Source organism: Dipodomys spectabilis, unplaced genomic scaffold (genome assembly GCF_019054845.1).
Source record: "Dipodomys spectabilis isolate Male_0828 unplaced genomic scaffold, ASM1905484v1 ptg000369l, whole genome shotgun sequence".
In the NCBI taxonomy this organism is placed as follows: Eukaryota; Metazoa; Chordata; class Mammalia; order Rodentia; family Heteromyidae; genus Dipodomys; species Dipodomys spectabilis.
In genome coordinates, this window is record NW_024871046.1 from 375,688 (window position 1) to 519,866 (window position 144,179).

General features: G+C 37.3%; 1 pseudogene; it reads right to left on the reverse strand.

Moving 5' to 3' along the window:
- Positions 1–26,097: 26,097 nt before the first annotated feature.
- On the reverse strand, positions 26,098–97,527 carry LOC122096354 (annotated as a pseudogene).
- Between the last annotated feature and the right edge of the window lie 46,652 nt (positions 97,528–144,179).

Sequence of the window (144,179 nt, forward strand, 5' to 3'; positions counted from 1 at the left end):
CTGAACTATCTTTCAAGGCAAAAGTTAGAGGCCTTTTTCTGTTTGATCAAACCTTGTCATCATTCTAAACATGTGGAAGACTCAAAGAAAGATTATATTTACCAGTATCAATAGACGTGAGGTTGGCACAGGAACAAAGAGTAGTTATAAGAAGAAAGAAGGAGCTGGGAGCTGGAGACTCACACCTGTAATCTTAGCTACACAGGAGGCTGAGAACTGAGGATTGGGATTCAAAGCCAGCCTGGAAAGAAAAGTCCCAATGAGACTCATCTCTAATTAACTATTTCCTAAAAAGTGGTAGTGAGCTATAGCTCAAAGTGGTAGAGCACTAGCCTTGGGCAAAAATTGCCCAGAGACAGCACCCAGGATCAGAGTTCAAGCCCCACAACTGACCAAAAAAACAAAAAACAAAAACAAAAAAACAAAAAACAAAAAGGAAAGTCAGAATCTAGATTTTAGAAGACCTAGATGATAAAATTTTACACTAGGATTTGATAGCCATATATATAAGAAACTTAATGGAAGAAATAATAAAAAGAGAGAAGTAGAAATTAGTGAATAGATGATAAAATCCAAGTAGATCCTATTTTTATCAATCATATCTTCAAGAATAATATTATTCCAATATCTTTGAAAGTATAGAAGGTAAAATTTTTCCCTTGCTTACTTTATTAAACTATTGACAACTTCTTGCTGAAAATATAGTGTAATCTCTTTTGCATACAAGACAGTAATTTAGAATTGAGGGAAATTTGACAATATCTAATAAAAAAGTACTCATTATATTATTCAATACTTGATATTGAGGTATATGACAGAAAAATTTGTGTACACACTCCAAACTTTAAGATATTCCAAGCAGGATACAGTTTAAATGTATCACAGTGAATTGATAAAGAGTACAACCTTGATGAGTGGAGTATCATATAGCAATTAAGAATTCAGAAACTAGATCTTTAAATAACTAATATGGAAATATTGGTATAAATTAATAGGCTAGATCTTTTTGAGACAGGGTCTAATAATGTAGCCCAGGTTGACCTAAAACTCATTATACTCCTGTTTCAGTATCCAAAGCACTGAGAATACAGGCCATTGCCACCATGTATGGCTTATGAGCCAGGTTATTATACTATCAACCTGGACAGATCTCAAAAACTGAATATGAAAAAAGTAAACAAAAATAATGCATATATTTAACTGTTTTATATTTAATTTTTAAAGGCAGCTCAAATAATACTGTAAAATGTCTCTTGATTAAGTATTGTAACATATATGGACACAAGGGGAAGGATACATACCAACTTCATGATACTTTTGCTTTGGAAGGTGGAGGCTATTTTAGGGAAAAATACAAAGAGGTTTAACTATGTATCTGATAGTTTGTTTTGAAAAACAGAAAAAAATTTCTATTAATAATGGCAATGTTGTTTAGTAGTTTTAGAAGTTGGATAATTAAATTCATGCTCTCTGTATTTAAATTATTTTCATAATAAAATTGTAAGATTTTGACTTACAGTACTGTATTGGGTTTTTAACTCAGGGTCTTGCAGTTTCTGGAAAAATGCTCTACTACTTTTTTTTTAATAAGTAGAAAGAACATTTTCTAAATGATGTAAAGTACAGTAGAGTATATGCATAAGCCAGTAAGTATCATTTCTTATTATTATCAAAAACAATGAACTGTATGCAATCTGTATATGCTATACTTTCAGATGATTGTCTGTGCAGTAGATTTGATGCAGGATAAATTGAGAAAAATGAGGCCTGGTGAAGTCAAATTAGAAGCATGGTATTTAACAACACAGAAGCACTATCTTTGCTTTAAAGAGAGACAAGACACATTCCTTCCTGAGAGATGCATTTCTCACCCCAACAATTAACATTTGTGTGGCAGGATGTATGCCTTCCTGAGAGAAACGCTCCCCCAAAGTAACTAACAGGTGGACCCAAACAACCAGAATGGTAAACAAGAACCAGAACCCTTTTCACAATTAAAAACAATAAAAAAGAACCAGAACCTTAGAAATTGTAATAACACCTAGACCAATTGAGAGCAAAGATAAACTCCTATCTTTCCCTAGCTAAGTCAGACTTCCTGCCTTTACATATAAATAAATACCCCTAACAGCCAAGGAGTTGTATGTATGTATGCTTGTCTCTTTTCCTTGCTCTGAAGTTACCCACACTCTGTCAGAGTGTGCCCTTGCCTTTCTGTTTGTCTTCTTGCTTGTTTACTTAATAAAGCTTTGCCAAGTTTTCTTACCATCGTGACTTGTCCAGAAATTCTTATTCTGCCATCGAAGTCAAGTACCTACTTTTAAAGGGAAGCTTCACAAACCTTAACCTGCATCTGGTAACAGGTTCATTCACAGCAGTAGCATGACAAACATATCAGATGTATTTCACTACAGTGTTATGGTGCTTATGGTACCACCAAGGTGTAGGTGTTTTGTAGCTCCAATAATGGGATCACCGTCATATATGCTATCTGTCCTTTACCAAAAGATCATTATGTAGCACATGACTATATTTTAAACCATCTCCTAAAAGAAGTAATTATGTACCTATTATTGTTTGGGATGTGGCATAGAGTATTAAGAAAGCAATCTAATATTAATTATAAACATTGAATAAGCAGTGATAATGTAAATAATGCTTCATTTATCTAGCATAAAGTATTCTTGTTAATGTATCTCACCTTCTTTTGTTTCCCAGGATTTATTAGTTGAAATTTTCTTTTCATTTAAAAAATCATTTCCAGTACACCATGTATTAGGATAGGCTCAGAGAATGAATATATCAATAGAACACAATCTTTTGTAACTTTAGATTATAATTACTGGCATCATTCCTAATTACTCCACTAAATTATAAGTTCCCTGTTGGAAAATATACACCTTGTTTCTTTTAATACAAAGTACAGTTTTTAGGAAAATATACACCTTGTTTCTTTTAATACAAAGTACAGTTTTTAGTATATAGTAGGAATTTAATAAATGCTTAATGAAATAAAAATGCCTTTTTATATCTCAATGCCTTTGTTTTCTGTCAGTTTTCATACTCTATAGCTGTCTACTATTCATCCTTTGAACCTGATTTATGTTCATTCATGTATATATCTGTGCCTATTATATTCTATTTAAAAGCTTTGAGAGATACAAAGATGAAAAACATATGGAACATCCCCTCAAGGAGCTTACAAAGCTTTCTTTTTAGTTAGTTCAGCTGGGAATATAACAAGTGTATAAAAATACCTATAAAAAGGCATGTGATAAGTGTCAGACACTAGTGAAGAACTAGAAAAATCAAATAGCCTTTTAGTAGTCCTCATTACTTTGACCTTTCTCTACCTTCATGAAGCTTTAAAGGATAGAGAAATGGCTCTTTATAGAACATAATTGAGGAAATTGTATTGTGGAGATTAAGATAAATTATACATGGATCCCAGCAAAGATCTTTCAGGATGGTTAAAAAAGATACCACATTTACATAAATAACTGTAAGAATAGGGAGAATTGTAAGCACCATGAAGAAAAGTACAGATAACGAGCAATTGAACTCAGGGGATGGACAGATCATTTTCAATTTTCTTATGCATTTTCTGACCACTGGTCTCTCAAAAAACGTTGTCTCCTTTATAAAGGTTTGTGGCATTTTTCTTCTTGATGTTTGAACTTACTAGAAATCTGTTCTTTGACTATGTAGCATGCTACTCAGTATGACTTTTTGAGAAAGGGAAGCATTTATGTGCAGAAACAGAAAATTAGAAAATAGGAAGACATCTAAGAGCAGAAGGATATGCTGAGTGTACCTCCTATTGGGGAAGAGGGTGAATCATGCGATGTATGCACAATTATTTCTTTGCTGTGTTTGAAAGAAGAAAAAATCGACATAAATGCAGCTGAAACAAAATGTAATGTGACTGACCTCCAAAGTTTCTCATGGAAAAGCCATTTCACTCTCTTGTGATTATCATCCATATTTACTTTCTCTCTTTCAGATATTATTGTTCTGTAGTTAAAGGTATACTTAATAAGACAAAAGTAGTACATTTTGAACATGCTAAGCTAGACAGGAAAAAGCAGTTATTATTTGTAATATACACATCAAATCTCTAGTAAACTAGCAATCCACAAATTGACTGAAAGAAGGTCAGTTTGCGTCATTGTCAGAAATTATCCCCATTTTGTGAAGGAGGTTGCCTTTTTGAGTGGAAGAATTGGTCAGCCTGACTATTATCTTGCAAAAGGACTGAGCTTTGCAAAAACAACATCTGGCATGAATAAACTTGACTGCCAGGTAGAGCCAATGGTGAAGGATAAGAGTGTAATAAAATTTTACTCATGTAGGCAGAACCATTCTACCAGAAACAGCATAGTAAACCAGAAGAAAGGTAATGTGAATATATAATTCAGTCTGAAAAAATCAGAGACTGGCATGCTATGTTATTTTGGGAAATTTTAGAAATTAAATGTGACATAGCCTTTTCCTCAACAAATCCACATTGTTAAAAGGTTCAAGGTATTATTGGAAGGAGCCATAATGACTGATATTAGTTCATGAGGAATGGTGCATTTATGAAATAAAGCTCATTTGTGTTTGAATTGCTAAAGGTAGACTTAAAAAGGGCCATGAGCTGGGAATTGTACATTTCTATGCACTGCAGTAGCTATTGTCTATTCCTTGAATTGAGTATAGAAATACTTAACAGTTGCATAGTGATGTCTGTTCATTCAGAGGTGCTGGGAGTGATCTCTAAAAATATGTACAGTATTTTTTTTCTTTTGTCTTTTCAAAAGTGTCTGATCACTCTTTGGGAAATTATAGAATAAGAGTAAATTCAAAAGTTTTCTTTTTACTGAGAGAGCCATCCACAAATAGATGGAAAACAGGTTTATTTACTTCATTGTCAGATATTATTTACACATGCGTTTGTGATATATAATTGTTTGTAAATGAAGGATATTGGTAAACTTGCTATTATGACAGATAAAATAAATGTAACTTATCCATAGTTTCTTTCTCCCTTTTATGACTCTGTCTATGTTGAGGAGGCTTGGAAATTGTGCTTATTGTATTAAGAAATGCTAAAGCTTTGTCATTTTCTAGTTTTATCATCTGGGCCAAATCTTACAGCCTCTTTAGATTTTAGTCTCCTTACCTATCAAATAAAGAAAATAGCATAATAATCTCTCCGGCCTTTTCCAGCTGTATCTGTTATCCCGTGCTTATAATTTAAATAGGGAGGCAGGTTAACTCATTGTAACAATGAGATGTACAAAACACTATGTTGAAAATAAACTTTACAAATTTGGCAGAGGGGCGGGGGGGGGGTAGTTGTGGAGGTGGGAGGGAAGGGATGGTAGGGGAAGAACAAAGGAGGAGGCAACAATACTTGATAGGAAATGTACTCATTATTTGCTCATGTAACTGTAACCTCTCTGTACAGTACTTTTACAATAAAAAAACACACAAAAAAAGCAACCTTGGAGGACAGAGCAGGGGAAAAAGAATATATTCATGAATTTCTTATCTATTAGATTCAAGTGAATATAATTTGAAGTTCCATGGCAATTTAATGCAGTCATTTCTCAAGAACTATGGACCTTACAACATTTATTACATCATGTTCTATTCTTTATTATTATCATTGTTTCTAAAAGAGTCAGAAAGCCATGGAGACAATGATATTTTAGTATAATTAATGGAATGCCTGGCACAAAGTAAACTTTTAGTGAATGTTAAGTGGAGGGATGGATGGGTGAAAACCTGACAGAACAGTTTGGTCTCAATCATTTCTTATAAGTATAGTGTTTCAAATGCAATTGCAAATCGGAAAAGACATTTGAAATCTTCACCATGTTCCATATTAAGAAAACCATCATTATTATTGTTTTCATAGTTGAATAAGAAGCTTAAATTACTGAAAAGTTTTAAGTTTGCTTCACAATTACACACACACATATACATACACATGTGGATATGTTTCTATGTCTGAGAAAACTGAGGAGGAGTAAGGAAAAGAAAATAGGTGAATAATATAGAAAAACATTGCATCTGTAGTAGGAAGACCCCTACTCAGGCAGGCAAGCCCACCTAGTCGTCCGGAGTGACAGAGCCCACCGCAACAAAGTTGATATTAAAGAAGCAACTTTACTGAGAAGGTTCCTACACTGACCGGCCAGGGCCGCAGCACAGGCTCGGGAGCTGATACTGCGACCCCTAGCGGCCCACATGCTTAGGTTTTTAAAGGCAAAAATCACAAGGTGAAGCCTGGTCACGTAGGCGACCAATGAGATTGTCACACACCCAAAAGATCGCACAGTCATACCAGACCACACGCAGGTGGCCAGTGAGGTTACACTTTGTCACATAATGGCTGTTTAAACCAGCCTATCATTTTGGGTTTAATTGACTCACAAATTCAATGGTAAAACGGGCTTCAGGTAAACATATACAAAGGAGTTCAGTGGAGTTTAACATAAACATGTGAAAAGGCAGAGGTTATAGTAAACACAGGATGTTGCCAGCAGGCCAGCATGAGCGGATTACCGGCTACCTGTTTAGTTGGTCAGTCCTTAACAGAACAATGAAGGTGTGAAGCCTGGTCAAGTCGTTAAGGATAGGGGGACCTAGAGGCATTCTTTTCATTCCAAGAACTGGGCTGGTTGGAGCCAAGGTTCTTGTTTTTCCTATAATCCCAAAAACAAAAACAAAACCTGTAAGGAAACAGTCCCAGCTCCAGTGTCCTCTCAGGGCCTAGTTCACATCTATATATAAAGATAGCATAATGAAACGATTTGAAATCTTTTGTACAAAAGGTAGTAGTAGACAGAGAAAAAAGAAAATAACATGTATAGATTAAATACCATGATGGAACTCCATTGTAAAATTAATATATACCTTTTAAAATGAATAGCAAGAATATAAAACAGATTCTATTCTTGGTCATGTACAAGTGAGAAGTTGAGGATGAATAGAGGGAGGGAATTAGGATATGTATGTCTGAAATACTATATACACACATACATACATACACACATATATACATGCATACATACATACATGTATACATACATTGAAATGAAACCTGTTAAAAATTGATTTAAGAAGAGGGGAGGGAGATGAGCAAGCAGAGTGAAGTGGATGAATTTGATCAAGGATGAGTTTGACCTTGTAAACATGTATGGAAAGTTAGAAGAATGAAATCATCTTGTATAGCTAATAAAATGGCTAAAGTTTTGAGTATTGTTTTTCCCTTAGTCTATTTCTTATTGCTAGTAAAATTGTTCATTGTTGCCTTTTAAGTTTTCCTATGACAATTTCTTCTTTTTCTAATATGATCATATCTCAACTAAAATATTTATAGGGAAAATGTCAGATAGCTTTAAGAATGCTGAAATTTCTAATGAGGAAAAGTTGTGTTATGCACGTTAAAGGAATCACTTATGTTTTCTTTTCTAATAGATTTTTTTGTCAGTCATGGGGCTTGAGGTCAGAGCCTGGCTGCTGTCTGAGCTTTTATGCCCAAAGTTAGTGCTCTACTACTTTGAACTACAGCTCCACTTCTGGTTTTCTAGTGGTTAATTGGAGGTAAGAGTCTCACGAACTTTCTTGTTCAGGCTGGCTTTGAACTATGATCCTCAGGTCTCAGCCTCTTGAGTAGATAGGATTAAAGGTGTGAGCCACTAAGAACAGGCCTCTAGTAGAACTCTTAATAGAAAAAAAATCCATTTCATTCTACTAGTTAGTATGCTTTCCTAGAAAGTGTGTGATAATTAGGCTTTCCCACAAATAAGTCTGATGAGGTTTTGACTACTCTCCAATGGCATGAACTGTCATTTATAAATGGCTCATGATAAAGCTTTAGCAAAATTATGCATCTGTGCATAGAAGATAGAAATAAAAGAATTAAGTACCTACATGGAACTTCAGACATATTGCATCAATCTTCTGATTAAAAAAGGACAAGCATGCAAAAGCATGTACCATAATAAATTTGAGTATTCTAATATATTTCAAATGTAATATAAAAATATGGGTGTTCAAGACAATATCAATGACACCTTAATATATGTGGCAGTTAAGTATTCAGCTTCTAGAGTTGGTAATATTGGTAGGAAAACAATGGATCTCTAGAGAGAGAAGACATATCCAATCTCTTGTGACTATCTCAATAATTTTTTGGTTACTGGAAAGAAATATTGTCAGGATTCTATCATTATTCCAAAGCAACCAGATAATTCAGTTTTAAAATATATCAAACTGACATCATGAATGCAAAATGTCTGGTTAAATGACTGAATTCATAGTTTTTTAAAGATGCATTTGGTGCATGACGAAACAACTTTATCTTTTAATAGCAAATACTTGCTTTATTTCAGCAATGAAGCTTTCAACAATTACTACAATTGTTACTAGATCTTTCAAAATGTCCTTACTAGATGACACCACATGTTGTGAAGCATTTTAAAAACTCAGCTTACAGTGGATATCATTGTTAGGTTTTTAAAAAGAGGTGGCCGAGTAAGAACTGCACCACGCACGTGGTATTCAGGTAAGGGGTAGGTTTATTCAGTAGACCCGCTGGGACCAGGCAAGGTTGGCACTCCACGCGGCTGGCAAAAGGAAAAGAGGGCGGTCTGGCCGCGGTTTAGGCCTTATATAGGGTAGGGGGTGGGGAAGGGTGTGTCCAGGTAAAGGGAAGTGGGATCAGGTGGGAGAAAGGTGTGGCCACATCAGGTTAAGATGTGACCTCAGCGGATGCGGATGTGACCTCTTCCAGGTATCCCAGTTGCCTAGGTAACGCAGGTACTGGGTGAGGTCTGTTCGCCGTCCAGGAATGGACCTTACAATCATTAACTTTTAAATATATTCAATCCCTAACTAAAATTGAAGGTAGAAGCTGTTTTGTGCATCTTGCATAGCTTTTTGTTCATCAGTGTTTAGTGTATGAGTGAGTTCTACATTAAATTTAATATTAGTTGTCTAGTAGTAAGAACTCTTTGAAAGTGTTCAAATGAGTCTAAAAATAAGTGGAAACTTAGGCTTACATAAGCCTAATTACTATATAGTAATTCAAATTCCAGAAATGAATATGTATTCAGGTAATACTGGGCAAGGACTTAATTTTTGCAGGGTCATCTCCTGCCTAGTCTTGCATATTTCATTTATGTGAATAGGAGACATATAGTATATAATATATAAGAAACACATACTATATAATATATACATCATGCAATGTATATATAGAATATACACATTTATTTGCCTTATATATATATGTTATATATACATTGTAAAATGTATACATCTTTATCTCTATGGTCAATTCCACTTAACTCTCTTTGACTTCACCATTTTTTTTCCTATTGCAAGTACTTTTTCTCCAAACATGAATGAATAGAGCCACAAGCAACTAAGCAATTCCACGTATGAGGGAATGAATTGGAAGTGCTTACCTTGTTTGTACATCCATCCCTAGATTAGTCACTGAAATTAATGAGATAAAAGTCCATGAATATTTCTCATCTTTGGCACTGCTTGTTATTATCTGTCTGTCTGCTTTTATCTCTCTTTATAAGTTTGTAATGGTTATATATTTTTAATTTACAGTGAATGCTCATTTTGGGTTCTATGGTAAATGTCAAAAAGTGATTGATTTTACCTATTGTCAACCTTGTTTACTATTATATCTTTGATCAGAGTGAGTAAGTACTTTATTGTTGAATTTTCTTTTCTAGTATTTTACTTGTATCTCTTGTAACTCTTTTCTTTCTTTAAGGGCAGAGACTGAAACTTGAGCTCAGTACCTGACATTTTTGTTCATTGGTGCTGTGGTGCTTTATCAGCTGAGTCATGCCTCCAACCCTAGAGTCTTGCAACTCTGTTAAGGAACAAAAGTATTATTTTATCTGCCTTAGTTATTATTTATTATTCAAGTAGGATCTACATTTTTGCCAAGAGTCAGCACCAGACTGAGATAATTCTATGTATAACTTGCTAAATGGCTAGGACCACAGGATTTTGCCATCCTATTTGCTTTTTGATTAAGATAAGAGTATTCATAAGTTTTTCTTTGGGATGGACTGAAGTGACCATCCTCCTGATTTCTACTTCCATAGTAGATGGGATTTCAGGTGTGAATCATCACTCCCAGTAAGATTAATCTTTTGAATTACTGTATATTGACCAAGATTACACATTGCACAGAAATCTTAAAAGGTTCTTAACTGTTAAAAAATAAAATTTCACTAAAAGTAGAATTTTAACTCAACACATTTGATTGTGGGGATGTTTATTTGTTTTAGTGATACCAGAATTAGTATTAAAATATTGGGATATAGAATGAGAGTGAACCTCATTATTAGGGGGAGGACATGAATATGTCTTACAGAATGGGCTTAAATGCTACTGTTCAGGTAAGTCTTGGGGAATATAGACCTGGTTGCTTTGTTGAAGGTGACTGGGAAGAGCATAACACAATGCCCATTCAGGAGAAAAGATGAGTAGGAAGGGCCTTATTAGAGATTTTGATTATTTGTAGTTAAAACCTTTTTGAGATGATAGGTAGCTCTCAATTTGATGAAGATTTTGCAAACTCAGAGTTTGTCCTGAAAGCCTACATGTAAGTGCTTCACATTATATTTAACTTTCTATTACATTCAATATTCTGGAAATTCCAAGTACATCTAGTATATATTTTTTTCCAGTTGTGGGTCTTGAACTCTAGGCCTGAGCTCTGTCCCTCAGCATTTCAGCTCAAGTCTAGCACTCTACCACTTGAGCTACAACGCTACTTCCGGTTTTCTGGTGGTTTATTGGAGATAAGAGTTTCACGGACTTTCTTGCCCTGGCTGGCTTTGAACTGCGATCTTCAGATCTCAGCATCCTGAGTAGCTAGGATTACAGGTGTGAGCCACTGGTGCCTGCCCTTCTAGTATAGCTTTTGACAACATATTTGTGGCCTGATAATGATTAAGGTAAAGTTGCTGTGAACCTATGTGTGTTTGTTTTGATACAAGCCATTAAACAGGCAGAGTCATGGGTTTGGGGAAATTCAAAGTTGATTATTTGTAAAGTCGCTGTGGGAATAATCCTGAGAACTGCAGATCAAAATCTAAGTCAGAGTTTGACTTTTCCAATTATGAAGAAATGAGTGCATCATCTTGGCATGTGCCATTGTAAGACACATTTCCTGAGGTTACACATTTCATATTCTCTATGGAATTCAGCAGGGCAAGGTGCTCAGCAGTGGCAAAACCTAGTAGCCATGGTTCTCACAGCCTTGCTCTTCACTTTTTTTCTATCTCTTGAAGTGACTTATTTCCTTCAGTCTCTTGACCTGCTGTTCTTACAGCTTCCATGCAGAGAACTGTGAAAGGGGGAGAGTGATTTGAAGTTGGAAAGTCTTTGTTTTTGAAATATGCCCCTAAGATGTATTCAAATAATACTACTAGCATTGCTTATATGCAATCATCTAATTCTGAAATACAGCGAACTTTTTATTAGCTCTAAAAATGAAAAGATTGTAAGTAATGTCTCTTCTGAATTTGATCTGGTATGTGGTGTGAGGTTCAATAAATACATTTTAGTAAACATAAAAATGAATGAAAAGATTTCACAATCCGTCAAGTAATTTAACAGTGACTTTATAATTTTTCATAAAAAAATAAATATTGACATTATACATTCTTTTCTTTCTGTTCATATCTTTTTTTGCCCTCATATACATATGTATATGATCATATATGTAATTACTTATCTTTCACTAATTTTCATGATTTGAATATGTCCCCTCAAAAGCATTTCTAATATGACAATGCTGGGAAGTGGGGACTGATTAGTGGTGGTTATTGTGAGTGAAAGTTTAATTCCATTATTTCAAGAATGAGTTCCATGAAAGGGTGGAGCACCTCTTTTGCTGTCACCATTTCTTTGCCTTTCTATTTTGAGATGGGACAGAACAAATGTCCTTGCCAGATGCTGGCTCCGCTATCTTGGAGCTCCCCTCCTACAGAATCATAAACCAATAAATTTGTACTTACCATGAGTTTATGGTATTGTACTATGGTAGCACAAAAGGTCAGTCTCTTCCCTTTCTTCCACTTTCATTCTCTTCTTTTCACTGTCTATTTTCATGTTCCTGCTCTCAAAAGTTAGTTATCAAGAGGGTCAGTCTTACTGGTCCAAAGCAATGATCAGTTTTTCCTTCCTTCATGTCTTCTCTTATTCACTTCATATTGCTATGATAGAGTACTATGCACTCAGTAATTTATAAAGAAAACAAATTTATTTCTTATGGAGAATAGCAAGTCCAATATGAAATTGCCAGCACCTGGTGAAGGTTTTTTTTTTTTGTGTTGTAACATGGCTGAAGACATGATATCATGAAAGATCATCATGTAAGAGAACAGAAAAGGTTAGAACAAGAGAAAGCAATTGGGAGACCATTTGTTTGAAACAAAGCCAATGCACTATTTTATTACTTCTTCTAAAATAGCATCAATTCATTAAGTGCCCATATGAGCTAACTGCTTCTTAAAAGTCCAACTTTCCACTGTCATTATAGTGGTAATTTCAATGTAAATTTTGGAGAGGACATGAAACAATACTGTTCTCTAACTTTGCCCTATCTTTCTTTCCTAATACTTTTCCATGTTCTTCCCATAGTAGAAATAAAGAGACACACACAGACATACACCTCATATGTTCCTTCAAAGGCTCTTTTTCATATTGATATTTCATCCTTCCCTTTTTAGCGCAAGCAAATGTGTTTCCTTTTTTTGGTCACTCTACCAGTTCTCTGTCAGTATTATAGTCTCTTCCAGGATTTCTTTTTCTCCATTTTTTTGTGTCTTCTTCCTTGTTTTTCTGCTTCCTTGGAGTTGTATACTTTTTGCTTAGTTTACTCCATCCCTTATTGCCCTCTCTATTTCAGTCTCTGTGTCTTTTCCTGTGCTATTTTCTGTTCTTCTAAAGCATCTCTCTCAACAAGACCCTTGTTCAATGAGTCTGACTACATGTATTAAGGTCTCTGTAAAGTTTGCTATGATCTCCTAGGAAATACAATTTTCCCCTTTGCATTTCTCAGCACTAGTTCATATCTCCACAAGCAGTTATAGCAATATATCACTTATTTGTTTCGGAGTGCGAGGTAGAGTGATTACTATTGATGCAGTGGTGGTGAGGACTATGAGGAAAAGGAAATGACAATTTGAATCCTACCTACATATACTTACTGGACAAGAATTTTTGCTATTGGAGCTTATTTCCCTAAATGTTAATTTAACATAGATTGTATAATTTATTGTCCAGACAGAGGCACTTTCATTATAAGTGAAAGAAGGTTTTGAGAAATTAAGCAGTAGGTGAAAATACAATTTGTTTTCATCAACAAATTGTTTCCCTCAATGAACTTGCAAAATACTTTTATATAAAACTTCCCCCAAATGAGATCTTTCAGTTTGACAAAATGAATACCAGGAAGTTGGGCTATGTGTTGTGGAGAGGGTTGAGGTCAAGGGGGAGGGGCAGATGAATGGAAAGAGAGAGAGAGGAGGAATGGAAAACTGTAGTCACAATAGTCAATGTATATCTGTGAAAATAGAACTAGGTAAATTGAGAGAATGAATGGGATTGGGAGAGATAGAGAGTGATGGAAGGGAGTGATATTGATCAAGCTACATTATACTCACAAACTGACCAGTTGGTGTGGAATATTTTGTACCATTTCTTAAAGATATTAAAAATAAAAAGGCCTGGTGCTTGGCTCATGCCTGTAATCCTAGCTTCTCAGGATGCTGAGATCTGAGAATTGCTGTTCAAAGCCAACTTTGGGGCCCAAAAGTCCATGAAATACTTATCTCCAGTTAAGCACCAAAAATGTCAGAAGTGGAGCTGTGGCTCAAGTGGTAGAGTGTTAGCCTTGAGCAAAAAAAATCCTCAGAGACAGTGCCCAAGTCTTATGTCTGGCACAAAAAAAAAAAAAAAAAAAATAGATAAATAAAAATAGCAAATGCTTGTGTATATCAAAGAAAAATTTAAAAAGTTATATGAACAGTAAAGGAACATAAGTAGACTAGCCATGATTTTGAGAATTAGTTACCTATCTTTTTTGTGATAAGAAAAAAGACTTTTGAAGTTTATTTTCTGCTCCAGCAGCATGTTGGAGCAGACAACCTTGGATGTGAAAGTCTTCATCCTGAATGTGCTATGAGTCTCAGTTGTCCTTAGTGTCCCTTTGTCTTATCCTTTCTAAAAATACACCTCCAAGAGGGAGATGCTTATTTAACTTTATCAGACTGAAGGAAGGTTTGCAAGAATTTATAGAAAGCTGAGTGCTTCTTCAATTCTCACTTAAGCATTTTTTTTACCTGCAGATACTGGGGCTTGATCTCAAGGGGCCTAGATACTGTGGGCAGTTCCTGTGCTCCTGAAGCTTCTCTCCCCTCCTCTGCTTTTTATTATTACTATAAAGGTGTTGTACGAGGGATTACAGTCACATAAATGAGGTAAAGAGTACATTTCTTTTTGGACAATGTTACCCCTTTCCTCGTTCTCTCACAATTCTTCCCTTCCATTCCCACCTGCAAATTATATAGTCCATTTTAAACATAATGTTTAGTGAGTACCACTGCTGAGTTTCTTCACCTTTTATCCTTCCATTCCTTGAGTTTTTCTTTTTCCCTCAAGGCTAGTGTTCTACCACTTGAGACACAACCTCACTTCCTGGTTGTTTTATTGCCTAATTAGAGGTAAAGAGTCTCACAGACTTTCATGTCCAGGTTGGCTTTGAACTGTGATCCTCAGAATTCAGCCTCCTGAGTAGTTAGGATTACAAGAAACAGCCCCTGGCTTCTGGCTAAGTGTTTTTTGTTTTGTTTCATTTTGTTGTTGTTTTTACTAAAGCATCCCTTACTTCACAGGGTTTTTCCAGTGACTGTTTAGTGACAGGGGATTTTGTGAGTCAAGTTAAATTGATTACTGTTTTTTTCTACTACCAGTTTAGATTCATTTTTCTTAGCAACCTGAGTTATTTCCCATTTGTTTTAATAGCTTCCAAAATTTTGTCAGTGGTTTCTTATCTCTAATTTTTTGGGAAGTTTGTCCTTTTAAACACCCATTTGGCTTTTGAGTTAACATATATTTTCCTATTTATGGTCTTTTTAAAAGAGAAATTGGGGTTTAAAGCCAGGAACATGTGCTTATTAGGCAGGTGCTCTATAACTTGAACGCCTTTTGGTTTTAGTTATTTTTGGGGGTTAAAGTCTAATGTTTATGCACAAGCTTACCAAGTTTCATGATCCTCCTTTTGATGCTTTTCTAGGATGATGATGTTTACTAATATACCCAGCTATTGGTTGAGATGGGGGATCTTGTTAACTTTTTGCTCCTAATCTCTACATCCTGAGTTATTGGGATTATGGGAATGAGACACTGTACTTACACTGATTTTAGTTTTTAGAGTTCTGCAGTTTTTGGAAAATTGATTAAAAATACAATTTCTATGTAGCGGTTCCATTTTCCTTTCCATAGATCCTCCTATAATTAATTTGCTGCAGTAGTATAGCACATTTGTTACAGTTGATGAACCAATATTGATACATTGTTACAGTCCATAATTTGCTTTAGGGTTTGCTTATTATGTTGTACAGTTTTAGGAAATACATAATCTATGTACCTATCAGTACAACATCAAACAGAAAAATCACACTGCCCTAAGAATGTCCTGTGCTGCATTTATTCATCCATATCTTAAGACTTTTGGCAACTACCAATTCTACTGTCTTTACAGTTTTGTCTTACCCAGGATCTCAAATAGTTGGAATCATATACTATACAACCATTTCAAACTGACTGCTTTCACTTAGCAATAGGCATTTATTTAAGTTTCCTTCAGGGCTTTTCTCAACTTTGATAGCTCATTTCCTTTCATCAATGAAAAAGATGCTACTTCTTTGGTATTCTAGAGTTTCCAATCAATTCACCTATTGAAGGACATCTGGGTTGCTAACAATTTTTAGTAATTATGAATAAAACTGTTATAAATATTGGTGTGATTATTTTTGGGCAAAAATTTTTATACTGGATAGGATTCTAAGGCATCATTTAGGGCTGTAAGGAACTTCCATACTGTCTTCCAAGGAGATGCATACTTTTGCATTTCCCAAAAATGAGTGTGATTTCTTTCTTTCTTGTTTTAAAAAATTCGTTTATGCTGGGCTCCAGTGGCTCACGCCTGTAATCCTAGCTGCTCAGGAGGCTGAGATCTGAGGATTATGGTTCAAAGCCAGCTCGCAGGAAAGGCCGAGAGACTTATCTCTAATAAACCACTCAGAAAACTGGAAATGGTGCTGTGGCTCAAGTGGTAGAGCACTAGCCTTGAGCTGTAGAGCTGAGGTGTTGGGTCTTCGTCCGTCCCACAAAAGACGGACGGGGTCCGAGGAAAGGTAAGTGCGGCGCTCGCCCGTTCCCTAGCCTCCCTCAGCCCAGGAGACAATCAGACACAGCGGGGAGCCAAATCCAGCAGGTAGAAAAACTCGTTTTTTAACAGAGAGCAGCCCCTTTTAAAGACAACAAGGGTGGGTGGTATGGTAAGGGAGGAAGAGGAACCAATCACTGTCAAGGTCACACCCTATCATTCACCTGAGCCTTCACGGGCTGGTTAGGCACTGATCAGAAGATCAATTGGGGTCTGCCCACTCAACCCCCTCCCAGAGCCATCTTGGCTGGCCATGTGGTCTACAGTAAATTAGGCTCTGCCCACTCAACCCCCTCCCAGCGCCATATTTGCTGCCCATGTGCTCCACACTGAGGGACAGTGCCCAGGCCCAGAATTCAAGCTCCATGACTGACAAAATAAAATGATTTATGTACTGAATTTGGGGGTATATTAAATACACAACCAATTTAAAATTTAAAATTCAACTTTGAAGTATTTTCACATACTCACACACAAAGAAAAACCCATGCAACAGTTGTCTAAGGGTGAAAGTGTATTTTCACTTAAGGTTGAAAAATTGTCCTAAACATGAGAACATGTAACGAATTTAAATTGATTATATAAAACTTGTTGTTTGTGGTATTCCTCTTGCAAAGATCCAAAAAAATTTGTACAAGTAACTAATAACGTATATTAGTCTTAACATAATCCTGGTTGTTCACTCCAACACCCAAAACAGATGCTCCAGTCATTTCAAACCCATTGTCAGAGACCAAGAGAAAGTTTTCATTTATATAAAATAAAATTCACATGTGCCAAAAAAAGAACAAAAGACCCACCAGAAACCAGACAAAATCTCCAGTGCTGACACTGTTGTTCAGTACCCAGGCAAAAGTGGCTCTAAAGACAACCGATAAAAATAAAATAATAGCTGTATGTTACTGAAAGAAAACTCAAGAAGTTTTAACCCTTTGAGATCAGAAATCCAGATTTTTCCAATTACACAAATGCCTACTCTCTAAGTACTCATAGTGGAAAGGAGAAGTACCAGTACAGAAAGTACAGCTGGCATTTGCCTAGACACTCAGAGAACCGGCTGTAAAAGAGATTTTAGGATTAGGCAGAAATCAAACACTGGTTATTTACTGTTGTGTCAACTTTAGTGGAGGTGATTCAGTCCTAAGGTTCAAGGGGAAAATATAAGGGGGGGGGGGAAGGAATGTGTGTTGGGGCAATTACTATGTTGAAATAAAACAAGAAAAAGTATGTAAATACCCATCTTGGTAGCATGTGGCTGGGTAGAAAATGCCATGACTCAATGATGCTTCACACAGTGACTCATTAGGACTACTCTCTCTCCTGATGTCAAAAAAAAGCTCAGTAAATCCCAGCAGTGCAGTCATTTTAATGAAGGACTTCCAGGCTTTGTGGGACATTAACAATCAGCATCTTGTTTCCAAACCAAAGCAAAGAAGCTAGAAAGACAATACTCTTGTATTTAATTTAGAGTGAGGTTCTGGAAATATCTATATGTAGAAGAAAGGCAACTTCCAAATTAGAAATCTTATACTTATCAAATGTCATATTTATGCTAGAACGTTAAAAAAGATGTTTCTCAATACCAAATGTTCAGAAAGGGGTATAAGCTATAAGTGTTCAGACCAAAAATGAAAATATAGAAAATAATGAGACTCAGAAAACCGGAAATGGTGCAGTGGATTAAATGGTAAAGCTCTCTCCTTAAGTGGAAGAGTTGAAGAACAGTGCCCAGGCCCAGAGTTTAAGACCCACAACCAACAAAAAGAAAAAAAAAAGAAAGATGGCAGAGAAGCTGGAGGTTAAACAAGCTCTCGCATAGAAAGCAGTTTTAATGTTCCAGTGAATAGTCCTAGGCTAGATAATCACACCAAGTATACCATCACAGTACAGTTTGGCCAGAGAGGGAAAATCCAGGCAAAGAGACAGATCTGAGCACTTGCTAGTAGTCCCAGCTGTGGCAGAGGCAGCGGCCATAACCGCCATACCTACAGAAAGATTCCTGGACAAAGACGCCAGACCCAGCAGGCAAGCGGATTTTACTCAACACCAGCAAGAACTGACAAGGAACAAATATCTTCATCCTGCAGATCGCAGACCAGAGACAGCCCAGGAACCGACTCTGACTTGAGTAGAACCCTGACATCCTCACTACTCAGGGAGCAGAGGAGGGAAGGCCACACCTCCCCACCACCCAATATCTCCATCATTGATACTGACAAAGGCCCAGATGAGCAGCTAGCTCCAACTCAGGCCTTGGAAGAAAACAATAGAGTCATTTAGCAGGACACAGGAACCTGAACTGACCTGCCAGGCTCAGCTCCACCCAGGAGAAAGTCACCCAGACCAGGCAGATGAAGCTCTGCCCCAGAGAAGTGACTTTCTCCACTGCATAAACAGAACCAGAGGATGCCCCTCCCTACAGCAGCCAAGACAAACAATAGAAATTCAGTAAACGTAAACTATGAGAATGGCTCGAGGCTGGGCTCTGTGAATATCTCAGGAGCTAGCCCTTCAGGGAAAAGCTACTGTTTGCTGAAAGGGTTCAACCCTACCTAGAACCTAACCTCATCACAGCATCTCCAAACCAGAGGAAACAGGCATCTCCCTCTTTTGTGATATTCAAAGCAGATCTCTCTCCTACTGAACTAGCCTGAGAGGAGGATCACAAAATCCTGGGTAACACAGAGCATTTTTCTGCCTGCTCAAACAAACTGACAAGAAAAAAATCAAGCTACAGGAAAACCAAATACCACACGCAGACCAGAGACTCCAACAAGAGACAGGTTATGGACCCAAGGGAGATAGAGGATCTTCCCACCCTTCTCCCCCCAAAAAATCAAAGAACCCTTTTTAAAAATGTTTATTTAAAAGAAATTGTTTTCTACTAATTTTTTTCTCTTATAATTTTTATTTTAAGGGTATATGTATGTGGGTATACTCTTTAAAAATCTCTTTAACCTTTCGGTCCTTTTAAAAATTCTTTTCATTTTTTTCTCTTTCTTTTTTGCGTGAATTAATGGCTGTTCTACTAATCCCCAGATATATACCCATCGTGCCCATCATGGATTATTACACCTTATCCCCCATTGTGTACATACTTAATCCAGAAATTTATTACTCATTTCACAACCTCTTAGGCTTAACTTCTTTAATAGAAGTATTATCTCTTTATCCCTATATAATTTTCAAGTAACTAAATTTTAAGAATTTTTATTTTTTAGTTTTTCATGTCTCCTTTCTATCCCTCTCCTCCTCTCATCCTATCCTTTTCTTCTCTCAATATCATTTTTATACGTACATTATTGCTGTTTCACATTTTAAATTTAAATAATTGCTTTTTCCATCTTTTCATTTTTCTTCATCTCTCTCCTATCATTCTGTCCAATCCATTTCCCTCTCTAAGATTAGGAATTGGTTAAATGCACTCTCCTTTTACCACTCCACATCCCTCTAATCCTATATTTCCCCACATTTCTCCCTAAACCTAATAATTTCTGATTAGCTAAATTCTTCTTTGCTGTTCTTAGTCCATTAATCCATAGTTCTTTGATGTTGAATAGATTGTATCTGTTGAACTAGATTGTTTATGAAGCATTTTGACTGAGCAATTACAGGACTCTGGTTGTACTTGCTTTAAAATAGTATTCTAGCACAAAATTGGTATTACTTTCAGACCAAATGGGTAGAATAAGCCGGAAAAACACAAGAAAATTGGCAAGTCCTGGTATCTCAACTCCCACTCATGATAATCAGGTGACAGAACAGTTAATGAATAATCCAGAGGAAGGTTTGCAAAAAGCTCTACAAACACTACTGGTAAACATAGTGAATGAAAAATTGAAAACCTGCAAAGGACTCAGTGTGAGCATGATAGGGAGAGAGAGGAGGCAAACCAAAGATTGATACAGGAATTGTATGAGCAGGTTGAGAACAGTCAAGGAGAAATAAAGGAATTGCATGAGCAGGCTGAGAACAATCAAAGAGAAAGACAAGAACTGCATGAGCAGGCTGAGATCAAAGAGAAACACATGAATTGTGTAAGCAGGCTGAAAACAGTCAACGAGAACTACAGTAATTGCATGAACATGAGGAAGCTAATCAAAGAGTAATACAGGAACTGTGAGAGCGGGATGAGAATAGACAAAGATCAATAGAGCCATTCATGGAATCCATAAAGAGGCAGCTGAAAGAACTCAGGGAGACCACAAAGGAAATGCTAACTGGAGCCCAAAGAAGGAATGGGAGTCCAAGGAAACCATAACCAATCAACTAAGTGATTTGAGAATAAACAATGAACACCAAACTAAGGGAGTAAAGAAGTTCTTACAAGATTTAAAACAAAGTTCCAACAAAGAATTTGAAGCCATGAAAGCTTCATTAGAAGGAAAAGAAATAAAAAACAAAGTAGAAAGTCTTGACAGTAGGTTAGACCATGCAAAGATCGACTCTTGGGGATTGAAGACAGCCTAGATACTATAGAGAAAGAACATACAACTATCCAAGACAAATCGAAGAAATACGATAGATCTATTCAACCTTTGGAAGACACCATCAGAAGGCCTAATCTGAGGATAATGAAAGTAGAAGAGCACCTAGAGAGAGAAGTTAATGGTCTAGGAAATTTGTTTAACAGAATACTAGTAGAGAACTTCCCTAACATGCAAAAAGATAGGCCTATTCAGATACAATAAGCATTTAGAACCCCAAATGGACCAGACCAGAACAGGACATCCCACCGTCACATTATAATCCACACAGGATCAATTCAGACCAAGGAAAAGAACCTTAAAGCTGTCAAGAAGAAAAGATCAATCACCTATAAAAGGAAACCAAAAACAAAGGATGAGGCAACAATGCTTGATAAGAAATGTACTTATTATCTTGCCCATGTAATTGTAACCCCTCTGTACAGTATTTTCACAATAAAAAAATTATTCGGAACAACAACAAAAAAGGAAACCAATTAGAATCACCTCAGATTTCTCAGCAGAGACAAAGCAAGAAGAGCTTGGAATGATGTATGCCATGCCCCAAAGACAAACAGCTATCAACCAAGAATACTGTACCCAGGTAAATTCTCCTTTATAACAGTAGGTCAAATAAAAACCTTCCATAGCAAAGAAAAACTGAAACAATATATCTCCACCAAACCAGCCCTACAAAAGATACTTAAAGATATCTTACACATAGAAAACCAACAAGACCACAATAAAGGCTAAGAAACTGCACCCAAACGGAGAGTCCAAGAACCATAGGAAGAACCCAGTTGCTGCAGCCCCCAAGAAGGTGGATAACATGGCAGTAACTCCCAAACACCTTTCAGTTCTAACTCCCGACTTTAATGGACTTAAGTCTCCAATTAAGTGACAGACTGGCTAGTTGGATTATAAAGCAAGATTCTTCTATCTGCTGCCTTAGGGAATCACAACTTGCTCATAAAAACAAACACATTTTGAAAGTGAAAGGCTGGAACAAAATCTACCAAGCAAATGGCCCCCATAAACAGATGAGAATTGCAATCCTAATATCAGATAAAATAGACTTCAAATTAAAATTAGTGAGAAGAGATAAAGAAGGTCGCTACATACTAATTAAGGAATCTCTCCTTCAGGAGGATATTACAATTCAAAATATCTATTCTCCAAACAAGGGAGCACCCAAAATTATCCAAGAAACACTGCTTTCCCTCAAACCTCAAATACATCCAAAGACATTAGTTGTTGGGGACTTTAACACACTGCTATCCCCACTAGATAGATCAACTCAGCAAAAGCTCAACAGAGAAACTGAAGATCTAAAAAACTGCACAGATCAACTAGATTTAACAGACATCTACAGAATATTTCACCCCTTACAATCAGAATAGAAGTTTTTCTCAGAAGCACACAGAACATTTTCCAAAATAGACCACATTTTACGTCACAAAGCAAACTTGTCCACATTCAAAAACATTGAAGTTATACCTTGCATTCTCTCAGACCACAAGGGAATAAAATTAGAACTCAACCTCAAAAGCCACAAAAGGAAGTCCTGTAACACATGGAGGCTGGACAATACATGTTGAATCAGCAGTCCGTCATGGAAGAGATTAGAAAGAAAATTCAAATATTCATGATATTCAACAAAAATGAACACACAAATTACCAGCTCTTATGGGACACAGCAAAGACAGTACTCAGAGGCAAGTTTATAGCTCTGAGTTCCTACATCAACAAATTGGAGAGATCTAAAACCAACAATTTAATGAGACACTTGAACCTCTTTGAAAAAGAGCAGCAAGATAAACCCAATCAAGTAAACAGGAAGAAATAATTAAAATTAAATCAGAATTAAATGAATTAGATTCTGAAAAAACCTAGAGAAAAAAATCAACACAACAGAGTTGGTTCTTTGAAAAAATTAACAAAATTGACAGACCCTTAGCAAATCTTATCAGAAAAAGAAGAGAACACACATAATAAATAAATAAACTCAGAGATGAGAATGGAAACATCACCACAGAATAAATCAAGATTCAGAACATTATAAAGGGCATTCTTCTCAAACTTTATGCTAAAAAGTTTGAGAACTTGGCAGAAATGGACCTTTTCCTAGCAAATATCAACATGCTGAAACTAAACCAAGATGAGTTAAACCATCTTAACAGGCCAATATCCAGCAATCAAGTAGAAACAGCAATAAGAGACCTCCCATCTAAGTAAAGCCCAGGACCAGATGGATTTACAGTGGAATTCTACAAGGCCTTTAAATCAGAGCTCACACCAATACTCCTCCAACTCTTCAATGAAATTGAAAGAGAAAGTTCACTACTGAACTCATTCTATGATGCCATCATAACCGTCATCCCCAGGGGATGAGGGACTCATTGAAGAAAGAGAACTATAAACCTATTTCTTTGATGAACATTTATGCAAAACTTCTCAACAAAATTTTGGCCAATTGACTTCAACAATTCATCCAAAAATATCATACACCATGATCAATCAGGATTCATTTCAGGGATACAAAGCTGGTTCAATATACGCACATCAACAAGAGCAAAGATAAGAACCACATGGTTATCTCTACAGGTGCAGAAAAAGCATTTGACCCCTTTATGATGAAAGTTCTGGAAAAATGAGGAATCCATGGAACCTTCCTCAAAACAATAAAGACTGTGTATGATAAACCTACAGCCAGCATTATACTTAATGGTGAAAAACTAAATTCATTTCCTGTTAACTCAAGAATGAGACCAGGATGTCCACTCTCTCTACTTCTCTTCAATTTAGTATTAGAATGCCTAGCTACAACAATAAGATGCAAACGTAAAAGGGATCCAAATAGGGAAAGATGAAATAAAACTCTCCTTCTGTGCAGATGACATAGATCATGTATTTAAAGAATCCCACGGACTCCACTCCCAAATTACTCAAGCTGATTCAAAACTTTGGCAAAGAATCAGGATATAAAATTAACCCTCAAAAATCAATGGCTTTTCTGTATGTCAACAAGGAAATGAGGGCAGCTGAAATCAGGAAAGCAACTCCATTCATAATAGCCCCATAAAAAATAAAATACCTAGGAATTAACTTAACCAAAGAAGTGAAGGACCTCTATGATGAAAACTTTAAAAACCTGAAAAAGGGAATCAAAACAGAACTTAGAAAGTGGAAAATCCTTCCATGCTCCTGGATTGGAAGGATCAACCTCTTCAAAATGGCAATACTTCCCAAGACTATCTAGAAATTCAATGCAATGCCTATCAATAGTCCAACCTCATTCTTCAAAGAAATAGAAGAGGCAATCCAAGTAATCATATGGAACAATAAAAGACCCTGAATAGCATAAACAATCCTTAACAGAAAGAACGGTGCTGGAGGAATATCATTACCAAATTTCAAACTCTATTACAAAGCCATAGTAACCAAAACAGCTTGGTACTGGCACAAGAACAGACCGCAGGATCAATGGAATAGAATTGAAAACCCAGTAATGTACCCACATACCTATGGCAATCTAGTCTTCAATAAGGGGGCTAAAAAGTAGAATGGAAGGAAGACAGCCTCTTCAGTAAATGGTGCTGGCAAAATTGGTTAATCACTTGTAGAAAACTAAAGCTAGATATTTATATATCACCCTGCACTAGAATCAACTCCAAATGGATCAAAGACCTCGGAGTCAAAGCAGACACTCTGAAAACATTACAGGATGGAATAGGAGAAACCCTAGGTCTCCTTGGCATAGGCTGAAATTTTCTGAATAGAGACCCAGAATCACAACAAATCAAAGAAAGGTTGGAAAAATGGGATCGCATGAAATTTCAGAGCTTTTGCATGGTAAAATTACATAGCTAGCAAGATCAATAGAAAGCCCACGGATTCGGAGAAGATCTTCAGTAGCCATACAATGGACAAGGGCCTCACATCAAAAAATACCTGGAATTCAAAAAAATTAAATCCCCCAACAACAAATCCTCAAAGAAACAACTGCCCAATAAATAAGTGGGCTAAAGACTTAAAGAGAAACTTCTCTGAAGAGGAAAAAAGGATGGACAATAGACACATGAAGAAATGCTCAACCTCCCTATCCATAAAAGAAATGCAAATCAAAACAACATTGAGATATCACCTCACCCCAGTTAGAATGGCTATAATCAAGAACTCTAATAACAACAGATGCTGGAGGAGATGTGGACAAAAGGGACCCTTACTACATTGTTGGTGGGAGTGTAAACTTGTTCAACCACTTAGAAAGTAGTATGGAGGTTTCTCCCCTATGACCTAGCAATCCCATTTTTGGGCATTTACCCAAATCATCACAAACAAGACCATAATATTGCTACCAGCACAAATATGTTTATTGTAGTATTATTTACCATACCTAAGATAGGGAACCAACCCAGATGCCCCTCAATAGATAAATGGAGCAAGAAAATGTGGTATATCTACACAATGGAATTCTATGCCTCCATCAGAAAGAATGACATTGCCCCCTTTGTTAGGAAATGGAAAGACTTGGAAAAAATTATATTAAGTGAAGTAAGCCAGGCCTAAAGAAACATAGGTCCCATGGTTTCCCTTATTTGCAATAACTAGTATATGTCTGAGACAAGCAGAAATGGTCAGGTAAGTTGATGTTAGGCGAAATGAACCCCAAGATAAGGACTCAAATATTTTTCTTTCTTGCTATTGTGTCTAACATATTTATAAGATATTTCTTTGTTGCTTTGTATGTCCCTCCCCCACTGTATAACCCCTGTTTCCACTGTATTTGATGTTGTTATAATTTGTGGATGGGAAGGGAAAAAACAAATTATTTAAATAGGGATACACTTTGATTCATTGTAACAATGAGATGTACAAGTCGTTATGTAGAAAACTGAATTTTACAAATTTGGCAAGGGGTGGGTTGGGGTGTGGGCAGGTGGGGGGGAGATGGCATTTGATGGTAAGGGGAAACAAAGGACGATGCAACAATGCTTGATTAGAAATATATTCATTACCTTGCTCATGTAATTGTAACCCCTCTGTATGGTATTTTCACATTTAAAAAAATTAAAAGAAAATAACTAAGAAAATAATGACATTATTTTTACCATTTATTTATATTTACCATTTTTACAATTTACATTATTTTTCACTTTTTTGGTAAAAAAGTGAGTTATGAGTTGGGATCTCCAGGAAAAGGCCTTCAAGCAACCTTCTGGAATTTAAAACAAACAAACAAGAAAACCTCTTCAGGTATTAGATCTGTCCCAATGTCATGGCAACTAGAACAAGAGCTCAAAGAAAGACAAGAAGGCCATTCTGTTGTTTGTGTTGTCGTTTATGGCTCTGTGTATCCTCTGCTGGATTTCCATGTACTCCTGTTCATGCTTTACAGCTGCCATCGCCACAGCCAACTCATTCATCATTTCTTGTAAGTTGTTCTGAGGAGCCTCCATCTCCATTTCTTGTCTTCAGGACCCTCCCTGATCTCCGTAGTGGACATCACTATTTTTGGAGTCATGGTAGACATTCTGTTACTGAAACCAAACTTGTACATTCCATCCATGTGCGTAGCAAACGTGTACTTCCCGCTGGATTCTTGATCTCCTTTATCAACATCTTTATTATCATCCTGTGATTTACACTTTTATGTCGATGAAGTCTCCCTCCACTGTCTCAAAGATGAGGCCAAGCTTGGTGCCCATGGTGACCCACTCGAAGAAGCACTTCTGGGTGTGCGTCTCCATGTTGATGAAGTAGCTCTAGGCTGTGGCCAGGAGGGCCGTCAGGAGCACCAGGAGCTCTTCTGGGGCATCACCATGGTGGGGCAAGGTGCGGAGCCAGGATCAAGACACAGCTTCCACAGCCACCCTGCCTCAGCCTCGGTGAGTGTGATTTATTGTTTTACATTCTTGCAGCAATTTGTGCTGTATTTCGAATTGTTTTTACTTAACTCGTTTAGTAGTATATAACTTTTTATTTACAATTTTTTAATGTATGGATTGGAGATCTTTTCATATACTTATTTTCAATCTATGTATCTTCTTTCATAATTTATTTGCTCAAACTTTTTTTTTAAAAAAAATTTGGTGCTGGTACCATGGTTTGAGCTCTTGTTTAGCTTTATTTGCTTCTGGATCGTGCTCTACCATTTGAGCCACACCTCCAGTTGGGCATTTTTCTGGTTAATTTGAAACAGAGACTTATGGACTTTTCTGAGTGTGCTGGGAATGAAACAGTGTGATTCTCAGATCTCAACCACTTGATTAGTGGAAGCCCTGGGCCTCCAGCTTCTTTGTTTATTCCTATTTTGGTTATTTATCTTCTCATTGATCAGTTTTAACAGTTTTTTATGTATTTTTGGATACTAGCCCATCATTATCAAATATGATTTACAAATAATTTATTGTGATTTGTGGCTAGTCTTTTCTGTCACTTACCAGTCTGTTTCAGAGCAGATTTCTAATTATTTTTTTCGTGCTGGTCCTGGGGCTTGAATACAGGGATGAGGCTCTCTCTTCTCTCGCTTAAGGCTAGTGCTCTACCACTTGAGCCACAGCTCCACTTCTGACTTTTTTAGTAGTTTATTGGAGATAAGAGTCCATGGATTTTGCAACCCAGGCTAGCCTCCTGAGTAGCCAAGATTACAGGTATAAGCCACTGGTGCCTGGCAAGGATTATATTTTGTTGGAAATATTATCCTTATTTAATTGCTTGGCATATCTGTTTTTCTAGCTACTTAGTGTACAGAAGTAGGAAAATCTCAGTTGAAGTTTAGTCTGGGGAAAAGTGTGAGTCTATCTGGAAAACAAACTGAAAAGGAATTGATTGGGTGTGCTTCTCAAGGGGTAGAACTCTTGAATATCTGCCTAATAAGCGTAAGTCCCTGAGTTCAATTCCCAGAGCCAGAAAAAAAAATACTGAACGTACCTATTCATCTACATGAAATACCTCATTTTTAGATATGTAGATTTTTCTTTTTTACCATCACAGTTTACACATTCTGCTTATACATGTGGTTCATTTTATATTACATTTATACCTGTGTTTCATTTGTTTTGCACTAATACAAATAAATTTTAATTTCAAATTTCAATTATCTATTGCTGTTACATAGGAAGATAATTGGAATTTTCATATTAACTTTTTGTCCTAAAACTTGATTATAGTCACTCAGTCTGGGAGATTTTGTCATTGATATTTTGGGATTGTTTTACATTAAAAAAAATCATGTCATCTAAAAATAAAAGTATGCTTACATTTTTTCCCAAATATGTATACCATTTATTTCCTTCACATGTCTTATTGCATTAGTTAGGACTTCAAATGTGACTTTATGAGGACTTGTGACAGAATATTTTTGCCTTGCTCCAGTTGTAAAGTTGCTTCATTTTGTTACCATTTAGAATGATGTTACGACCCAAATGTTTAGTGCATAGGACCATATATAGTAAAGAATATCAATATGAACTCCAATATATGGAAACAAGAGGTTCTTATTAGACCCCGTATGTAGTTTGTTCTTAGTTTTCTCTTAGTTTTCTGTGCCTTGTGTCTTGTATATAAGATTATTCAAAATGTGGAAGGGAAAGGGAATCACCGAAACAGCAGGACAAAGGATCAACCAAAACAGCATTGATATTCACTGGACACTTTGTTCTATATTAACATTTCAACTTTGTGGGGGAGGGGAATAGGGAGAGATAAGTGGAAGATAATGAGGGATGGAGTAACAATGATTAAAAACAAATGTACTCATTACTTTACTTATGTAACTATAACCCCCCTCATTACCTTTTCAATAAAAATAAAATACAATTTAAAAAATAAATAAAATATTGCTAAATAGGGAAAAAAAGAATGATGTTATGTTGGTGGCTCATGCCTATAATTCTAGCTACTCAAGAAGCAGAGATCAAAGGATCACAGTTTGAAGCCAGTCTGGGCAGCAAAGTCCCCATGAGATTCTTATCTCCAATTAACAACCAGATAACCAGAAGTGGTGTTGTGGTTCAAAATGGTTGAGTGTTAGTCTTGAGTGAAAAAGCTCAGGAACAATACCCAGGCCCTGAGTTCAAGCCCTAGGACTGACCAAAAAAACCCCAAATCATGTTATGAAGAGAAGTGGGGAAGAATGCAGTCATAAAATCCAATGAATATCCTTCAGAATTAAGAAAATTTAGGGGGCTGGGAAGGTGGCTCAGTGGTAGAACACTTGCCTTGCATGCATGAGTCCCTGGGTTCGATTCCTCAGCACCACATAAGCAAAAAGAAAAAAGTCAGAAGTGGTGCTGTGGCTCAAGTGGTAGAGAGCTAGCCTTGAGCTGAAGAGCTGAGGGACAGCACCCAGGCCCAGAGTTCAGGACCCACGACCGGACACCCCCCCCCAAAAAAAAAAAGGATTAAGAAAATTTAGGGAAGGCATGGGTTGGGAGGGATGCAGGAGAATGTAAAAGGGCTGACAGTAGTAAAGATTCATTGTATTCATAAACTGCTTGTTGAATATCAACTCCTATGTACTACTGAAAGATAATGAAAAATTTTAAATAAAAATATGATGTTAACAGTTGTGAAAGCTCCAGCCCAGAAGACCCTACAGACACTAAGTCACGTACAGCAAAGTTTATTGTTAGCAAGCTGACAAGACTGTGCCTTTCAGGCTAAGTGCAAGCTTGTCTTTGTGCAAAGGGGCTATCTTTATAGGGACAAGGGCTACGAATGGAAAATTCCACTAAGAGCACGGAATACTCTGCAGTTGCAGCTGGGGCCAAAGATAGCATGTAGTTAGAGAAGGTTTACTTATTGCAACAGTGTGTTTTGGTCTGGGTGGAAGGCATTCTGCTGCTGCAGATGGAGACTTTAAGGTGCAGGGGTGGGAGTTATCAATTTCAGCCAGGTCCTGTCTGGTCACCTGATTTCAATAAAAGGGCTGAGGAACTAAGGTGGAGGCTGTTAAGTCAAAATGTGGGACATACGAGGAATTTGTGAATGTTCTTTATCAACATCAGTATACTAAGTATTCTGAAAATGCTTGTACTAAGAAGTACCAAAACCTCACCTGAACTCACAAATGAACTAAATATTGGAGAAAGCTTTAGCGTCCCTTCCTCTTCATTTTTCATCCTTCTTTTTTCGGTCTCTTTCTGTCTCTCTCTTTTCATCACCTTTAATATCAACAACAGGGCTAATCCATAACAGGGACAAGGGACTGTTTTAAAGAAAAAGTAGAGTCTTGTTGGGATCTCCCAATGAGAATAGCTACTCATGATACCGCTGTTATACCCTAGAGGAGAAGTGATCATCTCATGGTAACTAAATTGTTCTCTTCAAGTGATGACGGTGATAACAACTTCTGTAATCTTTGACAAAATTGGAACCGAGGTAGTGATCAACCAAGCCACATTTTGCCTGAGACTACTTAATTATACCTCTCACTCCCATTCCAATTCTTTTCCTAAACCCAAAGCTGATGTCAGTACCTTGAACTGAAATTTTTCTCCTTCTTCCCGCATGGGGGTGATGTGTTTCTAAATCTCTTTTTTTCCCCACTCTAACCACTATTCAGTTCTTTTTTTTTGTCATAGGGCTTGAACTCAGGACCTGAGCTCTGTCCCTGAGCTCCTGTCTCAAGGCTAGTGATCTACCACTTTGAGCCACAGCATGACTTCCGGTTTTCTGGAGGTTATTTGGAGATAAGAAATGGTTTTTTTTCTTTCATGAGATTGTTTCTAACACATTTATAAGATTATTTCTTTGTTGCTTTGTATGTCCCTCCCCCACAGTATTAACCCCTGCTTTCACTGTATTTGATGTCGGTATAATTTGTGGAGGGGAAGGGGAAAAACAAATCGTTTAAATAGGAATACAGGTGGACCCATTGCAACAATAAGAAGTACAAGTCGTTATGTCGAAAACGAACTTTACAACTTTGGTGGGGGGGGGGGTGGGGAGGATTGGATGGGGGGTGTGGGGGGGGAGGATGGGAAAGGATGGGAAGGGAAAACAAAAGAGGAGGCTACAATGCTTGATAAGAAATGTACTCATTATCTGGTCCATCTAATTGTAACCTCTGTGTACAGTATTTTCACAATAAAAAAATAAAAATTAAAAAAAAAGAATCTCATGGACTGTTCTTCCTGGGCTGGCTTTGAACTGCAAGTCTCAGATCTCAGCCTCCTAAGTAGCTTGGATTTCAGATGTGAGATACTGGCATCCAGCTACTCAGCTCTTTAATTGGTATATTGAGCCAAATATCTGGATCTGACCTATTGGAACCCACAGAATTGGGGTTCTAGTCTCAAAGATAATTACCTCCATTCCTAATTTGCTTAGAATTTTTGGTTATTAAGTATTGGATTTTGCTCCCCCCTTTTTACTGCATTTATTGATACTATCATAGAACTTTTGTTCTTTTACCTGTTAATGTGATTGATCGTATAAGCTGATTCAAATGTTGAGCCAATCTTATATACATAATACTTAAAAGTGAATACCATGTGGTCAAAATATATAGTTACTTTTAGACATTGTAGGATTCGTTTTGCTAATATTTTGCTGAGGAATTTGGCATTAATGTTCATGGGAGTCATTAGACTATAATTTTCCTTTTTTGTAATACCTTTATCTGATTGGGAATAATGTAATGCTGTCCTCATTGAGTGAATTGGGGTGTATTTCTTCACTGTCTTCTAGAATATATTTCAGAGAATTGTTACATTTTCTTCCCCCCATGAAAACCATCTGAGCCTTGTGATTTCTGTTTTAAAATATTACGTTACCTTCCCTTCTTTTTTCCTTTCCTCCCTTGCTTCCTGTGGTGTTGTCCAGGCCGCACTCAAACCTTTGATCATTCTTCCTCAGCCTTCCAAATAGATGGGATTACAAGTGTACATCACCCAACATGGCTGTAATTTTTGTGATTATTTTAGCATAGTTAAATTATTTCTCTTGTGGATATTACTAGTTTGAGTATTTCAAGGAACAGATGTAGTTAATCAATTAACCTTTCTTTCATCAAATTTCTTGACAGAGAGCTGCTCATAATTTGAAAAATCACCTTTATTTCATTTTTAAACTCAGAATCTCACAGTTGCTAATACATATCTCTACCTCCTGAGCTATAACACCGGCCCTTTGTGCTTCATTTTTCAGATGTGGTGTCTCATTTTTCTTTGGCTGGCCTTAGACCATGATCCTCCTAATTATTCTTCCCTCATACCTGGGATGACAGTTAGATATCACAATGTGAGCTTTTTTGTTGATATCAAGTCTTATTAACTTTTTCCTCAAGATACCTCTGAAATGCAATCTTCCTGATTTTTACCTTCCAAGTAGCTAGAATGATAGCATTAGCTCTTTATCATCTTGGTGCCATGATGTTCTGCAGGTTCATAGCTAACTGTGGATTAAAACCTCTGAGTCAAAATAAAATCTTTCTTTATTTATTGTGAAAATACTGTACAGAGGGGTTACAGTTACATGGGTAAGATAATAAGTACATTTCCTATCAAACATTGTAGCCTCCTCCTTTGTCTCCCCTTCCCATCCCTTCCGAAAATAAAATCTTTCTTAAGTTGATTTTCATGGGTATTTGTCACAGAAAAAGTCTAACACAACACCTTTACTATATTAGCCATAATTCATAAAAATTAGTCCTAGTCTGATGCTTCCAGAATCTCTGCCATAGCTGTTCAGGTTGGATGCTTCTCTTGTTTCTTCATACTGAGATTTTTCTTTGTTTGATTCTTTATAGTATACCTTGCAATCTTCTGTGATAGCCAGACACGGTATATAAAGTAGAGATAATTGTCCCTTGAGTTTGAGAGTTGATTGTATAGCTAGACATTAGTTTGCTTTTGCATTTGTATTGTAGGTGTCAAAGGCTAATTTTCCCCCCTGTTTGTAATTGTTATGAGTAAATATAAAACTGTAAATGATAAATTTTTGGAAACATAGTGCAGACTACTTCAAGAGTTAGCATCTCTGAGGGCCCAGTTTTAATGAGGATCTATGTATTCCCTTAAATTTGTTTTGGTTCGGGAGCCCCAAAAGGTTTACAGTATAAATATCAGAGAAAACCCTCTTTCTATTTCTGGTAGGAGGGGAGGATGAAAAGTAATTACTTTTGAAATATGCCCAGGTCATTCTATCCTCAATAACAATGCCTTACCAGAATGGAAAACCAAATAACAGAGCCCAGTCTACTGGCATTTTACAAGCCCCTAGTGATCCAGGGGAAGTGAAATAAGTACTTATTTGACATAGGGGAGAGAAAAGCACAATTTCGTCCCCCTTTAGCCTTCTTTCTTACCTAAGGAGGAAAAAAGGGAGAAGAATTTGTAAAGGTCACATTCCAAAGGACAGAGGGACAAAGGATCATTAAATACACATTCATAATCATGGGATGTAAAATGCCTCTGTTTTCCCCACATTTTATCACAGAGTTAATATATTCAGTAATGATGGATTATAGCTACAAGAACTTCTAGGTTCAGATTGTACATAAGAAAATCTCCAGGGATATGAAAAGTCAAGAGAGTTCATTGTCAACATGAGATGTTTGCTTATAGTAAGCTGGGATAGAGAAATGAAGTTAGCAGCACAATGACTGGGTCTTCCCTAATTTTTCCAATTCTATGTAGGTAGCTATGGCATTTCTTGTCCAGTTTTTGTGTCAAGAACATATCAGCTGCATGAAATAAGTATGAGAATAATTCATCTTTTTTTCTTATTTGTGTGTGTGTGTGTGTGTGTGTGTGTGCGCGTGTGCTGGTTCTTGGAGTTGAACTCAGAGCCTGAGTACTGTCCCTGAGATTTTTGCTCAAGTCTAGCACTCTACCACTGGAGCTAGTCCCACTTTCAGACTTTTTGGGTCTTAATTGGAGATAAGAATCTCACAGACTTGTGCTTGTGTTGGCTTTGCATCACTATCCTCAGATCTCAGCCTCTTAAGTACCTAGGATTACAGACATGAGCCACCAGTGCCCAACTAATTTCTCTTTTTTCTCCCTGGAAATTCTTAGCATTGACTTGTTAAGTGTTAAGGGAAAGGTCTATATTGGTTTTTGTTTATTGTAGCAAATTATTAGTAAAATTTTAGCAACTTAAAATAGTGTACATTTACTTTTCTACAGTTTTGTAATAAGAACTCTGGTGTGTAGGGCTCATTTCTCCTCTGAATTTCACAGTACCAGAATCACATTGTCTGAAGCCTTTAAGGGAGCATGCATTTTGAGGCTCTTCAGGTTGTATACAGAATTCACTAGCATACAGCTTGTAGGACTGAATATGTTTATTATTAACCAATTATATCTGCAAGGTCCATTTGATTTACATCATAAAGTATCCACAGATAACATCAGAGGAAAATATCATCCGTATCTAAAATCCTGTCTGATTAGAGTTGATCAGAAAAATCTAAACTGTTTTATTTTTCTGGGAAAAAATCCACTGATCTTTACAATAATTATAAGAATTTTGAGATTTTCTACATATCCTTGACTTACCTTGGGAGGTTATTTTTTTCTATCATTTTGTCCATTTTATCTACATTTTGAAATTATTTTTCATAATGTGCTAAATATTTGTGGGATCTACTCTTTTTTTGGTTTATGGTTTGAACTCAAGGATTCATGCTCACTTGGTTTACTTGCGTGTGCAGCTGGTGATTCAAGATATATTTCAATTTCTGACTTTTTTCTATTTTCTACCTTTTGCTGGTCATTTTGGAATCAGAGTCTCATGAACTTTTCTGCCTGGACTGCCCTCAAACTGTGATATTGTTGGTCTCAGACTTCTGAGTAGGTAGTATTATAGGCATAATCTATCAGTACTTGGCTCATGGAACCTTTTAAAATTGCTGTTTTTATTAATTTGTTACTGATTTTTTTTTATTGATCAATTATATTGAGGTATTTTTACTTCTTGAAGTAGCAATAATTAGCGTTAATAAACTTTCACATTTGTAATCAGTGTCTTTCATTTCTGTTCTGTTTTTAAATTATTTTTATGTAGTTGTACAAAGGCATTGTCATTTAACAAAGAAGCTTATGCATGCAGTTCATCATGATCAATGTAATCCTTTTCCACATTCTTACCCATTCCTTCCATTCCACACCTTCCCTCTCTTTTCTTAGGTTTGCAGGATATAGACTGAGTTCTTGACTGCACACTTCCCTTTTGTTTTTAGTATTTATTCCTCTGCAAAAATAATAACCATCAGGATTTATGTTTATCATTAGATTATGAATATTATAATATCCATTTGGATTTCCTAAAGTTTTCTAGTTTTTTGGTGTTCTGATTTTTAATCAGTACTATCCTATCTATTCAATTCTAATAATCTGAAAGAGGAAATTATAACATTGAAGCAAAAGGATTTCTGTTATATATGGCACTTAAGAGGAGGGCATACAATTTAGAAATGAGCAGAAGAAGAAAGAAGCATAAACGTTGAAAATCATACATTTTTGAATTGTGGATCTGTTACTATTAATGTGATTTAATGTAAGAGCTTTATTTCTCCACCTGATTTCCCTCATGTGGTAATTGGTCGTGCTAATTGTCCAGCACACCTTTTCTTTTTTTCTTATACTGGGTACTTAGTATAACTGTCTTGTGACCTCCTTGTGGGGAGGAATCTTTGGATTATTCTGGCTGAATGGAAGGGTTTTGTTATTACTAACGTTATAATTAGTTCATTTCCCCCATAAATAGGAAATAATAGAATTTCAAGGAAGAAGACTAAGAAATAATGGTGGTAAAATTAGGCGGAAACCAGGGAAGACCAGTGTGTGACTATACTAACTTAAGCCATTTAGAAACCATAGTCCCCCAAACATTACTCTACCTGATCCTACATCTACTTTGTATAAGTAGTTAACTACAAAATAAAATATGAAAAAAATTATGAACCTTCTTTGTACAATGCATTTTGAAGCTTTAATTGAAATATCAAAATTACATGTCTTTATGGTGTAAAGTATGTTCTGATGTAAGTAAACTGAAATGATTAAATCATAAAACAAATCCTCAGTTTTGAAGTAAAATATTAACATCTTTGCAATTTTCAACTGTACAATAGATTGTCATGCTGTATGATAGATCTCTAGAATTTATTCATCTTGTCTCACTAAAATTTTGTACTTTTTGACTAAATTCTCTCCATTGTATTCTCCAGTTTGGCAAGTTCTACTTTTAGATTCTATATTTAAATGAGGTCATTGCTACTTCCCACCAAAAGATTCTGAGGTAGTGGATGAAGAAATATCCATATAGTATATTTCAGAATATTATTTATTACATAATTAATATTCCAATTACCATGATAGGCCAACAAATGTGTATAACTGAAGATATGGTTAAGCTGATATTCTCTATTCCACCCTCTGTTTTATCCATTCAAATTAGCTTAGGACAAACAAGAAAGTTACAGGAAAATAAACAAATGTTCACATTCCAAAGGGTAGATAACAGAAATTTCAGAAAGTACTTCAGCAGTTTTAGTAAGGAATCTAGGAATTTCTCACTAAGTATATAGAAGGACTTCTGTCTTTTGACAAAGATTAATACAAAAGATTAAACATTTATAATCCTGTGTCTTTGGATATAGTATAAAAAAATCTAACCAGGGTTTTCCACTGTTGTCATTTGTACTTCAAGCACTCTATCAAATCTCTTGTATCCAGTCACAGTTCCCACAGGGCTGTAGTGATCCCACAGGTCATGGTGTGTTTTTCTTTCTGTACCTGGCTTATTTCAGTTAACATGATGTTCTGTCAGCTATATATGTTTCTGAGAATGTAGAATATCCTAATTTTAGGGCACAGAAATGGTGGGACAAAAAGTGAACAAATGCAGGAGTTATACTCACTGGGAAAAACTGGGAGAAAACAAGGGAAGAGGTGACACTATTAAATAAGAAATATATTCATTACCTTACTTATGTAACTGTGTCTCTTCTGTACATCACCTTTACAATAACAATAAAAAATAAAATAAAAAGCAATTCAGCATTTGTAGAAGAAACAATTTAAAATATAAGCACAATTTACTTTTTTTTCTTTTTGTCAGCCGTGTGGGGCTTGAACTCTGACAATTTACTTTTACTAAAAAATGTTTCATGGATTCTTCTGCCTGGACTGGCTTCTAATCACAATCCTCATATCAAAACCTCCTGATTAGCTAGGTTTACAGGCATGAGCCACCAGCACCTAGCTTATTTAATTCTTTTAAAATATCAAGAGAATATTGTAAATTGTGGTAAAGGTTTTCCTACTGTAAACTTCAGCTAGCATACAGATAATTATTTCATGAGATATTTTAACATTCTATAAGCTAATTAGTTAACTCCTTGGCAATGTACTGACTTAAAAAATCTGTGGAAATACATAAAAGAAGATTGACATTAAAATTGATTTTAGTTCACTGCTCCCTTCCTCTTTCATTCATTACCAGAAATTTGAACTGACAAAGAACAAATTAACTGTTTCACTGCATTTTGCTTATCACTGTATTCATTTTGCTATACTAATCAATGGAAAATTTCTTAGGACTATGCTTTCTCAGAATCTAAATTTGAGGGCCTTTACCTACCTGCTCAACTTTCAAGTCTTTATTAATTAATAAGTATTTGGAAAACTTTGAGGAAGTCTGATTGTTTATGGTATATAGTAATTGACTTAGTTTCCAAGGATGCTCAAAATTGTCATATAATTACACAGTTGGTGCCAATATGCTGTTTATATCACATAAGACTAACTGAATGAGAATACATTGGATTGTGTTGAAAGGAAAGGTTAATCCAGGAATATATTTTTAATGAGTAGGGTTTTTTAAAGCATATTGTCTAATTTAAATATACCATGTAAGCCATGCTTAGAAATTACCACTATTCTTATATGCAATCCAAATTTATCATCCATTATAGAAATGAATTCTCACATAGTCATTAATTCTGATTAAAATAAATGTTTGCTTTAGAGTTGAAAGCTCAATTGACTTGGATTTATAATAATTAAGGCGAGGATTTAGCTTTCCTAGAATTAGTTATTTTCACATAAAAGATGAAAAGATTTAGACCACTTCTATGACTTCATTCTAGTATCTAATTCTAAAGAATGTTACAAGCAAATTACAGCTCTTAGATAATTCAAGAATTCAGTGCTCAAAAAACTTGATATTATATAAAACAAAATGAATTTTGAGAAATTAGATTCCTAAATTACATGTATCTGGGAACTAGTTTTATTGCTATACATTTACAAATAAAAAGTTTTTTGTTTGATAATAAAAACAGAAGTAGAATTCACTTTATGGTCATCTAAAAGTTTAATACACATACATTTAAATTGACAGGAGTGGAAAAACTATTTGTGTTATATTAGTATCTTCTCAAGCATTAATTCAGCTTATTCTGTGATTATGTTTTCTTGTATTTTAAAGATAGCCATACTAATATTTTTATATGTTTGCATTGCAAAAATACTGTACAGAGAGGTTAGAGTTACATGAGTAAGGTAATGAGTACATTTCCTATCAAGCATTGTTACCTCTTCCTTTGATTTTCCCCTACCATCCCTTTACCCCCTCCCCAATTCCTCCCTCCCCGCCCCCGAAACTGTAAAGTTCTTTTTCAACATATTGTCTTGTACATCTCATTGTTACAATAGGTCAACCAGTATTCTTATTTCAGCATTTTGTTATTTCCCCTCCCCTCCTCAAATTAGAAAAATATATATACAAGATGCAGGTTTTAAGTATCAAAAAGTGAGACTTTTCTCTGGACCACAAATGTTAACGCATCGAAATTTTAAGATGATAAATGATGCAAGTGAAATAGCATCATTTGGACTATATGTGTGTAATGTATATATATTTTTTAATGAAAATTTTATTTTATTTTTTTTTTTATTGTGAAAATACCATACAGAGGGGTTAAAATTACATGGGCAAGGTAATGAGTACATTTCTTATCAAGCATTGTTGCCTCCTCCTTTATTTCCCCTTCTCATCCCTTCCCATCTCCCCCCCCCCCAAAAGCGCTCCCCCCCTCAGCACTTTCTCCCCTCCCCCCCTCTGTCCCACCTACCAAAATTGTAAAGTTCGTTTTTGGATATAATGTCTTGTATATCTCCTTGTTGCAATGGGTCCACCTGTATCCGTAAACAATTTGTTTTTTTTCTTTCCCCTCCACAAAGTATACCAACATCAAATACATTGAAAACAGGGGTTTTACAGTGGGGGAGGGACATACAAAGCAACAAAGAAATCATGTTATAAATAAGTTAGAAACAATCGCATGAAAGAAAAACCATTTGAATCCTTATCTTGGGGTTCATTTCTTTTAACATCAACTTATCTGACCGTTTCTGCTTGTCTCAGACATATACTAGTTATTGCAAATAAGGGAAACCAGGGGACCTATGTTTCTTTGGGCCTGGCTTACTTCACTTAATATAATTTTTCCAAGTCTTTCCATTTCCTAACAAAGGGGGCAATGTCATTCTTTCTGATGGAGGCATAGAATTCCATTGTGTATATATACCATATTTTCTTGATCCATTCATCTACTGAGGGGCATTGGGTTGGTTCCATATCTTAGCTATGGTAAATAATGCTACAATATGTTGAGTATTCCTCCATCCCACAGAAGATGGACGGGGTCCGAGGAAAGGTAAGTGCACCGCTTGTCCATTCCCAAGTCTCCCTTAGCCTTGGAGACAGTCAGACACAGTGGGGAGTCAAGTCAAGCAAGAATTCGTTTATTATCACAGAGCAAGCATTTTTTTTAAGCAAAAAAAACCACGCAGCATAAAAGGGGAGGAAAAGGAACCAACCAAATACTGTAAAGGTGACCCTATCATGCCCCTAAGCTTTTTATACTTTCCCTGCTGTCCATGAGCTGTTCACACACTGACATCACTACACCTGATCATGGTATCCAATCAGATTGTAATTTAAACAACTCGGGCTCTGGCCACTTAACTTCCTCTCAGCGCCATCTTTGCTACCTATGTGCCCCACAACAATAAACATAGTTGTGCTGGTAGCTTTAGTGTGGTCTTGTTTATGATCATTTGGGTAAATGCCCAAAAATGTGATTGCTGGGTAATAGGGGAGTTCTATGTGGAGTCTTTTGAGAAACCTCCATACTACTTTCCTAAGTGGTTGAACAAGTTCACACTCCCACCAACGATGTAGTAATGTTCCCTTTTGTCCACATCTCCTCCAGCATCTGTTGTTACTAGAGTTCTTGATTATAGTCATTATAACTGGGGTGAGGTGGTATCTCAATGTTCTTTTGATTTTGCATTTCTTTTATGGCTAGGGAGGGTGAGCATTTCTTCATGTGTACATTGGCCATCCTTCTTTCTTCTTCAGAGGTTTCTCTTCAAGTCTTTAGCCCACTTATTTATTGGGCAGTTGTTTCTTTGAGGATTTGTTGTTGGAGGACTTAATTTATTGAGTTCCAGGTATATTTTAGATATGAGACCCTTGTCGGTTGTATGTCTAGCAAAGACCTACTCCCATGGGCTTTGTATTGATCTTGCTATCTATGTCCTTTGCCATGCAGAAGCTCTGCAATTTCATGCAATCCCATTTGTCCAAACTCTCTTTGATTTGTTGTGATTCTGTATCTCTTTTAAGAAAATTTCGGCCTGTGCCAAGGAGACCTAGGGTTTTTCATCTTCCATCCTGTACTGTTTTCAGAGTGTCTGCTTTGACTCCGAGGTCTTTGATCCATTTGGTGTTGATTTGGTGCAGGGTGATATATAAAGATCTAGCTTTAGTTTTCTACAAGTGATTAACCAATTTTTTCAGAACCATTTACTGAAGAGGCTGTCTTTCTTTCATTCTACTTTTTTAGCTCCCTTATCAAAGATTAGATGTCTATAGGTCTGTAGGTTCATTTCTGGGTTTTCAATTCTATTCCATTGGTCCTGAGGTCTGTTCTTGTGGCAGTACCAACTGTTTTGATTACTGTGGCTTTGTAGTAGAGTTTGAAATTTGGTATTAATATTTCTCCAGCAGTGTTCCTTCTGTTGAGTATCGTTTTTGCTGTTCGGGGTCATTTATTGTTCCATATGAATTTGTGGATTCCCTCTTCTATATCCTTGAAGAATGAGGTTGGAATACTGATAGGTATCACGTTGAATTTGCAGATAGCCTTGGGAACTATTGCCATTTTCAAGGTGATCCTTCTAATCCAGGAGCATGGGAGGATTTTCCACTTTCTAAGTTCTGTTTTGATTTTCTTTTTCAGGTTTTTAAAGTTCTCATCATAGAGGTCCTTCACTTCTTTGGTTAAGTTAATTCCTGTTATTTTATTTTTTGTGGGGCTATTACGAATGGAGTTGCTTTTCTGATTTCAGCTGCCCTCATCTCAATGTTGGCATACAAAGAATCCATTGATTTTTGAGGGTTAATTTTATACCCTGCTTCTTTGCCAAAGTTTTGAATCAGCTTGAGTAATTTATGAGTGGAGTCCATGAGATTCTTTAAATAAAAGATCATGTCATCTGCAGAGAGGGAGAGTTTTACTTCATCTTTCCCTAATTGGATCCCTTTTATGTTTGCATCTTGCCTTATTGCTGTAGCTAGGCATTTTAATACTAAATTGAAGAGAAGTGGAGAGAGTGGACATTCTTGTCTCATTCCTGAGTTAAGTGGAAATGGCTTTAATTTTTCACCATTAAGTATAATGCTGGCTGTAGGTTTGTAATATACAGGCTTTATTGTATTGAGGAAGGTTCCCTGGTTTCCTTGTTTTCCAGAACCTTCATCATAAAGGAATGTTGTCAAATGCTTTTTCTGCATCTATTGGTAAAACCATGTGGTTCTTATCCTCGCTCTTTTTGATGTGATGAATTTTATTGATTGATTTGCATATATTGAACCAAATTTGCATCCCTGAAGTGCTTCCTGTTTGATCGTGGTGTATGATTTTTTGGATAAACTGTTGAAGTTGATTGGCCAAAATTTTGTTGAGAAGTTTTGCATCAATGTTTATCAAAGAAATAGGTTTACAATTCTCTGTCTTTGATGTGTCCCTCATTCCCTGGGGATGACAGTTATGATGGCTTCATAGAATGAGTTCAGTAGTGTACTTTTTCAATTTCATTGAAGAGTTGGAGGCATATTGGTGTGAGCTGTGCTTTGAAGTCCTTGTAGAATTCCGCTGTAAATCCATCTGGTCCCGGACTTTTCTTAGATTAGAGGTCTCTTATTGCTGTTTCTATTTCAATGCTTGATATGGGCCTGTTAAGATGGTTTAACTCATCTTGGTTTAGGTTAGGCATGTCGATATTTGCTAGGAAAAGGTCCATTTCTTCCAACTTCTCAAACTTATGAAGGTTTGAGAAGTATTCCCTTATAATGTCCTGAATCTTGGTTATTTCTGTGGTGATGTTTCCATTCTCATCTCTGAGTTTATTTATTTAGGTGTGTTCTCTTCTTTTTCTGATAAGATTTGCTAAAGGTCTGTCTATTTTGTTAATTTTTCGAAGAACCCACTCTTTGTTTTGTTGATTCTTTCTATGGTTTTTTTAGATTCTAATTCATTTAATTCTGATTTAATTTTAATTATTTCTTTCCATCTACTGGATTGGGGTTTATCTTGTTGCTCTTTTTCAAGGAGGTTCAGATATCTCATTAAATTATTAGTCTGAGATCTTTCCAATTTGTTGATATAGGAACTCAGAGCTATAAACTTGCTTCTGAGTACTGCATTTTCTGTATCCCAGAGGAGCTGGTAATTTGTGTGTTCATTTTTGTAGAATATCATGAACACTTGAATTTCATTTCTAATATCTAATATCTTTCATGACCCACTGGTGTGTTGTTCAGCCTCCATGTGTTAAAGGACATTCTTTGGTAGCTTTTGGTGTTGAATTCTATAATTTCAATGTTTCTGAATTTGGACGTTTGCTTTGGGACCTAAAATGTAGCCTATTTTGGAAAATGTTCTGTGTGCTGCTGAGAGAAACATATATTCTGATGCTGCTGGGTGAAATATTTGGTAGATGTCTGTTAAATCTAGTTGATGGATGCAGTTGTTTAGATCTGTGGTTTCTCTGTTGAGTTTTTGCTGAGTTGATCAATGTAGTGGGGATAGTGGTGTGTTAACGTTTCCAACCACTAATGTCTTTGGATCTATGTGAGCTTTGAGGGAAAGCAGTGTTTCTTGGATAGTTTTGGGTGCTCCATTGTTTAGAGAATAGAAATTTAGAATTTTAATATCCTCCTGAATGAGATATCCCTTAATTAGTGTGTTGTGACGTTTCTTATCTCTAATCACTAGTTTTAATTTGAAGTCTATTTTATCTGATATTAGAATTGCAACTCCCACGTGTTTATGGGGGCCATTTGCTTGGTAGATTTTTGTTTCAGCCTTTCACTTTCAAAATGTGTTTGTTTTATGGGCAAGTTGTAATTCTCTAAGGCAGCAGATAGAAGGATCTTGCTTTATAATCCAACTAGCGAGTCTGTCACTTAATTGGAGAGTTAAGTCTGTTAAAGTCGAGAGTTAAGACTGAGAGGTGTTTTTTAATTCCTTCCATGTTATCCACCTTCTTGGGGGCTGCAGCAACTGGGTTCTTCCTATGGTTCTTGGACTCTCCGTTTGGGTGTAGTTTCTTGGCCTTTATTGTGGTCTTGTTGGTTTTCTATGTATAAGATATCTTTAAGTATCTTTTGTAGGGCTGGTTTGGTGGAGATATATTGTTTCAGTTTTTCTTTGCTATGGAAGGTGTTTATCTGACCTACTGTTATGAAGGAGACTTTACCTGGGTACAGTATTCTTGGTTGATAGCTGTTTGTCTTTGGAGTATGGCATACATCATTCCAGGCTCTTCTTGCTTTAATTGTCTCTGCTGAGAAATCTGAGGTGATTCTAATTGGTTTCCCTTTATAGGTGATTGATCTTTTCTCCTTGACTGCTTTAAGGTTCTTTTCCTTGGTCTGAATTGATCCTGTGTGGATTATAATGTGACGGTGGGATGTCCTGTTCTGTTCTGGTCTATTTGGGATTCTAAAAGCTTATTGTATCTGAATAGGGCTATCTTTTTGCATGTTTGGGAAGTTCTCTGCTAGTATTCTGTTAAACAAATTTCCTAGACCACTAACTTCTCTCTCTAGGTGCTCTTCTACTTGCATTATCCTCAGATTAGGCCTTCTGATGTTGTCTTTCAAATGTTGAATATATATATCATATTTCTTGGATTTCTCTTGGAGAATTGTATGTTCTTTCTCTATAGTATATAGGTTGGTTGGGCACAAGTGGCTCATGCCTCTAATCCTAGCTACTCAAGAGGCTGAGATCTGAGGCTTACGGTTCAAAGTCAGCCCAGGCAGGAAAGTCAGTGAGACTCTTATCTCCAATCAACCACTAGAAAACCAGAAGTGGCTCTGTGGCTCAGCTGGTAGAGCACTTGCCTTGAGCTGGAGAGCTGAGGGACAGCACCCAAGCCCATAGTTCAAGCCCCATGACCGACCAAAAAAAATATTTAGGCTGTTTTCAATTCCTGAGATTTGATCTTCTGCATGGTCTAACCTACTGTCAAGACTTTCTACTTTGTTTTTTATTTCTTTTTCTTCTAATTGGTCGTCTTTGATAGCTTCAAATTTTTGGTTGGAGCTTTGTTTTAGCTCTTGTACGAACTTCTTTACTTCCTTAATTTGGTGTTCAGTGTTTATTTTCAAATCACTTAGTTGATTGGTTATGGTTTCCTTGGTCTCCTATTCCTTCCGTCTGGCTCCATTCAGCATTTCCTTTGTGGTCTCCCTGAGTTCTTTCAGCTGCCTGTTTGTGGATTCCATGAATGCCCCTATTGATCTTTTTCTATTCTCATTCCTCTCTTGCAATTCCTGTATTATTCTTTGATTAGCTTCCTCACGTTCATGCAATTTCTGTAGTTCTCTTTGACTGTTCTCATCCAGCTCATGCAAATCCTGTCTTTCTCTTTTACTATTCTTAACCTGCTCACACAATTCCTTTATTTCTCTTTGACTGTCCTCAACCTGCTCATGCAAGTCCTGTATCAACCTTTGAGTAGCTTCCTCATGCTCATGAGATTCCTATATCAATCTTTGGTTTGCTTCCCCTTTCTCCCTATCATGCTCACACTGTGTCCTTTGCAGCTTTTCAATCTTTCATTCACTATGTTTATCAGTAATTTTTGGGAACTCTCCTCTGGATTATTCATTAACTGTCTGTCACCTGATTATCATGAGTGGGAGTTGAGATACCCGGACTTGCCATCTTTCTTGTTTTTCTGGCTTGTTCTTCTGATTTGGTATGAAAGTAACACCAATTTTGTGCTAGAACGCCGTTTTAAGGCAAGCATCAACCAGAGTCCTGTAGTTGCACAGTAAAGATTGCTGCAGATAAAATCTAGTTTAACAGATATAATCTATTCATTGTCAAATATCTATGTATTAATGGGCTAAGAATAGCAAAGAAGAATTTAGCTAACCAGAAATTATTAGGTTTAGGGAGAAATGTGGGGAAAAATTAGGATTAGAGGAATGTGGAGAGGTAAAAGGAGATTGAATTTAACCAAGTCCTAAGCTCAGAGACAGAAATGGATTGGACAGAATGATAGGAGGGAGAGAAAAAAAAGAAGAAAAAATTGAAGTAGAAAAATTTAAATATAAAAAGTGTAATACTTAAAAATTATGTAACTTTAAAGAAATGATATTGAGAGAAGAAGGATAAGATGAGAGGAGGGGAAGGATAGAAAGGAGACATGAAAAAATAAAAACTCTTGAAATTAGTTTTTTGAAAATTATGTAGGTATAAGGGGATAATACTGCTTTTAAAGAATTTAAGTCTATGAGGTTGTGAATTGAGTAATAAATTCTGGATTAAGTGCATACACAATGGGTTATAAGGTCTAATAAACGTCATTGGGTATATATCTGGGGATGAGCAGAACATCAATTAAGTCACACAAAAAATAAAGAGAAAAATAAATGAAAAGGATTACAAAGAAAATAAAAGGACCAAAAGTTCAGAAGAGATAAAAAAAAAGCACACACACATATACACTTAAAATAAAAATTATGAGAGGAAAGAAAAGATTAATAGAAAACAATTTTTTAAGAAAAATGAAAAATTAAAATGAAGGTGCAAAAAAGAGTTTCTTGGTTTTTATTTTGGGGGGGGGGGGGGAGTGGGAAGATCCCATATCTCCCCTATGTCTGTAACCAGTCTCTTGTTGGAGTCTCTGATCTGCTTGTGGTGTTTGGTTTTCCTGTGGCTTGATTGGTTTCTTAAGTCAATTTGTTTGAGCAGGCAGAAAAATGCTCTGCATTACCCAGGATTTTGTGACCTTCCTCCCAGGCTAGTTCAGTGGGAAGGAGATCTGCCTTGAGTATCACAAAAGAGGGAGATGGCTGTTTTCTCTAGTTTGGTGATGCTGTGATGAGGCTAGGTTCTGGGTAGGGTTGAGGCCTTTCAGCAGATTGTAGCTTTTCCTTGAAGAGCTAGCTCCTGAGACACTCACAGAGCTCAGCCTGGAGCCATTCTCAGGGTTTATGTTTATTGTATTTCTATTGTTTGTCTTGGCTGCTATAGAGAGCACCAGCCTCTGGCTCTGTTTACCTAGTGAAGAAAGTCACTTCTCCGGGGGCTGAGCTACATCTGCCTGGGCTGGGTCACTTTCCCCTGGGTGGAGCTGTCCGTAGCAGGTCAGGTCAGGTTTCTGTGACCTGCTAAATGACTCTTTTGTTTTCTTCCAAGGCCTGAATTGGAGGCTCATCCGGGCCTTTGTCATTATCAAAGATGGAGATCTCCAGTGGTTGGGGTAGGGTGGCCTTTCCTCCTCTGCTCCCTGAGAAGGAATGAAGACGTCAGGGTTCTACTCACGCCAGTCTTGGTTCCTGGATCATCTCTGGTCTGCGATCTGCAGGATGAATATATCTGTTCCTTGTCAGTTCTTGCTGGTGTTGAGTAGAATCTGCTCACCCGCCATGTCTGGTGGCTTTGTCCCAGACTTTCTCTGTAAGTATGGTGGCTATGGCCCCTGTTGCTGCCACTGCTGCTGCCGCAGCTAAGGCTATTGGCAAATGCTCAGATGTGTCTCCTTGCCTGGATTTTCCCTCCCTAGCCAAACTCTCTGTACTGTGATGGCACACTTGGTGTGATTCTCTAGCCTAGGACTGTTCACTGGAACACTAAAACTGCTTTCTATGGGAGAGCTTGTTTAGCCTTCAGCTTCTCCTCCGCCATCTTCCTCTGAACCTTTCTGTCTAATGTATATTTAACTGAAAGATGGAATCATGGGTTATGGCTCTGTCTATAGCTATATAGTGAATTAAGGTTTGGAATGATAAGAGTACAAACAAATTAATTCTTTAATTGCTTCTTGTTATTTTTAGTATTGACATCCACAATCATAAATTTTTTTTACAAAACAAATTTATTTTTTTAATTTTTTAGTAAGTTTTTATTGTGAAAATACTGTACAGAGGGGCTACAATTACATGAGAAAGACAATAAGTGCATTTCTTATCAAGCATTGTTCTTTCCTCCTTTGTTTTTCCCCTACCATCCCTTCCCTCCCATATCCATGACTACTCACCTCCCTCCCCCCTTCCCTACCTTCCACCAAAGATGTGAAGTTCATTTTAAACATAGCATTTTGTACATTTTGTTGAAGCAAAGGGTCCACCTATATCCTTAAACAATTTCTTTTCCTTTCCCCTCCCCAAATTATGCCAACATTAAATACAGTGAAAACAGGGGTTATATTGTGGGGAAAGGACATACAAAGCAACAAACCAATCACTTTATAAATGTGTTAGAAAGAATAGAAAGAAAGAAAGAAAAAAAACACGTGTTAATTTTTATCTCACTTTTCTTAAAATGTTACATCCTGCTGAGGTATTAGACATAGAAAAGATATATATTTACTTATATTTATATACAAGAGTTAAAATTTCCCTTCAGGTTTTATGTCTAAGTTTAGCGCAATTGTACCTATTTTAAATGAGGTTATGTCATATTCAGCAGCAGGGAAATTTGTGGATAGTTTTCTCAATATCTTTCCAATATGTTTCAATGTAAGGAATCAGTCTACTACCACCTACAGAAAGAATGGTAGACTCTTGTTCATACTGAAGAAAATTTAAGAGACAATGTACCTGTACAGAGAACGGAGGATTTTTTGTGCCAGTACTGGAACCTGAACCCAGGCATAGAAGATTTTTTTAATTAAGTTTTTTATTGTGAAAATACTGTACAGAAGGGTTACAGTTACATGAGCAAGGTAATGAGTACATTTCTTATCAAGCATTGTTTCCTCCTCCTTTGTTTTTCCCCTAACATCCCTTCCCTCCCACCTCCTCAGCTACACCCCCCACTCCTCAACCCCCACCCCTGCCTAAATTGTAAAGTTCCTTTTTCGACAGCGTCTTTTACATCTCATTGTTGCTGTTGGTCAATCTGTATCTCTATTTAAACAATTTGTTTTTTCCTTTGCCTCTCCAAGTTATACCAACATCAAAAACAGTGAAAACAAGGGTTATACAGTGGTGGAGGGACATACAAAGCAACAAAAAAAATCACATGGTACCTTATAAATGCATTAGAAACAATAGCAAGGAAGAACAAAACAAAACAAAACAAAACACTTGTGCCCCTATCTTGGGATTCATTTCGCTTAACATCATCTTATCTGACCTTTTCTGCTTGTCCCAGACATATTTTAACAGTAAGATTTGTTGAAGCAAAACAAGTATACCTTAGATTAAGGCTCAGCAACCTGAGCAAGCAGTAGACTACTTTGAGGACTTGGCTCTTAGGTAATTTTATGGATAGGATTTCATGGTAACACTAAAGTTATGTACATAATTGTGTAGATGTCTTAAAAAAATGAGAAAGCTTTTCTTAGAACTGAGGCTCTGGGAGCACTTTTGACTAATAGGATGTTTTCAGAATCCAAATAGTGATTTTAGGGGAGGACATGCATAAAGAGTGGATTTAAGGATATATGTGTGTGTGTGTGTGTGTGTGTGTGTGTGTGTGTGTGTGTGTGTGTGTGTTTGTATGAGGCCTATGGATAACATTCAGAGTTGGGAAAATTCCTGCTAGATTGTGAAGTGAGACATTTGGATGTTTAACAAAATGTACCCAGATATGGTGAGACTTCTGTTCTTTGTATTTTTTGGTGATTAATGGACATTATATTTTGAAACCATAGATCTTCCTACATATATAGCCCGGGTTTAAATAATTTTTTTTTCTCCACTCACTGTTTTGGATCTAGTAAGTCATTCACTTAACAAAAACATGTTGGACATTTCATTCCATATCATGCTAAACCATAAGCATTAATAATGGTTACAAGTTTATATTCTCAAACCTAATGGGTTAACACTTAATCTAAGCAGGCACTTAAGAAAACATGTCATATGACAATAGCCTTAGACAATTTAGTTCTTTACGTATATTTTTTTTACGTATTTTTTTTACGTATTTTTTTTAAGGACTTATACTTGAGTTTTTAAGTCTCATTTGATTTCATGTAAGGACATGTTGCATGTTTACTAATGGTACAGTTCAGATGACATATTAAAATGCTTAAAGAAAATGTACTGAGTTTTAGTTTTGGTACACACAATAGTCTTTTTTATCTTGTTCACTTTACTGTTCAGTGCTATATTTAATTAATGCTTACTATGGTGTGAAGTGGACAAGGAAACAGATATTTGTTTCAGTTTTGCATCACTGTTTATCCTTAAATAGTTGTACAAGAGAATTTTATTCAACATCTCAATTTATCTGTACAATACATCTAGATAAGTGTCAGGACCCTCCCACCACGGGATCCACCCTCATACATCCCAAACCCACCCATCCCCTCAAGTTACATTTTCACACATTCACATTGAGTATTATGATTATTTTCCCACCTCTCTCTATTCATCCTTCCTCTTCCTCTTAACTCCCACTTCTCTCAGTCAAGATATGTTTCAAGTTCCTAGTATTCATTTTAATTAAATTGTCAATTGTTCAAAGAGGTCACACTGTGGAAATCTATCGCTGCACATACCATACTTTAGTCATTTTGTTCATGTAGACATGCTTTTAGCCCTGTATATGTTTTCATATATGCTCATATTTTAGACATAACATCCACATATGAGAGAAAATATGTGCCCTTTTTCTCTCTGAGCTTTAGTTAACTCAGCATAATTTTTCCCAAGTCTGTGTGTTTTCCTGAAAATAACATAGTATTTTTCCTCTTGATGGATGAATGAAATTACACTGTCTCTGTATATATATTTTTTTCATATGTCCAGTTCTATCGAGGTTCTATTGTAAAAGCCATTTAAACAAATGTTTTATTTAATTAAAAAAAAGTTTTTTTTGTAACTTTCTAAGACATTTGTGAAGTGAGTGATATTTTGTTTAAATGTTGTTACTGGCCCAGTACTTTTGTTTGGAAGTAAAATAACATTATGAGTTTACGGTGTTATGAAATTATAGCAGAGTACACATTTGGTATTTCATCTAGGTTGCAAAAGTAAAGTAGTGATTCACTTGGCAGATTTAAAGATCATTTCTTACAAGGCATATCTCTGACTCCCAGATGCATTGGTTGTGTATAATAGAGCCAAGCCACACAGTTGGAAAACTGAATAATAGGATCCAAGTTAACTAATTCAATTTCAGGCTTATTTGTCACCTACAGAGATTAGATCCAGCAGCACAGGGCAGAATTTTAATTTTAAAAATTCCTTCTGCCTATGTCCCCTTTAGTACTAATTGTTTATGCTTCAGTGTGGTTAAGGCTCTTCACTTAAAGTTGCCTCTTTATATTAGATTATTAGATTGGTCTTTAAACTTAATTTTATTTTTTTTTCCACCCAAGAATTCATCATTTGATAAATGAAGTTGAAAGGTTGCCATTTATGCAAATGAATGTAGCATTCACCAAGGAAAATCTTTTTTTTTTTTTTTTTTTGTCGGTCATGGGACTGAACTCTGGGCCTGGGCACTGTCGCTCAGCTCTTCAGCTCAAGGCTAGCACTCTACCACTTGAGCCATAGCACCACTTTCAGCTTTTTCTGCTTATGTGGTCTGAGGAATCGAACACAGGGCCTCATGCATGCAAAGCAAGCACTCTACCACTGATCACCTTCCCAGCCCAAGGAAAATCAATTTAAAGTATCAAAACCTTCTGAAAATGCTAAGAGAAACTTAGTCCATTCCTGCTTTCCTTAAATGAATGATTTATTTCCAGAAGTGGTGCCTAGGCTCTGGTGACTTATTGACAACTAAAATAAATTTAAAGGATATCCTCTCTGTTATGAAATGTCTTTAGAAATACTTGCTTTTCACACATTCAATATCAATTTCATATCATTTTAGAGACAGGTGTTTAATAAACTAAGGAAAATAATTTCTTCAAACATCAAAATCAGTAGTTTTACTATATTAATTTTCTTGGCTAATGATAAATATAAATATAATTGCTTCAGTGTACAATATGAGGGGAATAATTAAGAGATCAAAGTATCTTTGAACTAAGTATTTAAACCTCAGAGTTAAAGTCTCTAGATGTTTAATCTTAACCAAATACATTTTAAATACAAAATGAGCTATCATTTTGTGATATTGAAAATGATGAAGTTTTGATATAATTAACTTCATATTCATTATTCTCTTCTTAAAAGATTATTTTGGCAGCATACAATTTGGAAATAAAAAGAAATTCCTATGATGTAAAAGTATGCACACATTAAATGCTTTGTAGATTACAGAATCCTTCAGCTTTCTGATGATCATCATACTGGAACAATTAGTGAGTTAAGCCACTGAATTGTGATAAAAATGAAATAGCTGCCTCATTAAAATTGTAATTTAACAAAATCACAGTGCCTCCATACATTTCTTAGTCTACTTCAGCCAAGATGAGATGGATCAATGAACCTGCTCAGAGAAAAGACTGACTGATTGATTCTATTAATACTTGCTTTAACCCTGTCAGAGAACCCCAGTTTTGCTATTAATCCCTATAAAAGGCCCATCTATAGTTATACCATCTCTTAGGACTTTAATAGACTTGAGTATTCAAATATTTTACTCAATAAACAGTTCCCTTGACTACACTTTTAAATTAAGCTAAGGTGAAAAACCATGTATCTAGGTAGAACATTTTTGGTACTTATATCACAATAATATCTATAGGAGAAGGAAGCTTAATTGTTAGATTCCTTTATTTCCTTTTACTCAGAGAGCTAATTTATATATTGAAGTCCTAACTCTCAATATTATGGTACTGACAATGAGATCTTTGAGAGATCATTAGATTTAGATGACATAATATGTGTGTGCCTTTATTATGAGACACTGGAGTGTTCACTGTCTTTTTCCATGACCACACACTGAAGAAAGGCTATGGAAACATACGTTGAAAAGATGATTATTTATGAACAGGAAAGAAGACTCTTACTAAACCTGAACATGATGAATCTCCCACTTTCAGCCTCTGTAACTGCAGGAGTAAAATGTCTTATGTTTATGCTAGGTAGTCTATACGACATTGTTATTGCATTTTAATCCAACCAGTGCAGATTTGGGTACTAAAAAGTGCAGTTCTGTAATACAAATACTGAAAGAAAATGGAAATGTCTTTGGAATGGGTAAAGTGAAAGGAAGAGCTTATGTGTGTGTGTGCTAAAAATATGGATATTAAGAGTGATTCTATTGAAGATGTGGACAGAAGCAAAAAAACATGTCATCAGAAACCAGAGACAAGGTAATCCTTGCTATAAGTAGTAAAGGACTTGGCTAAGTGTCTTCTAGTGTTTTATGGATATTAGATTTGTGAACACTGAAAGTGGATACTTACTTGAAGACATTCCTAAACAAGATGTTGAAGGAGCAACTTGGTTCCTATTGACTGCTTATAGTAAATGTGAAAGGTGAAAAATGAACTGAAAGAGTAGTTAACAAAAGAGAACCAGGAATTGAAGATATGGAAAATACTCAGTGTGTCTATGTGTAAAAAAGCAAGAAAGGTTGTTCAGAAGAGAATATTGAGGGGGTGACCAAGTAAACATTTAATATAGGACTATATGCCTGGTGAAATATTCCGAGTTTGGACTAAATATGCAATGGCATGAAGAGAAAGAGGTCTACCAAATTTCTTAGATTAAATAAAACAAGATAACACAGTAATTTGGCAGTAAAGAATAATGACCCCAGAGGAGATGATCAAATGATTCTTAAAGCTATTATGTTTAATTTAATCAGGACATATGTCTTTGACCTTGGAGGAATGACTACTTATAGAACTATAGGGATGAGCACACCTGGAGCCTTAAGAGTGAAACTTACATTTCAGTGAGCCTAAAAGTTAAGATATCAAACTGAAGATTACTTTGTGAGGGATAGGATCTAATGGGTTTTTCTTAATAGGTTTTAAACTTTCTTGGGGTCTATTATTCTTTCGTCTTCATGATTTCTCACTTGTAGAAAGGCAAAGTCCATTCCATGCCTGTCCCAACACTGTACTTGGTAAATATACATCTTTTCTGGTTTCACAGATTTGCAACTAGAAAAAATTGTCTTAGAATGCATCAGACCTTGAATTGGATCTATAACTGATTTAGATAATACTTACAAAGGATGCTAAACTTAAGACAAATAATGTTAATGTTGGAATAAGTTAAGCTTTGACAGCTACTGGAATGCAAAGTATATATTTTACATTTGAGAAAAATATAATTTGAGAGGTGCAGGGGAAGAATACTATGGATTGAATTATATCCCCCTTCAAACTCACATGATGAAGCTCTATTATCTAATGTGATGAGGTTTAAAGATGGAGCTTTTGGGAAGTAATTAGATTAAATTGAAGTTATGAGGTCTGACCTTTATAAAAGGAATTGATCCCTGTATAATGAGAAGCTATAGACTATAGAGAAGCCTCTATGGTCTTCTGATACATTAAGACAACATGAAAAGATAAATCTTACATGAAGTATGACGACCTTGATGAAAACTGACCATATTGGAATCTTGGATTCAAACTCTCACTTTTCAAAAATGTAAAGAAAAAAATTCCTATTGTTTAAGCCATCTACTCTGTGGTATGCTGTTATCATAATTTGAGCTAATGCGTTTTTATAAGCACAAATTTTATTTATTTCAGAATGGAGACATATAATTATGATTTTGTTAACAACAAAAATAACATAAAAGAAGAAATCATACATAATATTTTTACATTTTCAACTAAATATGAACAAATTCAGGATTTAGAGTGTTGTTTTTAATTTTTTACATGTTGAAGTTGTAACCAATGGGGACCTATGTTAGAGAGCTGTCCCTCACCTAATGCTTTGGATTTCTTAGTTCTCGGGTGGTCTTCTCTATATTTTCACAACTGTTTATGCCTTTTTTTTTTGGGTCCGGTCGTGGGGCCTGAACTCTGGGCCTGGGCGCTGTCCCTCAGCTCTTCAGCTCAAGGTTAGCGCTCTACCACTTGAGCCACAGCACCACTTCCAACTTTTTTCTTTTTGCTTATGTGGTGCTGAGGAATCAAACCCAGGGCCTCATGCATGCAAGGCAAGCGCTCTACCACTGAGCCACCTTCCCAGCCCCTGTTTATGCCTTTTGACCTAAGATGTTAAGCCTTGGATTTGGTAGGTCTGTTTATTTTTAAATTTTCTATGGAGCTACATAGATGCTCTGTGTATTGTTTAAAGAATAATGATAGTAATAATGATGATAATACTAAGGAAATTTCTGAAGTAATGCTTTGAAGAAATGCATCTTTTACATATTTTAAAGTACTTATTAAGATTTCTTATTATTATACAATACTTATACAAAGAGCTTCATTGTGTCATTTCCATACCTTTGTACAATGTACTCTGATCAATTCACCTTCCTCTCTCTTACTCCCTGTATTCTTCTTAGAATAATTTCATTTGATTATGTTTTACCTTTATGTGTACATATAAAGTCATTCTACCACATTCATACTCATTCATTCACTGTACCCCTTTCACCTGTCCCCAAACAGAGCCTGTTTTACTGTCTTGTATCATATTTTATTCTGAAAGTTCTACCATGAAAGTATTGAAGATCACTAATAGAAACAGTATTATGTAAATGAAAACAACTTTATGTTTTATGCCTTATTAAAAAAAACTCTTTCACACATGATACACACCCTTAACACTGTATGATTAAATGTGTTAAAACACTTTTGGGCTGACTAGTATTTCTAAATGAACACATAAAGAAGTTTCATTAATACAAAAAAGAGAGAGTGATAAGAGTATAAGTTAGAGAGTACGCAGCCCCAAATTCTGCTCCTTTATAAATGCACTAAAAATGACAGAAATTTGTTGGAATTAATCTTTTTCAACACTGTAAGAATCAATCACAAGCTTACAGCAATCTAGATAGTTGAAATGGTGGATTTTTGGCAATAAACCATATGGAATTTTAACTTACCGAACTTCATTCTCTGATACAAAAACTCAGCAGTAACTAGAAATAACAGGCCACATTCAGTGTACCTGAGGTAGCAGGGGCAGAACTAATTTGGAAGAGCTGGAAATAAATATTTTTTGTGACCCGTTATGTGACTCCACAGAAAACTGTATCCAAAGACTTGTCTTTAATTTCCCTTAATTCAGAACTGGCTTCATTCCCAAATGGCTTCCCAGGGGGCATTTGTTGAAAACAATTACAGGCTGATGTATTATAGATGCTTCTGCCACTGGTAAAAGATGAGAGTTAGAGCAAACAATAGACTAATCAAAAAACTTTGGAAGAAAGGCTAGGAAATGAGAAATTTGTAAATGTCATATATTTCCATATATATATTATTTACTGTAAAAATACTGTACAACTGGTTTACAGTTACATGAGTAGGATAATGAGTAATTTTCCTATCAAGCATAGTTACCTGCTCCTTTGTTTTCCCCTACTATCCCTTCACTCCCCACCTCCCCAACTCCTCCCTACTCCCCTTGAAATTGTAATTTTCAACATAGTGTCTTGTACATCTCATTGTTACAATGGGTCAACCTGTATCCTTATTTAAGCATTTTGTTATATCTCTTCCCCTTGCCAAATTATAAAAATGTATACACAAGATGCAAGCACTGACATCAAGTGCAATTAAAACAGGGGTTATAGCGTGGAGGAAGAACATACAAAAGAAACAAGAGAATCACATAGTGCATTATAAGTACTTTAAAAAAAATAGCAAGAAAGAAGAAACCATTGTGTCCCTGTCTTGGGGTTCATTTCACTTAACATCATCTTACATAGTCATATGTTTATAGCTTTTGACCTTTTTTGCTTGTACTAGACATGTACTAGTTGTTGTAAATAAGGGAAACTATGGGACCTATGTTTCTTTGGGACTGGCTTATCTCTCTCGGTATAATTTTTTCCCAAGTCTTTCCATTTCCTAACAAATGGGGCGATGTCATTTTTTCTGATGGAAGCATAGAATTCCATTTTCTTGATCCATTCATATACTGAGGGGCATCCGCGTTGGTTCCATATCTTAGCTATGGTGAATAATGGTGCAATAAACACAGTTGTGCTGGTAGATTCGGTATGACCTTGTTTGTGATCGTTTGGGTAAATACCCAAAAGAAGAACTATATGTGGAGTCTTTTGAGGAATCTCATACTGCATGTGTTATAGTATCTCCTTTGGTGGCTTTTGGTGTGGAATTGTAATTTTATTCCCTTGTAGTCCAAGAGAATGCAGGGCATAATCTCAATGTTTCTGAATTTGGACAAATTTGCTTTGTGACCTAAAATATGGTCTATTTTGGAGTATGTTCCTGTTCCATGTGGTGTTGAAAAGGATATGTATTCTGTTGCTGCTGTGTTAAATATTCGGTAATTATCTGTTCAGTCTAGTTGATCTATGCAGTGTTTTAGGTCTGATGTTTTCCTGTTGAGATTTTGATGGTGTGACCTATCCAGCGGGGATAATGTTGTGTTAAAGTCCCCTATAATTAATGTCTTTGGATCAATATGTGACTTTAGAGAAAGCAGTGTTTATTGGATAAATTTGTGTATTATTCTATGATCTTCATCGCTTCTCACTAATTTTAATTTGAAGTCTATTTTACCTGATATTAGGGTTGCAACTCCCTCCTGTTTATGTGGTCTGTTTGCTTGGTAGATTTTATTCCAGCCTTTCACTTTCAGAATATGTTTGTTTTGTGTGCAAGGTGTGTCTCTTGAAGGCAGAAGATAGAAGGGTCACTCAATTAGAGAATTAAGTCCATTAATCTTGAGAGTGAGGACTGAGAGATATTTGGTATCCCTGCCATGTTACCCACCTTCTTGGGGCTGTGCCAACTGGGTTCTTCCTATGCTCCTTGGATTCTCTTGTTGCTGTTTCTTAATCTTTATTGTGCTCTTGTTGGTTTACTATATGTAGGACATCTTTAATTACCTTTTGTAAGGGTGGTTTGGTGTAGATATACTATTTCAATTTTTCTTTGCTGTGGAAGTTTTTTATTTGAGTTTCCATTACAAAGGAGAGTTTAGCTGGGTACAGTATTCGTGGTGGATAGGTTTTTGTCTTTAGGATGTGCCATACATCATTCCAGGCTCTTCTTGCTTTAATTGTCTCTGCTGAGAAATCTGAAGTTATTCTGATTGGTTTCCCTTTAAAGGTTATTGATCTTTTCTCCTTGACAGCTTTAAGGATCCTTTCCTTGGTCTGAATTGATCCTGTGCGGATTAGAATGTGACAGTGGGATGTCCTATTCTTATTCTGGTCTATTTGGGGTTCTAAAGGATTTTTGTATTTGAATAGGTGTATCTTTTTGCATGTTTGGGAAGTTCTCGGCTAGGATCCTTTTGAAAAAATTTTCTAGACCATTAACTTCTGTCTGTAGGTGCTCCTCTATACCCATTATCTTCAAATTAGGCGGTCTGATGGTGTCTTCTAGATGTTGAATAGATCTATTATATTTCTTGGATTTGTCTTGGATAGTTGTCTGTTCTTTTTCTATAATACCCAGGCTGTCTTCCATCCCCGAGATTGGATCTTCTGCATGATCAAACCTATTGTCAAGACTTTTTATTTTTATTTTTTTAAATTTCTTTTCCTTCTAATTGGTGAGATTTGATGGATTGAAATTCTTTGTTGGAGCTTGATTTTAGATCTTGTATGAACCTTTTTACTTCCTTAATTTGGTTTTGAATTTTCATTCTCAAATTCCATAGATGATTGGTTATGTTTTCATTGGACTCCCTTTCCTTCTGTTGGGCTCCATTCAGCATTACCTTTGTGGTCTCCCTCTATTCCTCCAGCTGTCTCTTTTTGGATTTCATGAATGCCTGATTTAATCTTTGTCTATTCTCATCCCACTCACACAATTCCTCTATTAATCTTAGACCAGCCTCATCATGCTTGTGATATTCCTGTATTAATTTTTGGTTAGCCTCATCCTTATCACGCTTACAGTGAGATCTTTTCAGGTTTTCAAAATTTTCATGCAACATGTTTACTAGTGTTGTTTGTAGAGCATTTTAGGAACTCTTCTCTGGGTTATTCATTGACTGTTCTGTAGTTTGATTGCCATGGGGGGGGGAGTTGACACACCTGGACTTGCCATTTTGCTTGTTTTCTGCTTGTTCTATCCTTTTGGGTATGGTAGCCAAGCTGATTCTGAACTTGAACATTATTTTAAGGCAAGCATTAACCAGAGCCATGTAGTTGTACAGATTGTTTGATCCAGTCAAAATTGGTACAGTCACAATCTAGTTCAGCAGATACAATCTAGTTCAACTACAAACAGGTAGGGATTAATGGACTAAGAAAAATGAAGTAAGGTGTCAGCAGACCAGAAATTTATAGGATTAAGGAGAATTGTGAGAAGAAAATAAGACTGGAGGAACTTAGGGAGGCAAAGTAAGAGAGAAATTCAGAGAAATGGCAAGGATAGCAGGAAAAGAGAAGAGAGATAAAGAAAAAGGAAAGATAAAAATAAAAAAATTAAAATGCAACACTTAAAAATTATATGAGTATAAAGAAACAATTCTACAATTAATGGAATTAAGGCTGGGAGTTTGTGAATTAAGTAATCAATATCTGAATTAAGTATGAATACAGTGAAGGATAAGGTCTAATAATCAAAGACAGGTATATATCTGGAGATGAACCAAACAGCAATTAAGTAATGCAAAAAACAACAACAACAAAAAGAAATAACAAAAAGCTAAATGGACCAAAAAGGAAAAAGAGAATATTAAACAAAAACAAAAAAGAAACAATAATAACAAAAACAAAAACAAAAAGCAAACCTAAAATAAAAATGAGAAAAATAGGCAACAGTTTAAAAAAATAGATAGAAAAAAGTTCTTTGAAAAAAAATTGGGGAGGGGGTGCATTGGTGCATTGGGGCAGTTCTTGTGTCTCCTCTGTGTCCATAGTCAGTCTCTTGGTGATGGAGTCTCTGGTTTGCTTGTGGTGTTTGTGTGTCTGTGGCTTGGTTGGTTTCTCAAATCAGTTTGTTTGAGCAGACTGAAGGAATCTCTGTGTCACTTGGGAGTTTATGTCCCTTTCAGGCTAGTTCCGTGGGAGGGTTATCTACTTTGAGTATAACAAAAGAGTAAGGTGGCTGTTTCCTTTAGCGTGGAGTTGCTGTGAGGATTGTTAGATTGTAGCTTGGGCTGTGGCCTGTCAGCAATCAGTAGCTTTACCCTGATGGGCTAGCTCCTGAGACACTCAATCAGCCCAGCCTGGAGCCAATCTCAGGATTTATGTCCCAAGTTTCCAGTTGTTCAAGTGCTGGAATTGCTTCCTGTGCAGCAGCTGATTAGGGTAGACTCTGGCTCTGTTTACTCACTAAGGAGCTGAGCCTTGTTGCAGGTCAAATCGTGCTAGGTGCTCTGGCTGGGTCTGTGTCAGAATCAAAGATGTAGTTTTAGTTTGGTGGTGGGGGAGGGGCTACCTTCCCACCTCTGCTCCATGAGAAGAAGTGAGGATGTCTTGGTACTCACGGCTATCCCTTGGTTTCCAGGTCGTCTGTGTACACGGTCTGTGACTGTCTGTGGTCAGCAGAATGGAGATTTCTGCTCCTTGCCGGTTCTTGCTGGCAGTGAGTAAAATCCTCTCTGGCGCCTTTGACCTGGGCTCTCTGTGTCCAATATGGCAGCCAGCAGAAGTTGCTACACTCTACTGGGGTTGCTCAAATCTGCGTCCTTCACTAAGCTGCCTAAGTTTTTCCTCTCTGTCCAAACTCTCTGTACTATGATAACACACTTGGTATGTCTCTAGCTTTAGATTTTCCCCTGGAATACTAATACTGGTTTCTATGGGAGAGCTTGCTTAGCCCCAGCCTCTCATCTGCCATCTTCCTAGGAATCCCTGCAATTTCTAAATGTCTTTGAAAAGCTCTTACATATTTCTGGGCATTTAAAGTCCATACACATGGTGAGAGTTGTGTACATGGTAAGACCCCCTCCTTAGAAGGTCTTAGAGTGCTCTAAAATGCTTGGTTGAGTGATGAAAAAGTCTGACCAACACATGAAGAGCTCCTTGGCAAAGACTATTTTGGTTTACAGGTGTTTAAGAAAATCTTGGTCCAATCACTTAATGACCACTGAACTGCCCTTTTTAATACCTCTCCTAGAAGGGTGAACAATGCTGAATAGAAATGGAAAGAGCAGATATCCTGCTCATGTCTCTAGGATGAAAGCTTCCAGTGTTTCAAAATTAAATAAAATGCAACATGGAGTTTTCTTGAGTGCCCTTTATTTTGTTGAGAAAGTTTCCCTCTAGTTGTAGAATGTTGGATATTTTTACTATGCAATACTGTTGAGTTGTGTTTTTGTTTTTCTGTTTTTCTTGCTGGTCCTTGGGCTTCAACTCAGGGTCTAGGTGTTGTCCCTTAGCTTCTTTGTGCTCAAGGTTAGCACTCAACCAGTTGAGCCACAGTGCCACTTTCAGCCTTTTGGAGGTAAGAGTCTCATGGACTTTCCCGCCCAGGCTGGCTTACAATCACCATCTTCAGATCTCAGCCTCCTGAGTAGCTAGTACTTCAGGTGAGCCACCAGTGGCCAGCTATGGTGTTGTATTTTTTTTTTTTTAAGTTTTTCTGCAGAAATAAAAATCCCCATATGTTGGTTGTGAGGACACAAAGTTATAAAATATATTACTATATTGTATATAGAGAGAGCCTATATGTGTGTGTGTGTGTGTGTGTGTTCAAAAAGTTAGACAACTATTATAAACGACTTTTACAGTTACACATAATACCATTGATAAACCTCTTCCTTAAGACAGAATTCAAGAAGTAAAATTGTTCATAATGACACATTTAAAGTTTTTGTTCATACTGGTGATTTTTTTTTTGAAATTTACAAATTTAAGCTGGTCCTAGAAAAGTAAGTTTACATTTTCACAATATTTTGTGCAATAAGTATTAGAAAAACAGAACAAAATAAAATGAAGTTGAAACCAAAAAGCTGACAAAGAGCTAGTTATAAAATGTTCCCTTTGCACAGGTAGTTTTTTTTCTTTTTTGGGGGGTCCGGTCGTGGGGCCTGAACTCTGGGCCTGGGCGCTGTCCCTCAGCTCTTCAGCTCAAGGCTAGCGCTCTACCACTTGAGCCACCATGTCACTTCCGGCTTTTTTTTCTTTTTGCTTATGTGGTGCTGAGGAATCGAACTCAGGGCCTCATGCATGCAAGGCAAGCGCTCTACCACTGAGCCACCTTCCCAGCCCTGCACAGGTAGTTTTATATCACAAATCTGTTCATTATTTCAAGTACAAATTATTTGCTTTTTGTAACAATTTTTTCATAGTCTAGAATAAAGGCAGTATTTACTTTTCATATAATCAAAATAGCTCAGCTTTTAAAATATGTATTGTAATGTAAAAATACTGTACAGAGGGGTTACAGTTACATGAGTAAGGTAATGGGTACATTTCCAATCGAGCATTGTTACCTCCTCTTTTGTTTTTCCCCTACCATCCCTTCCCTCCCCACACATATCAAATCTTAAAGGCAGGAAAAGTTTAAGGTATCTTATTAGTAATAGCCAACTGACTGTTTACTTAATCTATTTGAGCTGCTATAATAAAATATCACAGACTGGCTAGCTTTATAAGCCATAAACATTTCTTTTTCATGGTTTCTTTTACAATATCTAGCAATGGCATTTTCACTGTCTGGTAAGGGACCTTTTCCTGATATTTTTGCTGTGTCCTCACATAGTGGAAGGGACAAATAAAATCTCTTGGGCCTGTTTTGAAATGTCTTTAATCCCATTTACGAGGGCTGCACTTTGATAATTTAATCACCTGCCTAGATTCAACTTCCTAAAACCATTATGTTGGTGACTTAGGTTTTCATGTTTAGTCAATATTTGGGTTTGAACTCAAGGTCCTATGTTTCCTTGGCATTCTTACTTATTCAGCAGCTGGTACTCCACAGCTTGAGCCATATTTCCATTCTGGCTTTTTTGTGTGAACTTTTCTGCCTGAGCTGGCTTTGAACTATGATCCTCTAGATCACAATCCCCTGAGTAGCTAGGTTTACAAACTTGAGCCACTGGTGGCTGGCTTCAGCACATAAATTTTGAGGACACAAACAAGCAGACCATAGTAGCAATTAACTGCACCAAACCCTCAAATAAGTGGAATAGATTGTGGAAATAAGGAAATATTTTCGTTGAGTATGTCTGCAAAAATTTATGTGCTAGAAACATAATCTCCAAATTTTTATGCTAATTATACTTGCAGATGGGACCTTTGGGAAGTAATTAGGATTACATGAGGTCATATGTGTGCACTTCTCACATATGATTCATATTATGTCTCATTATGTGATACCCTTCACTATGTTAGAGTGCAGCAGGAAGGCCCTCACCAACTGCCTAACAGATATTAACCATGCTCATGAGATTCCCATTCGCAAGAGCTTTAAACCAAATAAACTTCTCTTTACAGCTTTATTCAACTTCAAGCCTTTTATTAATAGTAAAAACAAATGAACAAAAGCAGGAGATAAAATATGCATATCTGAAATTGTTAATGTAGAGAACTTCAGAAACTTACCTAAAAAATAGAGAAACAAATTAGTACATTGAAGTAAGATGAGTCCATTATTTCTCTAAATAATCCACTTTTTTTCTATAAAGTATCCAACTAAACACTTTAGGCTTGGAAAGCCATAGTGTCTGTTGCAATGATTCAAAAATGTGAATGGAGCCACAAAAAATAAGTAAACAAGTGACTCTACATGTGTCAATAAACTGTTACTTATAGAGATTGCAAGGTCAGATTTGACTAATCACTTGAAGACCCTTGAAATTAAAAATTGCAATTTTGTATATTTAGGAATTATTAATCACAAATCAGTTTAAGGAAACAATACTATTTGTTTTGGAAACTCTCAATAGAAAATGTGGTAGACCAAGAAGCAAAAAATAACTAAATTATATTCAAAGCAACACAAGCCACATGAAAATTGAATAAAAAATTATTTGATGAAGTCCATTTTTAGTGATGCTGTCTCCAAATATACCACAAGAAGTAAAGAAATTGAAACTGGATTTTCTTAATGTGATAGATAATCTGAATATGGGAAAAATATAAATAATAGTAAATGATTACTGACCCAAAAAGAGAGAACTTGGCAAAAAATCAGAGTAAAAATGTTTTTTGAAAATTTGTCTCATAAATGGTTCAAATAGTAGGGAAATGTGTTGGCTCATATAAGAGGAAATTTTGAGGTAAAATGAGTTCAGTTTTCATGTAATTAAATTTTTCCAGCTCCATTTATCAGAGATTCTATTAGGCCATTGGATTTGAATGGGGAATGATTTATTCCAAAATAATTTTTGATAATGCCTGGAGACAGTTTTGGTTTTATGACTGGGTAGGAATGGTAGGGGGTTGTTACTGGCATGCATTTTATAAATTGAGATTCCCCACTAACCAAGAATCCTCCAGTTCAAATGGTGACTATTGATAAAGCTAAGCACCCTTGTCCTATATCCTTCTCTGTGTACTTGTTCAGTTGCAGTGACATTCAGAGGAAAAAGACACTATATTTTCTGTGAAAATTATATATTAAAAAGAAAATTTTATCATAAAATGAGTTTGGAAGCCTTCTATCTTCCTTTCATATTTATTGTGAAAATACCATACAGAGGGGTTGCAATTACATGGGCAAGATAGTGAGTACATTTCTTGTCAAGCATTGTTGCCTCCTCCTTTGTTTCCCCATACCATCTCTTCCCCTGTCCACCCCCTACCCCCACGCCCCCCTACCACCCCCACCTCCCCACCCCACCCCCCACCCCGCCAAAGTAGTAAAGTTTGTTTGTCGACATAACGCCTTGTACATCTCATTGTTGTAATGGGTCCAACTGTAACCCTATTTAAACAGTTTGTTTTTTCTCTTCCCCTCCACAAATTATATCAACATCAAACACAGTGAAATCAGGGCTTATCCCTGGGTGAGGTACATACAAAGCAACAAAGAAATATTCTTATAAATATGTTAGAAACAATTGCATGAAAGAAAAAAAAACAAAAAAAAAACATTTGAATACTTATCTTGGGGTTCATTTTGCCTAACATCAAGTTGTCTGACAGTTTCTGTTTGTCTCAGACATATACTAGTTATTGCACATAAGAGAAATCATGGGACCTATATTTCTTTGGGCCTGGCTTACTTCACTTAATATATTTTTTTCAACCACTTTGGAAAGTAGTATGGAGGTTCCTCAAAAGACTCCACATAGAGCTCCCCTATGACCCAGCAATCCCACTTTTGGGCATTTACTCAAATGATCACAAACAAAACCATACTAAAGCTACCAGCACAACTATGTTTATTGCAGCATTATTTACCATAGCTAAGAGATGGAACCAACCCAGATACCCCTCAATAGATGAATGGATCAAGAAAATATGGTATATATACACAATGGAATTCTATGCCTCCATCAGAAAGAATGGTATTGCTCCATTTGTTAGGAAATGGAAAGACTTGAAAAAAATTACATAAACTGCAAAATTTTATATGATATAGTTCTGTTTTAAGAAGTCAGGGTTCCGGAATGTTTTATCTCCCCAATGAATTGATTCTTTAGCCAAAATACCTATGAATGTGTTTTGATTTAAATTCTATTTTGTGTGCTATTAATATTTTAACTCCACCTAATATTTGCTTGGAATACCTTTGGTCATCCTTTTATTTTTAATATTTCTCTATCATTTCACACATAGCATATTGCTTTATATTTAAAGATCCGAACTCAGAGTCGTCTTCTAATGACTTTAGTCATTTGACATTTATCATTGCAAGTGAAAAATCTGGATGTATTTATACTAGCACCCTCTTACTGAGATGAATTTTCTATTTGTAGTGATTTTCCTTCTGTCTTTACTTTTCTCTTTTTATCTTCTTTATAATCTCATGTATAAATTAGGTTTGCTTTGCTGAATTTTCCTCCATTTTGTGTAGAGACTGTTCATGGAAAAATAATGAAATGAAACATATCAAATCTGAATTAAGGAATTATTGTTCTTCCTCACTTCTGCTCGTTTTATATTTTAAAATATACGTCTGTGTAATAAATAAATAAATGTGTGTGTGTGTGTGTGTGTGTGTGTGTGTGTGTGTGTGTGTGTGTGTGTTTATCTGAATTAGGGAAGGGAAGGGAAACAACAAGATGTTGAGACGAAGAACAAAGGGTAAACCAATGCAACAGCAATACTCAAGACAGTATTTTGGAAATGAACTTTACAACTTAGGGGAGGTTGGGGGGAAGGAAAGTGGGAGAGAAGAGAGAAACAAGGAAGGGGGTAACAACGTTTGACAAGAAATGTATTCACTACATTACACATGTAACTGTAACCCACCTGTACATCAAGTTGACAATAAAATTAAATTTAAAAATACAGGTCTTGTATTGCCAACAAACAAAATAAAACAAAATGTTGAGCAAACTTGGCATAGTAATCTTACCAGTTGGGGGGCGGAGGTATGATGGTAATCCGTGGTACATAGTGAGCTCAGGGCCAGCTTGGACTATATATAAATAGCTGTATATAAAAAAGTTGAGTGTATTTAATATCTTTGACCCTGTTTTTGATAGTAGAGACAATGATACAATAATTCTAAATAATCAAGTTATACTCATTTTATTGAGTAGCTAATGTAATTTCCTTTTCTGCGTTTGATCTGAAACTCTGATACCCTATCTCAATAAGCCCAGTTGTAGAAACAATTTGAATTTTCTAACCATTTGAATTTCCTATCCATCTACTTAATTTTTCTTTTGTAGGCAATTTATTTCTTTGTGTCCAGTTATCCAGGCAGATATATCTCCATTCTTTCCTAAATCTTGGCCTTGGCCCTGAAGATACACATTCTTCCCAGTAGCACATGGAACATTTTCCAAACTAGACCACATTTTAGGTCACAAAGAAAATTTGTCCAAATCCAGAAACATTGAAATTATGCCCTGCATTCTCTTGGACTACAAGGGAATAAAATTACAATTCCACACCAAAAGCCACCAAAGGAGATACTATAACATTTGGAGGCTGAAAAATACACTGTTGAACAACCAGTGGGTCATGGAAGAGATTAGAAAGGAAATTCAAATGTTCATGATATTTCACAAAAATGAATACACAAAATACCGACTACTTTGTGACACAGCAAAGGCAGTACTCAGAGGCAAATTTATAGCTCTTATTTCCTACATTAACAAATTGGAGAGATCTGAAACCAACAATTTAATGAGACACGTAAATCTCCATGAAAAAGAGCAACAAGCTAAACCTCAATCCAGTAGACAGAAACAAAAATTAAAATTAAATCAGAATTAAATAAAGTAGACTCCAAAAAAATGATAGAATCAACAAAACAAAGAGTTGGTTCTTCAAAAAAATTTAAAAAGTTGACAGATCCTTAGCAAATGTTATAGAAAAAAGAGAACACATACAAATAAACAAAATCAGAGATGAGAATGAAAACATCACTACTGAAACAACCAAGATTCAGAATATAATAGAATCTGAAAGATATGGATGAATTTCTAGCAAATATTGACATTCCCAAACTAAGCCGACATGATTTAACAATCCAATATCAAGAATCAAAGTAGAAGCAGCAATAAGAGATATCCCACCCAAGAAAAGCCCAAGACCAGATGGATTTACAACTGAATTCTACAAGGCCTTCAAAGCAGAACTCACACCAATGCTTCTCCAACTCTTCAATGAAATTGAAAGTGGAAGTTCACTACCAAACTCTTTGTATGAAGCCATCATAACTCTTATCCCAAAACTAGTCATGGACTCATCAAAGAAAGAGAACTATAGACCCATTTCTTTGATGAACAACGATGTAAAACTTCTCAACAAAATTTTGGCCAATCAATTTCAACAACTCATCAAAAAAATCATACACTATAATCAAACAGGATTCATTTCAGGGATACAAACTGGTTCAATATACACAAATCAATTAATATAATTCATCACATCAACAAGAGCAAAGATAAGAACCACACGGTTATCTCAATAGATTCAGGAAAAGCATTTGACAAAATCCAACACCCCTTTATGATGAAAGCTCTTGAGAAACTACGAATCCATAGAATATTCCTCAATATAATAAAGGCTCTGTATGACAAACCTACAGCCAGCATTATACATAATGGAGAAAAGCTAAAGTCATGTCCTCTAAATTCAGTAATGAGACAAGGATGTCCACTCTCTCCACTGCTCTTCAATTTAGTATTAGAATGCCTAGCTAAGGCAATAAGACAAGATGCAAACATAAAGGGGATCCAAATTGGGAAAGATGAAGTAAAACCCTCCCTCTTTGCAGATGACATGATCTTGTATTTAAAGAACCCCATGGACTCCACTCCCAAGTTACTTGAGCTGATCAGAAACTTTGGCAAAATAGCAGGGTATACAGTTTGCCTTCAAAAATCAGTGGCTTTCTTGTATGCCAATAATGAGAAGAGCGCAGTTGAAATCAGGAAAGCAACTCCTTTTGTAAGAGATTCACAAAAAATAAAATATCTAGGAGTTAAATAAGCAAGTGAAGGACCTCTATGATGAAAACTTAAAAAACTTGTAAAAAGAAACTAAATCAGAACTAAGGAAGTGGGAAAACCTCCCATAATCCTGGATTGGGAAGATTAACATCATGAAAATGGAAATACTGCCAAAGGCTATATTCAAATTCAATGTGATACCTATCAATAGCCTAACCTCATTCTTCGATGAAATAGAAGAAGCAATCCAAAAATGCATATAGAACAGTAAAAGACCCTGAATATTAAAAACAATTTTTAGCAGAAAGCACAATGCAGGAGGAATATCAATACCAAATTTCAAACTACTACAAAGCCATAGTAATCAAAACAGCTTTGTACTGGCACAAGAACAGACCTGAGGACCAATGGAATAGGACTGAAGACTCAGAAATGAACCCACACACCTCTACTATAGCCACTTAGTCTTTGATAAGGGAGCTAAAAAAATAAAATGGTAGAAAGACAGCCTCTTCAGTAAATGGTGCCGGCAAAATTGGTTAAACACCTGTAGAAAACTAAAGCTAGATCCTTATATATCACGGTGCACCAGAATCAACTTTAAATAGATCAGAGACCTTGAAGTCAAAGCAGATACCCTGAAAACATTACAGGAAGGAATAGGAGCATCTATACGGCTTCTTGGCACAGCCCAAAATTTTATTAATAAAGAACCAGAAACACAACAAATCAAAGAAAGGTTAGACAAATGGGATTGCAGAACTTCTGCATGGCAAAGACTTAACTGGCAAGATCAAGAGAAAGCCCACAGATTGGGAGAAAATCTTCAGTAGTAATACAATAGATAAGAGACGAATATCTAAAATACACTTAGAACTCAAAAAATTAAATCCCCCAACTACAAATCCTCAAAGAAACAATTGACCAATTAATTAGTAGGCTTAAGACTTAAAGAGGAACTTCTCTGAAGAGGAATTAAGAATGTTCAATAGACCCATGAAGAAATGCTCATCTTCTCTAGCCATAAAAAATGCAAGTCAAAACAACATTGAGATTATACCTCACCCCAGTTTAAATATCTAGAATCAAGAAATCTAATAACAACAGATGCTGGAAGGGATATGGCCGAAGGGGAACCCTACTGCATTGTTGGTAGGAGCATAAACTTGTTCATCCACTATGGTAAACAGTATGGAGTTTCCTCAAAAGCCTACCTGTAGAGCATGCCTATGACCCAACAATCTTGCTTTTGGGCCTTTACCCAACTGATCACACACAAGGCCATACTAAATCTTCCAGCACGTCTATATTTTTCACAGCATTATTCACCATAGCTAAGATATATAACCAACCTAGATGCACCTCAGTAGATGAATGGATCAAGAAAATGTGATACACACACACACACACACACACACACACACACACACACAAAATGGAATTCTATGCCTCCATCAGAAAGGTGGATAATGGCATCGCCCCAATTTTAGGAAATGGAAAGATCTGGAAAAAAATAATATTACGTGAAGTAAGCAAGACCCAAAGAAATATAGGTTCCATGGTTTCTCTTATTTGTAATTACTAGTATACATTTAGGATAACCTTACTAGACAAGCAGAAAAGGTCAGAAGGTATATCCATATGACTGTATGAGATAATGCTTAGTGAAATGAACTTCAAGATACGGAAACAAGTCATTTTTTTTTTTATTGTTGCTGTTGTTGTTTTCAATGTACTGTGTGAAGAGATTTCTTTTTTCTTTCAATTTTTTTTTCATTTGGTTTATCCCCTCTTGTCAGTGTTTCTGATTTAGGTACCCTGTGTCTTGTATATACTTTTATCTGATTTTTTGGGAAGGGACAAGGAATAGCAAAATGATGAAACAAAGGACAAAGTGTGAGCTAATGAAACAGTTATACTCACAAGACTATGTTGGAAATGAACTTTTTAACTTGTGGGGGAGGGAAAGTAGGAGAAAAACAAGGGAGCATGAAACAATGTTCAACAAGAAAAGTACTTGTTACCTTACTTATGTAACGGTAACCCCTCTGTACATCACATTTACAATAAAATAAAATAAAATTACAAAAGTAATTAATCAAACTTTCAGTAAGGAGAAAGAAGTTCAAGAGATAACTTGTAATTGGTCTCTAGAATTAATAACAGTTTAAAAGCTTTTGAAAAAAATCTGAATAGATTTTAAGCCTTCTTACCAAAAAATTTAAGTGTGTAATATAATGTGCAATTTAACTGAGCCACTATACATTCATATATATTTTAAAGCATCATGCTGTTTGAAATAGACATATTCAAATTTTATATTTGAAAAGAATTTTTAAAAGTTTTATTCAAAAACAGCTAGTGTTTATTTTCTCCTATTGTCCCCCTCCCAGGGGCAATTGAGTATAGAACTCAAAGCTTCACACTTCCAAGTTCCCTACCAATTGAGCAAGGATCTCAGTCCCTCCCATTGCCTCCTAATTTGACACCACTCACTTGAGAAAGGAATTCCAAATCTCCATTTTCATCCCAACTCAACCCATTTTCAGAATGCATCAAAACTTCTGGAGGGCAGCAAATGTACTTACTTGAAAAAAAAAATCCTTACCTCCAAAAAGGTAATATGGGGAGATTTAAATTTTAAAACTGTTCCAAACAGTAAAGGAGTGACATAATTAGTATATAACTGATTTAGTAACTACTATGAAGAATGTAGGTAATGTTTATGGTTTCTCACATTAACATGAGAAATAATTAGAAATTTAGTATCTCTTCCAAAAACAAATGAAACACTATTTATGAATATTATTCAAAAAAACCCTAAATCTGACCATACTTCAAGATCTAATACTGAATTTTGAGAAACAGAGGTAGAAACATTTTTTAAACCATACAAAATGAATTAAACCCATAAAATTCAGGCCCTGGAAGACTCCTTAGGACAGATAATGAATAAATAACAATTTGTAATGTTATTTCCCTTCTAGTTAATCTTCCAAATGTGGCAGCTGAAGATAGTTGAGGGACCAGTATCTTCCCTAATCAATACACTACAACTCTATTTAAAAATTAGAGCACATTAGTTTGTCATTCCTGTCATATGTTTGAGTCACATTGAGCTATTGTCTGTAGAACCATGATATGTAGTGTAGTCTTCGAATTGATTTTATTCTTAACTGCTAAATTCTGTTTTTAGTTTCAATCTAACTTTTCATCCCATGGAAATATTAATGGCTAAACAAATGTCCATAAAGCATATGACTCATTTGTCAAGCTCACACCTATAATCTTAGCTCATTGGGGCCTGTGATCCAGAGGATAACAGTTTGAAGCCAGTCCAGAAAATTACAATTTGTATAGTAATATGCACTTGTTGTCCTAGTTGTTTTTAGGAAGATTGTGATTCCAGGCTAGCTAAGCAAAAAAAAAAAGTCTCTATCTCAATGGAAGAAGCTAGACATTCTAATCTGTTCCAGTGTTGGGTCTTCGTCCGTCCCACAAAAGACGGACGGGGTCCGAGGAAAGGTAAGTGCGGCGCTCGCCCGTTCCCTAGCCTCCCTCAGCCCAGGAGACAATCAGACACAGCGGGGAGCCAAATCCAGCAGGTAGAAAACTCGTTTATTAACAGAGAGCAGCCCCTTTTAAAGACAACAAGGGTGGGTGGTATGGTAAGGGAGGAAGAGGAACCAATCACTGTCAAGGTCACAGCCTATCATTCACCTGAGCCTTCACGGGCTGGTTAGGCACTGATCAGAAGATCAATTGGGGTCTGCCCACTCAACCCCCTTCAGAGCCATCTTGGCTGGCCATGTGCTCTACAGTAAATTAGGCTCTGCCCACTCAACCCCCTCCCAGCGCCATCTTTGCTGCCCATGTGCTCCACAGATTCCCCCTTTTTTTTTTGTTTTAATGGCAGACCCACCTAGCACAGTAATAAACATCAGTCCCACCACAGTTAGAAATGTCCGAAGCAGTTCAATTAATTCCTGGGCACCTGGTGTCTTTTAAGTAAGCCAGTTCCTTGTACGTGCCTTTAAGCTAGCACAGGAGTCAAGATGACCTTTGAGCTTTACTGTCAGCTCCCAATTGCTCCCAACATCATCTCCCCCAGTCTTTGCTTAAAGAAGTGAACCAGCCTGTCTTAGGTTGGGTGGATCGCCTTGTCTGCCTTACCCATCATCGGGAACTTCTTCAGAGCGAAGCTGAAGGCCCTGTCTTAGGTTGGTCAGACTGACACCCCCTCTTACCCGTCTCTGGCTGCGATTCCTCTCGTGGGTGAAATTCATTCATTTGGAGCTTGATAACTGGCTGGCTAAGCTCATAAGAGTTTTGCAGTGCACGTATAATGCAAGGAAGGCATAGAAAAACCATCAGCAAAAAGCATTCCCAGGCCAGGAAATGTCACTACTAGTCCTTTAACCTTAGTGAAGGATGGGATAGCAGTCTTTGCCACTTCAGAGTCCAGAGGTGGGGTTGGACAAAATCTAAGCTGGAAGCATAACAAAAGGTGGTTGTTTAACAATTAAGTATGGATTCAATGCTGCTATACAAGCAATTAGTAAAAGAACAATTAAAGCAGGTAACATTAAAATAATTAACTCCTACAAAAATATTAAACAGTCCATAGGGTGGTGATCAAAGTGAAGGTCAGGCCACTAGGTCGAAGAGACAGCTTCTCTTGTGGTGCTCCTGACGATTTCTGCATTGCCAGCATTGATCACTGCCCAGGTCACCCGTTGAGGTTGATGCAGATTCCATAGGGCCGTTCACAGGATTGGGAGAGTCAGGACAGCCAACAGCTGGAGTATCACCATCTGCAATTGTTAGAGAACACAAGAGCTTCTCAAGGGCTGGTTGCCCTTGGGGATGGTTAATAATTGTCTTTCTGGCTTTTGTCTTTAAAACACAAGCCTCGGCCATGGCCCTTTTTTTTTTTTTTTTTTTTTTGTTGTTGTTGTTGGTTAGCTTATTCTTGGGCATCCTCCTGTATAGAGGAAATGGGTAAAAACTTAAGGTTCCTGGCAGGGATCCAAATGGGAGCGGACTCCCCTATGGGGAAAACGCATCCAAATCCCCTGCCCATAGTAACTAGGGGGTCAGGTCCTCTCCATTGTTGTGTCAGGGGGTGCTTTCACCTGACTTTCACTTGGGGCTTAGGGTTTAGTTGTCCCCAGTGCTTCTGAAATCTGGATTCAGTTGCCCCTTTTGAAAAATTTAAAAACAAAGCTATCTGTAACTGTATATGGGGGCTAACTCCCCCTTTTTTGTTTTATAGGCTACCAGAATACAAATTAAAGGGGTTTTTAATGTCCTGAAGGGCCATAATGGCCAGCATTTCCTTATATTGTAATTGTAGGGACAGAAACCCATGGCAACAGCCAATTGATTTCCCCTAAAAGACTCTGAAGTTGGGTTAAGGTTAGAGAGGCTGGAATATCCAGCAAAGGCTTAAGGGGGCTGGCCTGAGTCAAGGTAAGGTGGGTCCAGAGCACCTTAAAAGGAGCTACCTTTTGAATTTTATTAAGGGCTATGGTAAAACCCCCCTTTTTTAGTATGTCGAGAACCTGGGCCAGAAGGCCCTCCAGGCAGCTTGGGTCTCGGTGCCCCAGAATTATATCATCCATGTAGGCATAGGCAAGGGAGGTATCTGAACCCAGCACAGGCCCTAAAAGTGTGGCCAAGTATTGTTGGGAGAAGGCAGGGCTATTGGCCATACCCTGTGGCAGTACCGTCCATTCAAACCTCTGATCAGGCTGGGAGAAATTAAGAGAAGGTATAGAGAAAGCAATGAGAAGGTATAGAGAAAGCAGTCATCTGGATGCAGAGGGATAGAAAAAAAACAATCTTTAATATCAATCACAACCAAAGTATATTCTGAAGGTATAGCAGGAGTCCAGGGCATGCCTCTTAGGGGCGTTCCTACTAGCTCCATCCTTTCATTTACCTTCCGTAGATCTTGGAGCATCCACCAAGCCCCAGAGGCTTTTTGAATAACAAATACGGGTGTATTCCAAGGACTTATAGAAGGGCGGATATGCCGGAGGCTTATCTGATCCTCCACCAGAAGGTGGAGGGCTTCAAGTTTAGGTTTGGTCAATGGCCACTGCTCCACCCAGATTGGGCTTCCTGGCTTCCACCTAATGGGAGGTACTTGGGGGACAGTGGCCTTTAGGATTGGGGGTGCACCCGAGCGGGTCCCCTATGTTCTTCTCTGTAATTATGAAAGTTAAAAAAATCTCCTTCCTTAACTCCCTCTAGATCCTGTTTAAGCCTTTGTGCTTTTTCCCCATCCAGGATATCATCATATGATGCTCGATGGTCTGTAGTGACCACGGCATCCATTTGTCTTAGCATATCTTGCCCTAGTAAATTGGCAGTGAGGTTCTTTGCCACTAAAGGGCGTATCCTTCCCTGTTCTCCATCTGGGCTAGTCCATGTCATAAGGGCAACCGTTTCTTTGGTATGGGAGTTGCCCCCTACCCCCAATATCGGGGGCCCAGGTGTAAGCTTCCAGTCCAAGGGCACTTCCTCCTCCCTGAGTATGGTTCGGTCTGCCCCGGTGTCAATTAAGCAGTGAAACCTCTTTCTGCCTATGAGAATACTCCTTTTAAGGCGGAGTCCGTCCACCAGGGGGACGGTCTAATGGGCCTGGGTCGCCCTGCCACAAGGCTGCCTGGGCCTCACAGCAGAGGGGGTTCCTCCTTGAGTTAAAGGGGCTAGAGGATGCCCCTCCCCAAGTTTAAAGACTTCCCATCTAAATCAAACTTGTATCCCTCCCTGCCCCTGGGGCAGGGTATAGGGGGCGGTTTGCCCATGGGCCAGTTGGCAGGGGATTGTTGTAAACAATCCCTCTTAAAGTGCCCCTCCTGCCCCCATTTAAAACAAGTCCCTCTCCCCGATGGCCTTGGGGTTCCTTGGCCCTGGGCTGCCAGCGCCTGAGTAATGGCCTCAGTCATTGTAGATGCCTGAGCCTGTAAAGCTAAAGCTAGTGATTGGGACTGATGCTGTTGCGTTCCCACATCCTGTGAGGCCACCACCCATCTGCTCAGGGAACTCTCTCTCAACCCCGTGCAGGCCATGTGGTGGTCTGCATTCATCCCTTCCCAGACCAGCAGCTTTACAAACTGATCTTGGAGGTTCCCTGTCAGCTGCTTGCGGTGAACGCTCTGTTGGACTCGGTCTATGAAATCAGGTAGAGGCTTACCCAGTTTTTGTCTCACTTCTGCCATGGAGGACTCAGTTGACCCATCATCTAGTTTGTACCACGCGGCAAGTCCTGCCTGCCTCACCTGGTCACGGTATGGGCCAGGTATTGCGGCCTGTTGGATGCCGGTGGAGTAACCTTCCCCCTTCCCTGCTAGCATGGCATAAGTAATAGGTATTGCTGGTTGAGCCTGCCGGTTACTCTCCGCTCGCACTCTGCATTCCTCCTTAAAGAAAGCACACCATTTAATAAACTGAGAACTAGTGGTCTGGGCCCAGGGAGAGTTTGGGCCATCCTCTGCCACCGCCTTGCGGAGCTCTTTAAGATCCTTAGCTTCACATGGATACCATTCCAAGGGCCTGTTAGCCCCTGATGCCACCTTGACCGGATACGCTTGGGGAAGCGAATCCTGTGGCCAAGAGTCTGGGCTCTTGGGTGGCCCTTCCTTTCCAGGGCTCTTGGGTGGCCCTTCCTTTCCAGAGGAGGTCTCCGAGTAGGTTACTTCCTCAGCCCTTGGTCCCTCCATGTGGTAGGGGTCTGGGTTTTGCAAGTCCCTCTCGCAGGTCTCGTAGGGCGCCGTACCTCCCTTCCAATCAGGGGAATAGGGAGGGGGCCTAGGACCGTCCGGGGCACCTGAGTAGCTGCCTCCACCCCTGCATGCACAGATAGTGCGTTCCAGGTCGAATTTGACCTTTTCCTTTTTACTTTCCAAGTCTTCCTGTACTCTTTCTAGGCCTAATGTTGCCTCCTCCTCCTTCTTCTGTGATATAGCATTACCCATATTTAGGGTTTCACTTACCCCGAGAGACCGCTTAGCCTCGGCCAGTATCTTTTCCTTTCGAGCCCCACGTTGGGCGCCAGATGTTGGGTCTTCATCCGTCCCACAAAAGACGGACGGGGTCCGAGGAAAGGTAAGTGCGGCGCTCGCCCGTTCCCTAGCCTCCCTCAGCCCAGGAGACAATCAGACACAGCGGGGAGCCAAATCCAGCAGGTAGAAAAACTCGTTTATTAACAGAGAGCAGCCCCTTTTAAAGACAACAAGGGTGGGTGGCATGGTAAGGGAGGAAGAGGAACCAATCACTGTCAAGGTCACAGCCTATCATTCACCTGAGCCTTCACGGGCTGGTTAGGCACTGATCAGAAGATCAATTGGGGTCTGCCCACTCAACCCCCTCCCAGAGCCATCTTGGCTGGCCATGTGCTCTACAGTAAATTAGGCTCTGCCCACTCAACCCCCTCCCAGCGCCATCTTTGCTGCCCATGTGCTCCACATTCCAGTAATCTTTCAATTATTCTTTGGAGCATCAACAATGTCTCTAACATTTAGTATTATAGTAATTTGTGTTAACATAAGGAAATAGTCCTTTAGAAAATAAACCATTATGAACAAATATAGATCTGATTTAATAATGTGCTCCAATTTTCAGTGTAGTGAAATTGTAATTGCAGCTCAATCTGAATACATTTCTTGTAGCCTATAATGTTGAATATATAGTCATGTACCTTTGATATGAAACAAAATGATAGATATGATCAGGATGTTTAGGATATCATTCTGAGAAGCAGAGGCTTTATAATCACATTTGGGAAATGAGATATAAATAATAAACTATTTTCTTAATGATTAAGTTTATAAGGATAAATGAGTGATATGAATAAGATATTACAAATGTTCAGAAAATGGAGAGAATTCTGAGTTAGAATAATTCAATGAGGCTCAGGAACCCAGATCTGAAGATTTGGGTAGGAAGAAAAATATTAGAAAAAAATGTATCTCTAACTTTCTTACAGGAGATGTGAACACAAATGCCTCCTTCTAAAATGTACTTGACTAAACAGACTGAATGCTATCTAATCTCTGCTTCATTTTGTACTCCAAATATTGCTGCTTTCTTTATGCCCCAGAGCCAGTATTGGAAGATGGAGAATGAGTAACTTCAAAGACACAAAAAGCCTTTGGGAACATCTTGTAAATGAAGGTAAAAACATACTCACCCTGAGGCTCCACAATGGTAATCACTACTAAATAGAAATTTTCCATCTGTCCTTTGGGCATCTCTTTCAACCTACAGAGAAGGGAAAATTCCAAAGCTAAGGTTATAATAAAGCCCTTTTGTAGTGGAGAACATGAAACAAAAGGCCCATTTTGTAGCTTAACTTTTGCTATTGCTTACAATTCACAGGGCAGCTGCTTTCTGGCTTGCTAATAAATTTCAGTGGATGTCTTCTTACTTTTTCCATCAGAGTTTCTGAGCAAACATTGGTCTAAATCATGTAGTCAAGAGCATGGAATTATGTATATATAATATGCTCATTTCCTATATTACATTGTGGGGATGACATATGCCAGAAAGAGCCACACAATGAGTTTTCTTAATTTCTGACACTATTAATGAAAGGTAAGTGGAATTTTGCCTCAGTGAAGGCTGAGACAATGTTCAGGCTTAGTTACTATAATTAAGAACAAATAAGCAATAGTTTAGATACAAGAAGCAACACGTTATGATTTACAGCTATTGTTATTTGACTTTTAAATCAGTGGTATGATAGAATGACTTACCAGGAAGAGTAGTAAAGCAGATTTTTAAACTTGAAATGGTCATAAAGTTTGAAAAAGAATTCCATGAAAATCCCCCAAAGATCATTTATCTTTAAAACCAATATTTCTTTGCATTGCAATGGCAAGATTTTAAGGCATATGATTTCCCAGCTTTTGCATATGAGTTGTTATCAATATTACTCTAATTTTTAATTTTAATTTTTAATTATCTTTAAGTAGTTGTATGAAGGGGTTTCAATTCAACATTTCAATTTATGAGGACATCTTGGTCAATTTCACCTCTTCCATTATTCTCTCCCCTTTGTCAACATTAGTCTTTAAATCAACACCAAGTATGTAAATGCTTTTTGTGTCAAATATTGTACCTGACTGAACATTAGCTTAGAAAAATCTCAACTATGTCAAAAGATAAAATAAAAACAAATATGCTGTCCCTATTTTATTTTCTTCCAGTCCTGAGACTTAAATTCAGTGCCTGGGCTCTCTCTCTGAGCTTTTTTGCTCAAGACGAGTGCTTCACCACTTGACCACACCTTCACTTCTGGCTTTTTGGTGGTTAATTTGAGATTAGAATGTCATGACTTTTCCTCCCTCTAAGGTCTGCTCTTGGATGGCGAGCAGACTCCACCCTTCTTACATCAAAGTCTCCTCCCAATACCTGTGTTACCTAGGCAACTGGCACTCCTGGAAGAGGTTATATCTGAATCTGCTGAGGTCACATCTGGATTCCATGTGGCCACATCTTTCCCTGCCCCTACCCTAGCTAAGGCCTAGCCCAGGGCCAGATGCACCCTTTCCCATGCCTTTCCCAGCTGCCTGGAATGCTAACATGGCCTGGTGTCAGCCAGAACGATGAATAAACCTACCCCTTACCTGAATACCATGTGTGTGGTGTGGTTCTTACTGAGAAACCGCCTCTTTTTAAAACCTAACACTCCCCAGGCTGACTTTGAACCAAAATCCTCAGATCTCAGCCTCCTGAGTACCTGAGATTACAGCTTTGAGCCACTGGTGCTTAGCTTCTGTTCCCATTTTAAATTAATCCATTTGTTTATTGATGCAAAACACTTATTGAATAATTCTGTAAGTTTTTCCATTAAAAAATGTGTGGCTGACCTCCAAGAAACTTACAATGTAATCAAAGTGACTGAATATAAACAACTATGTTTAAAAAATGCTAAGTAAGGGGGAAATAAAAAGTAAATATTATGAATACTTTTTATGGACAAGGCCCTATAATAGGAACTATTACACAGAGTATTTTATTTGGCTCAGACAACAGACCAATTAATTATTATTTCCTCACATTTTAAAGATGAAAGATGTGAGAGTCAAAAATGATAGGTGACTTCTTCAAGATCAGGCAGCTAAAAAGAGCCAGTGCTGCAAGTACATAGAGCAATGCTTTATTCCAAAGCATGGACTTATGGCACTGCACCACACCAGGTGCAAAAGAATTCTCATGGCTGCCAAAGTGCTTGGTGAAGGAAGTGCAGCTAAGCCTTCCCCTGAAAGAATATAAGTGTATTTTCATTTAGCACAATGGTAGCATAAGAAAGCTAAGTAGTTTACATGCAATTAAATGGTGATGGCAACTCAAGGTACAGTAGGAAATCAGCAAGAAATGCAAAAGTAGTTTGTGATTTTATTTTTATCTTTGATTCAACAATTCTTTGGGTAGATAAGAGGTCAAGTTTGAATATTTGAGACTGAAGAACTTGAGAGATATGTAAATGGACTTAATGGAAGCCATCAGGACATATGGGTCTGCAGGTCATCTGAAATGTCACAATTGGAAATGTTATTTTGGGAATCTTTAGTATAATTGAAAGCCAAGCTGTGTAGGGATACAGCATGGAACTTATGGATAAGTAATGCCTTTATTACTTTGTGCACTGTTACAATGCCGTCTGTGTGTAAAAAGCAGCACTGCTGTTGGGGAAGGGATAGGAGAGGAATTCATATAGGCATTGTTCAGATATTGGTGATGAGCTTTGGAATACTAGTACTATCCTACCTTGTGAAGGTAGGGTGGGAAATTCAGTCTTGGAAAAACATAAGCAAAGCACAGAGGCGAAATTCAGTCTTGGAAAAACATAAGCAAAGCACAGAGGCATAAAATGGAATGAATCATTAGAACTAGTCTATTTTTAAAAATATTTTTATTGTAAATATACTCTACAGAGGGGTTACAGTTACATGAGTGAGGTAATGAGTACATTTCCTATCGAGTATTGTTACTACTCCCTCCTTTGTTTTTCTTCTACTATCCCTTCCTCCCACACCTCCCCAACTCCCCCTTCCCAAAGTTATAAAGTTGGTTTTCAACATAGTGTCTAGTATGTCTCATTGTTACAATGGGTCAACCTGTATCTTTTTTATTTTTTTTTTACTATTTTTAAATAGTAAAATGGAATGAATCATTAGAACTAGTCTATTTTTAAAAATATTTTTATTGTAAAAATAGTGTACAGAGGGGTTACAGTTACATGAGTAAGGTAATGAGTCTATTACCTATTGAGCGTTGTTACCTCCTCCTCTGATTTTCCCCTACCATCCCTTCAATCCCCACTTTCCCAACTCCTCCCTCCCTCCCCTCCCACAAGTTGTAAAGTTTGTTTTCAACATAGTGTCTTGTACATCTTATTGTTACAATGGGTCAACCTGTATCCTTGTCTCAGTATTTTGTTATTTCCCTTTCTCTCCCCACATTAGAAAAGCATATATACAAGATGCCGGGCACCAGAATCAAATACAGTGAAAACAGGGGTTATACCATGGGGGAAGAACATACAAAAGAAACAAAAAAAATCACATAGCACATTATAACTATGTTAAAAACAATAGCAAGAAAGAACAAGACACTTGTGTCCCTGTTTTGGGGTTCATTTCACCTTAACATCATCTTACATGGTCATATGTACATAGCTTTTGACCATTTCTGCTTGTCTTAGACATATACTAGTTTTGGCAAATAAGGGAAACCATGGGACCTATGTTTCTTTGGGCCTGGCTTACCTCACTTGGTATAATTTTTTCCAAGTCTTTCCATTTCCTAACAAATGAGGCAATGTCATTCTTTCTGATGCAGGCATAGAATTCCATTGTGTGTGTGTGTGTGTGTGTGTGTGTGTGTGTGTGTGTGTGTATCACATTTTCTTGATTCATTCATCTGCTGAGGGGCATCTGGGTTGGTTCCATATCTTAGCTATGGTAAATAATGCTGCAATAAATATAGTTGTGCTGGTAGCTTTAGTATGGCCTTGTCTGTGATCGTTTGGGTAAATGCCCAAAAATGGGATTGCTGGGTCATAGGGGAGCTCTATGTGGAGTCTTTTGAGGAACCTCCATACTGCTTTCTAAAGTTCAACCTGTATCCTTGTTTCAGCATTTTGTTATTCCTTGTCCCTTCCCCAAATCAGATAAAAGTATATACAAGACACAGGGTACCAAAAGAAAAACAGTCACAATAGGGGATAAACCAAATGAATAAAACAAACAAAAGTAAAAAGTAATAATTTCATACAGTACATTGAAAACAACAACAACAACAACAAAACCTCTTGTTTCCATATCTTGGAGTTCATTTCCATTAGCATAATTTTATATGGTCATATGTACATAGCTATTGCTGTATTGTGATCCTCGGCTAGGACTATCCTGGACATATACTAATTATTACAAATGAGGGAAAACATGGAACCCAGATTTCTTTGGGCCTTGCTTACTTCACTTAATATGATTTTTCCCCCCGTCTTTCCATTTCCTTATGCGTGGGGCAATGTCATTCTTTCTGATGGAAGGATAAAATTCCGAGGTGTATATATACCACATTTTATTGATCCATTTATCTAGAGGGGCATCTGGGTTGGTTCTATATCTTAGCTATGATAAATAAAGCTGCAATGAACAAAGTTGTACCGGTAGCTTTAGCGTGACCTTTTTTGTGGGCATTTGGGTAAAAGCCCAGGAGTGGGATTGGTGGATCATAGGGAAGCTCTATGTTTAGTCTCTTGTGGAACTTCTATACTGCTTTTCAGAGTGGTTGAAACAGTTTACATTCCTACCAACAATGTAGTAGCATTCCCTTTTGGCCACATCCATGTTAGCATATGCTATTATTTGTTGTCTTTCTAATGGTCATTCTAACTGGAATGAGGTGGAATCTCAATGTGGTTTTGATTTGCAATTCTTTTATGGACAGAGATGTTGAGCATTTCTTCATGTGTCTATTGGCCATTCTTTTTTTCACCCCATAATCTTTTATTTCTTAGGAAGCATCTCTTCCTTTTCTTTTTTTTTTGCAATTTTTTTAAATTGTGAAAATACTGTACAGAGGGGTTACAATTATATGAGCAAGGTTATTCTTATTTCCTCTCCAGAAAAGTCTCTTTTCAATTCTTTAGCCCACTTATTAATGAGGTGATTGTTTCTTTGAGGAATTTTACTGGGGTTAATTTTTTTAACTCTAGGTATATTTTTGATATGAAGCCCTTGTCTGTTGTATGGCTAGTGAAGAACTTCTCCCAATCTCTGGGCTTTCTATTGATATTGCTAGATATGTTCTTTGTCATGCAGAAGCTCTACAGTTTGGTTAAAATTATTTAAGATAGAAACTCATTGTGCCCCTGCAATCTTAGCACTCAGGAGGCTAAGCCAGGAGAACTGTGCATTTGAGGCCATCCTGGATTGCATAGCAATATTTTGTCTCAAACTAAAAATAAAAGAAAAAAATTTTCTTTTAGTTCTAAAGTATAGTGCTGAGGCTGATTGTGAGAGTCAGAAGAAGCCAATAAACATATATTTAATGAAAAAGTAAATTATTCTAATGATTACTATGCTCCCCAAATAGAATAGGTTTCTTAATAGAGTAGATTTCTGCCTAGTTCTGTGATATTTACAAGGTGGTTACATAATAGTCTTTAAGGGACACAGTAAAAAAGAATCTTATGCTGAGTATAAATTTTCATGTTAATTTTTATCTATGACACTAAAATGTTCCTGAGAAACCAGGATCAAGAAAGGCATATAGGAACTCTTCCAAATAACAGCCATGTAAGGAATTTGTTTTGAATATTTGTGCTGGCTCTTTCTGACCTCAAAGGCATATCCTATAAATAATTTTTAGAGCAAAGTCTTGGTATCCTGCTCATATTGTACACTTGTTAACACCTTGTAACTCCTGACCTTTGCCTTTTGAGAAGGTGTAATAATTCTCTTGTTAACAACTCTCTGTTTGGTCTCAAGTGAGGGCTTTCAGTACAAATCACAACCACAGTCGGGTGTTAACAAATGCCACTAATCCTGTCGAGTCCATAGACCATGGAATTTAGTTCCTGACAGGGATTCTTGCATGCACAATGGTATCTTGGATACTGGAGCTAAAGATCATTAACATTTTTGAATTGTTGCTTTTGCCTATGTGCTTATTTTTCAAGACAGTAGTTCCAAAAGATGTTTATGAATATCTTTTTAATTATATTATACCAGAGAAATGAGTTGTGTGGACAAAATAATTAACACAAATGTTACTATTATCCAGAAAAACAAAGCAGGATGATTTTTGCTTTACTGATCTTATAAATTAAGTAAAGGTAAGTAAAATTACCAATATTTAAGTACTGATATAAAAATCTATGAATCATGTTAAATGACAAAAGAACATGAGGAGAAATAACATACTCAATACATATATATGTTGGCACAGGTATTTTTATTTTGGGGGGGGTCCAGTCGTGGGCCTGAACTCTGGGCCTGGGCGCTGTCTCTCAGCTCTTCAGCTCAAGGCTAGCGCTTTACCACTTGAGCCACAGCACCACTTCTGGCTTTTTTCATTTTGCTTATGTGGTGCTGAGGAATCGAACCCAGGGCCTCATGCATGCAAGGCAAGCGCTCTACCACTGACCCACCTTCCCAGCCTGACACAGGTATTTTAATAATAACTTGAAGAAGAAAATTCATAATGGGTTTATTTGTAGATCAGACTACACGGTCATAGGTAGTATTTGTCATTACCTTCTTCCATCACTATATATACTTCCTATGTCTTTGGCAAGCATTTCAGGTGGCTGTAATTTTTTACCTGGTGGATGTAACCCAAATCTTTTTTTTTTTTTGTAGGTCATGGGACTTGAACTCTGTGTCTGGGCACTACCCCTCCACTCTTCAGCTCAAGGAGAGAGCTCTACCACTTGAACCACAGAGCCACTTCCGGTTTTCTAGTGGTTTATTGGTGATCAGAGTCTCACGGACTTTCCAGTACAGACTGGCTTTGAACCGTGATTCTCATATCTCAGCCTCCTGAGTAGCTAGGATTACAGGTATGAGCCACGGGTGCCTGGCATGACCCAAATCTTTACTGCAGGAGGGTCTCAGCTTTTTATAATCCTGCTTGGACAAGGTTGTTATACTTTTCCAGTTGACCTTATTTGCAGGGCATGGTAATTTGAACAAATGCCCTAAGAAGTCTCCTGTATTGCAGATATGCTCCTTGCCTCCATTGTGCAGCAATAATCCATTCCCTTCTATAGATCAGATTTATAATACAACCAAAATGCTAATTCTTTTCCAAGTTTGTTGACTCAAATATGAGAAACCCAAAGTGTCAGAGTAACATCTTGCTTTCCAGTTCATTGGAATCCTTGTTTGTCTCTTGGTGGAAGCATTTTCTTCTGGGCCCAAGACCTCTAAGACAGAAGAATATAAAGTTATGTGAACAGGAAGCACACATATTGCTAGTATGTCACTAGATGCAATGGTAAATACTATCCATCTATTTCCACACTCTGATTCCTGGATCTGTGAACCTTGGCTAAGAGGGAATACAGTATTCTATTTTAGGTGCTGATTCAGAGCACATAAAGCCTTCTGGAAAAGCCTGTCCCAGCCAGGTTACAAAAAAATTAAGTCATTGAAAGAACATTCTACATTTTATGAAACCAATTACTTTTTGATGGTGGGAACATAAGACCAGCGATTTCTATGGCCTTGTCTGTGACCACATTTCTTGTTACTTGGTGAGAAGCAAGACTAGTTGGAATAGTATGGTGGAGGATATGGCAGTTTTTAAGGCCATGGATGATGTTCTGGCAGAAATGTTGTCTCCAGGGAAGGCTGATTTGTTTCCTGAATATCTAGTCTAGTGTATGACCTTTGAATAATGGAAAGAGTCCAGTGAAGTCAGCCTGCCATCAAGTATTGTCACTTATTACTTCTGAAAATGGCACCATATGAGGATCTCCTTATTAGTCTGGAAGATTGAGAATTCAGCAGTGGTCATAATTGTTTGTCCTTCCTGAGTGTAAATCCATGTTGCTGAACTGATCTTCATCCTCCAGGCCTGCCAACACAAGCCCATTGCAGTGTTTGAAATGGGAAAGAAATAGTCTACTATCCACAGAGTGGGTCATCCGATCCACACCATAATTATTAAAAGCTTCCTGTACTGAAGTCACTCAGGGGAACATTTATTTAAGATGCAATCATCTTTACACTTCTTCCCCAAATTTCTCTGTTTTCATTTGTCTCAACATATTTCTTCCTGTCCCTGGTCATCTAACAAAGCCTTGACCATGCTCAAGAGTTTCTCTATTCCAGTATCCTTTAAAAATGTTCCAGAAAGGGAATTACATACTATAGTTGTATTCTTTCATGTAGTATCTACATATTGTGTAGACCCATCTGTAAGCCAGACCTGAATCCTCTTTCTTTGTCCATCGATAGTAGAGAAATTCCAGAAGAGAAGCTATAGTGTATGCTGAGGTAAATAATACAATATGACAGGTGTGGAGACTATGGGCAGCTCAGATAATATATATGGTACCTTGACCTATGTTTGATCCCTCCTAAGGCCTACCAGTACTTTAAGAGCAATTTCTCAGAGGAAAAGTAGAGTTACTTATGGATGACGGTGGGGATTTGCTCCAAAATACTCAAGGCCTGGACTTTAATCCAAGTATGTGGGCCTTCCAAAGACTCAAAACAGTATTTCTATCCCCACTGATAGATTACAGTCCAGGTGACAAGTAGCTTGCACAGCTGCCTAGATATAACATATATTATTCTCTGTTCTCCACTCAAAACTAGTAGCTTTTTAAAACACTTAGTGAATTACCTGGGGTAACATATTGAAATGGAAAAGATGTTGCCTCACAAATCTAGTGGCCTACTAAGCCTTGTGCATTTCTTTTCATTGCAGGAATTGCCAGATGCAACAACTTATCATTTACCTTAGAAAGGACATTAAGACATGTTCCACATCATTGAATTCTTAGAAATTTCACTGGGTCAAATGTGCCTAAATTTCATTGGATTGTTTCCCACACTCTGACCATGAGTCTCTTACAAGTCTGGAGTAGTTTCCCCTTTCTATGTCCAGTTAGTATAATGTCAAGAATGTAACAGACCAGAGTATAACCTGATGTATAGTAACAGCAATCAAGACACATTCTTAAGATCTATACCTATGGATTCAATCAACTATTGGTTAAAATATTTTAATATTTGCAACGCAAATGATTATATCCAGATTTTTTCTTGTCATTATTCCTTAGAAAATACAGTATAACTATCTAGCATTTTTATTTTATTAGGTTCTATAAATTGTCTAAATAGTGAACTGAAGTATGTAAGTGGATATATAGAGAGATTTCATACAAATCCGATGCTATTTTATATAAGGGGTTTGGAGATCTGCAGATATTGACATCTACAGCTTGGGAATAGGCATTTTAAATCCAATCTTTCATGGATACTAGAAGATGTCTGTAATGACCTAGGGCTAGGGAGTCATTAAATTCTTTTCAATACACAGAGTATATTGCTTTCCTTATCAGTTGAAAATAAACTGCTTTTGTTTTTGCCTTTGGTAATTTGCCATTTGACAAGTCCATTTCAGCATTCCTTCATTGATTTCCTTCCTTCATTGATTTCCTTCCTATGTCAATCCAGGGAAGACTATTGATTTCCAATTTACTCAGGAAACTCTTCCGATCCAGGTTCTAGAGCCTTTTCTAAATCCTAAGATATAACATTAAATACAGAATGTGCTTACTGGACATATATCAGTAAATTTTAACTGCTCAAAACTTGTGTTCATCTAGTTATTCTTCATCTTTAATAACAGTTCTAACACATGTTCCTCAGATTTTTACTTGTACAAATTGTACAAGTACAAATTGGCATAACACACACACACACACACACACAAACACACACACACACCCTTACTGATTTTTTTCTGCATTTCCTCAGTGTATCATTACAAGCATTATATGTAATTTTTTTTCCGGAAACACACTTACAGACATATCATTCTTTCAGATGAGTAAATAGAATGCCATTGTGTATATATACCACATTGATCCATTCATCTATAAAGGATCATCTGAGCTGATTCCATATCTTGGCTATGGTAAACACTGCTGCAATGAACATGGTTGTGATGATAGCTTTAGTGTGGTCTTGTTTGTGGTCATTTGGGTAAAGGCACTGGAGTGGAATTGCTGGGTCATAGGGAAGCTCTATGTTTAGTTTTTTGAGAAACCTCCACACTGCTTTCCAGATTGATTGAACAAGCTGACATTAATGGGAGCATCTCTTAATCCAATCCAATCAAGCAGATGTATAGAACCAACTATCATAGTTTATTTATTCATTAATTCATTTATGTATTAATTTTTTCATCAAAGTTTCCAGAAGAGTACATTACCCCAGTGTGTATTATTATTATCAAGCAAAATAAAATACAGTGGATTGTGAAATTTCCAAATGTATTAGACTCTGTAATAACTTTTCACAGAATATGTTATGACCAAGAGGGTAAAATCAGATGTGAGGAGTTTGAGATTTATGATGGATTTCCTAAGTGTTCTAAAAATCAGTGACATTGTACTTATGGTCCAACTATGGCTGCTTGATGCTGATTTTTATTGAGTCACATATATATTCTTTTCCCTGGCTTTCATCTGCTACGAGTACCAGACTTAGAAATCTGAGGTTTGGGAGAAAAAAATTTTTTTTTGATTGAAGGGCTTAAACATGGGACCTGGGCACTATCCCTGAGCTCTTTTGCTCAAGGTTAGCATTCTACCACTTTGAGCCACAGCTCCATTTCCTGGGATAATTGTTGAATTAATGATGGTAATCCTTTTAGATCCTGAAAAAAAATTTAGAATATCTTATCAAGCAAGCAGAAGTCAAAAGTGCAGGAGTAGCTACATTATACCTGACAAAATAGACTTCAAGAAAAATTTACCACAAGAAATAAAGGTTACTGTGCATTAATAAAAGGAACAATTCATCAAGATGGTATAATGATTATAAGTACATATGTCTCAAATATTAGTGTACCCAGTTTCATAAAACACACTACTGGACATAAAAGGACATGTGATATACACATAGTAATAACGAGTGGATTTTAGACACCATTCTTGTCAATAGATACATCATAAAATCAACCAAAAAATCAACAGAGATTCTCTTACTTAAACTATGATCAATTGGACTTCACAAAACATATACAGATTATTTCATCTAATGATTGCAGAATATTCAATTTTTCAGAATCACATAAAACTTTCTCTAAAGAAGGCCACATTTTTATCATAAAGCATGTCATAATATGCTTAAAATAATTTCCTATATCTTAACAGATCATAATAGAATAAATTAGACATTAATAATGAGGCAAGCTTTATAAACTGTACAAATACATGGTATTTGGACATTACATTTTTGAATGATCAGTACATCATTTAAAAAATTTTGGAAGGAAAAAAAAATTTGGAAGGAAGACTAAAATGTTTAGAATCAAATTTATAGGTAGCAACTAGCCATGAGTGATGGGGAAGTGCAAAAGAATTTTTTTAGGTTTTTTTACTGAGATTAAGTGATTACATAAATTTCAGAGTATTATGAAATAGTGATAGTTAAAGTCACAAACACATTTTAACCTTCACAAGGCAAATTGTCATTACCATGGTCTGTAATGTTTGTGAATTCTATGAGCTTTGACAATAAAACTATTTCTTCCACATCGGTTGATATGTACACTTCTTTCCTTTTGCTTAGTGTAAGCTGTTCCCTCTTTCCCTTTTCATTCTCTCACTCCCATCACTGCCCTTGAGTTGTTTAGTTCATTTTCATCAATGTCCAGTGTAGCTGATTGGCCCCTCTGTTGTATATTTTCTCGTTTCGCTCTGATTCTGTGTCGTCCTCCTAGCTTCCTTCAGATATGCACACGCACGTGCGTGTGTGCGCGCGCACATGCGCGCGCGTGCACACACACACACACACACACACACACACACACATACACCATATATGTGGTCAAGAATATGGAGTCATTTAGAAATGATGCAACAAATTGAGTGGAGGTCCTTTGTTTCTCCAATCCTATTTAATTTGTGATATCACCTTGTATTTTGTATTTAACATCCACATATCAGGGAGGCCATGTGCTGTTGTCTCTCTGCTCTTGCTTACCTCACTCCAAATGATTTTTTCTAGTTCTATCAATTTCCCTGTGAATGCCATTATTTTGTCCTCTCTAATAGCTGCATAATATTCCATTGTATATAGGTACCACACTTTTTGGATCCATTCATCTGGGTTGTTTCTATATCTTGGCTATTGTGAACAGTGCTGTAATGAATATGGAAGTGCATGTGTCCTTGTATCCTGGTTCCTATTGCTCAGGGTACATGCCTAGGAGTGGTATGGCTGGGTCATAGCAGAGGTCTATACTTAGCTTTCTGAGGTACCTCCAGACTGTTTTCCGTAGTGGTTGTATTAGTGTACATTCCCACCAACAATGCAATAGGGTTCCTCTTTCTCCTCATCCCTGCCAGCATTTGGTGTTGGCTGAATTTAGCATGTAGGCCATTCTGACTTCAGTAAGGTGGTATCTCAGTGTTGTTTTTATTTGCATTTCCTTTACAGCCAGGGATGATGAACATTTCCTCATGAATTTCTTTGCCATTTTTATCTCTTCTTCTGGGAAATCTCTCTTTAGCTTCCTTGCCTATTTAATGATTTGTTTGTTAGATTTGGGAAGGATTCATTTTTGGAATTCCCTGTATATAATGGATATTAGGCTTTTGTCTGATATGTTGTTGGTAAATATTTTTTTCCCAATTACTTGGCTGTCTTTCTAGTTTGGTAGCTGTGTCTTTAGCTGTGAAGAACTTTATTTTAAGTTAGTCCCATTTGTTGAGTCTCTCTCCAATTTGTTGTGACCCTGGGACTCTGTTCAGGAAGTTCCTGCCTGTGCCTATAAGTTCAAGTGTCTTTCCTACTCTGTTCTGTAGTAGTTTCCAAGTTTCAGGTTTAATGTTAAGGTCTTTAATCCATTTTGAGTTGATGTTAGTGAGTGGTCACAAGCTGGGGTCCACTTTTATTATTCTGCGTGTGGACACCCAGTTTTCCCAGCACTAATAGTTGAAGAAGCTATGCTTCTTCCACTGTATATCCTTTGTCAAGTATCAGCTGACTATAGGTATGTGATTTTATTTCTGGATCTTCTAATCTGTTCTATTGGTCTTCAGATCTGTTTTTGTGCCAATACCAAGCTGTCTTTGTTATTATGGCTCTAGAAGCTTTGGCTATTCTAGGTCCCAAAGGAAATTTCTAACAGGTATTTAAATGATTTGCTGCCATGGATTAACAAAAAGCAGGAGAAAATCCTGGCATGTGTGCTTCTACTTTCTGTTTGTCAATTTTTTTAAATTTTATTTTGTAATTGAAAAGGTGTTGTGTTGAGAGGTTACAATTACTTAGGTAAGACAAGCACATTTGTTTTTAATCATTACCCATCCCTCTTTATCTCCAAATTACCTCTCTGTATCCCCCCAAGTTGTAATGTTCATATCCCACATAGTGTAAAATGAGTATTAAAGTTGCTGTGGTTCATCCATTGTTCTGCTGTTTCTATGATTCCCTTTCCTTTCCACATATTGTATTGTCTATTATGTGAAAAACGAGGTACAAAAAGCTAAGAGAAATGAAGAAAAAACAATAAAGAGAAGGAAATAACTATATACAAGGTCTAATGAAAGCCTCTTGTTTCCATGAATTGGAGTTCATATTAATATGTTTCCTTATATAGAGTCCTTTGTGTTAAGCTTTTGGGTTCTTGAGATCCCCTGTTAAGAGTATCTTCTTCATATTCTAATTCTTACAAATGAGGGAGATCACGCAACCTGCTTTTTTGGGGGTCTGGCTTACGTCACTTAATATAATTTTTTCCAAGTCTTTCCATTTCCTTATGAATGGAACAATGTTATTCTTTCTGATGGAAGCATAGAATTCCACTGTGTATATGCACCACATTTTTTGATCCATTCATCTACTGAGGGGCATTTGGGTTGTTTCCATGTCTTGGCTATGGTAAATAATGCTGCAATGAACATTTTCATACTAGTGGGTTTAGTGTGGCCTTGTTTGTGGACTTCTGGGTAGATTCCCAGAAGTTGGATTGCTGGGTCATAGGCAAGCTCTATGTGTAGTTTTTTGAGGAACCTCCACAATGCTTTCCAGAATGGTTGAACAAGTTTGCACTCCCACCAACAGTGTAGTAGTGTTCTTTCATTGCATTCCTGCCAGCATCTGTTGTTGTTAGATGTCTTGGTTATGGATATTCTAACTGGTATAAGGTGGAACCTCAATGTTGTTTGATTTGCATTTTTTAATAGCTAGAGATAATGAGCAATTCTTTACGTGTCTCTTGGCATTCATATTTTCTCTTCAGAGAGGTCTCAAGGTCTTTAGCCTACTTTTTAATGGGGTGTTTGTTTCTTTGGAGGTTTGTTTTGAGGGAATTTAATTTCTTGAGCTATTCGAATATTTTAGATATGAGACCCTTGACTGATATATGGGTGGTGAAGATATTCTCCCAGTCTGTGGGGTTTTGATATATTTTGCTAGCTATGTCCTTTGCTATGCAGAAGCTCTGCAGTTTAATGCAATCCCATTTATCCAGACTTTCTATGATTTGTTGTGTTTCTGGATCATTATTAAGAAAGTTCTGACCTATGCCAAGGAGCCCCAGTGTTTCTCCTATTTATTCTTACAATACTTTTAAAATATCTGCATTTCCCTCAATGTTCTTTGATCCATTTGGAGTTGATTCTGGTGCAGGCTGATAAATAAGTGTTGCTGTTCACACATCAAGACCTGGGAATGCATTATCTGGTAGCCAGAAAGTAGGCTATACCATGTTGGTATAGACAAAGTTTATTGGAACATCACATGGCATACAGCCATGAAAAGTAAATCTTCAATCAGGGGATGGAGAGTTAATCTTAAATAGTTTTATGGGAGCACAGACAGTGAGAATTTAGCTTTAAGTCAGTAAGGAGGTATAGCAAATCCTTGTCAACAAATGCTGAGCAGTTCCAGTCATCAAAGGTTGTAAAAAGTAGGTAAAGCACAGATGAGTACACAAAGGGAGTCTCGAGACATTGTTCTAAAGGGTTAACTTAGAGGAGCATGAATGGCACTTCCTGCAAGCCTTCATCTGAATCTGGTGGCCAGATGTCAGACCTTTAACCTGACATGGAAGAAGGGGTGCTCTAGCCTTCTCCCAGAGGGAATGCATGCCAGCATATGCACCCTCATGGCACGCAAGACCTCAGATGGGGTCATACTAGTCAATGCCTCCAACATATATGGATCTTGCTTTAGTTTTCTACACATGCTTAGCCAATTCTGCCACCACCATTTATTGAAGAGGCTGTCTTTCATCCATCCTATTTTTCTTTGCCCCATTGTAAAAGAGTAGGTTGTCATTGGTCTGTGGGTTCATTTCTGAGTTTTTGAATCGATTCCATTGGTCCTCAGGCCTGTTCTTGTGCCAGTATTAAGCTGTTTTGAGTACTATGGCTTTGTAATAGACTTTGAGGTTCGATACTGAAATTCCTCCAGCATTGTTCTTCCTGCTAAAGATTGTTTTTGCTATTCAGGGTCTTTTGTTGTCCCATATGAATGTTTTAATTGCTTCTTCTATTTAATTGGAAAAAAGAAGTTGGGATATTGATGAGAATTGCATTGAATTAGCTTTTGGCAATATTGCCATTTTCACAATGCTAATCCTCCCAAGCCAGGAACATGGAAGGTTATTCTACTTCTTGAGGTCTGCTTTAATTTCCTTATTCAGATTTTTGAAGTTTTCATTGTAGAGGTCCTTCATTTCTTTGGCTAAGTTTATTCCTTGGAATTTTTTTTGAGGAAATTGCAAATGGAGTTGCTTTTCTAATTTCAGCCTCTCTTCTCATTGTTTGCGCAGAGGAAAGCTACTGACTTTCATGGATTGATTTTATACCGTGCTACTTTGTCAAAGTTTTGGATCAGCTCAAATAACTTGAGAGTGTAGTATATGGGTTCTTTAAATACAAGATCATGTCAGCTGCAAATAGGGGGAGTCTTACTCCTTTTTTACCTCTTTGGATCCCTTTTATGTTTGCCTCTTGCCTTATTTCTCTAGCTAGGAATTCTAATACTATGTTGAAGAGGAGTGGAGAGAGCAGACATCTTGTCTCATGCCTGATTTCAGTGGAAATGGCTTTAATTTTCACCATTGAGTATTACACTGTCTGTAGGCTTGGTCATACAGCCTTGATTATATAGAGGAATACTCCATGGATTCCTAGTTTTTCTAGAGCTTTCATAATAAGGGGCTGTTGGATCTTGTCTAATGCTTTTTCTGCATCTATTGAGATAATCATGTAATTCTTTTCCATGTTTCCATTGATGTGTTGAATTACATTAGTTGATTTGCATATACTAAACCAGCTTTGCATTCCTGGAATGAATCCTGTTTGATCATAGTGTATGATTTTTTTAATAAGTTGTTGAAGTCGATTGGCCAGAATTTTATTGAGAAGATTTTCATCAATGTTCATCAGAGAAATGGGTCTATAGTTCTCTTTCTTTGATGGGTCTCTGCCTGGTTTTGGGATGAGGGTTATGGCGGTTTCATAGAATGAATTTGGTAGTGAGCTTTCATTTCCAATTTCATTGAAGAGTTAGATGAGAATAGGAATGAGTGCTCTTTTGAAGCCATTATAATAGTATTCAACTGTGAATCCATGTGGTCCTGGGCTTTTCTTGGGTGGGAGGTCTCTTTTTGCTGTTTTTATTTCATTACTAGATATGGGTCTATTTAGTTGGTTTAAATCTTGATTTAGTTTGAGATTATCAATTTTTGCTAGAAATTCATTAATTTCTTCCATATTCTTGAATTCATTAGCATAAAGGTCCGCAAAGTATTCACTTTTGATATTCTGAATCTTGCTAGTTTCTGAGGTGATGTTTCCATTCTTGTCTCTGATTTTGTTCTTTTATTGATGAAGTTTGTTCAGGGTCTGTCAGTTTTGTTGGCTTTTTTGAAGAACCAACACTTTTTCTTGTTATTCTTTCTATGGTTTTTTGGTTTCTAATTCATTTAACTGATTTAATTTTAATTATTTCCTTTCATCTGCTGGGTTGGGTTTTGACTTGTTTCTCTTTATCAAGGGGCTTAAGATGTATCATTAAATTGTTGGTTTGAGTTTTCTCCAATTTGTTGATATAGCCACTCAGCTATAAATTGTCCACTGAGAACTGCTTTTTCTGTGTCCCAGAGGAGCTGTTATTGTGTGTTCTCCTTATTGTTAAATATCATAAATGTTTGAATTTCAGATCTGATCTCTTCCATGATCCACTGGTGATTCAACAAAGTGTTGTTGAGTCTCCATGTGTTGCACAATTTTCTATTTTGGCCTTTGGTGTTGATCTGAAATTTTATCCTATTGTGATATGAAAGAATGCATGGAATAATTCTAATCCTTCTGAATTTGCATAAACTTGCTTTGTGAGCTAAACATGCACTGCTGAGAAGAATGTAAATTCTGGTGTTTTTGGATGAAATATTCTATAGATGTTTGTTAAATCTAGTTGGTCTATGCAATTGCTTAGCTCTGTCATTTCTTTATTGAGCTGTCCAGGTGTGACAGTGGTGTCTTAAAGTCAGCAACAATCACTGTGTGTGGGTGTATGTGTGTTTTTAGATTAAATAATTTTTGCTTGATGAAAGTGGTGCTCCAACATTTGGTGTATAGATGTTTAGGAACGTTATCTCCTCTTGGAGGAGCACTCCTTTATTAGTGTGTCTCTTCTGACTCGTTTTAATTTGAAGTCTATTTTGATTGATATTTGGATTGCAATTCCCCCCTGCTTATGGGGGCTGTCTGCTTGATAGTTTCTATTCTAGCCTTTAGTTTCAGTATGTTTTTGTTTTGGGAGGCAAGATGTGTCTCTTGGAGATAGCAAAAAGATGGATTTTGCTTTTTGATCCAACTGGTCAATCTATGTCATTTAATTGGGGAGTCAAGCCCACTGATGTTGAGAGTGAAGATTGAGAAGTCAGAATTGTTTGTCTCTTCCAGCCTTTCTATCCATTTATTTAATTTAATATAATTAATTTGTTTTTTGTATGAAAATACTGTACAGAGGGGTAACAATTATATGGGCAAGGTAATGAGTACACTCCTTACCAAGCATTGTTGCCTCTTCCTTTGTTTCGCCTTCCCATGCCTTCCCATCTCGCCCGAGTCCCTTCCCCCCACCCAACCGCCAAAGTTGTAAAGTTCGTTTTTTGACATAAACTCTTGTACATCTCATTGTTGCAGTGGGTCCACCTGTATCCTTGTTTAAACAATTTGTTTTTTCCCTTCCCCTCCTCAAATTTACCAACATCAAATAAAGTGAAAACAGGGGTTATACTGTGGGGCAGGGACATACAAAGCAACAAAGAAATCCTTTTATACATATGTTAGAAACAATCACGATAAAGAAAAAAAAACATTTAAATCCTTAACGTGGGGTTCATTTTGTCTAACATCAACTTATCTGACCATTTCTGCTTGTCTCAGACATATACCAGTTATTACAAATAAGAGAAACCATGGGACCTATGTTTCTTTGGGCCTGGCTTACTTCACTTAATATAATTTTTTTCCAATACTTTCCATTTCCTAACAAATGGGGCAATGCCATTCTTTCTGATGGAGGCATAGAATTCCATTGTGTATATATACCACGTTTTCTTGATCCATTCATCTACTGAGAGACATCTGGGTTGGTTCCATATCTTAGCTATGGAAAATAATGCTGCAATAAACATAGTAGTGCTGGAAGCTTTAGTATGGTTTTGTTTGGGATTATTTGGGTAAATGCCCAAGATTAGGATTGCTGGGTCATAGGGGATCTCTATGTGGAATCTTTTGAGAAAACTCCGTACTACTTTCCAAAGTGGTTAAACAAGTTTACATTCCCACCAATAATGCAGTAGGGTTCTCTTCTGTCCACATTCCCTCCAGCATCTGTTGTTATTAGAGTTCTTGATTATAGCCATTCTAACTGGGGTGAGGTGGTATCTAAATGTTGTTTTGATTTGCATTTCTTTTATGGCTAGAGAGGTTGAGCATTTCTATTGGCCATCCTTCTTTCCTCTTCAGAGAAGTTTCTCTTTAAGTCTTTTTGTTTTACATTATTTTTTTAATTGTGAAAATACTGTATAGAGGGGTTACAATTACATGGGCGAGATAATGAGTACATTTCTTATCAAGCATTGTAGCCTCCTCCTTTGTTTCCCCTTCCCTTCTCATCCCTTCCCATCCTCCCCCTGCCCCCCACCCCACCCAATCCTCCCAGCTACCCCCCTCCCCCTGCACCAAAGCTGTAAGTTCATTTTTCGACATAATGACTCGTACATCTCATTGTTGCAATGGGTCCACCTGTATCCCTATTTAAATGATTTTTTCTTCCCCTTCCCCTCCACAAATTATACTAACATCAATATAGCTAAGACATGGAACCAACCCAGATGCCCTTCAGTAGATGAATGGATCAAGAAAATGTGGTATATATACACAATGGAATTCTATGCCTCCATCAGAAAGAACGACATTGCTCCATTTGTTAGGAAATGGAAAGGCTTGGAAAAAATTATATTAAGTGAAGTAAGCCAGGCCCAAACAAACATAGGTCTCATGGTTTCTCTTATTTGCAATATCTAGTATATGTCTGAGTGAAGCAGAAAAGGTCAGATAAGGTGATGTTAGGGAAATGAACCCTAAGATATGTATTCAAATGTTTTTTTCTTTCATGCAATTGTTTCTAACACAATTATAAGATTATTTCTTTGTTGCTTTGTATACCCCATGGTATAACCCCTGCTTTCACTGTATTTGATGTCTCTTTAAGTCTTTAGCCCACTTATTTATTGGGCAGTTGTTTCTCTGAGGATTTGCTTTTGGGGAATTTAATTTTTTGAGTTCCAGGTATATTTTTGATATGAGACCCTTGTCTGTTGTATAGCTATTGAAGATCTTCTCCCAATCCATGAGCTTTCTATTGATCTTGCAAACTATGTCCTGTGGAGCACATGGGCAGCAAAGATGGCACTGAGAGGGAGTTGAGTGGGCAGAGCCCGATTTTCTTCACATTCAGTGTGTAACCAGCCTGTGGAAGCTTAGGTGCTTGATAGTGTGTGACCTTTACAGTGATTTGTTCCTCTTTCTCTCCTCCCATGCCACCTGCTCATTTTTACTTTAAAAAGTGCTTGCTGGGTGTTAATAAATGAGCTTGAGTTCCTGCTTGATTTGACTCCCCACTGCATCTGATTGTCTCCTGGGTTAAGGGAGATTGGGGAATGCTCGAGTGGCTGTACTTACCTTTCCTCGGACCCCGTCCATCTTTCTTGGGACAGACAAAGACCTGACATCTGGTACCCAATGTGGGGCATGAAAGGAAAATATACCGACCAAGGCTAAGTGGTCTCTCAGGGTAAGTGAAACCTTACTATGGGTAATGCTATTTCACTGAAGAAGGAAAAAAAGGCAACATTAGGCCTAGAGGGAGTAAAGGAGGACTTGGGAAGTGAGAAGGAAAAGGAATGGGTCAAATTCAACCAAGAATGCACTTTAACATGCACCATGGAAGTCAAAATGAGGGTGAAGGTAAGTTACCCCCTCTGTCTTGGGTGCTCCAGACGGCCCTAGGCCCCCACCCTATTCCCCCTATTGGGAGGGAGGTACGGCGGCCTACGAGACCTTTGAGAGGGACCAGTGAGACCTAGACTACTACCGGCCTTCCACAGAGGGGCTGAGGGCTGGGGAAGTAACCTATGTGAAGGCCTACCCTGTAAAGGAAGCGCTACCCAGGAGCCCAGACCCTGGGCCACAGGATTCGCTTCCCCAAGTGTATCCAGTCAATCTGGCACCAGGAGCTAACAGGCCCTTGGAATGGTATCCATGGGAAACTAAGGATCTTAAAAAGCTCCACAAAGTGGTGGCGGAGGATGGCCCGAACTCTCCTTGGGCCCAGACCCTATTACAGGACATTGCTTATCACCAGTGTGTCCCTAAGGACTGGCTGGATGTGGCCAAAGCCATCCTCACCAGTTCTCAGTTTATTAAATGGCGTGCTTTCTTTAAGGAGGAATGCAGAGTACGGGCGGAGAATAACCGGCAGGCTCAACCTGTGATACCTATTTCTTATGCCATGTTAACAGGGACCGGGGAAGGGTACTCCACTAGCGTCCAACAGGCTGTAATACCTGGCCCGTATTATGACCAGGTGAGGCAGGCTGGACTTGCCGCATAGTACAAACTGGATGATGCGCCTACTGAGTCCCCCATAGCAGGAGTGAGACAAAAAACTGATGATCCTCTAGCTGAGTTTGTAGACTGAGTCCAACAGAGTATTAACTGCAAGCTTCCCACAAGGAACCTCCGAGATCAGTTTGTAAAGCTACTGGTCTGGGAAGGGATGAAAGCAGACCAGAGCATGGCCTGCTTGGGATTGAGAGAGAGTTCCCTGAGCAGATGGGTTGTGGCCTTGCAGGAGGTAGGAACATAACAGCACCAGTCCCAATCACTAGCTTTAGCTTTACAGGCTCAGACATCTGCAATGACTGAGTCTATTACCTAGGCACTAGCAGTCCAGAGCCGAGGAACCCCGAGACCATCGGGGAGAGGGATTTGTTTTAAATGCGGGCAGGAGGGGTACTTTAAGAGGAACTGTTTACAACAATACCCCGCCAACCAGCCCAGGGGGGGCGGGCCAAACCGCCCCCTACACCCTGCCCCAGGTGCAGGAAGGGATACCATTGGTAAAAGGATTGTAGATCCAAGTTTGATTTAGATGGGAAGCCTTTAAACTAGGAGAGGGGCATCCTCCAGCTGGTTAACTCAAGGAGGAACCCTCTCTGCTGTGAGGCCCAGGCAGCCTCATGGTAGGGTGACCTAGCCCCATTGGACCATCCCCCTGGTGGAAGGACTCCACCCTAAAATGAGTATTCTCATAGGCAGGAAGTGGTTTCACTGCTTGATTGACACGGGGGCAGATCGAACCATACTCGGGGAGGAGGAAGTGCCCTTGGACTGGAAGTTTGCACCCGGGCCACCAATATTGGGGGTAGGGGGCAACTCCCAGTACAAAGAGACGGTCACTCTTATGAAATGGACTAGCCCAGATGGGGAACAGGGAAAGATATGCCACTTAATGGCAAAAACCCTCACTTCCAATTTACTAGGGCAAGACATACTAAGAAAAATGGATTCTGTGGTTACTACAGACCATCGAGCATCCTGTGATGATACACTGGATGGAGTAGAAGCACAAAGGCTTAAACAGGATCTAGAGGGAGTTAAGGAAAAGGATTTTTTTAAACTTTCATAATTACAGAGAAGAACATAGGGGACCCGTTTGGGTGCACCCTCAATCCTAAAGACCACTGCCCCCTGAGTACCTCCCATTAGGTGGAAACTGGGAAGCCCTATCTGGGTGGAGCAGTGGCCATTGACCAAACCTAAACTTGTAGCCTTCCACCTTTTGGTGGAGGAACAGATATACCTTGAGCACATATGCCCTTCTATGAGTCCTTGGAACACACCTGTATTTGTTATTCAAAAAGACTCCAGGGCTTGGCCTATGCTCCCAGATCTATGTAAGGTAAATGAAAGGATGGAGCTAGTAGGAACACCCCTAAGAAGCATGCCCTGGACTACTGCTATACCTTCAGAATATACCTTGATTGTGATTGATATTAAAGATTGTTTTTTTTCTATCCCCCTGCATCAGGATGACTGCAAGAAGTTTGCTTTCTCCATCCCTTCTCTTAACTTTTACCATGCCTGATTGGAGGTTTGAATGGATGGTACTGCCACAGGGAATGGCCAATAGCCAGGCCTTTTGCCAACAATACTTGGCCACACATTTAGGGCCTGTGCTGGGTTCAGATACCTCCCTTGCCTATGCGTACATGGATGATATAATTCTGGGGCACCCAAACCCAGGCCGCCTGGAGGGCCTTCTGGCTCAGGTTCTCACCATATTAAAAGAGGGGGGGGGGTTTATCATAGTCTTCAATAAAATTCAAAAGGTACCTCCTTTTAAGGTGCTCGGGTCCCACCTTACCTTGACTCAGGCCAGCCCCCTTAAGCCTTTGCTGGATATTCCAGTCTCTCTAACCAGAACCCAACTTCAGAGTCTTTTAGGGGAAATCAATTGGCTGTTGCCATGGGTTCCTGTCACTAATGATAGGCTTGTGCCCTTATTTGCCCTACTAAAGGACAGGCCGCCCCAAGAAGTTATTACAATTACAGATAGCCTTTGGGCAATATTTTTGCAGTTCCAAAAAGCCCTGGATGAAGTTTCCCTGAAGAGGTATTCTATTTTTGAGCCCATTTCCCTTTGGTTTTTTGCAGGTGTTACATTGATTTCTGCAGTTTTAACTCAAAGGGGGGAGCCATTAGAGTGGGTTCACACTCCCCTTGGGGGGCAGACCTTGGGTGTACTCTCAGGCATACCAACTTGCGGATGCTATCATCAAGGGAAGGACCCAAGCCCAAAGGCATTATGGCCTCAACCCTCACTCCATTGTTTTTACTTTTCAGATGGCAGACCTTGAGTGTCTCAGTCGAGCCAATGCTCGTTTTGCTCTCTCCTTGGAGGGGTTTCTAGGCCAAATTGACTGCCATTATGGGCCATCCAAATGGACTGTCATGTTATGGGGACTTACCCTCAAAATGCCTTCTCTATTTTCTCTTATGCCTGTTCCTGGCGCCCTCCATGTTTTTACTGATGGAGGTAAAGCAGGCTCTGTATATGTAGCCTTTGAGGAGCAACAAAAGGCCCCGAGCCAACAAAGATTTCAACCTTGTCAAGGTCAACACAATATAAAGAAATGCTCACCATAATTATGGCCCTTCAGGACATTCAAAAACCCTTTAATTTGTATTCTGATAGCCTATATATGATTAACTTGCTCCCTCATATTCCCCAGGCACATATTAAGCTGGATGAAAACCCTATTTCCCCTCTTATGGTTACCCTTAACGGCCTATTAGAAGGGCGGGGAGCCCCTATCCATATTCAACATTTGAGAGGGCATTCAAAATTTCCAGGGTTTTTATCCCTAGGCAATAATTGGACAATCCAGTTAGCTACTGGCCCACAAGCATTAACATTACAAGAGGCCACCTGTTTGCATGATTTAACCCACATTAATTGGAGAGGTCTTCAACATAGATTTCCTCAGATTCCTGTAAAGGACCTTAAAAGGGTAGTACATACCTGAAAAACATGCCAGCCCTTCTTAAAAGTACCCCCGTTACAACCACCAGGGGAAAATCCCAGAGGCCTTAAACCTAACATCCTCTGGCAAATGGATGTTACTCATTTCCTAGCCTTTGGTAAGCTTAAATATATCTTTGTCCCTAAAGATACCTTAGGAGCATGCTGGGCCACAGCACATACAGGAGAAAGAACTAACATTCACAAGCACATTTTCTTCAATGCTTTGCCACCTTGGGTCTACCAGCACAAGTTAAAACCAATAATGGACACTGTTTTGTTAGTAAAGCAATGTCAGAATTTTTTGACAAATGGCATATTAATCATACTACAGGAATTCACTATAATCCCCAAGGCCAAGCAATTATAGAAAGAAATCACCAATGTCTTAAGGAGTAATTATTAAAACAAAAAGGGCAATTAGCCCCCATGTACAGTTACAGATAGCTTTGTTTACCATTAACATTTTAAATTTTTCAAAAGGGGCAACTGAATCCAGATTTCAGAAGCACTGGGACCAACTAAACCCTAAGCCCCAAATGAAAGTCAGGAGGAAGGACCCCTTGACACAACAGTAGAGAGGACATGACCCCTTAGTTACTATGGGCAGGGGATTTGGTGTGTTTTTCCCATAGGGGAGACAACCCCCATTTGGATCCCTGCCAGGAACCTTAAGTTTTTACCTATTTCCTCTATACAGGAGGATAAACTAACCAACAAGAAAAGAAAAATGGCTATGGTGGCCAATGTTTGTGTTTAAAAGAGGGAAAACCAGAAAGATAATTCCTAGCCATCCTCAAGGGCAACCAGTCCTTGAGAAGCTTTTCTGTTCTCGAACAATTGCAGATGGCAATACTCCAGCTGTTGGCTGTCCTGACCCTCCCAGTCCACGCAATGGCCCTATGGAATCTGCATCAACCTCAATGGGTGACCTGGGCTGTGATCAGCGCTGGCAATGCAGAAACCATCAAATAACTTCTCTTTGGATCTTTTTCAACCCCACAGGCAAATAGCAGGATTAGAACACGCCCCACCCCTGGACTCTGAGGTGGCAAAGACTACTATGCCATCTCTGACTAATGTTAAAGGACTGCTAATGACATTGCTTGGTCTGGTAATGCTTTTCCTGATGGTTTTTCTATGCCTTCCTTGCATTATATGAGCACTGCAAAAACTCTTATAAGCTTAGCCAGCCAGTTACATAAGATCAAGCTCCAAGTGAATGAATTTCCCCTAAGAAGAATCACAGCCAGAGAGGAGTAAGAGGGGGTGTCAGTCTGACAAACCTAAGACAGGGCCTTCAACTTTGTTCTGAAGAAGTTCCACTGGGGGAGATGTTGGGAGCCATTGGGAGCTGATAGTAAAGCTCAAATGTCATCTTGACCCCTGTGCTTGCTTAAAGTCACGTAGAAGGAACTGGCTTACTTAAAAGACACCAGGTGCCTGGGATTGCTTTGCTATGTCTGCAGAGTTTGTTTTAAATTTTCCTTGATTTTCTGGACTATAGTAGAATGGCCTGAGTGTGGGGGCCCATGAGGATGCACCGTGCCGCATGTGTGGAACTCCCAATACCCAGGCTGCTCCCATGCTCTGAAGAGGACGACCTTAGGAGATACTGACTTTTATATATTCCCAGAATTAATTGAAGTGCTTCAGACATTTCTAACTGTGGTGGAGCTGATGTTAATTACTGTGCTAGGTGGGGATGTGAGGAAACTGGGACGGGTTCTTGGACCATGCACAAGGGCCCTCCCTATTCTTGATTGGCAAATCTTGCCCCTCGGACTTGCCTAGAACCCCCTGCGTGGCCAATGCTAGTCTTACTAATGTAATCCTGTTAAAATAACAGTGGAGGGAAAAGGATAACTAACTGGGAAGTGGGTCTGCCATTAAAACAAAAAAGGGGGAATCTGTGGAACACATGGGCAGCAAAGATGGCGCTGAGAGGGAGTTGAGTGGGCAGTGCTTAACCTGCCTGTGGAATCTTAGGTGCATGATAGGGTGTGACCTTTACAGTGATTGGTTCCTCTTCCTCCCCTCCCATGTCACTTGCTCTTCTTTGCTTTAAAAAGGGCTTGATGTGTGTTAATAAACGAGTTTTCCTGCTTGACTTGACTCCCCACTGCGTCTGATTGTCTCCTGGGTTAAGGGAGGCTGGGGAAGGGATGAGCAGCCGCACTTACCTTTCCTCGGATCCCATCCTTCCTTCGTGGGACGGATGAAGCTCCGACAATGTCTATGGCCATGCAAAAGCTCTGCAACTTCATGCAATCCCATTTGTCCAAACTTTTTTTGATTTGTTGTGTTTCTGGGTCTCTTTTAAGAAAATTTCAGCCTGTGCCAAGGAGACCTAGGGTTTTTCATCTTCCATCCTGTAATGTTTTCAGTGTCTGCCTTGACTTCTAGGTCTTTGATGCATTTGGAGTTGATTTTGGTGCAGGGTGATACATAAGGATATAACTTTATTTTTCTACAAGTGATTAACCAGTTTTGCCAGCACCATTTACTGGAGAGGCTGTCTTTCTTCCATTCTACATTTTTTAGCTCCCTTATCGAAGATTATATGACTATAGGTCTATAGGTTCATTTCTGGATTTTCAATTCTATTCCATTGGTCCTGAGGTCTGTTCCTGTGCCAGTACCAAGCTGTTTCGATTACTATGGCTTTGTAGGAGAGTTTGAAATTTTGTATTAATATTCCTCCAGCACTGTTCTTTCTGTTGAGGATCGTTTTTGCTGTTCAGGGTCTTTTATTCTTCCATATGAAATTTTGGATTTCCTCTTCTATTTCCTTGAAGAATGAGGTTGTCATATTGAATTGTAGATAGCTTTGGGAAGTATTGCCATTTTCATGATGCTGATTTTTCCAATCCAGGAGCATGGGAGTTTTTTCCACTTTCTAAGTTCTGTTTTGATTTCCTTTTCAGGTTTTTATAGTTTTCATCATAGAGGTCCTTCAGTTCTTTGGTTAATTCCTAGGTATTTCATTTTTTGTGGGGCTATCATGAATGGAGTTGCTTTTCTAATTTCAACCATGCTTTCCTCAATGTCAACATAAAGAAGAGCCATGGATTTTTGAGGGTTAATTTTATACCCTGCTAGCTACCAAAGTTTTGAACCACCTCGAGTAATTTGGGAGTGGAGTCCGTGGGATTCTTTTTTTTTTTTTTTTAATTTAATTTTATTTTATTTGAGAACATACTGTACAGAGGGGTTACAATTATATGGGCAGGATAATGCATACATTTCTTACCAAGCATTGCAGCCTCCTCCTTTGTTTACCCTTCACCTCCCTTCCCAGCCTTCCCCCTCCCCCCCACCCAATCCTTCCCCCCCTCCCCCCCCCCACACCGACATTGTAAAGCTCATTTTTGACATGACATTTTGTACTTCTCATTGTTGCAATAGGTCCACCTGAATCCTTAAACGACTTGTTTGTCCCCATCTCCTCCACAAGTTATACTGACATCAAATATAGTGAAAGCGGGGGTTACACTGTGGGGGGGGGGACATACAAAGCAACAAAGAAATAATCTTATAAATGCGTTAGAAACACATGCATGAAAGAAAAAAAAACATTAAAATACATATTCAAGGGTTCCTTTTCCTAACATCACATGATCTGACCTTTTCCGCTTGACTCATACATATACTAGATATTGCAAATAAGGGAAACCATGGGACCTATGTTTCTTTGGGCCTGGCTTACTTCACTTAATATAATTTTTTCCAAGCCTTTCCATTTCCTAACAAATGGGGAAATGCCATTCTTTCTGATGGAGGCATAGAATTCCATTGTGTATATATACCACATTTTCTTGATCCATTCATCTACTTAGGGGCATCTGGGTTGGTTCCAGATCTTAGCTATGGTAAATAATGCTGCAATAAACATAGTTGTACTGGTAGCTTTCCTGTGGTCTTGTTTGTAAACATTTGGGTAAATGCCCAAAAGTGGGATTGCTGGGTCATAGGGGAGTTCTATGTGAAGTCTTTTGAGGAACCTCCATACTGCTTTCCAAAGTGGTTGAACAAGTTTACATTCCCACCAACAATGAAGTAAGGTTCTTTTCTGTCCACATCCCCTCCAGCATCTGCTGTTGTTAGAGTTCTTGATTTTTGCCGTTCTAACTGGAGTGAGGTGATATCTCAATGTTGTTTTGATTTGCATTTCTTTTATGGCTAGGGATGTTGAACATTTCTTCATGTGTCTATTGGCCATCCTTCTTTCTTCTTCAGAGAAGTTTCTCTTTAAGTCTTTCACCCACTTATTTATTGGGCAGTTGTTTCTTTGAGGATTTGTTGTTGGGGGGTTTAATTTTTTGAGTTCCAAGTATATTTTAGATATGAGACCCTTGTCTGTTGTATGGCTAGTAAAGATCTTCTCCCAATCCGTGGGCTTTCTATTGATCTTGCTAGCTATGTCATTTGCCCTGCAGAAGCTCTGCAACTTTATGCAATCCCATTTGTCCAACCTTTCTTTGATTTGTTGTGTTTCCGGGTCTCTATTCAGAAAATTTTGGCCTAAGCCAAGGAGGCCTAGGGTTTCTCCTATTCCATCCTGTAATGTTTTCAGAGTGTCTGCTTTGACTTCAAGGTCTTTGATCCAATTGGAGTTGATTCTGGTGCAGGGTGATATATAAGGATCTAGCTTTAGTTTTCTACAAGTAGTTAACCAATTTTGCCAGCACCATTTACTGAAGAGGCTGTCTTTCTTCCATTCTAATTTTTTAGCTCCCTTATCAAAGATTATATGACTATAGGTCTGTAGGTTCATTTCTGGGTTTTCAATTCTATTCCATTGGTCCTGAGGTCTGTTCATGTGCCATTACCAAGTTGTTTTGATTACTTACTATGGCTTTGTAGTAGAGTTTGGAATTTGGCATTGATATTCCTCCAACACTGTTCTTTCTGTTGAGGATTGTTTTCGCTATTCGGAGTATTGTATTGTTCCATATGAATTTGTGGACTGTCTCTTCTATTTCCTTGAACAGTGAGGTTAGAATATTGATAGGTATCACATTGAATTTGTAGGTATCCTTGGGCAATATTGCCATTTTCACGATATTGATCCTTCCAATCCAGGAGCATGGAAGTTTTTTCCACTTTCTAAGTTCTGTTTTGATTTCCTTTTCAGTTTTTAAAGTTTTCATCATAGAATTCCTTCACTTCTCTGATTAATTCCTAGTTGTTTTATTTTTTTGTGGGGCTACTATGAATGGAGTTGAATTCCTCATTTCAGCCGCCTTCATCTCATTGTTGGCATACAGAAAAGCCATTGATTTTTGAGGGTTAATTTTATGCCCTGCTTCTTTGCTAATTTTGAATCAGCATGAATAGTTTGGGTGTGGAGTCTATGGAATTCTTTAAATACAAGGTAATTTCATCTGCAAAGAGGCAGAGTTTTACTTCATCTTTCCCTATTTGGATTCCTTTTATGTTTGCATCTTGTCTTATTGCTGTAGATAGGCATTCTAATACTAGATTGAAGAGAAGAGGAGAGAGTGGACATCTTTGTCTCATTCCTGAGTTAAGAGGAAGTGGCTTTAGTTTTTCACCAATAAGTATAATGCTGACTGTATGTTTGTTATATATAGCCTCTATTATATTGAGGATTGTTCCCTGTATTCCTAAGTTTTACAGAACCTTCATCATAAAGGGGTGTTGGATCTTGTCGAATGCTTTTTCTGCATCTATTGAGATAACCGTGTGGTTCTTATCCTCGCTCTTGTTGATGTGATGAATTATATTAACTGATTTTTGTATATTGAACCAGCTTTGCATCCCTGAAATGAATCCTGTTTGACTGTGGTGTATGATTTATTTTGATGAAGTGTTGAAGTCGATTGGCCAAAATTTTGTTGAGAAGTTTTGCATCAATGTTCATCAAAGAAATGGGTCTGTAGTTCTCTTTCTTTGATGAGTCCCTCCCTGGTTTGAGGATGAGGGTTATGATGGCATCATTGAAAGAGTTTGGTAGTGAACTTTCTCTTTCAATTTCATTGAATAGTTGGAGGAGTATTGGTATGTGCTCTGCTTTGATGGCCTTGTAGAATTCCGCTGTAAATCCTTCTGGTCCTGCCCTTTGGTTAGATATGAGGTTTCTTATTTCTGTACCTATTTCAATGATTGATATGAGCCTGTTAACATGGTTTAACTCATCTCAGTTTTGTTTCACCATGTTGATGTTTTCTATGAAAAGGTCCATTTCTGCCAAGTTCTTAAACTTATTAGCATGTAGGTTTAAGTAGAATTCCCTCATAATGTTCTGAATCTTGGTTGTTTCTATGATGATGTTTCCATTCTCATCTCTGTGTGTGTTCTCCTCTTTTTCTGATAAGATTTGCTAAGGGATTGTCAATTTTGTTAATTTTTTCGAAGGACCAACTCTTTGTTTTGTTGATTATTTCTCTGTTTATGTTTTTATATTCTAATTCATTTAATTCTGATTTAATTTTAATGATTTCTTTCTGTCTACTGGATTGGGGTTTATCTGCTGCTATTTTTCAAGGAGGTTCAGATGTCTCATTAAATTGTTGGTTTCAGATCTCCCCAATTTGTTGATGTGGGAACTCATAGCTATAAACTTGTCTCTGAGTACTGCCTTTGCTGTGTACCAGAGGAGTTAGTAATTTATGTGTTTATTTTTGTTGAATATCATGAACATTTAAATTTCCTTTCTAATCTCTTCCATGACCCAGTGGTGATTCAACAGTGTATTGTTCAGCCTCCTTGTTTTACAGGACTTTTTTTGATGGCTTTTGAGGTTGAGTTCTAATTTTATTCCTTTGTCTTAGAGAATGTAAGGCATAACTTCAATGTTTTTGAATTTGGACAAGTTTGATTTGTGACCTAAAATGTGGTCTATTTTGGAAAAAGTTCCATGTGCTTCTCACAAAAACTTCTATTCTGTTGCTGCTGGGTGAAATATTCAGTAGATGTCTGTTAAATCTATTTGATCTTTGCAGTTCTTTGGATATATGGTTTCTCTTTTGAGTTATTGCTGAGTATCTATATAGTGGGGATAGTGGTGTGTTAAAGTCCCCAACAAATAGTGTCTTTGAATCTATGTGAGCTTTGAGGGAAAGTAGTGTTTCTTGGATAAAATTGGGTACTCCGTTTTTTGGAGAATAGGCATTTAGAATTGTAATATCCTCCTGAAGGAGAGATCCCTTAATTAGTATGTAGCTACCTTCATTATTTCTTCTCACTAATTTTAATTTGAAGTCAATTTTTCTGATATTAGGATTGCTACTCCTGCCTGTTTATGGGGGCCATTTCTTGGTCAATTGTATTCCAGCCTTTCACTTTCAAAGTGTGTTTGGTTTTATGGGCAAGGTGTGACTCCTGAAGACAGCAGCTAAAAGGATCTTTCTTTGTAATCCTACTAGACAGTCTGTCACTTAATTGGAATTTTAAGTCCGTTAATGTTGAGAATTAGGACTGAGAGGTGTTTGGGAAATCCTGCCATGTTATCCACCTTCTTGGGGGCTGCAGCAACTGGGTTCTTCCTATGGTTCTTGGATTCTCAGTTTGGGTGTGGTTTCTTGGCCTTTACTGTGGTCTTGTTGGTTTTCTATGTGTAGATCATCTTTAAGTATCTTTTGTAGGGCTGGTTTGGTGGAGATATATTGTTTCAGTTTTTCTTTGCTATGGAAGATTTTATTTGACCTGTAGTTATGAAGGAGAGTTTAGCTGGGTACAGTATTCTTTGTTGATAGCTGTTTGTCTTTAAGGCATGATATACATCATTCCAGGCTCTTGTTACTTTGTCTCTGCTGAGAAATCTGAGGTGATTCTAATTGGTTTCCCTTTATAGGTGATTGATCTTTTCTCCTTGACAGCTACAAGGATCTTTTCCTTGGTCTGGGTTGATCCTGTGCGGATCATAATGGGTCAGTTGGATGTCCTGTTCTGTTCTGGTCTATTTGGAGTTCTAAAATCTTATTGTATCTGTATAAACCTATCTTTTTGCATGTTTGGGAATTTCTCTGCTAGGATCCTGTTAAACAAAGTTCCTAGACCAGTAACTTCTGTCTCTAGGTGCTCCTCTATACCTATTATCCTCAGATTAGGCCTTCTGATGGTGTCTTCTAATTTTTGAGTAGATCTATTATATTTCTGGGATCTGTGTTGGATAGTTGTATGTTCTTTCTCTATAATATCTAGGCTGTCTTCAGTCCCCGAGATTCAATCATCTTCATGGTCTAAACTACTGTCAAGACTTTCTACTTTGATTTTATTTCTTTTCCTTCTAATTGGTCAGCTTTGTTGGCTTCAGATTCTTGGTTGGAGCTTTGTTTTAGATCTTGTATGAACTTCTTTACTTCCTTAATTTGGTGTTCAGTGTTTCTTCTCAAATCACTTAGTTGATTGGTTATGATTTTCTTGGACTCTCATTCCTCCTATTGGGCTACATTTAGCAAAATTCCCTTTGTGGTCCCCCTGAATTCTTTCAGCTGTCTGTTTATGGATTCCATTAATGCCTCTATTGATCTCTGTCTATTCTCATCCCCCTCTCACAATTCCTATATTACACTTTGATTAGATTCCTCAATTTTACACAATTCCTGTAGTTCTCTTTGACTGTTGTCAGCCTCCTCACACAAATCCTGTCTTTCTCTTTTACTGTTCTGAGCCTGCTCATGCAATTCCTTTCTTTCTCTTTGCCTGTTCTCAACTTGCTCATGCAGGCTCGAGAGATTCCTGTATTAGTCTTTGGTTTGCCTTCTCTCAATCCCTATCAAACTCACACTGATTCCTTTGCAGGTTTTCAATCTTTTCATTCACCATGTTTACCAGTAATTTTTGTAGAGCTTTTTGGGAACTCTCCTCTGGATTATTCATTAACTGTTCTGTCACCTGATTGTCATGAGTGGGAGTTGAGATATCTGGACTTGCCATTTTTCTTATGTTTTTCTGGCTTGTTCTGCCCTTTTGGTATGAAACTAACACCAATTTTTTGCTAGAACACTATTTTAAGGCAAGCATCAACCAGAGTCCTGTAGTTGCACAGTCAAAAGGCTGCAGATACAATCCAGTTCAATAGATACAATCTATTCAACATCAAACAACTATGAAGTAATGGGCTAAGAATGACAAAGCAGAATTTGGCAAACCAGAAATTATTAGGTTTAGGGTGAAATGTGGGGAAAAATAGTATTAGAGGGATGTGGCGAGGTAAAAGGAGATTGAATTTAACCAAGTCCTTATCTCAGAGAGGGAAATGGGTTGGACAGAATGATAGGAGAATGGGAGAAAAAAAAAACTAGAACAAATGGAAGAACAAAAATTTAAATTTAAAAAAAGTGAAACACTTAAGAATTATGTAAGTTTAAAGAAATGATAACGAGACCAGAAGGATAAGATGAGAGGAGGGGAGGGATAGAAAGGAGACATGAAAAAATAAAAAAATAAAAAAATTTAAAATTAGTTACTTGAAAATTATATAGGTATATAGGTATGAAGAAGTAATACTGCTATTAAAGAATTTAAGCCTAAGAGGTCATGAATTGAGTAATAAATTTCTGGATTAAGTGTGTACACAATGGGGTATAAGGTCTAATAATCATCGACTGATATATATCTGAGGATGAGCTGAACAGCAATTAAGTCATGTATAAAAGAAAGAAAGAGAAAAAAAAGAAAAGAATTTTATAAAAGAATAAAAAAATCAGAAGAAATAAAAAAGCACACACAAACATATATACCTAAAATAAAAATTATGAGAAGAAAAAAAAGATTGATAGAAAACAATTTTTAAAAATTTGAAAATTTAAAAAAAGGTACAAAAAAGAGTTCTTTCCTTTTTTTTTTCCTTTTGTGGGTGGAGGGGTGGGTTGGATGGGAAGATCCTGTATCTCTCCTGTGTCCATAACCAGTATGTTGGCGGAGTCTCTGGTCTGTTTGTGGTGTTTGGTTTTTCTGTGGCTTGGTTGGTTTCTTAAGTCATTTTTTTTAGCAGCCAGAAAAATGTTCTGCATTACCCTGATTTTTGTGATCTTCCTCCCATGTTAGTTCAGTGGGAGGGAGATCTGCTTTGAGTATCACAAAAGAGGGAGATGGCTATTTCCTCTAGTTTGGAGATGCTGTGTAGGGTTGAGGCCTTTCAGCAAGGCAGTAGGTTTTCCCTGAGGGACTAGCTTCTGAGACACTCACAGAGCCCAGCCTGGAGCCATTCTCAGGGTTTAGGTCTACTGAATTTCAATTATTTGTCTAGGCTGATGTAGGGAGGGGCATCCTCTGATTCTGTTTACCAGTGAAGAAAGTCACTTTTCCGGGGGGGCTGAGCTACATCTGCCTGAGCTGGGTGACTTTCTCCTGTGTGGAGCTGAGCCTATCAGGTCAGGTCAGGTTCCTGTGACCTGCTAATGGCTCCCATTTTTTCCTTCCAAGGCCTGAGTTGGAGCTAGTTGCTCAGCCAGGCCTTTGTCAGCATCAAAGATGGAGATCTCCAGTGGTGGGGGAGGGGTGGCCTTCCCTCTTCTGCTCCCTGACAAGGAGTGAGGATGTCAGGGTTCTACTCATGCCAGAGTCTTGGTTCCTGGGCTGTGTCTGGTCTGCAATCTGCAGGATGAAGATATCTTCTCCTTGTCAGTTCTTGCTGGTGTTGAGTAGGATCCACTCGCCTGCTGTTTCTGGCGCCTTTGTCCTGGACTCTCTCTGTTGTAGGCATGGCAGCTACGGGCAGCACAGCACTGGCAAGTGCTCATATCTGTCTCCTTGCCTGGATTTTCCCTCTCTGGCCAAGCTCTCTGTACTGTGATGGCACACTTGGTGTGATTCTCTAGCCTAGGACTGTTCACTGGAACACTAAATCTGCTTTTTATGAGAGCTTGTTCTCTTCTGCCATCTTCCTCCAAACTCCCCTTTCTTATCCATTTTTGGGGGAGCACTGTGCCTTGATGTACCTACTGTGATTATGTAGTTCTCTGTTTGTGGGATTTTTCACTGCCAATAGCATGTTCTTGCTAGTTTTCTATGTGTAGAACATCTTTGAGGAATTTTTTTTTAATGCTGGTTTGGTAGTGATATATTGTTTCAGTTTTTCCATAATGTGAAAGGTTTTATTTGTCCCTCCACTATGAATGAGAGGTTATCTGGGTAAATTATTCTTGGTTGGTAATTATTTTTCTTTAGGGCATGGCATACCTCATTCCTGGGCCTCCTTGCTTTCATGGTCTCTGCTGAGAAATTTGTGGATTATCTGATTGGTTTACCTTTATAGGTGACTATTCTCTTCTCCCTGGCAGCTTTAAAAATTCTTTCATTAGTTTCTATTGATCCTGTATGGATTATCATGTGGCATTGAGATGTCCTAATCTGTTCTGGTCTATTTGGGGTTCCAAAGCCTTCTTGTATCTGGATGAGCCTATCCTTTTATATATTTTGGAAGTTCTTTGCAAGGATTCTGCTGAATATATTTCCTAATCTTCGGCTTCTCTCTTCAGGCCCTCCTCAATACCTATTAACCTCAAATCAGGCTTTCTGATTGTATCTTGTTCTTGTAATGATCTATCGTGCTTCCTGGTTTTGTTATGAATATCTGTGTGTTCTTTGTCTATGGAGTCTAAACTACCTTCTGCTTTGGAGATTGCTTTCTGCCTCCTCCATTCTGCTTTCAAGTTTTTATTTTGCCATTTATATCCCTTCTTTCTTGCTGATCGTTCTTGATGATTGCCAGTGCTTTATTGAGGTTTTCTTTTAAGTTTTGAATGCACTGTCTTACCGCCTGGAGTTGGTTTTCAGTCTTCTATTTTAATTCCTTTAACTGGTTTCTGATCTTTTCACTGGACTCTTTCTCCTTCTGCTGGAATTTCTTCATCTTTTTATTTGTGGAGCCCATGGATACCTATATTAATTTTTGGTTCTACTCATCACATTCTTGTATAGCCCTGTACAGGGTATCCATGTCTTTATTAAGCATATTTATCAACCATGATTTTGAAATATTTTGAGCATTATCCTCTAAGTCATTCCCTGACTATTCTACTGCCTGTTTATATGGAGTTGCAGTTGAGGTTGGTTAATTGGTCATGTTCCTTATGTTTGTACAGTTAGTTCTACCTATTTGGAGACAAGAACCACTCTAACATGAAAATAGGACACTCTTTTAGGACAGGAGCCAAACTGTTGCTGTGTATATGTAGTTATATACATTTGACCATATAAGATGACACAGAGTGAAATGAACTCCAGGATATGGACACAAGATTTTTTCTTTGTTGTTTTTTTTTTAAATTCATATAATTTTTTATTGTGAAAATACTGTACAGAGGGGTTACAATTACATGGGCAAGATAATGAGTACATTTCTTATCAAGCATTGTAGCCTCCTCCTTTGTTTCCCCTTTTCATCCTCCCCCTGTCTCCCCACCCAACCCTCCCCGCTCCCCCCCTCCCTGCACCAAAGATGTAAAGTTCGTTTTCGACATAACCACTTGTACTATGCGATATTTTGTTTCTTTTGTATGTTCTTCCCGCCTATGGTACATGCCGTTGTCATTGTATTTGATTCTGGTATCCTGGTATTGTATGTATGTTTATCTGAATTAGGAAAGGGAAGGGGAAAGATGGAATGAAAAGACAAAGGACAATAGGGAAAACAATGCAACAGCCACATGCACAAGAAAATCTGTTGGAAATGATTGATATAACTTGGGGGTGTGGGGGGGGAGGGAAAGTAGGAGAACATTGGGGAAAGAGTAACAAGTTTGACAAGAAATATACTTATTACTTTAATTATGTAACTTTAACCCCTTTGTACATCACCTTGACAATAAAAAATTGAAGAAGTCACATCAACCTTTTTGCAGATGATGTCATCCTATATTTGACACCCTAAACTGCTCCATGAGAATAATAGGAGCCAAAAATACCAAATTCAGTAACTTTTCTACAAAACAATAATGAACTTAATAACATAGCCATCACATTGGCTTACAAATCCTTACAAATATACTTAAAGAAGTGACAAACTTTTAAAAAATTATGAAAACTGAAGAAGACACCAGAAGCTGGAAAGACTTCTCATATTCGTGGATTAGCAGAGTAGTATTGTGAACAAAGCCATACTACTGAAAGTGATCTATGCAAACAATACAATACCCATAAAATTCCAGTGATATTTGTCACACAAATAGAAAAATCAATCATAAAATCCATGCATAAGTACAAACTACTGAAAAAAATAGAGCATTCCTGAACAAAAAAGCTCAATGCTGGAAGTATCATCATACCTGATTTCAAATTATGCGTCCGAACCAAAGCAACAAAATACAGCATGGTACTGGAATAAAAATTGCCACATAGACCAAAGCAATAAAAGACCTAAAAACAAGCCTACATAGCTACAAACATCTAACTAAAGTACATTGGTCGAAGACAGCCTGTTCAACAAATCATATTGGAAAAACTGAATATCTACATGAAGAATTAAATCATATCCCCATTTTTCACATAGTATGAAAATCAATATGAAATGGAGCTAATATCTTTTCTTTGGCTTTTAAATATATATTTTTGTTGTAAAGATACTGTACAGAAGGGTTACAGTTACATGAGTAAGGTAAAGAGTGCATTTCCTATCGAACATTGTTACTCCCTCCTTTGTCCCCTACCATCCCTTCCCTCCCCACCTCCCCAACTCCTCCCTCCCCACTGGAAGTTGTAAAGTTCATTTTCAACATTGTCCAAAGCTATGTGCATATGACCCTATAAGATGATGATAAGCGAAATGAACCCCAAGATAGGGACACAAGAGTTTTTATCTTTCTTGCTGCTTTTTTTTTAATGTACTTATAAAGTACGATGTGATTTTTTTTTGGTTTCTTTTGTATGTTCTTCCCCCATGGTATAATCCCTGTTTTCACGGTATTTGATTCTGGTGCTCTGCATCTTGTAGATACATTTTTCTTATTTTTTTTAAATAAATATTTTTATTGTAAAGATACTCTATAGAGGGGTTACAGTTACATGAGCAAGATAATCGGTCCATTTCCTATCAAGCATTGTTACCCCCTCCTTTGTTTTCCCCCACGATCCCTTTCCTCCCCACCTACCCAAATGCTCCCTAGCCTCACCCCTCAAAAATAGTAAACTTCGTTTTCAAAATAGTGTCTTGTACAGCTCATTGTTACAATGGGTCATCCTGTATCCTTATTTCAGCATTTTGTTATTTCCCTTCCTCTCCTCAAATTAGAAAAAATGTATAGACAAGATGAAGAACACCAGAATCAAATACAGTGACAACAGGGGTTGTACCATGGGGGAAGAACATACAAAGAAACAAAAAAATCGCATAGTACATTAAAAAGAACAAGAAAAATAAAATTTCTAGTGCCCCTATCTTGGGGTTCATTTCACTTAGCATCAGCTTATATAGTCATATGTACATAGATTTTGACCTCTTTTGCTTGTCCTATACATATACTACTTATTACACTGGAAACCATGGGACCTATGTTTCTTTGAGTCTGGCTTACTTCACTTAATATAATTTTTTCCAAGTCTTTCCATTTCCTAATAAATGAATAAATGGGGCAATGTCATTCTTTCTGATGGAGGCATAGAATTCCATTGTGTATATATACCACATTTTCTTGATCCATTCATCTTCTGAGGGGCATCTGGGTTGGTTCCATATCTTAGCTATGGTGAATAATGCTGCAATAAACATAGTTGTGCTGGTAGCTTTAGTATGGTTTTGTTTGTGATAATTCGGGTAAATGCCCAAAAGTGGGATTGCTGGGTCATAGGGGCTCTATGTGGAATCTTTTGAGGAACATCCATATTGTTTCCAAAGTAGTTGAACAAGTTTACACTCCCACCAACAAAGCAGTAGGGTTCCTTTTTGGTCACATCCCCTCCAGCATCTCTTTTTATTAGATTTCTATATTATAGCCATTCTAACTTGGGTGAGGTAGAATTTCAATGTTGTTTTGATTTACATTTCTTTTATGGCTAGAGAGGTTGAGCATTTCTTTATGTGTCCATTGGCCATTCTTATTTCCTCTTCAAGGAAGTCTGTTTAAGTCTTTAGTTCACTTATTAATCAGGCAGTTGTTTCTTTGAGGATTTGTTGTTGGGGGATTTAATTTTTGAGATCTAAGTATATTTTAGATATGAGGCCCTTAGCCATTGTATGGCTAGTGAAGATCTTCTCCCAATCCATGGGCTTTCCATTGATTTTGCTTGCTATGTCCTTTGTCATGAAGAAACTGCAATTTCATGTAATCCCATTTTTCCAATCTTTTTTTTTGATTTGTTGTGTTTCTGGATCTCTATTAAAAAAATCTTGGCCTGTGCCAAGGAGCCCTAGATTTTCTCCTATTCCTTTTTGTAATGTTTTCAGGGTGTCTTCTCTTACTTTGGGGTTTTTGATCCATTTGGAGTTGATTCTGGTGCAGGGTGATATATAAGGATCTAGGTTTGTTTTCTACAGGTGTTTGATCAATTTTGCCAGCACCATTTATGGAAGAGGCTGTCTTATTTCTATTTTGGTAGCTCCCTTTTTGAAGATTAGGTGGCTATATGTCTACATTTTTCTAATTTGGGGAAGGGAAGGGAAATAACAAAATGTTGAAATAATGATACACATTCATCTTTGCGATGTGCAAAGATCTTTAATGAACCCTGACACTTTAACATACTATAAAAAACAGGGGAAATACTTGAAGATATAGATATAAATAACTTCATACCTTTCTGAATAGTATTTTATTTGTTCAGAAAGTAAGTGTTAAGAATTGTCAACTAGAATTATATCAAATTGAAAAGATTATGCACAGCAAAGGAAGAAATAGCCAAAATACAGAGCCAACTTATTAAATAAAAGAAAATATTTACTAGCTATCGATGTTAAAGAAGTTATTTCCAGAATGTAAAAGAGCTCTAAAAATTATGCACATAAGATTAATCCAATAGATAAATTCACTAATGAATCGAACAGTTGTCAAAGGGAGTACAAGTAATACATGAAGAAATGTTCAACATCCATATACATAATAGAAAGGAAACTCAAAATGACATTGACATGACTTTTTATCCAGTCAGTGAGGGTTCTTTCCAGCATGTACCAGGGTGATATATGAAGAAATACTCATGTAACGTCATTTCATAATCTTTTAATAACACTATAGGATGATAAATGAATCCAACCTATATATGTAGCTAAACTGAAGATGTCTGCACCACCACTTTTATGGAGTGAGATTGTTCCCAGGGCTTAGCTTAAAGAATGGATCAAAAGGACATATCATAAGAGGAAGCTAACAGGGTATCAGGAAGAAGTATGATAAGTGGTTCTGGTAACATATCCATGATATCAGGATGTCTTAAGATAAATGCTCTTTAGACTTGTTCCTTTATTTTGAGTGTATTATTGCAGAAGGTTAAACATAATTAGCTTAAACAATCACACTACTAGGGTTTTCCAAAGGGTATCATTTATTCTCCATACATTGATTCCTAGTTCCTGTAGGGCCCTGGGACTTCCACAATTCAGAATGGCTATCAACAAAGACACAAATAACAACAAATATTACCCAGGCTGTGGGGTGGTGTTGGTGGTGAATAATCCTTTGTACACTATTTGTGGCAATTACAGCAGTCACTGTGGAAATCAGTATGAGGGTTCCTTGAAAACCTGTATCATTCCTGCTATAGCGTTCCTGAGCATATATCTGAAAGAATGTAAAACAGCATACCAATGTTTTATTGTAGGACTGTTCACAATAACTGAGCTATGGATTCAGCCTATGTGCTGATCAACTGATAAATGGATTAAAAAATGTGGTATATATACACAATGAGACTTTAGTTGACCGTTAGGAAGAACAGAATTATTTCCTTGACAGGAAAATGAGTAGAAAAGGAGTTCATTATGTTATATAAAATACGCCAGACTCAAAAGACATATTGCATAGTTTCCTTCATAAAGATCCATGCCGATCTATCTATCTGTCTGTCTGTTTAATGTCAATATAAAAGGGAATTTATTTGTAGGCGAATCCAGTGGGAAGGTGAAAGTAGTTGATGGGGGTGTTAAATATGTTAGACTGTGTTATATGTTGTTATGAAAATAGCATAATTCAATTTATTAAATTTTTAAAAATTGGGCTGAAGAGAAAGTAGTGAGAAAAAGTAATAGAAAAAGTGAATTTGATCAAATTATATTATATCCACATATTGAAATAGTATTTGTGTCAGTACTGTAAGATAATAAAACAACAAAAATCACAATTCCTTAGAATATCATATTCCGATCTAGTTTTAAATCTAATGCATCAATAAATTCTCTTGCATCTACTATGAAAATTGGTCAGAATTTTGGATCCTTGTTTTTTATCTTTAAAGATACCTATTAAGCAATCTTCCAGTACTATTAGATGCGTTTCCCTCTTTCTGAATTTTTTGTCATACATTTACCTGCATGCCTATCATCTTTACCTCTTTTTGTACTTTATTCTAATATCACATCATTAGTAACTGTTTCCAAAACATCATCTTTTTCCTCACTAGTACCTCAACTCTCTCTTTTAGTTTGAACATACTACTTTTCTGTACCAAACATATTATATGATTTGCCTGTTTATTGGTTCATTACCTTCCTCTTCTTACTAGAAACTGAATTTCATGCTGAGTAGTACTGTCCTCATTCTTCCATATTTCTAGCATGTAGAAGTGTGCCAGAACTGAATAGGTGCTAAATAATAATAGGTGTTGAATAAGTGAATGAGGCAACTAACTCTAGAAATGATAATAGTATTGGGACATATGCTTCTTAGTACTTTGTCAGACTTGTTGTTTTTGTAATTAGCCTCATTTGGATTTCTCTACTGCTTCTGTGATGTTTCCTGTAAGATCTAACAAATTAACAGTTCTGTATCTATTAGAAATTAGAATAATATGTATCCTTTTAGTTTTTTTTCTGCAGTATGTTGAATTACATAGGCTAGGTAGCAAGAATGATAGTAAATGATATAAAGATAAAGTATCTAGTGCAAATCTAGCACAGATCATAGCATAATGCTTGGTGTAAATCTTATAAAATTACTATACTGAATAACTTGAATCACTTTTCCTTCTCTTCTTATTCCTTCCTTTAGACTCAGAGGTAAGTTTCCCACAAGTGATACTTGTTTTATCCTGTGATTTGCAGCACATAATTATCAAGTTAAGTTATGATGTGGTCTGTGTATAAGAAATATTTTTTCCTTTGTATGAATGAACTAGACATTAATAAGATAGACCATGCCAAGCATTTTCTATTATTCTACACAATTAGTAAAACAAGATAGACAGTTGTTGCCTAGGAGAATTAGGAACAATAACTTCAGAGAGAATAGGAACCCAACAGATAAAAATGTAATCTATAAACTCAGCTTTGCAATTGCATGTCAAAATATATTTTGAACTGCATCAGATAATTAGTTTTATTATTTTATTGTCATACTTTATTTGTGATCCAAATTTGCTAATAGTTTCCTTGTACACTCTATTCAAAGATCCCCATCTGAATGACTTTTAGCTGCTTTAAGAAATCAAACCTTTCCCCAAGATGATCATCTGTGAGGATATTCATAGCAATATCTCAAGTCCATAGCTAATCTTAACGAGGACTTCCAGAGATGTTTGTATAGTATCTTCATTGTTAAAATGAATAGGTTACAACTGTGAAGAACAATTCTCATTTGACTGTCTTGATTCTGTTATGTTTGTGAAAAAATTGGTCTTAAGAATCTCACCTTCTTTGGCCAAAGGGGGGGGGGGAAGTGAGAGTATGAGTGGAGGGGTGGGATATAGGAAGGGATAGGAAGGGGAAACAAAGGAAGAGGCAACAATGCTTAATAAGAAATGTACTCATTATCTTGCCTACGCAATTGTAATTCCTCTGTACGGTATTTTCATAATAAAAAAATAAAAAAAGAATCTCACCTTGATACATTGTTATTTAATAATGCTGCCCAATCTATCTGTCTCTCTTGAGGACCCTCTGACTTTCATCAACATAGAAACTCATATCTATGACCAAAGTACTGGAATGAAGATGAATGGAGATGGTTCCTTCAGCTATTTTGATAGACTTCCACCAACTGTTCAATTACTCTTATTATGTCCAAATGTGAAGATGACTTTTGAAAATAATAAATATGACTTTTTAATTCATGGAAAATTGTAGATACCACTGTATATAAACATAAAAAATTTCTCCATAACTATTACACTTCCCACATGTGTTTCTATAACTGCCTGAAACTTTTAAAAAATATTACATCTATTTTATTATTCTACACATATTATTTATCCTCTTATCCTGTATTAAGTTTCTGGTCTACTAATTCTATATTACATATTGATCAGAGTATAGGCTCAATTGAAGATGTCTCTATTCTTGAAGATCGACAAGTATAAATAGGAAAGATAGCTAATTTGTCCAATTATAGCCATTCTTTTTATTTGTCAAGAATTAGCTAGCAAGATCAATAGAAAGCCCAAGGATTGGGAGAAGATCTTTTCTAGCCATACAACAGACAAGGGTCTCATATCTAAAATATACTTGGAACTCAAAAAATTAAACCCCCCAACAACAAATCCTCAAAGAAACAACTGCCCAATAAATAAGTGGGCTAAAGACTTAAAGAGAAACTTCTCTGAAGAAGAAAGAAGGATGGCCAATAGACACGTGAAGAAATGTTCAACATCCCTAGCCATAAAAGAAATGCAAATCAAAACAACATTGAGATATCACCTCACTCCAGTTAGAACGGCAAAAATCAAGAACTCTAACAACAACAGATGCTGGAGGGGATGTGGACAGAAAGGAACCTTACTTCATTGTTGGTGGGAATGTAAACTTGTTCAACCACTTTGGAAAGCAGTATGGAGGTTCCTGAAAAGACTTCACATAGAGCTCCCCTATGACCCAGCAATCTCACTTTTGGGCATTTACCCAAATGTTTACAAACAAGACCACACGAAAGCTACCAGCACAACTATGTTTATTGCAGCATTATTTACCATAGCTAAGATCTGGAACCAACCCAGATGCCCCTCAGTAGATGAATGGATCAAGAAAATGTGGTATATATACACAATGGAATTCTGTGCCTCCATCAGAAAGAATGGCATTTCCCCATTTGTTAGGAAATGGAAAGGCTTGGAAAAAATTATATTAAGTGAAGTAAGCCAGGCCCAAAGAAACATAGGTCCCATGGTTTCCCTTATTTGCAATATCTAGTATCTGTATGAATCAAGCGGAAAAGGTCAGATAATGTGATGTTAGGAAAATGAACCCTTAGATATGTATTTTAATGTTTTTTCTTTCATGCATGTGTTTCTAACGCATTTATAAGATTATCTCTTTGTTGCTTTGTATGTCCCTCCCCCACAGTATAACCCCTGCTTTACTATATTTGATGTCAGTATAACTTGTGGAGGAGATGGGGACAAACAAGTCGTTTAAGGATTCAGGTGGACCTATTGCAACAATGAGAAGTACAAGTTGTCATGTCCCAAACGAGCTTTACAACGTCGGTGCGGGGGGGGGGGGGGGGGGGGGGGGGGGGGAAGGGGGGGAAGGAGAAGGATTGGGATTGGGGGGGGAGGGGGGAGGCTGGGAAGGGAGGTGAAGGGTAAACAAAGGAGGAGGCTGCAATGCTTGGTAAGAAATGTACGCATTATCCTGCCCATGTAATTGTAACCCCTCTGTACAGTATGTTCACAAATAAAATAAAATAAAATTTAAAAAAAAAAGAAAAAAAAGAATTAAATTCATGAAACCTTTAGTATCTTTTCTGCTCAGATGGAAAGTTAGGTGTGACATTGTTTTTACTTAAGCAGCATAACCATACATCTCTTTATATATATTCAAGTTTTCCAAACTTTTGGTCTTTTATAACAGCTACTTAGAAACCACTTTTTGAAAGAAATCACTGGTTCTTCATTTGTGCTTGTGAATGTTCAAAATGTACCTAAGATAAGGGTAAAATCTCAGTATTTCTGTCTTCATTTTGCATCTGTCTGTTTTGCTCTGAGTCATTTTTCACTTTCCTCACCTTAGATTCTGGGGAAGACAGAACTGAAAGATAACACATTATAATTAGTCCAACCCCCAAACACCAATGACTTTCTTATAACCACTCTTTTGGACTACTGCCTAATTATTATTATTATTATTTTCTGAGGGGTCCGGTCATGGGGCCTGAAATCTGGGCCTGGGCACTGTCCCTCAGCTCTTCAGCTCAAGGCTAGTGCTCTACCAATTGAGCCACAGCGCCACTTCCAGCTTTTTTGTTTTTGCTTATGTGGTGCTGAGGAATCGAACCCAGGGCCTCAGGCATGCAAGGCAAGCACTCTACCACTGAGCCACCTTCCCAGTCCTACTGCCTAATTATTTATACTTCTTTCTCCTTGCTTCAGTTCTTCCACAATTTAAACCTAAATCCTATCAATACTTGAAAGGTGTGCTGAAATGCTTCCTCAGGCTGTCTGCCTCTCATCCCCTCTCTTCCCATTCCTTCTTCTACTCTTCCTTCCTGCTATATAAATTAGAGTCCATAAAACCTCCCAGAATCAACTTCTGAATGTAATTGTTATTTTTGTTCTTTTACTCTTTCTTGAAGAGCAATGCTTCTGTTGCCATTAGTTATGTTCTTGACGTCTGCTCAAGACAAGTAGGAAAACAAACATCAGTTGACACCTGGGTTCTCCACATTATTTTAGTTTATTCAAAGCGAATTAACCCTAGAGAATAGAGAAGGCTATGAGGATACAGTGATAGTCATAATTTTGATAAAACATAAGGGGAGTCACATGGATTTGAAAACTATGAAAACATTTACCAGTTTGACCTAAACTAAGCCTTTAATTTCCTCTTCCTCAAAATGGAAACAAAAATATTTACTTGGCAGAGTAGCTGTGATTAAACAAGAAGATCTAGGTAAAAGCATCCATAGCACTCAACTACCATGAACATTTAAAATTATTTTCTTTTCCTTTTTCCCACTTTCCATTGCCATGCCAGGACACAGAAGAGAACACTGGATCTTTCACACAAATTTTTCATCTGCAGTTTTTGAGAACCTTCTCTGACCTACATATGTTATTAAACTAACATAGCAAGTGATTCGTCCTGGGCAGGCCTAGAGGCATGAAACAGCAGTGGTGTTTGAGAGAGTGGCAGCAGACAGGAGAAGTGGCAGCAGCAGTATTGCCAAGCCTCTCACCTTCAAGTCCTATATTTCTCTAATAAGAGACTGCACACTCCATATGGGAAAAGGTTCCTTCTCCATTCTGTATTTCCTGCTCTATAGGCAAAGGGAGAATGAGTCTTTGATGAGGAGCTGAGTATAACAAAACATTTCATTTGTGGAATGGACAATTTCATAGGTGCCTTTTAAATAATAGTTAACGAAAGGCAATAGAAACCCAAGGATACTAAAATAAGCTGTTGAGTCATGATGCCTGGGTTCTTTCAGGTTTTTTTTTCAGTGCTTTTTCTTTCAAAATATTCATTCATCTTGAAAAAGAGCAGCTGCAGTTAGAGACATATTTTGAACACTGGGGTCTTGAAAGGATATATAATTTCTTGGCTTGAATAGTAAAGAAATAAAACATCTTATTTTGCTTAGTAGGGATTTAAACTCAAACTCAGGCTCATTGATCAACCATTCCCTATCCCTCCCTCATTTTACTCTGATAACCACCCTATGTAAATTTGTCCATTCCAGAGATTTTATTTTTTAGTATTCATTTATTTACTAAACTTCCTTTTTAGAACTTCTTTGGTTCCATCCCATACAAGTTTGTATTTTGTCTTGGTTTTTCATTTATCTTAAGAACCATCTTCATTTACATTATGATTTTTTTCATTAACCTGTGAGCATTCAGTAATGTGCTAATTTTTAAATATTTATAAAATTTTAAATTTGCCTATTATTACCTATTTGGTTTGACCCCATTGTGGCTTTAAAACACCTTTGAAATTACTTCAGTTATTGAAAGTGGGGGCATTGCTGTTCTTCAGTTATTTTACTAATGCGTTTTTATCTCTTCTTTCAATAATTACTCAAATTGTTCCATGGTAGACACATATGCACAGCTGTTATGTTCTCTTGATGAATTGGCTTTTTTGCCATTATATCATGACCTTTATCTCATGACCAATTTTAACAGAAAGTTTGTTTTATCTGAAATGCATGTACTTGCTAGCATTGCTTTCTTATTTTATTTTTTTAGGATTTTCAAGTAATATATTTCTATTTCTTTGTTTTCAGCCTACCTATGTCTTTCAATCCAACATGGGTCCTGTGTTAGCAGCATATCCTTGGACTGCACCTTCTCCATCTCCTTTTATTTCTCCTCTTCCTCCTCTTTCTCCCCCTCTTCCACTTTCTCCTCCTGCTTCCTCCTCCACTCCATTCCTCCTCCTCCTTTTTATTCTTTCTCTTTTTCTTCTTCTGAGCTGGATCTTGTTGGTAAGTAGCTGCTAGCTATGAGTGTTGGGTTTCATGCAAAGAAAACCTATAGTGGAAAAATTCTTCAAATTCTTTAGCCTTTAATGGGAAAAATGTTGAGTAGAAGAGAGACTCAACGTCTCTGGGACAAAACACTCTATTGTAATTAAAGATTCTTGATTTGCTGGTGTGAAGCCCAGTAGAATGGTTTTAGGGATAGCAATTCCTCACAAGCATCCTCAAAGTTTTAAAGCTGATGCTAGAGCCAATCCATTTCCAGTTTGTGGTATTTCCTTATAAATTAACAGGTACTTTAAGATGTTTTGCCAGAAAGAAAAAGCTCTGATTCTTTATTTGCACCCATAATTTAACTAAAAGCAAGAGGAAAACTTGGCGTACTTGCTTTCATACTGTTATTTTTGTTGTAAGCCTCTCTCTTGTTTCTCTGTCTCTCTGTCTGTCTCGCTTTCCCATCACTTCGTAATCACTTTGGACTCTAGAAAGGGCAGAACTGAGTGATAACTTCTGTATGAGAAGAGACTGAAACGATTCCTAAGGAACAGAAGAACCTCACAGGAATGACTACCCCCAAATGAAAACAATTGCCGCTAATGATGATACTGTACCCTGGTGCCAGAGTAATCATCCCATGGAGTTAGGTTGCTCCTTTAAGTGGCAAGTTCTTCTCGAATTCTAGAGAACCAGAACTGAGAAAATGACCAATCACGTCCTAGCTGTAACTGGAACTCCTTATACATACGTTTTGTTACATGCCACACATTTTCCCCCTATTTAATTATACCTAATTTTAATTTTTGTACTTCAAGGATGGCTGAAGGTAAACTAGAATGACATCTTCCCAAGGTACCGTGCCACATAATAAAGTTGTCATCCATCCTGTTTCTTTATGTGATGTAATGGTGAGTGGCAGACCCTGATATACACCTTTCCTAAGACATTTTTCTGTCTTTCTTTCGTTCTTTTTTTTGCTAAGTCTTTCCTACACTGTTCTCTCATGACATGAGGCAGATTTCTCAGCTGACTCTGATAACCTTAGTATGTAGACTGACCTCAAAACTGCTATCTATTTGCCTGAATATCAAGAATGCTAGGATTATAAGCACACACTGCTTTCTACACTTTATTTTTTTCCAGTATATTTACTATGTTGTATTTGTTTTATGTGGTGACTTTGAGATGTTTACATTTGACATAATTTTTGCGAAGTGATGACTTACTTTATTTTGTGAATATACCACAGATGATGTGTCCAAAGTACTATTATGTAATATTTGCCTTACTTTAATATTAACAAAATATCCTGTTATGAATATTCTATTTTTTCTTTTGGTAAATGTGCAAGTGTTTCTCAGAATTGTTCATTTTTAAAGTTTGTGCATGTGCACTTTTAACAGCATATAGTAAAACGTTTGTCTAAGTGTTTATACCAATTCATACTACCACAAGAAGTGTATGAAGGTTAGTATAATTTTATACATGCTTAAATCTAATTTGTAAATTTCTCCACTCTGAGTATATTATGAATATAATTTTGCTTTATGATGAGTATTACCTGTTACCAAGATTGAGCTATTTAAAAAAATCTTTTCTACCATGATCATTTAAAACTGTAATCTTTAAGTAACACTGTATTTGGATCCTTCATAGCTTAATATTGAACAACTTTTTTAAGCTTGAAATACACTGTAATAGCCATACGTTTTTTTTATCTTGTCATTACATTAAAATTACTTGTTAAATTTCCATACATTGGATATCAAATTTTTAGAAAATTTCTTAATAGTGTTTTGATTTTTCACAACCACTTCAATGTTTGACTTTCTCTTCAGAATTACTAGGTTCCTGAACTAAGGCAGCAAGAGTATAGAATTGTATCATAGGAGAAAATCATAGGAGTCATGTCGATAGAACTTCAAAACTAATTTGAAATAAAATTAACTTGAGCATCACAAGAAAAGGAGCATAATTTTGAAAAGAGAAAAGTCACTTTGAGGAGGCAGAGTAACATTAATTTTTAGCTGTTCATGGAGCAGTTAAAAATATATTTGGAGGTCAAAAGCAAAGAAATGTTTACATTTATATATAGAGAGGTGATGATAGGAGCCTGTATGTAAATGTAAAGGATGGCATTTGGAAAACAGAAAGGCAGAACTTTTGGTTCTGTCTGCTTAGAGCAAGAGGTTAGAACTAAAGAAGTTAAATAGCATGGAAAAATATATGTAAGGAAAACTAGGAGAATACAGTTTCATAATTGAAAAGATTGAAGAGGAATATTCCAATAATGGAGAGAATGATATTATTTTTCTATAAAAAGGTAAGTATTAAGGGAATTGTGTGGAATTGATAGAATTTGATGATTAAGAAACCACTAGGTGAGCCCATGAGCCCAAGAGTACATTTTTTTTTGGACAATGTCACCTCTTCCCTCAGTTAATTTATTATTATTATTATTGTTTGTCAGTCGAGGGGCTTGAACTCTGGGCCTGAGTGCTGTCCCTCAGCTCTTCAGCTCAAGGCTAGCACTCTACCACTTGAGCCACAATGCTACTTCCAATTTTCTGGTGGTTTATTGGAGATAAGAATTTCACGGACTTTCCTGCCTGGGCTGGCTTTGAACTGCGATCCTCAGATCTCAGCCTTCTGAGTACCTAGGATTACAGTCGTGAGCCATCAGCACCCAACTAATTTATTATTTTTGATACCAAATTTTGCAGTAATCATATTCAATAAATCCAGCCAATGTAATTGTTATAAAATCAAAATAATCTTTGCAAAAATGCACTTGGAAATCAATCTGCCTCCTGTGTCAGGTGACATAAATAATATATATCACACTGTGGCAAGTAATCATTAATGTTTTGTTTGACATAGTTATTATTTATAAGAATAACAGGTATTCTAATGATAAAGTTGTAGAAGATAGTGTCAAGTGTATATATGTAGTTTCTCCTTGAAACTGGCTATAAATGGTACTTCTGGCAAAGAAAGAAGAAGAGAATGCTTGAAGGAGGAACCTGGAAGGTTATAAATAGAGAATGTAAGGCTATTTTGATTGTAACTAATTCAAAATCAAATTACAAACCAGATATTTGCAAGGGTCCTTGAAGATTTTGATAATGATCAAGAAGCATGGTACTCATAAAATGACACATTGAATTGAAACCTCTTTGTACAACTACTTAAAGATAATAAAACCAGTAGACACATGAAGAAATGCTCAATTTCTCTGGCTATAAAAGAAATGCAAATCAAAACAACATTGAGATTCCACCTCACCCCAATTAGGATGGCTATAATCAAGAAATCTAATAACAGCAGATGCTGGAGGGGATGTGGCCAAAAGGGAACCCTACTGCATTGTTGGTGGGAGTATAAACTTGTTCAGTCACTCTGGAAAGCAGTATGGAGGTTTCTCAAAAGAGTCTACATAGAGCTCCCCTGTGACCCAGAAATCCCACTTTTGGGCATTTACCCAAACAATAACACACAAGGTAATACTAAAACTACCAGCACAACTATGTTTATTACAGCATTATTTACAATAGCTAAGATATGGAACCAACCTAGATGCCCCTCAGTAGATGAGTGGATCAAGAAACTGTGGTATGTGCCGGACGCCGGTGGCTCATGCCTGTAATCCTAGCTACTCAGAAGGCTGAGATCTGGGGATTGCGGTTCAAAGCCAGCCCAGGCAGGAAAGTGTGTGATACTCTTATCTCCAATAAACCACTAGAAAACTGTAAGTGGCACTGTGGCTCAAGCTGTAGAGCGCTCGCCTTGAGCTGAAGAGCTTCAAGCCCCACGACTGACAAAAAAGAAAAAAGAAAAGAAAATGTGGTACATATATACAATGGAATTCTATGCTTCCATCAGAAAAAAAGACATCGCCCCATTTGTTAGGAAATGGAAACACTTGGAAAAAAATCATGTTAAGTGAAATTACCCAATCTCAAAGAAATTTAGGTCCCAGGGTTTCTTTTATTTGCAATAATTAGCATCCATATAGGATAATCATATCAGATGAGCTGAAAAGCTCAAAAGCCATGTACAAATGACCATATAAATTGATGCTAAGTGAAATGAACCCCAAGATATCAACACAAGTGGTCTGTCTGTATTGTTACTGTTTTAAACATACCATGTGATTTTATTATTTTTTGTTTTTGTGGTTTCCTTTGTATGTTCTTTCCCTTACAGCATATCCCCTGTTGTCACCGTACTTGATTTTGATATCCTTCACCTTGTATGTCTAATCTGGGGAGAGGAAGGGAATAACAAAACACTGAAATAAGGACACATAATGACCCATTGCAACAGAGATACCAACTGGGCAGTATATTGGAAATGAACTTTATAACTTAGGGGAGAGAGGGGAATAGGACTATGGAAGCTGGGGGAAGGAAGGGATAGTGGGACAACAACAAGGAAGTAAAGGGGTAACAATGATCGACAAGAAATGTACTCATTGCCTTACTCATGTAACTGTAACTCCTATACACAACAACTTAACAATAAAATAAAAATAAAAAAAAGAAAAAAACAAAAAAACAAGATTTCTTTTCCACTAGCCACATGTTCTACTTCTGAACTACATGCATAACTATGGAATACATTTTTTAAAACTTTGATATAGACAATGTGCTTTTAAGTGTAATTTTGCTATGAATTATCTGCAATCTTTTTGCTCAAATTGGGAATTCACATATAACGGGTTATCAGTTAGCCTTTAGCCAGAATACCATATTCAATAGACTTTAAGTACTGTAGCTAATCTTTCTTTGGTCAACACTAGGAAATAGAAAAGAGTTTTTGTGGATCAATGGATTTTTATTGGTGAAATTGAAGAAATGTTTGCATTATATAAACATTAGATATAAAGAAAAAAGTTAATAAAACCAGGGTTGACAATTTGCAATGCTACCATTCATAGAAAATTGTTCAATTAGGTTCAGTAGTCAGTTCATTCTTCATCTGTTTTGTTCTTTTATTTTGTATGAAAATTTTAAGGCATTTCATTAATCACATGATATAAGAAATTAGTTTCTAAAACACTATACTAGAGAAATATCCTTCAACTGAAGAGAATTCTACATATACAGAGGTGATTCTGCCCAATTGGTGGTTTTCAGAAATGCTTGGAGGCAATTTATTGCCACTACAACCATGATATTGTCAGAAGTCAGTATTTGGCCATCAGAGTTACTAAACAGACTTTAGTTTATGAGACAGTTTCACACAATGAAAGATTCACAAAAGCATTTTCTAGGAGAAAGAAAATCATTTAGAAATAAATATTGTTCTAAAGATGTACAAAGTTTCATTGTGAATACAAAGCATTGACACTAAAGGTTCTACAGCAGCATAAACTAGTGAGAAGTATTCTCAATGAAAGACAAAGTTAATTAGCTATATAATAGCAGAGACAATTGCCATTTCATTTTTCCTGTCAGATCTTAACCTTTGCCTGGAAAAGAGTAGTTCTCTAATGCATTTTATTGATTAGACATATTATTCATCTTTCTATTACTACAACAAAATGTCTCAGATAATCAATTCATAAGGTAGAAAAGTTATCTTAATCATGGTTCTAGAGGTTCAGTTACTTGACATTGCTGCCTTTGGGCCTGTGGTACACCAGTAGATCATGATTATTGGATCTGTTGTAGAGAATGCTGCTTACTTCATGGCAGATAGGAAGGAAAAAGGGAAAGGACGAAGGACCAGGGTCTCAATATGTCCTCTGTATTCATGTCCTTTATGACTGGACAATATCTATTTAGGTCCTAACTCAGTTGCATTCCTTCCTCAACAATGCCATAGTTTAGGGACCATTCAACATACGATTATATGGGGAACATTAATCCAAGTCGTATCAATGGCTAAGGTAATGGGCAAACGAATATATGATATAAGATTCAAAGATAGAGATGTCAATGGAAATAATGTGGTACTATGGCAAGAAACAATGGTGGTAAGTCAAGGAGAAGTCTTGGAGTTCACAACTTTTCCTACTGACTCTAATTTTAAAGAAAGCATTAAATTTACTGTTTTGGTTTAACTATTTCTACACAAAAGTGTACTAGATGACATGTAAACAAACTTCCAAATCTAAGATAGGGAAAAGTTAAACATGTAAGAGAAGTTAGTGTTGGATCTTATAGAGAAATGCAAAAGGAGTGATTAATTAGAAAACAGTATAAGCACTGTGGTCATAGAATGAGCCTAAATATTCTACTTCTTCTGGAGGATAAAAGTCTTATTATTAGGATGGATCTGTAATAAGTGGCACTTTAGAGATTTAGATAATTTAGTGAATTTAATCCTCTAGATGACTGGCTTGATTTCTGTTGGACATGATTGTATTTAGAGTAGCATCAATACCTCAGATTTTTCCCCTTTATTTCCATGAGATTAAACAGGATTTGTCATGTGCCACTGACATTAGAGTTTCAACTATACTAAACTATTAACGTTTTCCTCCAATCCACTTTAGTCCTGTGTGGTATTTTCCTAAGTCAGTGACTCTGAAAGTATAATTAGTTTGATATAACTTCCAAATATCCTAGAGTATATGTTAAAAATATATAATCTAAAGTCTTGTCCAGACCTGCTGAATGTAAACTCTAATGGGCACTGTTCATGAAACCACATTTAAAACACACTAATATGGTATTATGTTTAGAGCAAGTTTCCTGGATGATTGACCTAAACTGTCAAATTTTCTATATTCAGAAAAGTTGTGAGCTGCATTCAATGTTTTACTTCTACTCTCTGAAATCCACAGTATTTTCTAACAAGTCTCTCTACATTTTCATTTTGTACTGGGCCTCACAAATTATAGAGTCAGTCTCATTTGTGGGAGGAGTTAAGGTCAGAGAGCTACCACACTATCTCAATACTTTCTTTTTGTTAGTTTTCATGCTTGCATTACAAAAGTCTGTGTCATTTAAAAAAATGTAATACAATAGGAAAGCATTGACTAGTTCATTTAGAATACAGCCTGGAAGTTGGAAGACTAGGTGAAGGTTCTTGTGATTTGTTATTCCTGAATTAATGAGTCTACCAAAAATATTAATAGGAAAGGGAAAGAAGTAATGATTGGCAACATCTAAACAAAAAAGAATTAATGAATTTGTTAGTTCTGAGTCCCCCCCATCCACAAATGTTTATGCCTTGAAGCTAGATGAACAGAATAAATAAGTTACAATGAATATTTAGTCTTGGAAAGAAAAAAAACATTTCACTATTAATACATAGCATTTTTGAGATGACATCAGATAATGTGCTTAAAAAAACCCAGTTGTAAATTTCAAACTAGAGTTGAGTACTTGCTGTAGAGATTAGAACTTTGAGAGCTTTTAGAAAAGCATCAACACTTGAAGCCATGACAGTAAGTGAATTGTACGGAAAAGATGCAGAAGTATAAAAAAAGTGAAAGGCTACAGAAATGGGCTTTGCTATCAATATAAGATAGGAGATGAAGTACCATTAAGGAGGAAAGGAATTAGACAATACAGATATGTTAGGAATCTTAAATTTGGTTTAGCTTGGAGTTGATGGGAAAGACTTGATAATCGTTTGTTCTTTTCATGATCCTGGTGTCTGTCACTTTGCCTAAGTATCACTATTACTCTGGTGAGTACTCTCAATATTGTCAAGATGCTAAAATTTCTCTGGTCATCTTCAGGAATGCATTGGAACATCACTTGTCAATACCTGTTACACTGAAGCTTGTTCTAAGACACCATTCAGAAAAGAAAATCTTTACCATAGGAGATTACTTAGCTCAAAGTGCAGTCAAAGCAAGACAAATAAACTACATAACCTCAAGCAAAACAACAGCAAGAACAACAACAAAAAACAGAATAAGGATGTAGGAGATTCTTGAAAATCAGGTACAGGGCTGGGAAGGTGGCTCAGTGGTAAGAGTGCTTGCCTTGCATGCATGAGGCCCTGGGTTCGATTCCTCAGACCACATAAGCAGAAAAAGCCAGAAGTGGTGCTGTGGCTCAAGTGGTAGAAAACCAGCCTTGAGCTGAAGAGCTGAGGTGACAGTGCCCAGGCCCAGAGTTCAGGCCCCATTACTGACCCAAAAAAAAAAAAAGAAAAGAAAAGAAGGTACAATAGCGACTGGGTATAGCACATGTTTTGACTATGCCATCATATGGTTCAGATTTAAAAGGATGAATACACTTTTTGGTTCTAAGCCATGGTGATAGAGCTTTTCATAGGAAAATTTATTTGAAATTTTTGTTATGCATTTTGTAACTAGAATTCACAGAATCTCATCCTGTCTTCCCTACCTGCATCTGATGAAGTATTTTTTTAAAGGTATACATGATCTTATTGAAATGTTTGCATGCTAACTGGAAATAGAAAGTTAGCCTCAAAAGTAAAATAATATTTCCATTTATAATTCAAGCTAAATCTAATGCAAAGTGATACAAGTAAATTATATGAAACCAATTCTGTATTAAGAACAGATCAAGTGCTTTAATAATACTTTGCAAATCTTAAAAAGAGCTCCTGACAATAATATATCAGCTTTTGAAGCTGTATGAAGCAAAAAATTAGCACCTGCCAAATCAGTGCAAGTCTTTTATTCCAAAGCTAAAATTAACAAAGACCAACCAGCCTTTTAAATGTCCAAAAAGAAGAAAGCCCTAATATGTGTTTTAATTAATGCTTAGTGCATGTTATTAGCACAACAGATGATGGTCTACCAATTACCTTTGGAAATAAAGAAAACTTCTTTCTTAATTAACTTTAAAAAATGTATCCCTAATATTTTTCTTCTTTGTGAAAATTAATTTTCAGTGGAAGAAAATTCACCATGCTGAAACGTGAGATATATATTTTTAATCTAAGGATCAAAAGGTGTTGAGAATTCATAGCAATCTTGAAAAAGCTACTAGACAGTGCATAAGGAAAAGGTCTCAATTACTTTTAAGTTACATGAGGAAAAATGTTAAATTGTTAAGTAGACCTATCAACAGTCTTGTGAGGCCTTTATACAGCTTACATCCATTTTAATTAATATTTTAATTTGCCTTGTAGATTGTTAGAAGACATATGGCATATTTCTGTCTTGGCTATGAGATGTTCTGATTTTCAGTTTTGGTAAAATCCTTAGTAATCATCTCATGCTATAGGTGTTGGTAGGCTAAATTCCAGCACCTTGTTAACAAGGTTTCTTCAATGAGTATGAGGTTTTAAAATAAAATTTGCTCATCTACCATTCAGCAATTCAACATTCAGTCTTTTGCATCTTTGTTACTGTGAAACATGATGCAGATTAGTGAAAGAATTTAGTTCTACACCTTTTCCATTCCCTCAATGATAGATATGTTTGGACAGATCTGTTATTATGCTAATTTTCTCATGTTATCTTTGGTTGCCTGGGACTGTGGAACAGGGGAATTGAAAATTTTTGGAAAATAATGAAATGATTCTCAGCAAGGTAATCATAGGAACACATTCAGCTGTGAAATTCATCTTGAATAATACAAATACCTTCATGTTTGTTCATCATCAGGATCACTGAAAAGAGAGAGAGTAGAAGATTTCCATTCAGTGATAATATACATATTTTCCTATTTGAGTAGCATTGCCATATCCTTACTGTGAAAGACTATAGAAAATGTAAGCTATTTTCACAAAGGAGAGCTAGAAGACTATTACACAGGCAGAAGAGAATGATGTGAAGACATTAGAAAAAGGAAGGATGCTTCAATTGCCTTGGGACGAATGCTTTAGGGATTGCACTGGAGCTTTGTCTATAAACATTACAACCAACTGAAGTTTTAAGCGATTAATAAGCCAGTATCACTACTAGTGCTAACAGTGATGAGATATTTGAGGGTGTTGTAGAAATATTTTGAGTAGAGGTATAGTTGTAGGTCATAGACGACAATTCAACAAAAAGACTTCATGCATTATAAGAAGCAAGATTGGAAATGAATGAGGAAGTTAGGTGCAGATTCCACTCAGGCAGAATGGAAGTGGCAATAACAAAACTGTGGTCTGCTACAGGAAATGTGAAGTCTAGGACCCCCTCACATTTTAAACATTTGAGGAACTTGTTAGAATAGTATGTTCCTAAGTAGGCAGCATTCCTAGAAGACTCTGGACATAATACTTGGGTTGGTTACAGTGCCACCTGGTGTCCACAAAGGGTTTTATGCTGTGGAAACAATTGTTTTGATTACTGTTCTTTATTGATATGTAGTGAGTGAAGTAAAATAACTGAGTGCATTCATCCACTAGCAATAAGGCTGAAAGTGTATTTTTTTGGGGGGGAGGGTCCGGTCGTAGGGCCTGAACTCTGGGCCTGGGCACTGTCCCTCAGCTCTTCAACTCAAGGCTAGCGCTCTACCACTTGAGCCACAGCGTCACTTTTGGCTTTTTTCTTTTTGCTTATGGGGTGCTGAGGAATCGAACCCAGGGCCTCTGGCATGCAAGGCAAGCGCTCTACCACTGAGCCACCTTCCCAGCCCCTGAAAGTGTATTATTACAAAAGGCTTGCATGTACCAAACAGTCCCCAGTCACCTGTGTAGTTAATTCAAGCAACATGAGTCTCATTTTGCTAAGCCATCACTCTGTCTGATAAAAAGAATCATTAGAATAAAAATATTTATTTTCAGGCAATGAAAATGAACAAGGCCATTTTTGTAATGACCCTGGTAATAGCAGTGGACTACAGGATTTAGACAGCCCTTCCACAGTGAATAATAAGGAGCTAAATGAATGAATTAGTTGTGGCTTATATTGATGCAAATCTCCTCAACTATCTTATCTTATTTCTTTTTCAGTAATGGAGTTTGAGCTCAGGGCCTCATACTTGTTAGGTTCATGTGATATTGCTGATCTACTCTTTCAGCTTTCTTTCCACACTGGCCATTTTCATGGTAGGGTCTCACTTCCTTCTCAGGTGTATTCCAGAGGTGCTCTTTGCTGACTCTTAAGTTTCCCATTGTCATGCAGGCTCAGGCCATTAAATCCAGCTTCTTTTCTATGTCTCATAGACTTTTCTGCCTGAGCTTGTCTGCTACCACAACTCTTTCAATCTCAGTGTCCCATGTGGTTTGTGAAGACAAATGCGTGCCAACACAATCAGATATAGTCTGAGAAGGTTGCCTTGAGAATTTTCCCACCCAGGCTGGTAATCCACCCATTCTCAATCTTCCAAGTTGCTAGGATTATAGATGGAAGCCACTATCACCAGGCTCAATCATCTCAATTTTGTTTCTAACAAAAATATAAACATTACTTTTCAGAAAATCATGCCTTTTTGGAACAACATGACTATGTCAGCTAAATTGGATTGTAATTAAATAGCTGTTGTTCTTGGATTTCTTGTTATTCCTATATAAAAAGTCTAGATTTCTGGGACAGAAACAGATACAGTATAAAGACAGGAGATGTTTGCTTTCAATTCCTTTAGGAACATTTTTGAAGTCATTTACATAGCATGAAAACTAGATCTGTAAAGATCTAAGATCGTGTTTCACATCTTTTTCAAAGAAGAAAAGCATTTTCTTTCTCTTCTCTGCAAAGAAACTTGATATGTGGAAAAAATCCATTGCCTACTGTCCATCTGTGAAATATCTCTCTTTGGAATAGCAAATATGATATGACTTTTCAAAGGTAATATGGAGGTAAGTGCAGGACCACACTGATTATGTACTATAAGTGAATTAGAAATACTATAAGTGAATTAGAAATACTATATTTGATCAGAATATTTCATATGAAGTATTTAGCTAATAAAGCTATTAAAATTCAAAAAAAGCACTGATAAAATTGAAAGGAAGATCATCAGTGACATACTTTTGAAGCGTTCTAGATTTAATGAGATACATGTTAACTATTGTAGCATCTACAATTGTGTCATTCGCACTTAGCTTATATAGTGGCAGAAAGTTGTAAGACTTGGAGCATGCAACAGAAAGACAGGTTTCATAAAGGTTTCCACAAAGCCTTTACTGGTTGATCCACATAGTCTTTGTGAAGGTGAGAAATTTAAAGATCAACTCGTTGATCAAACTGAATGATTAACCCAGAAAATTTCCAAGCTCAGGTCTTCCCTGCCCTCCAAACACACAAAGAATATGGAAGTTTATTCTTTACCTCAAGACTTGGCTGTCACACACTCAAGTTTATTGTCTCATATCTTCATAATATACTTGTGTTTATAATAGAGTAGATCACTTACTAGTTTTTATTTATTTAGAATTTTTTATTGGCCACGGGGCTTGAATTCATCCTGGGCACTGTCCCTCAGTTCTTCAGCTCAAGGCTAGCTCTTTACCGCTTGAGCTACAGTGACACTTCTGGTTTTTTGGAGATTAGATTCTCACAGACTTTTCTGCCCGGGCTGGCTTTGAACAGTGATCCTCAGAGCTCAGCATCCTGAGTAGCTAAGATTACAGGCGTGAGCCACCAGTGCCCAGCTTTTATATTTATTTATAACTTATAGATTATTTATAGATTATAAAACAAAAATGGAGAAAATCTGAATCCTATTATTAATTATCAGTGCAAGATTGTTGGGTCTTCGTCCATCCTGTGGAAGATGGACAGGGTCCAAGGAAAGATAAGTATGGCCACTTGCCCATTCCCCAGCCTCCCTTAGCTCCAGAGACAATCAGATGCAGCAAGGAGTCAAGTCAAGAAGGAACTCATTTATTACAGCACAGCAAGCACTTTTTAAAGCAAAAGACCTCATGGCATGTTAGAGGAGGAAAAGGAACCAACCAATCACTGTAAAGGTCACCCTATCATGTGCCTAAGCTTTCTATACTTTCACTGCTGTCCATGAGCTGTTCACACACTGTTTATGCACTGACATCATTTCGCCTGATCGTGGTATCCAATCAGGTTTTAATGTAAACAACTCGGGCTCTGCCCACTCAACTCCCTCTCAGTGCCACCTGTGCTGCCTATGTGCCCTACCGATTCTCTTTGTTTTAATGGCAGACCCACTTCTTTGCTGAGGTTTGGGTCAAGACACTTCTTACAAGTTCGCACAATTGGCACCTCATCTTTCCAAGGTTCGTCTAAAGTATTGGGTAATCTTTGGCACTGAGCTTATCCTAATGGACACGGAGAGCCATGAGTTGGATCTCTTGGGCTCTATGCTTTTTTGATATAACCACAACCCCCACATCCTTCCCACCTCCCAGTTATCCTTTTCCCCTCCTCTGTAAAGGTTATTTTAACAGGATTACATCAGTAACAATAGCATTGCCACACAGGGGGTTCGAGGCAAGTCTGGGAGGCGAGATTCACCAAACAAGGATAGGGCCCTTGTGCGTGATACAAGAGCCAGTCCCAGTTACCTCACATCCCCACCTAGCACAGTAATAAACGTCAGCCCCACCACAGTTAGAAATGTCTGAAGTAGTTCGATTACTTTCTGGGCATATATAAAAGTCAGTATCTCATAAGGTTGTCCTCTTCAGAACATGGGAGCAGCCTGGGAATTCGGAGTCCCACACATGAGGCATGGTGCATCATCATGGGCCCCCACATTCAGGCCATCCTTGGTGAAGGGGGGTCAAATCTCCAACCTCCCAGGATCCTCTAGCCAGGTCACAGAGGTCAAAATGAAGGTCAGGCCACCAGGTCAAAAGGACAGCTTTTCTTGTGGTGCTATTGATGATTTCTCCATTGCTAGTGCTGATTACTGCCCAGATCACCCTTTGAGGTTGATGCAGATTCCATAGGACCATTGCAGAGACTGGTAGGGTTAGAACAGCCATCAGTTGGAGTAGAGTATCACCATCTGCAATTGTTAGAGAACACAGAGCTTCTCAAGGGCTGGTTGCCCTTGGGGATGGTTAGTGGTTATCATTTTAGCTTTCCCTCTTTTAAACACAAGCCTTGGCCACCATAGCTGTTTTCTTTTCTTCTTGGTTAGTTTATCCTTGGGCATCCTCCTGTATAGAGGAAATGGGTAAAAAATTAAGGTTCCTGGCAGGGATCCAAATGGGGGCTGTCTCCCCTATGGGAAAAACACATCCAAGTCCCCTGCCCATAGTAACTAGGGGGTCAAGTCCTCTCCACTGTTGTGTCAAGTGGTCCTTCCACCTGACTTTCACTTGGGGCTTAGGGTTTAATTGGTCCCAGGGCTTCTGAAATCTGGATTCAGTTGCCCCTTTTGAAAAATTTAAAATGTTAATGGTAAACAAAGCTATCTGTAACTGTACATGGGGGCTAATTGCCCTTTTTATTTTAATAATTGCTCCTTAAGTCACTGATGATTTCTTTCTATAATTGCTTGGCCTTGGGGATTATAGTGAATTCCTGTAGTATGATTAATATGCCATTTGTCAAAAAATTCTGACATTGCTTTACTAACAAAACAGTGTCCATTATTGGTTTTAACTTGTGCTGGTAGACCCAAGGTGGCAAAGCATTGAAGAAAATGTGCTTGTGAATGTTTAGTTCTTTCTCCTGTATGTGCTGTGACCCAGCATGCTCCTAAGTAGGTATCTTTAGGGACAAAGATATATTTAAGCTTACCAAAGGCTAGGAAATGAGTAACATCCATTTGCCAGAGGATGTTAGGTTTAAGGCCTCTGGGATTTTCCCCTGGTGGTTGTAACGGGGGTACTTTTAAGAAGGGCTGGCATGTTTTTCAGGTATGTACTACCCTTTTAAGGTCCTTTACAGGAATCTGAGGAAATCTATGTTGAAGACCTCTCCAATTAATGTGGGTTAAATCATGCAAACAGGTGGCCTCTTGTAATGTTAATGCTTGTGGGCCAGTAGCTAACTGGATTGTCCAATTATTGCCTAGGGATAAAAACCCTGGAAATTTTGAATGCCCTCTCAAATGTTGAATATGGATAGGGGCTCCCCGCCCTTCTAATAGGCCGTTAAGGGTAACCATAAGGGGGGAAATAGGGTTTTCATCCAGCTTAATATGTGCCTGGGGAATATGAGGGAGCAAGTTAATCATATATAGGCTATCAGAATACAAATTAAAGGGTTTTTGAATGTCCTGAAGGGCCATAATTATGGTGAGCATTTCTTTATATTGTGTTGACCCTTGACAAGGTTGAAATCTTTGTTGGCTCGGGGCCTTTTGTGCTCCTCAAAGGCTACATATGCAGAGCCTGCTTTACCTCCATTATTAAAAACATGGAGGGTGCCAGGAACAGGTGTAGGAGAAAATAGAGAAGGCATTTTGAGGGTAAGTTGCCATAACATGACAGTCCATTTGGATGGCCCATAATGGCAGTCAGTTTGTCTTAGAAACCCTTCCAGGGAGAGAGCAAGATGAGCATTGGCTCAAGTGAGCCACTCAACGTCCGCCATCCGAAAAGGAAAAACAATGGAGTGAGGGTTGAGGCCATAATGACTTTGGGCTTGGGTCCTTCCCTTGATGATAGCATCTGCAAGTTGGTATGCCTGAGGGTACACCCGAGGTTTGCCCCCCAGGGGAGTGTGAACCCACTCTAATGGCTCCCCCCTTTGAGTTAAAACTGCAGAAATCAATGTGACACCTGCAAACAACCAAAGGGAAATGGGCTCAAAAATAGAGTACCTCTTCAGGGAAACTTCATCCAGGGCTTTTTGGAACTGCAAAAATATTGTCTGAAGGCTATCTGTAATTGTAATAACTTCTTGGGGTATCCTGTCTTTTAGTAGGGCAAATAAGGGCACAAGACTATCTTTAGGGACGGGAACCCATGGCAACAGCCAATTGATTTCCCCTAAAAGACTCTGAAGTTGGGTTAAGTTCAGAGAGGCTGGAATATCTAGCAAAGGCTTAAGAGGGATGGCCTGAGTCAAGGTAAGTTGGGATCCAAGCACTTTTAAAGGAGGTACTTTTTGAATTTTATCCAGGGCTATGGTAAAAAAAAAACAAAAACAAACCCTCTTGTAATATATCGAGAACCTGGGCCAGAAGGCCCTCCAAGCGGCCCTGGACTTGGTGCCCCAGAATTATATCATCCATGTAGGCATAGGCAACGGAGGTATCTGAACCAAGCGCAAGTCCTAAAAGTGTGGCCAAGTACTGTTGGCAAAAGGCTGGGCTATTGGCCATTCCAGGTGTCAGCACCGTCCTTTCAAACCTCTTATCAGGCTGGGAAAAATTAAGAGAAGGGATGGAGAAGGCAAACTTCTCGCAGTCATCCTGATGCAGGGGGATAGAAATAAAACAATCTTTAATATCAATCACAACCAAGGTATATTCTGAAGGTATAGCGAGTGTCCAGGGCATGCCTCTTAGGGGTGTTCCTACTACCTCCATCCTTTCATTTACCTTATGTAGATCTTGGAGCATATGCCAGACCCCGGATGCTTTTTGGATAACAAGTACGGGTTTGTTCCAAGGACTCATAGAAGGGCATATGTGCCCAAGTTTTATCTGTTCCTCCACCAAAAGATGGGGGGCTACAAGTTTAGTTTTGGTCAATGGCCAGTGCTCCACCCAAATAGGACTTCTTGTTTTCCACCTAATGGGAGGTACTCGGGGGCAGTGACCTTTAGAATTGGGCTGCACCTAAGTAGATCCCTTGTATTCTTCTCTGTAATTATGAAAGTTAAAAAAATTCTTTTCCCTAAGTTCCTCTAGATCTCATTTAGGCCTTTGTGCTTCTTCTCCATCCAGGATATCATCATAGGATGTCCGATTGTGCAGTTTTTCTTTGCTGTTGTTGTTTTTAATGTACTATGTGATTTTTTGTTTCTTTTGTAATTTCTTCCCTCTATGGTGTATCCCCTGCTGTCACTGTATTTGATTTTCGTACCTGCGGTATTTTATGTATGTTTATTTGAATTTGGGAACAGAAAGGAAACAACAGAATGGTGAAACAAAGGATAAGGGTGGAACCAATGGAACAGCAACATACACAACACAATATGTTGGAAATAATCAGTATAACTTTCAAGGAGGGGGCTGTTGGGGTGGGGAGGGAAAATAAAAAAAATGAGGGAAGGTGTAACAAGTTTGACAAGAAATGTACTTATTACCTTACTTATGTAACTTCAGCCCTTTTATATATCATCTTGAAAATAAAAAGTAGAAAGGATTATTGTGTAAGGAAATGGATGTTATCTTGTTTCAACAGCTTGTTACCTACATGTTTCTTATAATATCATGTTTTATTTCTTGTATATAATAAAACTTGTTTGTGAGAGAACAAGAGTGTGGGGGGTAGGCAACTCCTTGCCTTTACTTGTGTGAGATTAGAACCAAAAGAAGGCCATCAGGAAAGCAAGCCTTCACAAAATGGCAAATCTGTCACGTCTTGAATGGGTTTTCCATCTTCCAGAACTGAGTGAAATAAATGTGTATTGTCATAAACCTAAAACAAAATAAAACCATGAATGTAGTTAAAAATATATGATGAATGAATAAAGATCTTTCCTACTCTATTGATTAATAAATTGACTATAGACAGAAAAAGTAATATAAGGATTTAGGTAAATGTAAACTGGAGTTAATGCCTTTTGTTTCCAGCTTTCTTCTTTCAAAAATTTTTCTGTAATTTTAAGTGACATCAAGATCCACTAGTCACTATATTGGAAATGAACCATATAACTTGGGGTGGAGTATAAAAACTTGGAGAAAATGAGGGAGGGAGTGGCACTGTTCAAAATGAAATAAAATGTACTCAAGACCTGTCTTAGTAACTGTAACCTCTCTGTACATCACCTTTACAATAAAAATTTTAAAAAACGTACAATCAAGACACAGAAATACAAATGTTAAACTGAAAAGTCTCTTTATAAGTACTTAACAATAATACAACATAAAGTGGGAAAAAGTAAAAGTCAAAGCTACAAAGACAGTACTTGTTTTTATGCCCTGATAGATATGTTTATAGGAAACCTGATTTCAACTCCTAGATTTTGTTCTAAACAGTTTTATAATTTTAGCTATATTATTGAACTTTTTCAGAACTTGTTTCCTTCTTTATGTATAAAATACTAGGATTGATTGTTGTCTTTGAGGGATTCCTTTCTTCCCTGTCTTTCTTCCCCCCTCCCCCCTCCCTCCCTCCCTCCTTCCCTTCCTTCCTTCCTTCCTTCCTTCCTTCCTTCCTTCCTTCCTTCCTTCCTTCCTTCCTTCCTTCCTTTCTTCCTTCTTTCCATAAACTTTAATAGAACGACAGTGTATTTAAGGGATTGAGATGAACAAAGAAATTGATTTATCAAATCATTAAGCCTTTAAAATTTTGTGACTGTACAAGTATCTTTATAAATATTTGAAAGTTATTTCTAAAGTATTTTCTGGGTTAAAATTTTAATTCAGTTATATTTTATTACAGATAAAAATTACTTATTATATTTATATTGGTTAGACTCCTACCTTTATTTACCTTTTAATCAAAGAATATAAATTAATTAATCTTAATTAATTTAGCTTAATTAATTAATTAATTAATTTTAGCTTAATTAATTTTCTTTTGACAAAGGCTGTCATTATTGTAGTGTATATTAGCCTTTTCTGTTGAATTTATTAGATGTATGATTTTAAATACCTAGCTATAATAATTACTCATATTATGTATGAGCATGCTACTATAAGCATAGCTTTGAGTACCACAGTGTATCTTTTATAGGTTTTTCCTCACCTCAGGGTGGTAAAGAAACATGGACATTTTCTAAAATGTTCTATCTACAAGTACAAAGGAGTTATGATTCTCCATACTTTTGTGATACAAAAAGGAGGAAATACTAGTTGATTTCTTGTACGTATATGTGATGTCTCCATATATATTTAATGAGGATGGGGGTGATCCGCATGATCTGTCTACGACTCAAAAACCCTCTCTTTATACATGAATGGCTGTACCTTGATGCTCTTATTTAGTGTAACTTATTTCACTATGTTGTTATTTGCCTTTTTGGCCTCAGTGATGCATGAATTATAAATTCAAACTGAGCCATTATGTCTCAGAATGTCACATCACAGCACGGTCTTTCTACAGCTGCAGCTGCTGGTTCCTGTGTTGCCTACATATCTTGCAAGAGTTTGGATATCAGTGGGGTCTTAGTGCTCTTGCTAGAGGAGTCCAAACTTTCAGTAATTGGCTTCTTAATGAAATTGGACTCCTTTTACTTAATGAAATTGGACTCCTTTTACTTAAATATGTCTATACATTTAACTTCTGACTTGATTTCATTTATGGAAAGAGTAATTTCTTATTTGGACAAAAACATACACATGGTCCTTGACTTACCTTGGGGTTATGTCCCAAGAAACCCATTGTAAGCTGAAACTACATTAAGTAAAGTTCTTATTACATCTCATCTATTGAACATCATAGCTTAGCCTAGTCTATATTTCATGTGCTCACA